Source organism: Salvelinus sp. IW2-2015, linkage group LG13, assembly GCF_002910315.2.
Source record: "Salvelinus sp. IW2-2015 linkage group LG13, ASM291031v2, whole genome shotgun sequence".
NCBI classification, from domain to species: Eukaryota; Metazoa; Chordata; class Actinopteri; order Salmoniformes; family Salmonidae; genus Salvelinus; species Salvelinus sp. IW2-2015.
This window is the reverse complement of record NC_036853.1, coordinates 14,913,377-15,023,496: the sequence shown is the minus strand read 5'-3', so window position 1 is coordinate 15,023,496 and position 110,120 is coordinate 14,913,377. Positions and strand designations below refer to the sequence as shown.

The following is a 110,120-nucleotide window of genomic DNA, read 5'->3' as shown; positions in this document are numbered from 1 at the left end:
GCCCCCTATGGCGATGTTGTTCTGCTCGTAATGTCGAGAGGATACTGATTTCATATGGTCGCCCGCGGAGAATAAAGAACACCAAGTCCTGAGCCTTATCCCGTCTCATGTTAACACGACTTACAATCTCTCCGTGGCTTCTACGACCCCGAGGGGATTCTCCCTGAAGGCGGTTGTCGGTGGTCGAACCTAGCCCTCTGACCGCGTGGGGACCTTTGAGAGCCAAGTAAAGCAAAGCAACTCACTCACACTGCGTCGCGCGCGCTTGCCTAGTAACCTTCTTTTCGTTCCCCTTGTGTCCTACAACCTACCTCCTGGCTTCACACCTAGCTGACCACACACTGCGTACCCTTGTTGGCCTTCCAGTGCAGTGAGGCGCTACCTCACTCTGCCAAGGGTCCACTACTAAACCTCTGGCGCCCACTACCCTGAGCCTCGGGCCACACCTTTCATCCTGGGGCCACGCATTCTTACCTAGCCACACCGTCAGCCGGCCACTTTCTTACCTGGCCACAATCGCCTACTCTGCTTCGCCACACCTTACCTCGGCCTGCCCTTCTAGTACTTCGTGTCTCTATTGCGGATTTGTATGGGGTGAGGATTCATCATGCCTACGGAAACACACGGTCTCTTACCTAGGAGCGTGCACACGCGCCGTTCGACACTGTGATCTCCTCATTGGTGTAGATGCGTTTGACGTGCCACTGCGGCGACGCTAGTTCATTAGTTCAAGACTCGTGAGCGTTCAGTCATCACGACATGCTTAGCTCACTCCACCTCAGGTGCTTGTGGGGTTGAGTTGACTGACTCGCTGTGGTGCACAACTAAGCAAACTCTCCCCAGGTGTGCATGCAGAGCCCACGCTCCTCAGCATCCTGTCATGGCACAAGATGTTTATCCAATTGTGTGGTCAAGTAACTTTCCTAAACAGCGCGGGCCCAGTCCCGAGTTAGAACACTGACTGACTGGCTGCTGGCCTGAATGCAACCCTTGGTCTCCATCTGCGCTGTCTTGGTGTTAGACTCCAAGTTCTGCCTTCAGCTCAGTAAGCCTAGAAGGTAATCGAGTGTCTCCCTTAACTGAATATCTGGCCAGCTCATTGCCACGGTGAGGTCTTATGTAGAAGATGTGCGTTTTGAGTGATGTCACTTCATCCTTGCTTCGAGCAGAATTGCGAATGCAGTGCCAATGTTGATCGATCGACTTGAAGTCGAGCAGGTTAGCGCGTGAGCTTCGCGTTGAAGTGTAGGCGATATATTGGTTGACTTTATGCTTCAATGGCGTTGTACAGCTTTCTTACTGATTGTCATATTGGTGTTTTACTCGAATAGAAAAATAAAAGAGTAGCATGATCCTGAATTGCGTAATCACAATATATCATCTCAGCACTCCGACACACAGAATAGCGTACACTCCTCTCTCACACGACACTGCCACGAGACCCGCATTGCGATGATCTAGTCTCATAAAGAGTTAACAAGAACAATCCCTTCGATACGGGGATCCGTTCTTAATATCATGGAGTCTCATATATAATCTAATGAGAAACGTCTTTTCATTTTGGCCTGCGCTACAGCGTTAAGCCTTTAACCCGTGAGTTTTGGTTGACTATTTACTATGTCGATTTAATAGTGTTCACTGAACTTTATTGTGTGTTTATTAGTTTTGGTCTTGTGTGTTCAACGGATAATCACTCTGCCCAAATATAACGGATCTCTGTCTAATAACAAATCGCTGTGCTGGAAAGATATCCCCAGTCGCACTGCGCACTAGATTAACCCAGCCTACTATCCATACATGATCGTTCATTACTTGCAAATTTTGACAACATCTAATGTGAGAAGCTCATGCTGTTGAAAGAATATTGGTGGCTAAATTTATGATGGCAAAGGGAGGGGTACAAGCTCATCCTTTGTCAATAATGTCAGATTGGTTCTTGTACAGAGAAATCTAGAAACGAGCAGCACAAAGTATCTTGGCAAAAATCAATGCTACTCCCAACTAGTCGCAACAGCGACACCACACTAACCCACAACACACACACATCCATCACAACACACTATCATAGCACACATAACACACACAGTCAGCCAGCAACTCGATGGGACACATCACACAGCATCTACAACAACACACACATCTATATCTTACAGGCACCAACAGAAACAACACAACACCATCTTGCACGAGGCGAACAAATACATCAACTAGTAACACTCTTTTCTTAAGCGATTGAGTATGTGATATATTATCTTTTAAGACTCTCAAAGTCACTCCGTTGACAGCAGAGAGACTTAGAGAAAACTGTGAAAAGTAACAATCACAGCCCGTAAAATATCACCCAACTAGTGCCACAATCAGGTCGCTAGGAACACTCTCACACAGGGTCAAACATGAGCGCGGTGAGGCCATACTGGAGGTAAGAGTGATTGGCTAAGACAGTCGATCAACAGCGCACTCTCCGACCTAAGTGATGAAGGATCACACTCGCTCCAGAGTCAAGACCAGAGCCTCTAGTAGACATCACTTCATGGGTTATCATACTTCAGAGTATGGCTACAAATAGCGATATATAGAATTTGTGTTAGTGACTTTCGCAAATCAGCACCATAGTGACCAGGACGGTTCAGCTCATACCTAACTGAATGGTATACTGTGTATTAGTGATGAAAACAACAAGATACACATTGATGAGATCTTGACAGAAGTGTCAGCGCTCCTTGCCTCTGAAAACATATACACTTGTCTCAGCCTGGTGAGCGACTTCATTAGGCAAGCAGGAACCGACACTACCCAGTAAAATCTCAAACTCACATGAAATGCATAATCCCCGGAAACAGTGTAGTACATTTACCATACGTTCTTTTTCCTGTCTTTAGTCATCCTCATTTGCCTCAGCTCGACCATCTGTTAACCTAAGAGCTGATGATAGAACTGGTGATAGTTAAACACACACAGACCTCCTTGTCGTTGTAGCGAGCAACACACGACACATCCAGACACAGGAGAACGAGACAGCATCAGCTAGCAACAGCACACACCATCTCTCTCTAGCACAGACAACAACCATTCCACCACATCCACCACATCGACCATGCACCACATCCTAAAGCACCAACACACAGACACTCACACATAGCTGGACTTCGTGCAGACATCACACAATCAACGCCTCACCCTAGTCCAATGTGAGCCCTCTCTGGCATACACGGACACACCACGTGCGCGCGCTTAGCAAACGTGACACGCACGCAGCCACCGCACACACCACACACAACGCAGCGCATGCCCGTCACACACACCACACACACAGCACACACACACCACAAACACACACACACACACACACGACACACACACACCACACACACACCACAACACACACACACACACACACACAGCACACACACACAGCACACACACACATACACACACCACCACACATACACATCACATACCAAGTACCCTCAGGCAGTGGAAGGTCTGAGGTGAACGCCTTAATGAGGAACACAGACATTGCATTGACACTGCCCGCTCAGTCAAGTGCTTGAATCTGAACTTTGGATGGTGTCACATTCCTGAGTTTCATCAATCTGATCCTCATTACTTGAATTCTTAACTGGGCTTTACATTCAGTGACCTCTATACATAGAATCCTTAGTTGCCACATTTATTTCTGAACAAATATTGACATATAGCCATTGATTCTTGAAGAAAAAAAAACGTATACGTCCTCATGAGCTCATGAGCTGTTGTATGCCATCAGACCCGAAATATAAGCTTGTTTAACTCCAATATTTGTAAATGTAAATGTAAACAAACACTGTATCAGCTCAAAACATTGGTAAAACTATACGTTTGACATCATGGATGGTCCAGTCCTTGCATCCATAGCTCTGTCTTCAGATTTGGAGAGTGTGGTTAAATCTCTCTCCAGGCCCATCTCGCAGTTTTTTTACCATTCAGAGGTGGGGTGACCCTTTTGTTATTGTTTCAACTAAGGATTCTGGCTTTAAAATACATTTTAACTGCTTTAGGGCAGGAGACAATTCTGCTAGTTAATCACATCCATTTGGGCCGGTCCCAAGTATGTCTGTTCTAATCAAAAGCAGAACATCTGCACTCAACCAACGCAATAGGCCACTTGTTCTTTCTCTCCTGCAGATTATTGAAATAATGAGCAATCTTGTAACATTTTAGAAAATTTAATCAGACAGACAGACAGACAGAGACAGACAGACAGAGACAGCAGACAGACAGACAGACAGACAGACAGACAGACAGACAACAGACAGACAGACAGACAGACAGAGACAGACAGACAGACAGACAGACAGACAGACAGACAGACAGCAGACAGACAGCAGACAGACAACGACAGAGTGTGTGTGTGTGCCAGAGCGTACATTGGCTAGGGGTGGGGTGAGTGTGGTATGTCTGGACGGGCCGGGTGTTTGCTTAGACAGACAGCAGGTGGAGGTGAAGGTGTGTCCAGAGAAATGCCTTCAGCACTCTCTCCGGTGCAGCAGCCTCTCACAAGACAAGGAGGTATGTGTGTGTTTAAACTAGCAGTAATCAGCCTCTTCAGGTTAACCATGTGAGAGGACAGAGGACTAGACAGAAAGAACATGGTATTACTCACTGTTTGGGGGATTTGATCATGTGAGTTTGAGATATTACTGTGTGAGAGTGGCCACTGTGCTAATGACAGTCGCTCCACAGGCTGAGACAGTGATATTTTGTCACACAAAGCCCTACATTCTGTCAAATCAGTTCAGTCATGTCTGTTTCTCATCACTAATACACTAGTATACCATTCAGTTACCAGCCAACCCCTGGCACACAGTTCAATCACTAACACAAATTTAAAGCATTTGGCCTCTCTGAAGTCATTGAAACCTATGTGTTATTTGGTCTTGATCTGAGCCTAGTGATTTATCCATTAGCTGGAATTCACTGTTCACTTTTTGCATTCTTATCAGTGCTCAGGCTCTGTTTACCTGTGATTTCTCACCTGATTGTGCAAAATTGTAGTATTTTCAGTACTTTTAAGCTTTCAGTCTCTCTCTGCCCAGCGACTGAGCTCTAACATTCCATAAACATAGAAAAGTGTTATTTTTTCCATTTTTTTCCCCAAGCTGGGTTTTTCTTTTGCCGAAAATAATTTGTGTGAAATCTGAGTCTCCACAGCTTCCTACTACAAGTTTTAGTGCTAGAGTCAGAGTGTAGTAGACGTGCGACATTGAACATGATTTCCAAGACTTTCCTCTATCCTCTTAAGACTTAATATTTCACACATGAACTTCATAGATGTTGTCACAAATTTGAAATGAACATGTGCTGTAGCCGTGTAATTGTGCAGTACATCATTTCAGAGGTTTGTTTTACAGTCGTTATTATTTGAAGATGATATCCGTTGATAAACCAAACTCTATAAATATAAAGTTAGTGAATCATTAAATGCATGTAAATAGTCCCCCAAAATCCGTTTAAAGTAATCCGAAGCATGCCAAATGAAAAGATTCATTATAAAATGATCAGCTTTAGAACGTTCCAGGATTTTTTACTTTGCGTGTCCATGTGTGGCTGTGCATGCGTGTGAGAGAGAGTGTGTATCTGTTGGAGTGTGTGTTGTTTATGCAAATTCACATGCCATTTCTTTTTTCTTCGGTAAAAATGACATCAGTAAGAAAGCTGTAATCCTGAAGAAAAAGTCAACAGATATTGGCTCCATTAAGGAGTGGACATGTGTTAAGTGTGTTGCACTGCTTGATTTGCTTGAGGAGGGATGAAGTCGATTCAAAGCACTCTTTTAAACTCCCGTGGCAAATGAGCTGGCCAGATAATTCAGTTAAGGGAGACATGATTACTTCTGGCTTGCTGTGAGGCAGAATGGAGTTGACGCAGCGAGATGGAGACCAGGGGTTGCATTTCAGGCCCAGCAGCCAGTCAGTCAGTGTTTACTGGGGACTGGGCCCAGCGCTTGTTTGAGGAAAGATTACCTTGACAAATTGGATAAACATCTTGTGCATGACAGGATGCTGACGGAGCGTGGGCTCTGCATGCACACCTGGGGAGAGTTTGCTTAGTGTGTGACCAGGGTGTGCAGCTCACCCAGCCTGCTGCTGTTTAACCCAGACAGGTAACGACAGGCACAATGGCCCAGGCCTCTCCAAAAACACTCCATGCAGGTTTCAGGTGTCTGTCTGTCTCTCTCTCTCTTTCTCTCTCCCACCCCACCCCCCCACTCTCTGTTTTTACCTGCATCTGAGAGGGACTGCAGACTGCAGCTTAAAGAGACAAAGAGAAGAGAGCAGGCTGCCTGTGCTGTGTTCTGTTGCAGAAAAGGCCAGCCAGGTGAGGCAGAGAGCAGCAGGTAGATGGAGGAGGGTTTGAGCAGAGGGCAGGTTTACACAGTGATTGGCTGGCTGGTCCCGTTCCCCTCTGCCTAGCCATTTTCCATGGCCGTCAGTCAGCAAGCATGTGAAACTTTATCGCAGGATTGAGTTTGTTGAAAGTCAGCCACTCTGTGACAGTGAGTTCCAGAACAGAACACCTTTTCACTGTAACTCCCAGTGCTCTGCCACTGAGAAAATACATGCTGGAAAAACACATTTCAAAGCTCCCACATCCAATATGTTTAAGGAGGTTGTGAGGTTATGTTGTTTAGAATTGTTTGGTGAAGTGTTGTTATAAATTACAGAACATTGGTTTTGACAGCATTCACCATCACTAAAAAACAACAGCATTATTTGTAATTTAAAGTGGAGCAAAACACATTAGTAGTGATAGTAGTGACAGTAGATGTATTTCCATGAGAAAACAGTGGCATTGAAATGTGTGGAAATGAAGATGACTGTCTCTCTCTCTTCACATCCAGGCAGCCTGAAGGTTAGACTGTGTTGAAGAGCGTGGTAATGAGACAGGTGTAATGGCCTTATGATTCTGTCCTGGGGGAACTGTCTGTGTATGATTGATCAGATCCAGGGAAAAGGGGCCTCACACCTGAGATCACCTCTCTCTTTGTAGTCCAGAAACCTTGGAAGGATATTCTATTACCTTCTAACCCAGGAAATCTCTCTCTTTATCTCTCTTTCTCCCTCTCTCTCTCGCTCTCTTTCTCGCTCTCGCTCTCTCTGTCTCAGGCTCTCTCTCTCTCTGTCTCAGGCTCTGTCTCTCTGTGTCTCTCACTCTCTCTCTGTATTTCTCACTCATTCTTTCTCTCTCTTGCTCTCTTTCTCTCAAACGCTCTCTGTACAGTATGTGGAACTGTACAATCTCTCTCTACATGGCTGTCCTTACCACACATCCTCCTCTGGAGTCATGTGGAGGTTAGTTTATCTAATGCCATACTCCCAGGCGCCAGACTCCGTTTTTGACAGGTCCATCTTTTTATAATTTTACACAGGATTTTGTTATTTCCTATCTCCCAATTTTTTTCCACTATCTCTATGGGGGGTAACTTGATCATACTTAGCGGATTCAGAGCCAAGTTTTCTTAATTAACTATGTAACCTACTTTGCCATGTGTACAGCCAGTCTATTGGCTCTCAGATCAGTTCAAGGAACACATTGCTGTTACTCTTTGGCACTACAAGGTCAGCTGCTTCAGTGGCGATGACAACATGAAGACCAGTGGCCTCTTGCTCATCCTGTGTGTCCAACACCCATACCAGCGTAATGTCACTTTTAGCTTTCAACTAACTAACTGTACTATCTAAATATAATTATTGTCATTACTGCGTCCCCCATCAGTGATCCTCTGTTAAGAAAGTGGTAGCACCACTGTCACAGAGCGGCCATGCATGCATTAGACAGTCTGTGTTTTCCAAACTGGAGGACACCGTTCAGATAGGAAGTCAATTCCAATCCCCTAACCATATACCCCTCACACACTACCACCATCACCACTATGACCCCGACCATCACCCAAAACAATGAGGGCAGTCTGTTCTTTACTAAAAATAATCTGCAAGCAAATAGCTCTCTTTCTGCATGTGAGAATGTGTGAAAGGGCCCACTAATCAAGTCACAAAAGAGTTGGAAAACAAGTGCAGAGGAAATAGAAGGCAGGCAGCATAAAAGGCCTTTGTGTGGCGCTCTGTTTCCCTTCTATCCTCTGAGTGTATCATAGCTGACATTTCCACTCTCATTACTGGGATTCCATGAACGGGACCTCAAGGGCGCGGTCTCTCAATGATGGGGAAGGATGGCAGGCTCTTTCTCCTGCATGTTTTATCTCATACCAACCCCCAGCCACATTCCACTCTAATGGACCTGAAAGTTCTGTCCTAGTCTGTCCTTGTCTGCTCTGTTCTGTTCCCAGCCCCAACCAACCAGGCCTCTGGGTTCCGGGTTCCATGTCTCGGTCACATTGTTTCCTTCAAATGGTTAAAAATCCCCAAGAAAAGTGCCTGTTTTTTCCCACTGGCATTCAAGGGCTAATTTCCAGATTAGGAACAGGAAATGTATTTAATCCCTCCCAGCTTCATTAAATTCAAGAGGGTCTTGTTCTTCATGCTTAAACGTTTGCTAGCCAAAGCTTTATTTGAAACAGTCAACAGTAAAGGAGAACCAGTTGAACATTATCACGTCAAACAAAAAACGGATGACCCTTTTTTTTTTTTTTTTTTTTACAATTTACTATAATATTTTATCGTCAGTTGTTTTCAGTAGGTGATAATAAGTAAGAGCATTCCCTGACTAACACAGATGGCTATACAAGTAGTGACCGTCTGTAAGCTTTCTAAAAGATGAGAACTCTAGAAAGAAATACAAAGCAGAATTTCAGCATATTTTTGTATAATTATTTAAATATTATTCCAAGACGTGCTTGAACACAAGTGGTGTGAGAGAAGAAAAACATGTCTCCCTCCATTTCCATTCTAGATTGCTGGGAATGGGATGAGCACATTTACAGCACTCTGTGTCAAATAAAGGCCAAGAAGGCCAAGAAGATCATTAAGGACCTCAGTCACCGAAGCCACTGACCGTTCAAGATGGCGCCGATAGACCTGGCAGCTCTGTTTCTAGCTCCTAAGCAACTTTGCAGTATTTCATTTTTTGGGTGTTATTTCTAACGATGTTAGCCCAGAACATTTTTTGTGTTATTACATACAGCCGGAAATAACTTTTGGGTATCAGAGCAGCAGTAACTCCCCAGCATTACGACCAGAAATACAACTTTCCTGAGTTGGATCCTTTGTTCATACCCCCCGTGCAATTGAACTTATCCCTGAGGCTGCTCCAAGACGCCGCCAGTGGAGAAGAGGTATTTGGAGTGGACTTCTAGTCTGACTCAGTAGGCGTGCACACCATCCACTGTTCCTGAGTATACTACTCGCTAATGTTCAGTCCCTGGACAATAAAGTAGACAAGCTCAGGACAAGGATCTCCTTCCAGAGAGACATCAGGGACTGTAACATACTCTGTTTCACGGAATTATGTCTCTCTCCGGATATACAGTCCCCGTGAATATAGCCAGCTGGGTTCTCAGTACATTGTGCAGATAGGAATATAGAACTCTCCAGGAAGAAGAAAGGCAGAGGTGTATGTTTCGTGATTAACTACTCATGGTGTGATTGTGGTAACATACAGGAACTCAATTCCTTTTTTCCCCCTGACCTAGAATACCTCACAATCAAGTGCAGACCGCATTACCTCCCAAGAGAATTCTCTTCGGTTATCGTCACAGCCGTGTATATTCCCCCTCAAGCCGATACCACGACGGCCATCAAGGAACTACACTGTACTTTGTGCAAACTGGAAACCACATATCCTGAGTCCGCATTTATTGTAGCAGGAGATTTGAACAAAGCAAATCTGAGGAAAATGCTACCGAAGGTCTATCACATTGCCTGTAGTACTCGTGCTTCAAAATCTCTCAACCGTTGTTACTCTCCCTTCCGGGACGGCTACCCCCGCCCTCATATCACGACTCCATTCTTCCCCTCCCTTCCTATAGGCAGAAGCTTAAACAGGAAGTACCTGTGCTAAGGTCTATTCAATGATGGTCTGACCAATCCGAATCCATGCTTCAAGATTGTTTTGGTTCTGGAAGGCGTTCTGCATGCTCATTGGGTCGTCGGCCAGCGTGTCCTCCAGGTTCCACCTTCTGTCCAACGGCCAATCAGAGCGAGCCAATCAAAACCTGGAGCCAGCAACTCATGTGGGTTGAATATGCCCGCAACACCCTCCCTTGCTCTGCCACTGGGCTCTCGCCTTTCGAGTGTTCCCTGGGATATCAGTCCCCCTCTTCCCGGAGCAAGAGGTAGAGGTCGGCATAGCCTTGGCCCAGATGTTTGTCCTCCGCTGTCACCGTACCTGGAAGAGAGCCCGTCTCAAGACCACCTCCAGGAATCGATGACAAGCGGACCGCCACCGGACCCCGGCTCCCCGGTATCGTCTCGGGCAGAGGGTATTGCTGTCCACTCGAGACCTACCCCTCCAGGTGGAGTCATGCTAACTTTCTCCCTGCTTTATCGGCCCTTTCGCAATCTCCAAGATTATTAGCCGCCCTGTGCTGTTCGTCTTCTGTTGCCCCATACCCTCCATATACATCCAACTGTTCATGTGTCTAGGATTAAACCTATGTCTCACAGCCATTTGATCCTTGTTTCTAGGCCCACCCCTCTTCCCCGTCTCATCGACGGCCAACCGGTGTACACGGTGAGGCGACCTCCTGAAGGTTCGACCGCGGGGCAGGGGATTCCAGTACCTGGTTGACTGGGAGGGTTATTGCTCGGAGGAGAGGTGCTGGGTCCCCGCCAGGGATGTCCTTGACCCAGGCCTCATCGCTGAGTTCCAACGCCGGCACCCCGGTCAACCAGGTATGCGCCCAGGTAGGACACCAGGTGGCTCCCCTAGAGGGGGGGGTACTGTCACACCCTGATCTGTATCACCTGTCTTTGTGCTTGTCTCCACCCCCCTCCAGGTGTCGCCCATCTACCCCATTATCCCCAGTGTACTTATACCTGTGTTCTCCGTTTGTCTGTTGCCAGTTCATTTTGTTTCGTCAAGCCTACCAGCGCTGTTTCCCATGCTCCTGTCTGTCTCTAGTTTTCACGGTTTTTGACCATTCTGCCTGCCTTGACCCTGAGCCTGCCTGTCGTTCTGTACCTTTCGGACTCTGCTCTGGACTACTGACCTCTGCCTGCCCTTGACCTGTTGTTTGCCTGCCACCCTGTTTTTGTATTAATCTTTTGTTACTTCGAAACTGGCTGCATCTGGTTCTTCTCCTGAGCCCTGACACCACCACATTTAACCATGGCAAACTGACTGGGAATATGGTTGAATGCAAACAGTCCAGTTATGCCCTCTGTAAGGCAATCAAAAAGGCAAAATGTCAGTACAGAGACAAAGTGGAGTCGCAATGCAGCAGCTCAAACATGAGACGTACACTACTGTTCAAAAGTTTGGGGTCACTTAGAAATGTCCTTGTATTTGAAAGAAAAGCAAATTTTTTGTCCATTAAAATAACATCAAATCTATCAGAAATACAGTGTAGACATTTTTAATGTTGTAAATGACTATTGTACCTGGTAACGGCTGATTTTTTATGGAATATCTACATAGACGTACAGAGGCCCATTATCAGCAACCATCACTCTTGTGTTCCAATGGCACGTTGTGTTAGCTAATGCAAGTTTATAATTTTAAAATGCTAGTTGACTGGCAGCTTCATTAAATAGTACCCACAAAACACCATTCTCAACGTCAACAGTGAAGAGGCGGCCTTCTAGGCAGAGTTCCTCTGTCCAGTGTCTGTGTTCTTTTGCCAATCTTTTATTTTTATTGGCCAGTCTGAGATATGGCTTTTTCTTTGCAACTCTGCCTAGAAGGCCAGCATCCCGGAGTCGCCTCTTCACTGTTGACGTTGAAAATGGTGTTTTGCAGGTACTATTTAATGAAGCTGCCAGTTGAGGAATTGTGTAGGCGTCTGTTTCTCAAACTAGACACTCTAATGTACTTGTCGTCTTGCTCAGTTGTGCACCGGGGCCTCCCACTCCTCTTTCTATTCTGGTTAGAAACAGTTTGCGCTGTTCTGTGAATGGAGTAGAACACAGTGTTGTACAAGATCTTCAGTTTCTTGGCGATTTCTTGCATGGAATAGCCATCCTTTCTCAGAACAAGAATAGAGTGACGAGTTTCGGAAAGAAAGTTCTTTGTTTCTGGCCATTTTGAGCCTGTAATTGAACCCACAAATGCTGTGGCTCCAGATACTCAACTAGTCTGAAAAAGGCCAGTTTTATTGCTTCTTTAATCACCACAACAGTTTTCAGCTGTGCTAACATAATTGCAAAAGGGTTTTCTAATGATAAGCAAGAGCAACAGGAAGGATTCAATACTTATCGACTCAAGACATTATAGCTTTTCATTTTCTATGAATTTGTAAAAAATGTAATGCAAAAATTACATAATTCTACGTTCAGACAGACAGTGAGAACAGGAGAGAGAGAGACAGGAGAGAGAGAGACAGGGAGAGAGAGACAGGCGAGAGAGAACAGGAGAGGGCGAGACAGAGACAGGAGCGAGAGAGACAGGAGCGAGAGAGACAGGAGAGAGAGAGACAGGAGAGAGAGAGACAGGAGAGAGAAAGACAGGAGAGAGAGAGACATGAGAGAGAGACATGAGAGAGAGAGAGGAGAGACAGAGACAGGAGAGAGAGACAGGAGCGAGAGAGACAGGAGAGACAGGAGAGAGAGACAGGAGGAGAGAGAGAGACAGGAGAGACAGAGACAGGAGAGAGAGAAGACAGGAGAGAGAGACAGGAGAGAGAGAGAGGGAGAGACAGAGACAGGAGACAGAGACAGGGAGAGAGGAGAGAGAGAGAGACAGGAGAGAGAGAGAAACAGGAGAGACAGAAACAGGAGAGAGCAAGACAGGAGAGAGAGAGAGACAGGAAAGAGAGAGCATATAGGAGGATAAGGCAGATTAGTCCAGTGAAGACATACTTGTTCTTTGTTAGAACATTGTGTCCTCAGCCATATAGTGACCTGGTAGTAAATACTGTTTCTAGTGAACCCCTCTACTGGTACACGTACCAGTCACTCATATCACTCTGTTAATCACCATGTCCATAACCTCTTGTTAATCGGCACCATTAATTACTATACTCTATTAGTCATTACACATGAACTAATAAGTACATTTGTCAACCCATGTGTCCCAACTTACTCTCAGATACTTCTATTATACACTGTTATGAATCACTCAACTTTTAAAGCAGGAGCATGGGGAATTCAGAAAAAAGTTGGTTGTAATATCATTTTTGTGTGACGTTTACCTGATTGTTATGCACTTTATATGCACTTTACTGCTTTGTTGGGGGTGGCAAAATATGACACTAAAAATATTGCTTGAACATGGCTTATGTTTATTCAGCAATCCTATAGGTGTTAGTAAATGTTTTTGTGATTACTTTATATGTTATCTCAGGCTCTCACGAGATGGATGGCCATCTTTGTTTGATTGACTTTTGTGCATTATGTTCTGTTAAACATTGGGACAAAGATGTATTTGAGAGCTGTGTACAGTGTTACTGCTGGGTTTGTTTCCTGGGCCCAGTTTGGCACAGTTCAGATGACTTTTTGGAGTAAGGGACCAGCCGGTTCCCATTCATTCAGTTTGTATGCAGCACCAGAAGGCAAGTAGCGCTGGGCTCTAAGATATGATCTGTTGACTACAAAGATTCCTGTGACACGCTACACAAGGCCCCTGACTTGCCTATTAAGTCCGAACCGTCAGTTCCATGTTAATGTGAGGACAACTGTGAAGTGAAACGTTCACTTCTTCTCTAGAGAATTCACACATTTTAATGAGACCATTTAAGAATGTAAAGAAATGTTTAATTGGGTAAAACATGTGCTATCCACAATCAGGTTTTCAAATGGGAACCATGATAAATAAAATATTTAATAACTCCGTTTTCTTGTTATGTTGACAGACCATTGTGTATCACAATCCTTACGCAAAACATTTCAACCCCTCTTGACAACTTTACTATGACCAGTACAAACCAGTTAGCCAAAAGATGTTTGTTGTTGCAGCTGAAGAAAAAAAGTGGTTCTAAGTGATTGGCTGATCCCTGTGTCCCATGCAGGACAATCGTCCAGTCAAAAAGAGAACACAGTTGGCTTGTGTGGGCCCTAGTAGTGAAGATCCTACTCTGTTCACCCCTGCCTGACTGCCCGCTGCATGGACCCACCGCACTCAGAAGAATATGTCCAGTCATCTCTGCACTGAAAAGGCCACATGTGCAATAGTGTCTAGATTCCATAAAGCAGCCCGAAGAAATGTCACTATTATGGAAACATATTGCTGTTTTATGGACTACTGACTGAACTGTACAGTACACTGTTTAGCTTATGGTGATGCAATAATGTGTTGATTTCTAAAACCCTTTCTGTACTTTGAATTGTGATTTGAAATGTGTATTAATGATTACAATATTTTGTGTTATTTTGACAAATCGTATCTGTTGTATTGAATGTTACATTTTACATTTTAGTCATTTACAGATGTAGGATTTTAATTTGAGCCAGTTTACTGCAGCAGGAAATCATGCAGCAACAGGAAATGTGAATTATTATATGGATTATAATTCATGTACAATTTTGTTGGAGTTGATAAATGTTTCGTTAGGGCAAATAAAGTCTGAAATTTCAGAATGGAAAAGACAAACTTTAGAAGCCTTTTTAAAACTCAAATACACAATAAGTTTGCTGCTGTGCAGGAAACAAAAAAGTGATCAAATTAAGATCCTACATCTGTAGGAGACGCTTTTATCCAAAGTGACTTACAGTAAGTGCATTCATCTTAAGATAGCTAGGTGAGACAACCACATATCACAGTCGTAATAAGTAAATTTTTCCTCAAGACAGAAGTTATCAGCTTTTTTTCACATTTAAAACAGTTGTAATTTGAAACTGGTCATGTAAAACTATAATTATCCCAGTGACTTTCTAACGTATTCTGAGCTTTTGCTTACCTACCCATCTCCTTTGTTGTCCTCTGTGAAAGTTATACACTGTATATACAAAGGTACGTGGACACTCCTTCAAATTAGTGGATTCGGCTATTTCAGCCACACCTGTTGCTGACAGGTGTATAAAATCGAGCACACAGCCATACAATCTCCATAGACAAACATTGGAACTAGAATGGCCTTACTGAAGAGCTCAGTGACTTATAACGTGGCACAGTCATAGAATTCCACCTTTCCAACATGTCAGTTCATCAAATTTCTGCCCTGCAAGAGCTGCCCCGGTCAGCTGTAAGTGCTGTTATTTGGAAGTGGAAACCTCTAGGAGCAACAACAGCTCAGCCGCGAAGTGGTAGGCTGCACAAGCTCAAAGAACCTGACCGCCGAGTGTTTAGGCGCGTAGCCCGTAAAAATTGTCTATCCTCGGTTGCAACACTTACTACCGAGTTCCATACTGCCCCTGGAAGCAACATCAGAGCAAGAGCTGTTCGTCGGGAGCTTTGTGAAATGGGTTTCCATCGCTGAGCAACCGCACACAAGCCTAAGATCACCATGCTCAATGCCAAGCGTCGGCTGGAGTGGTGTGAAGCTCGCCGCCATTGGACTCTGGAGCAGCAGAAGCGTGTTCTCTGGAGTGATGAATCACACTTCACCATCTGGCAGTCCTATGGACGAATCTGGGGTTGGCAGATGCTAGGAGAATGCTACCTGCCCCAATACATAGTGCCAAGTGTAAAGTTTGGTGGAGGAGGAATAATGGTCTGGGGCTGTTTTGCATGGTTCGGGCTAGGCCTCTTAGTTCCAGTGAAGGGAAATCTTAACACTACAGCATACAATGACATTCTAGACGATTCTGTGGTTCCAAGTTTGTGGCAACCGTTTGGGGAAGGGCCTTTCAGCATGACAATGCCCCCATGCACAAAACGAGGTCCATACAGAAATGGTTTATCGCGATTGCTGTGGAAGAACTTGACTGGCCTGCACAACCCCATCAAACTGACCTCAACCCCATCGAACACCTTTGGGATGAATTGGAACACCGACTGCCAGCCAGGCCTAATCGCCCAACATTAGTGCTTGTAATCGCCCAACATCAGTGCTCGACCTCACTAATGCTCATGGCTGAATGGAAGCAATTCCCTGCAGCAATGTTCCAAAATCTAGTGTAAAGCCTTCCCAGAAGAGTGGAGGCTGTTATAGCAGCAAAGTGGAGACCAACTCCATATTAATGCCCATGATTTTGGAATGAGATGTTCGACGAGCAGGCATTCACATTCTTTTGTTCATGTGGTGTATGTGTACTTAGTACTTACTGGTAGGCTAGTATCTCTACTTGTTTTATAGCATATTCTGGTTACTGTATGTGTGTGGAGGAGGGCCTAAAAATGACAGCCAAAGCTACTGGGCTGATTATGATGTAAGTGTTCACGCTCTTGTTGACTCTTGAAAAGTGCTGTGAATGGATCCCCTAAGAACGAGAGGGAGCAGAGGGCCTGGTTCTGCTGGGAAAGAGAGGGAGAGAGCGGAGCAGTTGTATGCTTCCCCAGGGACCCTACTGGGGAACCATACACCTGTCTGTCGGTTCTCAACTAATTTGTATAATGCTGGGTCATGGATGAAATTGAGTGTTAGGCAGCGGGATTGAAGTTTTAATTCTGGCTCGGTGGTTTGGGGCAGCTGTTCTGCCTTTTCTCTCCCAGTCAATTAGGACGGAGAGGCAGAACAGGGCCATGCTGGAGCGGAGGCTGGCTGTCATCAAGTACTGCTGCCACCACGCTGAATAGAAATCAAATGAAGGAGTTGAGTCATGTTGAGCTAGCTAATGTTTGTCCTTCTCTAAACAATAAATATGTTGTAAATATTCACTCAAGTGGACAGAGGGAGGCGGAATGTCAGTGAGACGAGGCAAAGCAGCCAAGAGTTGCGAAATTATAGGTTGCGATTGCATTGTGCAACAGTAATATTGTAATAGGCTTTCATGACTCGAGAGAGGTCGTTTTTCAATTAGCAGTATCTGTAGCCTGCAGCTAAAAGATCATATGTTTTTACAACATGCCACTGTTCCACCAGGCATCTGTCAGGTGGAAATGTACCGCCTCTAACAGCCGAGCGACTAACTCCACATGCGAGGAAGCTGCAGTCGCCCCAGTCCTCGGGTGACTGACACTAAACGAAGTCAGCAACTTTGAGTCGCTGAGGAGAGAAAACGCAACATGCCGACTGGACCGCACAAAGCAATCCTGATGGGTGATCTGAGGAGTGTGTGCCCGAGCAGGCCCCACAGGAACCAAATCCACTCCTCTGCTCTCTGTACTCTCACTCTCCTTCCAAATCTGCACCTCAAACTGGTGCTGACCTGGATATGGGAAGTGGAGTCATCTCATGCTCACTCTCTCTGCACAGATGAAATAGGACTAGGGGTTAGGTGTATGTCGTCCATGCTTAATGCCTCCAATATGCACCAGACCATCAGATTCAGGCCGAAGGATGAGTCACACAGGCTTAGATGCCGCCACAGTGTCCCAACCACCCCATGGTAATACCCTTTTGTTTTTTAAGTGCTGCCCTAGTCAGAACTGTGTGTTCATGAGCGAGTGTGTTTGTTGGGGGGGTGGGGGGAGGGGCAGAGTTTTGCCTGGTCTGTGACTGTTTGACCTCTCTTTGGGCCATGGCTAATGCAGAGTGTGGGCTCCTGAATGGGACCAGGGTCAGTGCCCAGTGACACATGACCTGCCACGGTTAATTGCAGCAGAACAATAGGCTGAGCCCCAGCCCCGGATCATCCCATTACACCTCCATGCCAAATTAATTGTTTGTTTTTGTGTGCCGCTCTCTCCTGACCTTTCCGCCAACTTGCTTTCATAACGTTTTGTATAAACCTGGAAACACAGGATTCAATCTGCACTTGAACACAGATGGGCCTTTGATTGGTTCTCTTAAGGATGTTGCGGAGTGTCATGATGCTAACCATCTCCTGGGCTTGACTTGACATGATAGAGAACGCTTCCTGCTTGGATCCTCTGAGAGGACAATCAAGTGTGAGTGAGGAGGTATATCCACTTACTGTGTGGTTTCTGTTTGCTGATTTACACAGTAAATACTTGAGATATGGGTAATCAATAAGCCCAAATCGGCACACATACCCACTTTAGTTGGCAGTGATGAATGACTGGGCTGCGTGGTAGGCAGTGGAAAGGCTGTGTGTGTGTTTGTTTTAAATAAAGGGGTGTTGAATAGCCATGGCTGAAAGCCGGCCTGGGAGCTTCGAGAGAAAGGAGAGAGAGCAGCTAATGTGGCAGAGACAGTTTCATCACCTGAGGGCTGCAGTGATACAACATGAACAATATAAGATACCACACACCGTACTGGGGGATAGAGTTACCCGGCCATGTCCTGTATTTAGATAAATTATGACCAGAAATGGTGTTATCATTTACATGGTAGTGACCAGCCATATTCAGGTTTTTATAGAGGCCATAACAGTGTCAACATACCTAACCCTGCAGCTGCAAATGGTGTGTGTGGTAGGGTGTGTGGGGGTATTCTCTGTCACCATGTTCTGGCTTCTGCATCTCCTATAACTTTAATCTAGGGGTGTACAACTCCTGTCATGGAGGGCTTGAACAAAAACCTGCAGTTACCTTCCCCTGGCTTGGATTTGAAAACCCTACCCCAAATGTCCAAATATTGTAATGCACAACATACACTGAGTGTACAAAACATTATGAACACCTGCTCTTTCCATGACATAGACTTACCAGGTGAATCCAGGTGAAAGCTATGATCCCTTATTGATGTCACTTGTTAAATCCCCTTCAATCTCTGTAGATGAAGGGGAGGAGACAGGCTAAAGAAGGATTTCCCTCTCTTTCCCAGACAACTGAGACATGGATTAGGTATGTGTGCCATTCAGAGGGTGAATGGGCAAGACAAAACATTGGAGTGCCTTAGAACAGGGTATGGTAGTAGGTGCCAGGCACACCGGTTTGTGTCAAGAACTGCAACGCTGCTGGGCTTTTCACACTCAACAGTTTCCTGTGTGTATCAAGAATGGTCCACCACCCAAAGGACATACAGCCAACATGACAGAACTGTGGGAAGCATTGTAGTCAACATTGGCCATGCTTGTGAATGCTTTCGACACCTTGTAGAGTCCAATGCCCCAATGAACTAAGGGTGTTCTCAGTGCAAAAGGGTGCAGCTCAATATTATTAATGTTTTGAAAACTCAGTGTGTTTCTACCGAAGACACAGCACACCATGATTTCATTGATTTAATTTGATCACAGATTGAAGATATGTAACATCATGAAATCCAATATATCAGTGGACGATACAGTTCATATCATAAGCAGCGTAACCTCTATTGGTAAAAAGTTCTGTTGTTTCAGTTGTAACAGTTTCAAAATGAACCATGTTCTGAGAATTTCACAAGGTGCATATTGTATTGTCTTCACAGAGACAGATCATGCCCTCACATTTGCAGCAGAAGCAGTGGTGTGTAGATGTGTTTTGCGTGACTGATCTCTCCTTAGGTCCTGTCTTTGAAGCTGTTCTTGGAGGCCAGGGTTATAGCAGAAGGAACCTCATCTCCATCACCCATCAACGGACGAGTACCCTTGGATGTGCATCAAGAACATCAGAAGGACACCTGGAAAAAAATACAAAATACAGGTATACAACACCATTTCCTGGTTGAGGTCTTGCTGCCTTCCAAGTAATAGCAATATACAATACTCATTTAGCTGGATAAAAGGGATTAATTGCCTGTCCTTGTATTTTACCCTGTGTAACTTCATGTTATTTTATGGTTACCATAACGCCTTTCAGATGTACTTTTAATGATATGTGTAAAGCCCTCGCTTTGTATGAAATGTGTTACATCAAAAATATTGATTGGTTGACAGGGAGAGCAAGCAGTGGGTTTGGCCCACCAGCAGACGGCGTATCGTCACACACCACACCACGCTACATGCTGCCTCACCCACAGATCATGCGTGGCACGGGGCAGGGCGGGGTGAGGTGGGGGGAACCCGGGGGGGCAGAAAGAGGCCGGGGCTCCTAGGTGTGTGAGTAATCACTCGTCTCCCAAGGCAAACACTGATTGGGAATCTGAGAGCCTCTTTCGCAGCGAATGTGGATTTCATGTTGGTCTGCCTATCGCTCAGTGTGCTGTTGACTTATGATTGCCAACATTTTTTAGTGATTCTACATGTAAAATCGGTTTGCACTCGGTTCGCAAGTACTCCTGGCAGGCAAACGTTATTGGTGTTATCTCTTTGCCTGACCGGTCGACCTGGGACCACAAACACCAACCAGCCAAATCCTTCCTGCAAAGACGAGGAAATTACTGATTTACAGACTCTGGTTGTGTCTACAATCCAGGCCCGTCTGCAAAGGCTGACTTTAACACACATATTCTACTGCATGGTTTATTCTCCCAGTCAATATATGAGTTGGCCTAAATAAAATGTATATAAAAGCTTGCCAAGCAGACAATTGGATGAATAATATTTTATGAAGTGGCACTACAGTTTGTAGTACTATATGTTACTGTACAACACACCAAACAGTTCAACTGTAATTCACAGCACTTCAGCGGTCCTCACTGAGGGGAATACTGCTCAACATATAGTCAAATCTGGCTGGCTTAAAGACACTCTCTAGAGTGTGTTTAGAAAATTAAGGGCCTTGATTTTTCCTAATTGTCCATTTTATCATTTTATTACAGCTAGCTTACTGTGATGGGCTTCTATTTTAATTGATGCAATACAATTAAAGCGTGACTTATTTCATTCCCCACTACAGTGAACTGCATATGTCGGCTCTGCTATATTTAAATAGCATCAAGTAATTGGAAAAACACAAGAAGGGAAGGCAGAACATGTAACCAAAGGGCAAAATTGTCTTTGTGGATTTATTTTTCCCCCCATAAATATTCCAGGGGTTCTTCTATCATGCCCAAGTTTAGGGCAGAGAGGAAATAGTCTTTAACTGATACAGAAACTAATTTAGGATAGCTTTTCCAAAGAGATATGCTTTCCTCCCTAGAACGAACATTTGGCCCAAGCCGGTACCTTCAGTACAAAAAATGCTAATGAAGTTGATCTCGTAGCCATTCTAAACTAATTGCATAGTCAAGATTACAAAGTATTCAGTCAGTGAAAAAGGGGTTGTTAATTTAAATGGTACCATATAATGCTCATAGTCTCCATAAATATGTAGATGGTAATCGGTGGCTGTAGGCTGCCTTTAAATGACATTGTGACTAGCTGCCAGAGCAACCCTCATTCACTATTCCTCTGTAAGGGGAGGTAGGTAGGTCTCACTGCACACAGCAGGCCGATGTAGGCAAATAGCTAGGCTATAATTACAAGAGGAAATCACTAATAGTGCAAATACGTTTTTACCATTTGAAGAACGCTATAAAAATATGATAGATATCATGACATTAGATGCAGTTGAAGTGCTTCAACACTAAACCCAAAGCCTCAGCATTATCCCCAACCTATTTAACATAAACCAATGGCATGTGCTGCCTATGCACATAAATGGCCACATGGATGCCAAAGTATTGACAATAGTAACAATAAGTATACAAACAAAGTATTGCTTCTTTCCCTCTAAACAAATAGAACAAAGCATTACAAAACTACAGTCTTGTTCACTTTTCTCCCCTCCATTCTCCTCTTTCTCTGGCTCTCGTTTTCTCCCCCCTCTAAAAATACAGAGACAATGCCTTGAGGCTCTCTAGTCACTATTGTGTGCCTGCGAGTTCATTGTTCTCAGCTGATCAGCCGTGGTAAATGTGGAGCCCTGCAACTCATTACGTATTCTCAGTCCCTCGGAGCAGAGTGAAGGTGGCCATGGGAAGTTCCTGCTGGCTGGGCCTGGCCGGCCGGGTAGCCTACCCTGAAGAGAAAGCAAGGCCTTATAAATTACCTGGCCCGGCCCTTCTGTACATCTTGTGAGTCCATCCGTCCCTGTCCTGCTCCCCTCCCATGGTTAAAGAGCTCCAGCTCTCCCTTTGACTGTCTGTGGACAAGTCCTGTCTGTTCATCCCTCATCCCCACTCAGTCTCAGTCACAGCTCCCTCCTCGGGTTTAACTGTGGGACCGCGAGCAGAGTACACCCCACCACTCCCATTCTCCTCTCCTGTCCCCACATCCCCCCTCACTATCTACTCCTGCTTTGGCCCAGCACAGAGTGGGCGGAAGTAGGACACAGTATGTTCTCTACTTATTTCCCAGAATAGTTTTTTCTTATCTATGTTTAGAGTTGTTCGTTAGGAGACTAGAGTGAGTTTATGTTTATGGTTTGTATAGCGTAGAAACAACTTCTTTTTTTTTTTTTATCTCGACTCTTTCTGAGGAAACAGTGGCAACTTCAGCTCGTGTGAAACAGAGAGAAACTCCACCCTTGAAGGCCTCCTCTAGCCTACCTTTCCTTAGCTTGGGTGTTCTGAGACAGTAAACCAGTTCTGTTGATATGAGGTGGATGTGAGGGACAGCAGTAACTAGGCTACCATGCTAGAGAGAAGGGGTTGGGGGGATGGCTGGCCATTTGTATTGCTTGACATGACAATAATTAGAGTTGACTCACCCTCTCCCTGGTTATAATCCGCTGGATATACTGCACTCATACAGGTGTCCAGAAAATCCAATTATCACAACCATGGCAGGTAAAACTAAGGGGGAAAAAACAGGAGAAAATCAGAACTAGAGATGTCATTGCCATTTAAAAAAAAAAACATTTCAGACTTTAGATGAAACTCATTGGCTGCACATTATAAAGCTTAAGAAAATTATAATGCTTAACAAAAAATCTTGGATATGTGGGTTAGTGCTGAGCGATTACTGCTTTTTGAGGTCGGTCCGTTTTTGGTTCAATTATTTAAAATAATCACAGTTTTCGATTTTGGGTTCAATAATTTTTTCAATTGATTTTAGAGCTTTTTAATGGAAATTTCAAAGTCCAAAATAGTGAACATTCAATTGCCAAAACATTTAAAATATTACATTGTCTCTGTCAGGTAGGGTAGACATCAATAGAAAATAGGAAATTACTATGAAATAATAAAATATTTAAGTTGTGTAAATAACTTAGTTTTTATTGTATGACTTTGTTATGTTGTATTCCTTAAAGTCATCATCTCATCTCTGCTCAGGCAGTAGCAGCCAGCCAGCCAGGCCATCTAATGTTATCTCTGTGCTCCCCATCCTGTACTGTCTTTTGTCATTCTATTAAGCTAGGCTAGCCTGCCTAAGTACTGTATGCTACAGAGCTGTCTGACAAAATAATTTGACTAGTTCTTCAAAGTATATCAGGCATACTGTCAATCTCTATCTTTCTCGTCGTTGTGTTGTGTACATTCTTCTCTCATGCGGTCTGTGTGTATCTAACCCGTAGCAGGCGTAAAAGTGTATCCGTCCGGCTCAATGGATTATGGTCATTGTAGTTAATTACCACGCTGAACTAGGTTGAATATTTGCTTAATGAAAACTACAACTCCCTTCAGCCCAGCGTCCCACATAGTTATTGACTTTAATTCTAAAATGAATGATATTATTTAAAAGGCGAGTTGGGCTCACAAAAAAACCTAACCAAATGGAATTCAAGTAATTGAACAGACGTCGGTCGATTAGTTATTTAATAACCACAACAACAACAAAAATTGCTCAGCACTAATGTAGGTGTTTTGTGTTAAATGTTAAAGTAAGAGAGGAGGAACCAGTCTCACTGCAAGATTAAGTACATCATATAACAGCAGAGGATAGACTTTCCACCCTGCTGTTGTTAGAAGAGGAGGCGGAGGAGTATTAGTGCTTCCTTCCCTGCAGGTTCCCAGTATTCCCCCACTCCTCCATCCTCTCATCAACAAAGGCCTGGAGCCCGGGCCACTCCTCCAGCCAGCTGCCTCCAGTAGCACCATGCTGGGGGCTGTGGGAGGAAGCCAGAGTGCCCCTCTACCCCCTCTGCTCTGTCCCCACAACCCCAACCCCAAACATGTGGGCTCAAATCCCGTCAGTTCGGCCAGGCGCACGGCTGGAACAAACTCTCGACAGATGGAGTTGGCCTCTCCTACACCACGCTCCCCCCTTAGAAGTCCTGCTTCTCCTCTCTGACCTGAGTGATGGCTGCCCTGGGACAGGCAGATGTGGTCCCATACTAAGTATCAAGGTACACAGAACAACTTTGTTTTGATGTCAACAAAGATCCCAGATCATTGCATTCCTGCACAACAACATTGACAATTCCTACACATCACAGTTTTCATCTCTATGATTTGTCCTTATACATTTTAGTAATTTAGCAGAAACTCTTATCCAGGGCAACTTACAGGAGCAATTAGGGTTAAGTGCCTTGTTCAAGGGCACATCGACATAATTTCCACCTAGTCGGCTCTGGGATTCGAACCAGCAACCAGTTTACCCGCCGCCCTACAAGGACTGCAGGTTACAGTATTAGAAATGAGTTGAAGGGTCAGTCCTTTTTCAATACTATAGTACAATCCAAAGTACATGTATTATTGAATTAATAATTGAAAGACAATGGGATGTGTGAGCAGAGACAAATGTATCTTTAAACATGACAAGTGGACAAAGCGCCATGTGTGTGAGCGTAATGAGTCTAGACTAACCCCTCCTGAGTTTGGCCAATAAAACCAAGCATCCCAGTGGGGCTTCACTCTTTTTGGATTTCAACAACCGTTAAGCAAAGCAAATATGAAACTCAAATACTCAATTGTATTACCTACATATTTAACAATGGAAATTAGCAAAAGTAACAAATCCTGCTCTGGAAACCGCCTTCCTAAAGCCATCTTCATACCCTCATAACAATCTAATAGGCTGTCGTGACAATGTCAAGACCTGAAGGTTCCCAAGAGTTACACGTCTCCAGCTAGTGTCCTTAACTAACATAAATAGACAAGATTTTGCCAATGAAAGTACAGTATAACCATGAGTATCTCCAGTACCCTCCCAATTCCACTCTGTCCCTGAAGATGCTTTCATTCATTTTACATTGGGTCTAAATGGGGTCTTACTCTTTGTGACCAAGGTTTTGAAATTAGAATCATGTATATTAAAATTGTGACTTGTTCTGAAATAACCATCCTAATAAGATATTCATTATTTCCATTTCAGATAGGGTGAAATTCCACTGTGCTTTATTGTAAATCACCTAGTATTGGAAGCACTCTGCCCCTGCTGCCCCATCATACTGAATGACTGGAGAAGGCAAGTGCTTCACAGTTAACGTGCTTGGTGACACACAGCAACATTGGGTTGCTGACTTGAAATAGGCATCTTTTAAGGGCCTTAAACTCAAAGAATGTCATTGTTCCTGAGCAGAGGCTAGCTGCAGCAGAGAACCAACACTGCGCCACAGAGGAGCTGTGAAAAAAGGAAACTGTGTTTCCACCGCACATTACTCTTACGACAAAGCAGGAAATAGTTCACAGGGACATGCCACATTGCACATTCCACAAGGGCCAATGCGGCTTTCTTTCGGCACGTCAGACTGGCGTGTGACAGTAGTAGGGGTTAGGGAATGCTTGCACAATACCTGGTGACATTAAGGAACTGAGAACTGGGAAGGGTACCTCTATGAAACCTCACCAGCAGAATAGGGTTCAGGAATGTACACTATGTTTTTCTTTATATTCGCAAAGAGAGCAGGGTGGGTGTAGGAACTCAGAGGTTCCATGATGCGTTGTACTGGTTTATTCTTGAGGGAAATCCAAGGCCGGTGCACAAGAAAAGAATGGACACCAGGGTTGAAGACACTAAAAAGTGAAATCATGTAGAGTAATCTTAAAATGATGGAATGGATGTGGATTGGGGTCAGATGTGTGAGTTGATCAGTAGTCTTTCTCCAGTCTCTGAGTAATTTCCACTCAGCTGTTCTAAAGACCATCCGATGGCAGTCTTCCAATGACTGAGTTCATATTCTTTGTGCCACACACAATTTGGAATAGTGATTGTTGGGCCTGCCACCCTCTCAGGGTATTGGAGAAAGCAACCAACCAGGAAAAACAAGCATGGCAAGGCTTCTCAGAGGTAATGGGAATATTTTTGGGAGGATGTTTTGTTGTCACAAACACTGGAAGGTGCAGTGAAATGTGTTGTTTACAGGGTCAGCCAGAGTTGTACGGCGACGCTCCAGCAAATTAGGGTTAATTCCCTTGCTTAGGCTCGCACAGCGGTTAAAGGCACAGTGCAAGAGGTGTCACTACAGTCCCTGGTTCAATTCCAGGCTGTATCACATCCGGCCGTGATTGGGAGTCCGGTGCACAATTGGCCCAGCATCGCCCGGGTTTGGCAAGGGTAGGCCGTCATTGTAAATAAGAATTTGTTCTTAACTGACTTGCTTAGTTAAATTAAGGTTAAATAAAATAAAAATATATATATAAGGGCACATCGACAGGTTTTTCCCCTTGTCGGCTTGGGTATTCGAACAAGCAAACTTTCGGTTACTGGCCCAAGAACACTTTGTTTTTCAGAGGGGAAGAGTAATGGTAATAGTAGCTGTGAGCAATAAGGTGTACCAATGTGTAGCAATGGACGACATTCAAGAGCTGTCTATTCTCTTCAGTCCCAAACTTACCATATCTGGTGTGGTCTCTGTCTCCTGGACAGACAGGTCTCGTCTTGGTCATACGGTCATATGGATGTCAGCAGGGTCCTCTCACCTTTTCTCTAGCAAAATAAAACACAAAGTCTGGCTTACTATGTGTACCCACATGTATTTAGAACACCATGCTTTGTGTATCTGGGAGCATCTAGATTGAGTAATTATATTTTTCAGGCAGTGGTGCTATACACAAACTAATCACTTTAGGGTTGCCATTTGAACATGAAGTCCCTCTTTATCTAGTCCAAAGGAAACTATTGTTGCCCCCCCTCAAACCTCGAAAACAAATCTCTGTAGAAAGTTTTTTGGGGCGAGCTTGTATAATCACACAGAGGGTACCAGAGACAGACAGGCCTGTACCAAGACAGACAGTAGGGAGCAGAAAAGAAAGAGTGGCCTTGTGTTGGACTACATTCTGCAGCTGCCTCACGTTCTTCCAGTATTTTAATACACATGGGCATGTAATGAATGGGGTCTGCTGTGTGATGGTATGTTACTGTAGGCATCTTGCTCCTATAACCCCACTACAGACTGATCTGAAGGCTCCACTGCGAGGCATCGCCATCATAATTCTTCCCCATCATAAAGAGGACTTGTTGGGGATCCGTGTGGTCTGTCTGTCCTCTACAATATCCTGCCTTCAGGGCCTGCCCATGGCCCATGGCCCATGCCAGCCAGACCCAGTTGTGTTCTTCGGCTTGGCAGTGTCTCTGAAGCCCAGACTGTTCACTCAACTTGGAGTCGCTCAGAGGAACTTTATCAAAAATTAAAATAAACAAGTTCAAGTAGGGTTAAACTTTGTAATAGTGATACTGCCAGGGATGAAGAAGAAGATCCTCATTGCAATGTCGACTATTCCTTTCCATTGCAAACATGTTTAGAGATATACCGAATTGTTTAAAGTACTATTAGCTCGAGACCAACAAGGATTGAAATTATATGCTGAATTATGATAGCCTTTGTTAAACGTAGATTTCCCAGAATGCATAGCGATTGTATTTTTTTGAGTGCCTCTGGTTCAGACAGCATGCTAGTTGTTTTTGTGCCAACATGTAATTCTAATTTTCAAGGAGAACTGCAGGTGGCTTTACAGTGTCCTAACCAAAGCATTAAATAAACAGAGGTGTGTGTCTACTTTGATTATACATTTATTCTGTTACAGTTGGAACACAGGAGGGGGCGAATCAAAAGGCTTATTTTCAGGATGTCACAGCTCTGAACATGAACAATGAACATTTGTATTGTATTTTCAAAGTTTGAGCCATGTGATCACTGTTTGTATATCATTTACCCACACAATATCCCATTTTTCATACATACGCATAGGCTTTACTGATATTGTGTGTTGCTTTGGATGCTATGGAAGTGTCAGCTAATTGACCATAACTTTATCCAAAAACAAATTCTTTATCATTAACATTCCTCCCAGATATTCTCCTTAGATAGATAAAGCCTAAGTAAATGAGTGTGGAGGATATGATGAATAAACATGGTTGAAAAGCAGAAATCCTGTTGTGTGTGTGCACTGCACTCTGTGACAGCGCTCTAGATAGCTGTACGCTAGAATGTTTGTCCCAGTGAAAAGAGTGGCTATGTTCAGCCCAGACTGGGCCCCCATAATGCTGCAAACGCCACGTATTTGGAGCTCTCTTTTGTTGTCTCGGCAATGCTGACCTCACACACTGCTGATGGGCCGAAATCCCTCTTTTTCCAGCACCAGCACTTTTGAAACAAAACTTCCATGACACTGGTGAGTAACGCCAACTTGCCCAAAAAATCCCTCATTAAATCACACACAAGCACGTGTGCGCATACTCACACAGGCACACAACTGTGTGTTACCAATATATCCAAAAGGTAATCAGAAATATATTACTGCTGCTGCCACAAACACTTTTCATGAAGCCTCTACAAGTGGACCTGGCACTTACACTGTTAGTCTCTGACGCAGACTCGCATGTCCTTCCCCAACCACACATCAACAAGGAGGTGTAAAATCCATTTTTCACATTTTAACAAACAAATACTGAAACATTACGACAAACAGCATCTAAATGTGGCTGAGATTATGATAGGCATTACATATCTTAATGACAAACCATTGTGTAATTGCAGAAGACATGAATGATGTGGCCATGTTGGTATTGGTATCTGAATGTGAGAGGAGAGAGGGAATGACAGGTTTTCCATCAGGATGGAGTTATAAGACACAGAGAATGTAAGGTTAGCTTACCCTTCGGTGTTTACAGAAACATTTGCATAGGAACACATGACTCAGGCCTCTTTTCTGGGTGATTGATTAGACAAGAGGCTAAAGTAAGAGAGGCTCTCCCTCTGGACTGAGTTCAAATGTAGGATACTGTTGCTGAATCCATTCAGTTTGAAAATAATAGTGAAACACTCCATGAGTGTCATCTCTTCCAAATAACCGAGCGAGTGTTTTTCCAGTTATAGGGATACACTCTCTTCCCTACTGGAAGAGGAAAACTGTTGGGATGATACCAGCTCTCAGAAGCATCATGAAGGTCCCACTCAAACAATCAAATACAATCAATCACAATAGCATCCTCAGGCACTTAGACTAGTGTCCTCCCTCAGAGCCTATCTCTCTATCACCCCCCCCACACACACACACACACCACCCTAGAGTCTAGGGAGTATCAATCTGTTAAACATGTGACAAATGGCATCATTTGGGATGCCATGGGGCATATCCAGGACCAATGAGACAGCAGAAATAGGCTGTGAAGAGCTGTCCTTTATTCACACATGCTCCTGTGGGACTCGTCATGACAATTTCAAAATCACTGAACAAGTTGACACTTATTTGCAGGGCAATGAGCACCAGTACCCTCTGAGGGAGGAAACCATATCCCCAATCCACATGGGAAGACGTGTAACCAAACAAAACTATGTCATGGAAAATCAATGGTTTCAAAGTCGGAAGCATACATGACCATTCTAAAAACATTAGTATTTCGAAGGTTAGATATTGGTATTTTACTAACTTATGTACACTCAATCAGTTAAGTTCATCACCAAATATAGACATATTTATTAATGTCATTGATTTAATACACAACTCAATATGACAACAATATACAGTACCTGTCAAAGTTTGGACACACCTACTCATTCAAGGGTTTTTCTTTATTTTTTCTATTTTCTATTTTGTAGAATAATAGTGAAGACATCAAAACTATGAAATAACACATGGAATCATGTAGTAAGCAAAAAAGTGTTAAACAAATCAAAATATATTTTATATTTGAGATTCTTTAAAGTAGCCACCCTTTGCCTTGATGACAGCTTTGCTCTGGACCCTGATCTCTCTTTTGACGAACATATCAAGACTGTTTCAAGGACAGCTTTTTTCCATTAACGGAACATTGCAAAAATCAGACATTTTCTATCCAAAAATGATGCAGAAAAATGTATCCATGCTTTTGTCACTTCTTGGTTAGACTACTGCAATTCTCTACTTTCCGGCTACCCGGATAAAGCACTAAATAAACTTCAGTTAGTGCTAAATACGGCTGCTAGAATCCTGACTAGAAACAAAAAATTTGATCATATTACTCCAGTGCAAGCCTCCCTACACTGGCTTCCTGTTAAGGCAAGGGCTGATTTCAAGATTTTACTGCTAACCTACAAAGCATTACATGGGCTTGCTCCTATCTTTCCGATTTGGTCCTGCCGTACATACCTACACGTACGCTACGGTCACAAGACGCAGGCCTCCTAATTGTCCCTAGAATTTCTAAGCAAACAGCTGGAGGCAGGGCTTTCTCCTATAGAGCTCCATTTTTATGGAATGGTCTGCCTACCCATGTGAGAGACGCAGACTCGGTCTCAACCTTTAAGTCTTTATTGAAGACTCATCTCTTCAGTGGGTCATATGATTGAGTGTAGTCTGGCCCAGGAGTGTGAAGGTGAACGGAAAGGCTCTGGAGCAACGAACTGCCCTTGGTGTCTCTGCCTGGCCGGTTCCCCTCTCTCCCCTGGGATTCTCTGCCTCTAACCCTATTACAGGGGCTGAGTCACTGGCTTACTGGTGCTCTTCCATGCCGTCCCTAGGAGGGGTGCGTCACTGACGTGGTATTCCTGTCTGGGTTGGCGCCCCCCCCCTGGATTGTGCCTTGGCGGAGATCTTTGTGGGCTATACTCGGCCTTGTCTCAGGATGGTAAGTTGGTGGTTGAAGATATCCCTCTAGTGGTGTGGGGGCTGTGCTTTGGCAAAGTGGGTGGGGTTAAATCCTGCCTGTTTGGCCCTGTCTGGGGGTATCATCGGATGGGGCCACAGTGTCTCCTGACCCCTCCTGTCTCAGCCTCCAGTATTTATGCTGCAGTAGTTTATGTGTCAGGGGCTAGGGTCAGTCTGTTATATCTGGAGTATTTATTCTGTCTTATCCGGTGTCCTGTGTGAATTTAAGTATGCCCTCTCTAATTCTCTCTTTCTCTCTCTCGGAGGACCTGAGCCCTCGGACCATGCCTCAGGACTACCTGGCATGATGACTCCTTGTTGTCCCCAGTCCACCTGGCCGTGCTGCTGTTCTAGTTTCAACTGTTCTTCCTGCGACTATGGAACCCTGACCTGTTCACTGTGATTACTATTATTTGACCATGCTGGTCATTTATAAACATTTGAACATCTTGGCCATGTTCTGTTATAATCTCCACCCGGCACAGCGAGAAGAGGACTGGCCACCCCTCATAGCCTGGTTCCTCTCTARGTTTCTTCCTAGGTTTTGGCCTTTCTAKGGAGTTTTTCCTAGCCACCGGGCTTCTACACCTGCATTGCTTGCTGTTTGGGGTTTTAGGCTGGGTTTCTGTACAGCACTTTGATATATCAGCTGATGTAAGAAGGGCTATATAAATACATTTGATTTGATTTTGCACACTCTTGGCATTCTCTCAACCAGCTTCATGAGGTAGTCACCTGGAATGCCTTTCAATTAACAGGTGTGCCTTCTTAAAAGTTAATTTGTGGAATTTCTTTACTTCTTAATGCGTTTGAGCCAATCAGTTGTGTTGTGACAAGGTAGGGGGTATACAGAATTGTTGTGTTATTGTGTTATTGTGCTATTGTGTTATTAAATGTATGTTTATTTATGTGTAACTCTGTGTTGCTGTTTTTGTCGCACTGCTTTGCTTTATCTTGGCCAGGTCGCAGTTGTAAATGAGAACTTGTTCTCAATTGGCCTACCTGGTTAAATAAAGGTGAAATTAAAACAAATTAAAAGGGGGATACCTAGTCAAGGGACTAGTCAGTTGTACAACTGAATGCCTTCAACTGAAATGTGTCTACTGCATTTAACCCAACCCCTATTTGGTAAAAGACCAAGTCCATATTATGGCAAGAACAGCTCAAATAAGCAAAGAGAAAAGACAGTCCATCATTTCTTTAAGACATAAGTCAGTCGATGCGGAAAATTTCAAGAACTTTGAAAGTTTCTTTAAGTGCTATCGCAAAAACCATCAAGCGATATGATGAAACTGGCTCTCTTGAGGACCGCCACAGGAAAGAAAGACCCAGAGTTACCTCTGCTGCAGAGGATAAGTTCATTAGACTTACCAGCCTCAGAAATTGCAGCCCAAACAAATGCTTCACAGAGTTCAAGTAACAGACATCTCAACATTAACTGTTCAGATGAAACTGCGTGAATCAGGCCTTCATGGTTGAATTGCAGCAAAGAAACCACTACTAAAGGACACCAATAAGAAGAAGAGACTTGCTCGTGCCAAGAAACACGAGCCATGGACATTAGACCGGTAGAAATCGGTCCTTTGGTCTGATGAGTCCAAATTTGAGATTTTTGGTTTCAACCGCCGTGTCTTTGTGAAACGCAGAGTAGGTGAACAGATTATCTCTGCATGTGTGGTTCCCACTGTGAAGCATAGAAGAGGAGGTGTGATGGTGTGGGGGTGCTTTGCTGGTGACACTGTCTGGGATTTATTTAGAATTCAAGGCACACTTAACCAGCATGGCTACCACAGCATTCTGCAGTGATACGCCATCCCGTCTGGTTTGTGCTTAGTGGGACTATCATTTGTTTTTCAACAGGACAATGACCCAACACACCTCCAGGTTGTGTAAGGGCTATTTGACCAAGAAGGAGAGGGATGGAATGCTGCATCAGATGACCTGGCCTCCACAATCACCCGACATCAACCTAATTGAGATGGTTTGGGATGAGTTGGACCACAGAGTGAAGGAAAAGCAGCCAATAAGTGCTCATCATATGTGGGAACTCCTACAAGACTGTTAAAAATAATTCCAGTTGAAGCTGGCTGAGAGAATGCCAAGAGTGTCCAAAGCTGTCATCAAGGAAAAGGGTGGCTACTTTGAAGAATCTCAAATATAAAATATATTTTGATTTGTTTTACTTTTTTGGTTACTACATGATTCCATTTGTGCTATTTCATAGTTTTAATTTCTTCACTATTATTCTACAAGGTAGAAAATAGTAAAAATAAAGAAAAACCCTTGAATGAGTAGGTGTGTCCAAACTTTTGACTGGTACTGTACACATATATGTATATATATATATATATAATTTATTTGTGGGGTATATTTATTTTTTCTTGTTCAAGTGAAGAGGGCAAATGGGGACTTTCAGAACTGCATGAACACCCTGATAACTTTACAACAATCTATTGGCAAATGGCTCTCAATCAAACATCTCAAAAAAACTGTCAATCTTCTGTATAGATCAGTGAACTCCAGTGACATGTAACGCAACAAACTGGCACAACCCTAAGCTGATTAAATAGAACAGCAGCTCTGTGCTACACACACACACACACCAACTCTCTCCTAACTGCTGAAAACTTTTAATGAGCACTTCTAGCACACCCATAACCTCCCCTGCCATGCCCCTCCCCTCCCACCCCTTACTGAAATCTGTGGAGATCTGTCAGTGCCAACTAAATTCTTACTCAGGTTGTCAACCATGTCTCTGCTAGACAGGGTCACAGGGTTAAAATCGATTTTACAGGCCACCTGGAGAGCCTAGGCTGCGAACTGACTCAAAAATGTTATATCAGACTTAGAATTGCTTACCACCCAGGGCTAGGCCCAGGCTAACACGCCCACTAAAAAGTCCCCAGCCCAACAGAAGTTTGCACAGGCAGGCTGGAGCTGATGACCCTGCAAGCTGACCTCCTCAAACTTCAACTGAATTGTTCTGGCAGTTTCCACGGTGACGAGGCACTCCAAGCTTTATCCTACTTAGGCTACTGAAACAAGTGGGACCAAATCTTCTCTCCATAATCTACTGGGCAAAAAAGTTGCATTTCCTTATTTTCTCTGAATGTCCTTTTTACAGGGTACCTATTGTGATTTATTTAGCATTTAGGTTGGATTTCTTCAACTGTGTAATGTAATCGATAATTATATTGATATAATGCTAGTTTATTATTTACAAAATTAGCATTTGTTTATGTAACTATGGCTGTGGTTGGTTTTGTTGTTGTTGTTGTTGTTTTGGAGGAGTAGGCTATGTTTTTGTGCTATTTCTTGTGGTGTTAATGTGGTCAAATCCCACTCTGCCCTCCTCCCCATATACGCATGACTGTTATTGAATTTCATTGCTATCTTTCCATTTGTATTGTCTATAAATGTGAATAAAATTAGTCTGAATAAAACAATATCCGAGTCCCCCTAATCTTTGTGTTTAGTGATCGTTCCTGTCCAATATTCCGAGCAAACTTTCGCTCATACTGCTTCAAAAACTGGACTATCAAAAGGGGAATTTACAAATACTGATTTGTATAATCACACTCATCTGAAAGAACATCGACATCATTCTCTTATTAAACCACAATTTCACAACAGTTACTTATGTTGACTTTATACACTTATGTGATACTTATGGACAAAGAGGGTTGGGATCAATTCGGTTTTCAACTTTTCAATTTATTCATTCAATTTATCCCATGGAAGGCTACATAATCGCCTAAGGGTCATCCTTTGAGCTGCTTCTTACACTGGCCTAGAGTTCAAGACAATCAGAAGTCCTGACAACTAGAGCATTGAGTAAAATGAGTCTCCTATCTGTGTCAGTGAAAGCTGACACAGATAGTCCTAATCAAAAAGACGATTAATCAATAACTGCAATTTTCAAATGTTTTCTTTTCCATTCCCTGTCAGTAATGATTTGATCAATTGATCCTTTTCTTATTAATTTTCCCTTTCTCAGAATGTCCTTGTGGACAGGAATGTTTTGCGTTTTACATGAATGGTCACTTGGCGAGCGCTAACGCATTTTTCAGCGCAATTCACGACCAAATAAAGCTAAGTAGACTGCGAAAACGTCGTTCCAGCTAGATACTTTAATGTACACTTCATTACCTCAAGGATCGATTATATTAACATCTGAGCTACAAGCCTTGAGTGCACTCACCCGGGGCGACTGTGTGATGGAGTGATGTTCTGATTGTGATTGGATGCACGCGCAGTAGAAGGTGCTCATGGGTTAATGTCCCGCTTAYCATCGGGCAAAACGTTAAATGACACAAGCTGTCACAAAATCAATAAGAGTGGTCCAGCTGTCCCGGATCTTCATCTCCTCTTGAAGTCATAACTTGGTCTGACACCATGCCATCTTTGTGGCCTTGCTTCATATGGCCATTACGTTTCATGAGTTGAGCAATGAGCCATGGAAATAGAGGGCATTACTGTTTACTTCTAGGCCTACAACTATGGACATTGACAACCTTGACCCAGGAGTCAACTTAACATACTAAAGGTAAATGTGTCTCCCTCCAATTAATATGAAATGTTATGTTTCGTCTGGTACGTATTAATTTATGGCTGTCCATCATCCATTTCATATGATATGTTACATAATTTGTATGATATCTTACAATTTTAAATACGTGTGGCCTACATTTGGGGTTAGGGCAGGGTTTCTCAAACTCGGTCCTCGGGACCCCAAGGGGTGCACGTTTTGTTTTTTGCCCTCTCACTACACAACTGATTAAGATAATCAACTAATCATCAAGCTTTCAATCAGCTGTGTAGTGTTAGGGCAAAACAACTAAACGTGCGCCCCTTGGGGTCCCGAAGACGAGTTTGGGAGACACTGGGTTGCGGGTTAAGGTTAAGCAGTGCTTGATTTGAGCTGGATCCTGCAGAACAGAATCCGGCTCCTCTACATGTTTTCTGTTTCTTTCCGGAACCCATTTGTCAGGATCCAGTACCTCTCTTGGCATGAAAAACTATTTTCACTGTTTGCAATGTAAAAATTATAATAAAATCAGAGTTAAGTTCAATCAACAAGTTGCCTCTTCTGTAATTATCCGGCCCCCTAAACACGTAATGTGAAAACGTGCCTGATATTCTAAGAATTGGTCGTGTTCGGCCGGCCCGGTTTTATGGTTTGGCAACATTGTAGTCTGTTAAGACCAACGCGTGGCCATTCCTGTTTCTCTCGCGGAACAAGAATGAGATTCGCTTTCTATGATGTCTCTCTGCTCCGATAGACAACTTCCAGACTTTAATCTTTGCAGTGTTGCACTTCATCATGTATTTCCTTATAGCGGTAGGAAGGGTACTGGAAGTTCCGCAGCACACTTGATACATTTAAATACATTTCTCAAAGTTATAGAATTACTGCTGTCTGTTCAGAAATAAATGAAATAATAAAAAATACTACAACAGGAGTAGGCCTATAATTTAGCCACAGTGGATCAATAGCTTGTTAAACATTGTATAAATGCCTAGCTGTGGACTGTGTGCATACTGTTGGAAACGTGCGGCAAGTCGTCAGTGAACAGCATGCAGGCAAAACAGGCCTTTCACAATATTTCCAATACAATTGTGGAAAACACATGTTGGAAAGCAAATGGATTTAGCTGAAAATAGAATAGTAATTTCTCTGTAGGCTACCAAATATGCTATCAACTTCAAAATAGTCCTACTGATGGAACAGCATTGTTTTACAAAGTTTAACTGACTTGCCTAGTTAAATAAATGTTAAAGAAAATACATTTTAAAAACAAGAGAGCGCATTGGCAGGAGCGCATCTGCCATCGCTGGTGAGTGAGCTGAGCATCATTGGGTGAGTCAGTGAAGCTGGAAAGGTTTATTATGAGTATAATTTCCTCCTCATATTGTACACTGTCTCCAGACACCTAGGTCTACGACAAATGTGTTTTTTTATTGATCTCAGATTCTCAGTTTGTCAGTGTCAAAGTAGCCTGTCATTTCAATAATTTGTGCGGTATTGAAAACGATTGTAATGTCTCCAGACATCTAAAATGATGTGGAATTGCATGAAATGCGTTTATAAAAGGCCCGTTTTTTTCCTTGACCCTAGGCTTAAAAAAAAAAATCTTCATGTGTACAACTTCTGTAAGCGCCTCTACTCTACTGCTCTTTGCAAGCACAAAAGCGATTATATGCATGCAATGCTTTATTATAAAGCACCACCCAAATTACAAATTAAGCACTTGGTTGGGGGTTAAATGTAGAGTTAAGGGAAGGGTTAGCTAACATGCTAAGTAGTTGCAAAGTAGCTAAAAAGTAGAAGTAGTTGCAAAGTTCCTAATAAGCTAAAATTATGTGATTCGAGCTAGATGTTTGCATTATACCTATCTCCTTTAATTTTTGGCTTAAGTAAGCGTTTGTATTATGTAACTATACCAAGCAGAACATATCATACGTTTGCTGGAGGGATACAACTTTACATATACTAAGTTATGTCTGCTCTTTGAGGCCAGCCTGCTATGGAAGTTTATTTTTTTTATTTTATTTAACTAGGCAAGTCAGTTAAGAACAAATTCTTATTTACAATAACGGCCTACACCGGCCAAACCCGGACGACGCTGGGACAATTGTGTGCCGCCCTATGGGACTCCCAATCACGGCAGGTTGTGATACAGCCTGGATTCGACCCAGGCTGTGGCCCAATTAACAAGGCAGGGTCTCCCCCCCTCCCCCCCTCTCTCTCACTCTGTGATAGCCTAATGAAAAATGTATCTTGTAGCAAACAGTTGGTTTTTACTTGTGGTAGGTAGGCTACAGAACTCGTTTCATTGCGTTATGCTAATAGATGGGCTTATAACGCACAGACACTGAAATCTCATCCAGCTACTATTCGCTTTTCTGAGGGAGATGTCATTTCGCAGCGGGGGACACAATGACGAGCTCGTGAGTGACAGAGCTCCGATCTCAGCGATAGCAAGATAGCCACCTGATTAAAATGGTTCGCTTGTTCCCCTTAGTCACTCGATCAGCGTGTGAACTCTTCTTATTTATAATCAAATGCAGTGACCGAGTAGCGCCCAGAACAGCATACTTCCAAGTTCCAACCCCATGTAATTCATTGCCCCATATTTATTAAACGCTGCCACAGGTGCAGCTCTCATAATCCAATATAGATAGTGTAAACTTTTATAACAAAATAATTCATAGATTATTATCATTATTCACCGTCTTATGAGTTAAAAAAAAACATGTGTGGTCGCAACAGTACACGTTTTAGAAACGAAAAAATACATTTTGACCAATATATGAATAATATTTCCCAAAAGTGAGTCAGCCCCAGCCAGGGCATTGTTTACCCCGTGCAGACAGATCCCTGTCGCATCTGAGTCATGCGTTATTATCAGTCACAGAAAAACGCATTGGATGGTCTCTAGAGACTTCTTTTTTTTCAAGGACCCACTTTTCCATTCGAGAACTGTTTCTGTCAGAGCGACAGGAGAGGGACCATTCAAAAACTGTGAGCCACGGACCACTCTCGAGTATTAATTAGGGTGACGCAATCCATAGAAACGTATGGATTCAACATAATCGACTTTCCAGTTCTGGCGGGAGAGATAGAATAGACAAGTAGTTGGAGGATATAATTTACTGTTTGAGGGAAGTCATGCGTGTAATTTAGTATATTTAACACCACCATTTTTAATGATCAATGATTAAGAGTGAACTCATTACATGTTTCAGTCTCTCTGCTTTTATCATTATTTGACTTTGTAGAGGATGTTGGTTCGTTTGTGTCATACACTCAGCATTTCACACATTTGGGAGAAACATTTTGGAGGAATAATTCTGCRTGTTTATTATTAAGCCCAAAAATCTTTATTTTTCATGTCAGAGCAGGCCTATTTGATGTCTCTCACATTCCTGAATAGGCTTCTTAAAGATTTATTCGGCTATTCATATATATTCTCATTTTGATTGTCCTACAGGCAAAATATGTGAGCTTTTTCATCTGTATTTTAGATATGTGATCATTTTACGTTCTTCTGTCAACAAACCCAGGCGCTCAAGCCGAGTAGTTCTTCCATTCAAATGACTCGGGCATCATGTCGCATGTCTATAAAGGGCCTTTGTAGTGCCCTTTCAGTACTCAGACAAACTTTTGTAAACACTTTGTTCTAAAGCATACAGAAAGTCAGCCGCTTGCGAACGAGCTGCTGTCCWAGATTTATTTCCACGCACACTCTCGATCAGCCACAGGGATAAACATATTGATAAAGTTGGATAAGGTTACACTTTTCATTGGGGCTACCGTTTCAAAGTTCAAACTGGTATTCCCTATAGATACAGGTCTATGCTCACATTGAATGACTGAACTATCTAAAGATAATACATATTTTATTTTTATATTCTAATGCATTTATTTTTTCTTAAATCTCGAAATGTGTTACCCAGATGCTTATAATGTGCATAATGTGGTCCTTGATCAATATGGGGTGCATGAAGACTGAAATTGTGAAGGAATGAAGTGAACAATGAGTTCTGCTGTTGGGGAAGTCAGTGCATTGCTGTCAACAGAGGGTTGGATAGTGACAGTCATCATGGCCATTGCCACTACTGGGAAATGACAGAGAAGCTCCAGTTTCGTCTGCTGACGATTTACCCCAAAACAACGTAGAACGTGAAAGATATAGTACTACAATGTCACATGTATGATTTTAGAACGACTTGGAATAAAAATCACACTTTTACGGAAACACACCAATCTAGAACGTACGTTTTTTAATTGGATGATTTGTAAGACATTAATTTATTTATATTCATATTGCATTAGTTGGTAGGCCCATCATATTACGTTTTTAGCCTAGAAAGCCTAGTGAACGCTGTGAGTCAGATGCAGCATTCAGACCCTCAGGGTCTCTGACGTTCCATGGTGCCAAGATGTAGGTCTATAGACATTAACAGGTTACATATATATACTGTAATATTTGTCACCAACTGATGCTTGCTATAGGCTAAACCTGTGCATAAATCTGTGCGTAAAAGGGGCTAAATGGAAGTGATACTTTTAAATGAGTATGCTTATAATGAAACTACGCTATTATTATTATTATTAAACCTTTATTTAACTAGGCAAGTCAGTGAAGAACATTCTTATTTACAATAACGGCCTACCTGGGAACAGTGGGTTAACTGCCTTGTTCAGGGGCAGAACAAAAATGTTTTACCTTGTCAGCTCGGGGATTCGATCCAGCTACCACAACACTACAACCAACTTTTAAAAAAGCATCTAGTATATAATGAAACATGAACAAATAACTTTTTACAACTTGTTCTAGGCCTAAGTTTTATTCATGCATGGTCTTTCGCAATGTTATTTATCAGGTTTGAAAAGCATGTCACAGTGGATGTGTTTTTGGTTAGCATCAACACAGCAGCACAACTATTAAAAGCTGCCTGAAACACGCATCCTGCTCCCCACCCCACGCTGAGCTTCTCGCCTCATTTGTTTCCCAGGCTATGCCAGTGTTCCATAAAGCTCGAGCTTGATCTGCATCGTACTGCACACCCCTGCTGGCTGCACCGCTGCATCAAAGCATATATTGTTCTAGGCATGGGTGGACTGACCAATAGATGTGGAAAAGCAGAAACACTTGCCCCGCCGCTATTGTTGCGCATGGGTGAACTTTGTTTCCGCACAATAATAGCCTAACCAATAACGTGCGCCGTTATTCAGATTAGAATGTACTCAGCCTATCATGTAGCAGTCCGTTATCACCTGTTGCCTGACAGACTGCGGTAGGCCTACTATACATGCGGTAGTAAAGACCAGAAGCCTGACAGACAGAATGTCCCTGAAGCTTTCCAAGTCTGCTCAGCCTTATTTCCCATCACACAATGACAATGTTGCCCATCAAGATTAAAACATATTTTACTTTACTAGTAGGCAACCGGTCAAAGTTTTTGTTTAGTCTCTTTGAAGGGGTAGGGGCAGAGGGCAGTAAAGCGCAAATAGTGTTAATGGTATATTTAATGGTATTAATAGTGTATACATTCCCCTTCTTAGAATAGATGAATTTGAGTCACCAATGGTGTAGTCTATATGGACAGTGGTCGTGTCTTCTGCTCTAAATGATATATTCGCTGTTCAATTGCAGTGGCCATGCACCTTCTGAAATTTCCACAATTAGATGTGCATTGTTCCCAACCCAATCTAGCGAAGCGTTTGACGTTATTAGCCTAAATAATAAAGAGATGGTGATTTATATTGTTTTTCGTGAAAAAAAGGCAAATTATACGCTGTTATCCTGTCATTAAGTGTATTAACTCGAATTAGTTATACAACAATATGTATATTTAAATTTGAGCTAGGCCTGCCACTTTCAGCAGTTTTGTTCCTTTCTAAAATAGGCCCAATCTGTGTTTGTATTAGCTATGATACATAGTGACATGCTTCATCATAAAAAGTATAATCTTCCAATATGATTCAGATAACAGCAGTTTGTGTTTAGCCTACTGCGTCCCATCATTGGTAGAGCATGCGCTGTGCGGTGAATAACCTGATATATGCAGAGCTATGTTAAGTTCAACCAGCAACAAATACTCTCAATGTCTACCTCAAAAGTGTTAGTTTGATTTAAAAATAAATAAAACGCAACAACTTGAGTCACTGAAATCATGAAACGTGAGAGACCAACTGTTGTATCTTATCAGAGCTAAGTCCCGCGGTTTGATTAGAATTATAGTCAAGTGCCAATAGGCCTCCATAGCAACTTCAGTACAGTGGTATCCCACTGGGCAAACAGATGTCAATTCAACCTCTATTCCATGGTGGTTCAACGTAATTTCATTGAAACAACGTTGATTCAATCCGTGTGTGATTCAACCAGTGTGTGGCCAGTGGGCATATTGTATTTACTAGGACATTGTTAGTGTCTACTTATCCATTGAACAGTGGTTACCGTCCTAATCCCCTAGACGCCAGAATATGCAATGAGTTTAGGGTTGCCGTTTTAGAATTTAAAACCCACCATCCATTAAATTAGGGTGTGTCCACAATCGAAAACAACTAAGTGGCCATGGTGATGGTTGAGAAAAGAAGGGTTAAACATTTGATTGTTATTAATAACAGACGGGCGGCAGGTAGCCTAGTGGTTAAAGCGTTGGACTAGTAACCGAAAGGTTGTAAAATCGAATCCCCGAGCTGACAAGGTAAAAATCTGTCGTTCTGCCCCTGAACAAGGCAGTTAGCCCACTGTTCCTAGGCCGTCATTGTAAATAAGAATTTATTCTTAACTGACTTGCCTAGTTAAATAAAATCACAGTATATCAAAATGTCCACAGAAAATAACTTGAATAATGTTTTAAATAATGTAGGATATGATCTGTTCTCAAAGCATACATTTTGATATTGCTATAAACCTTTTATTAGCAATTATAAGTGATTAAAAACACAGGAAAATACAATACAAATCCTGAGTCATTCAGCCCATGCTTGTGTATATCTTCTGGTGAGCTGTAAAGTGTGTGAGCTCCGCTCGGTAAGGACTGCACTGCACTGAGAATGTGTGAGAGGCGCAGAGATGATGGCATGCTGGCGGACAGTGTGTGGTCTATTGAACGGAATGCGCATTTTGGCTGCGCAGAGACCGCGAGACCCCCATCCCCCTGCTTCCCTGCACCTGCACTGGATCAGGGAGCGACTGCCATTCACCCCTGAAACCACTGTTAAAATAGACGATATCTCTGACAGTTTTCAATTCAACGAGTCTCACAATGCTACACCCCCTACAGATACCCGTCCACTAAAACCCCCAAGTCCTCAAACTACAGCAGATAAAGCGACAAAAATCGTTACTTTAGGGAAAAGTCGTTTTCTTTACACTGTTGTGTATGCTATCACTGACTAGTGGCCCAATAACGAGACATAGGCCTAATATTTTCCAGACGAAATAATAAGTGCATAAAAACACCAACAACAATAAAACAACATCAACAATAATAATAATGAATTAAATATAATCTCCTCAAATTCCATTATGCCACCAAAGGAAATAAAAGAGTAGGCTAATAGTGCATATAGGCCTATGCCTATTGTGTAGCTTACCATGACTTTCATCCAGATTTCCTTATGTTTTAGTTTCTGAATAATAAGTTATACGAAGATATAGGCTACTCTCTCACATGGTGTGTCCAACAAAATATTAGACAATGAGGAACATGGCGCATAGGAAATGCTCTATTTACCAATCTAGTACATGTGACGTCATTGCTCCATACGATCAGTAAATCTGGTAACTGATTAGGGGTTTGATTAGAAGCCTATTGGGGACTATTATGTGTGCGCATATTCCACTACCTCAGAGAACACTTAGTTAGTGCTATCGGGGATCCATACACTAAACCCTAAGACTAACCTTAACCCTTACCTTAACCCTTACCTTAACCATTTTACATTTCAACGTCGATCGGGTAAGGTCAGAGTTGGGACGTCCCAAGGATCCCGAATTAGCAAACACCGATAACACTATGGGACACATCTCTGACGTTTGTATATAATTTATCAAACGTTAAACATTTTAACTACAAAAACTAATATAGAAATATGACAACCTATATGTCTATCTGATTGAATATTGAGGTCTCTTGACGCATATCTTACTTTGAATGAGATCTGGACACTAGATATGAAGATGTGTTTATACACGTTGGGCCCTCATATGTTGTGATTATTACTTTCCAGGAAGAGCGTGTCATTTCACAAAGATATCAGAAGATATTATCTGAGGTGTTTTACTATGAGCAAAACAGAGTGCTTACCACCTGTTGCTGTCCACAGCTGCGGCAGCCTCCGCGCGGACGGCGGGGGAGCAAAATCAAGGCCTTTTGGAACAATTGGGTCCTCTTCTTATACGGCGCTAAATCACACAAAACGATATTTAGTTGTCAATGTTTTACGTGTGCACTCGTTAGTTCCATTTATAACAAAAGGGACAATATCCAAGCATTCAAAACATTAGAGGGTTGAACACAACCCAGCGGCGTTTGAATCTGGCGCTCTATTGAGCCCTTTGAGATTAAATCACGCAATTGAAAATACATTTAAACACTCATCTTTTATCCTTCTCTTCTATGTGGTGGCCCAACAAGGGGATTCCTTGACTGATCACTGCTCCTCCAGGGAATAGTCCAAGCCTGATATCCCTTATTCAATGTGTAGAAAACGGGAGTCTCTCAATGAAAGTCCAACACAAAAGTCTTAAATTCAAGAGGTTCAGGAGCCTAATATTAGGTTAATAGTAAATTCCCTTTCCCTTATCACAACTATTGCGAATATAGCCTAGTCGCCCGCTCCATTTATATTTTCATGAATGTTTTCCACTTACGTATTTGCAATATACTTTAAAGATAAAATGCATATCTGTCGTTTCTCCTAATCTCAAAAAACATGAATGTAACTAAAGCTAAATGCTCATACTCAAAATATATATAGGCTAGCATATGATCACATAGGCCTTTCGTGCTGCCATTACATAAAAATTAAAAGCCTAACACTCTCGACCTTTAAACATCCTAGTTTATCAAACATGTTCAGCTATTTCAACCAATTATAGGTACTGCTTGTATAAATAATTAATTTAACCACTGCTGCCTGACCTCTTGAAAGTCCGGTATAGGGACACGATTTTCGGGAATAATACTTTGGAATGAGCCCTCGTCAAATATTAATTTAGCGGTTAATGTGAGCTCCTCTCCCCCGAGACCTAGTCTCATAGAAGCTTCCCAGCCTTGGCAAGCAACAGTTCTAATCTACCTCTGTAGTTTAAAAAAAATGTTTTTAACATCCACAGATTTAAAACGTTATATTCAATGGATAGACCATAATCTCATCCAGGCTTAATTTTGAGAAATGACAGACGACCGTTTGAACACTTCAGGCAAGATGTTTTAAAGTTATGCCCATCGACATGAACTGTGTGAACCATGGTTAAGAGAAATCATAATTTGAATAAACAGTGAATTCAATGCCCACTCAAATATGGAGATATTTAGGCTATAGGCCTCCGAGTGAAAATTATTTGCGCTGTTTGGGTCTTTTGATTCTTTGCAGAAATACTTTCCATTTGATTTAATCATTAAACAGGCTACATTAAGTGTTAGCCAGTAGAACAATTGATATTAAAGAAATAATACAATTAGGCCTAATATGGAGCGACATTAAACAGAACAATGAAAAATGATGTGGTGCATGCATGCTTTCAAGACAAGTAGGCTTATAACAGGGATATTTATTAAATCATTTTTTTTTCGTTGTTGCTCAGTAGGGTCTATCTTTATTCATATATCAAGAGCCTCAATGTTATTAATATTTTATTATCCATACCACAAACATGCCTACATATTATCCAAACTAGAAACATGCCTTCATAATCCAGCTCACATGAACTGTCTCTGCGTCTGTCACACTTTTTTTCTGATACATCAGAGCTAAACTTAATTCATTCAAATCAGTAGGCCTATGAAAGGATACGCACCAACCCGGTTCTCAATTAGAATGATCAAATAAATCAAATGATGTGTGTATTGATTAATGAAAAATATAAAAAGAACGACTACCTGGAGAGAATCTTCAACATTTTGGGCGAATAATCTTACACTCAAAGCATAGGGTTAGAGGCAACAAACTTTCGCACGCGGTTGTCCTTCTTAATCCTTAGGGGCATAGCTCATTTCACAAAAAATGAAAAACGTCAAACTCTAAATGATCTGAAGACTTAACATGACAAAGAAACAGGCATGCACGCGTGTGCTTAGACACAGATGCACAGAAGCATACACACACGCACGCACAGAATGATGTGGTTTGATTTTGTTTTTGTTGATAGCTCTGATGAGATATCATTTAAGACTTAGCATGTCATAATAACTTAATTAGGCTATATTCCTGTGTGTCCTTGGATTGTAAAAAAAAATATATGACAGAATATTAAGGTCTATCAAGTTCTGAAATATGATGTGATGAATAAATACTGATGCAACATGAATAACATAAATGCAATATATAACATGGACAATCCACAACAAATTGAGCGTGGATGACAATCTTATCTAATTAATCAAATGATAAATAAAATCAAAACTCATACAATTAAGTATCCAAATTTCAAAAATTTATTCATTTCAAACTGCATATTGAAAAAACTTCGCTGAAATTGTAACTGTTATAATGATGAAATTAGTTCGAATATATATACATGGAGTGTTGGCTGCTGCGTACAGACCACATTTTAAAATACAACTACGGGAATGAAATGTGAAATAAAAACTTAAAATATCACAGTAAATATACATCAATTGTACAAATCATTAGAAAATAAGGAACACAAACTTCATACCTCTAACAGATGAAAAGTGGGAGACAAAATATAAATTAACAATTATGCTTAACCTGTAAGGAAAGGTTTCTGCTTATTCTTATTTTTATAAAGAAATTAAAATAGTTTAGTACTAATGAACCTTGAGGAGAAACATTTACCTGCTTTGCTTATAGGCCTACTTCCGCTATTCCAATGTTTGCGGTTTTAGGAGTATCTTGAACTCAATTTCAATTCTGCCATTTTCTTTTCTGCAGAATTTCGGTTTATAAAAATGTAACCTCTTGTAGTTTACAAAAATTACATCTGATTGTTATGTTTTTTATATATAAATACTGTACAAAAGGTGATTGCAATAATAAAATAACTGATTGAGACTCCCACTTTCTACTTTCCAAACGCAAACACCATTGTAAAACTTTCTAGAAAAAAAGTTGTTCTTTCCTTGAGTTCTGTACAACTTTTACCACCCAAAAATCTCTGTACAAAAATAGTCCATAGTAGTCCAGTTACTCTTATTAAAGTGTATTTACATATGTGATAATGGGAGTGTGCCATTAATCGTCGTGCCTGGTACAGGTGCGCTCTGGTAATGTTGGGACATATGGAGTCTGCTTTGGGCAGTTTGCTCCGGCACCTCAGCACCCGGTAAGTACATACTGATCATGTCCCGTAGGTCTCCAGTCTGACACGGAGCACCCCTTGAGTGAGACGACGACGTGACTATGGGGGGACTGCAACTGGACTCTGACTTGACCACCGAACCCATGGAGCCCAGAGTCATTCCAGGAGTGCTCTGCTGTGAGTAGGACATGCTATACGTGGGTGATCCGTTCATGTAGGTCTGGGAGTTAGTCATGGAGTTGTACTGAAGTGCACTCATGTCATAGCGGTGCATTTGCTGCATCTGCGCGGTGTTGTGAGCGTTTAAACCGGGGTGCTGCCCGTAGCCAAGCTGCTCCTGCATCATGCCATAACCTCCATTGGTCCAGCCGTTCATATGTGCGTAACTGTCCATCCTTTGATTAACCCCACCGCCCAAGCCTCCCCCGACACCCACTCCAGCGCCCATGCCATTGCCGCCTGGCGCAAGCAGCCCACCTGGCAGAGTATACTTGTCCTTCTTCATCAGCGTCTTGGTTTTCCTCCGGGGTCTGTATTTGTAATCCGGATGTTCCTTCATGTGGAGAGCCCGGAGACGCTTCGCTTCGTCAATGAAAGGTCGCTTTTCGCTTTCGGATAGAAGCTTCCACTCGGCCCCAAGTCTTTTGCTTATTTCCGAATTGTGCATTTTGGGGTTTTCCTGTGCCATCTTTCTTCGTTGTCCCCTCGACCAAACCATGAAGGCATTCATGGGTCTCTTGACTCGGTCCGGACTGTTTTTCTGGTTGTTTCCAGATGAATTTGAATTCCCCGTAACCCCAGAATTTGTCTGGGGTGCGGTTGGTTTCAGTTCAGTTTCCATCATGCTATACATTATAAACAGATGTTTAATAAACTTGCACGACCAATGAAAAAAGTCCAACACAAAGGTAGCTGGAGTTACCTTGTCGTTTTCAGTAACTTTGCAGAAATAGTAAACGTATTTTTGCCTTCAGCCAGTAGGTCCTGTTGTGTCCAAAAACTTCTCTCTTGGTCTCAAAGAAACAACAAACTACTTTTCCCTCTTCGCCAGAGCCTTGACAACTCCGGATACTTTTTGAACAAGTTAATAGACAACCATTCATGGGATGAGGGCTGTCAGGGAATAAATGTCTTTTTACCTGACCAATCACAGAGCGACTGTTCCCTCGGCTAGGATTGTGTCTTTTATTTATCATAAAGGGGCGGGGTTACTCGCGGTCAGTGGTGGAGCACTGAGGCAGAAGCTGTGGTTATCAACCAATAGAAGCTATATATGTATTATTCCAAGTGCTTAAAGTGGGAACATTACACTAGGATGGCAAACTTTAAGTGCTTCCTACTGAAAATCGAAGGAACACAAGCTCCAGAATTTATACAGTAGGATACATTTATGTTAACTAAACAGCATATCGGACAAATTCAGCTTTTTAAACTTTTATAGGCTACCATTTTAAACCAGTTCAAACGTTATTTGGAAGCATAATGCATAACATTTCAAACTTCATTCGATATTTTATCTTCACTGAATCAAATGTTCAATGTGTCTTTAGATCAAGTTTGCTATTTCGGCTATATCGTGATTTTTTTTAATGTTCAACGACAAAGCAAATGGAGCATAAATCAAAACTTACACATACAAATATCCTACTTCACCTTCTAATAATCACTTCATTATCATTAGGCCTATAGTGACAGTTGAAGAAATAGTTGTGAAAGTGGTAGTCTAGTTGTAGTAAGCTATTAGCAATACGGGTGACGTTATTAGTAATTAGGCGATGTGTAGCAATCCATTAAATTAATATAAGTGTTTTGAGTTAAGGAATCGATCAGCAAGTTCAGCTCGGTTTTTGCACTGAAAAGTGGATAGGTAATCTTAGCTGTTTCCCCATTGTTTAAATGGATGAGCTTCAATTCAACTGAAGTTGAATGCCAACAGAAAACGGAGACATGCCCATCACAAATAATTAGTTTTGTTTCGGGTGTTGTCAGTACATCAGCCCGAACAAAAGCATCACTACATTCCCTTAAAATCTTTTTTTGTTGAAATTCACTTCGTCACAAGATAAAAAATTATATAGTAAAAAAAGTTTACTCACAAACCATATGACCAAGAGTGGTCACCACTTCAACGATAGGCCAATATGACAGGCAACTTTGTCCATAGATTTTCCATTTATAACATCAACAATTGGCATTGGAAAATAGGCTTGGACAATGTTTTGTAGGCATATCTGATGGATAATTTACATTACTGTGAGCTACAAAAGCTGATGGCGCATGAACAGCGAAAATACACTAACACGCCTAATATGTGTTTATGCATATATGAATTCACATATAGAATAGTTCCAACTGACTTGCCTAGTTAAATAAAGGTAAAAAAATAAATGTGTTCCAAAAGGTTGTATCAGCCACACAGACAGATGAAGCCCGTTGTTACATGCCATCAGCGCCGTCTGCTGGCGAAAGGGACAATAGCAAATAACCTTCACACGTATGAACCTAAAAGGTGTCATGGAACACTATTATAGCTTATGTTAGTTTGTTCTGTTGTGCGCTGTAGCCTAATTATATAACTTGTATACCAACTACACGTTTAGAAGGCAAATTTATTTTCAAACATTCACGCTTATGGTTAAACAGTTGGCAATGATGCTGGAAATGCTGGAAAAGCATCAAATAGGCCTATAGCCTACATACATCTATTGAGAAACTTGACACTGAATATATTGTATTTTTTGGACACACTGTTTTGATCGAGTGCTTATAAAGTTTTAAATCTACAACGTCTAGCCTATACTATTAATATAATAATTATAGCCTATGCCTATTTTGTACATGTTATTAAACAAAACATCACTACATATTTGAATGATATACAAACTGGTCAATAGTTTACCACCATATTCAAAAGGTTTCACTTTTGAGTAATTGGGTGAGATGTGGAGATACAACAGTCAGAAATAGCCGCTTCTCTGTCTGCGTTTGAGTGTTTTCCCCCGCTATTTGTAATCTGTTTACGATAATGGGAAAAGCAACAGCGGGGAGTCTGCAACATCTTTCAGAATCCTTAACAGGAATTTCCCTGCATTTGCAATTAGAAAACTATTTGACAACTAACCGATTTGCGGGAAACACCGTTTGACCACTCGAGAGACCAAATCAACTAGTACTATTTGCACCATAAAACAAACATATTTTTAAAGAAGGCTCGACTGAGCAAAAGCAATAATGACACATTTATAGGCTATTTTATTCATGTACAAACTAGAAAGAAAAACACTGTAATTCATAGCAAATTAACTTTTTAATAAAAACAAATGGTTTCTCATTAAATGCAGGCCCATTCCTATCAACTCTTGAACATAATGAGTGTGAAAATATCTTAGAGGGATTTGTTAAATATTGTTTTTTAAAAGCCTATAGCCCACCCTTCTGGAAAATGTAATCACTTTTTGCTCCCTTTCAAAATGTACATCTGACCCGATATAAAACCATGCCTACCATAATAACCCTTAGGCCTATAGCCTAACTCAATATACCTCCCATAATAACCCTTAGGCCTGCCTCATTATATATCCCATAATAACCCTATTGCCTATAGCCTAACTCATTATATCTTTAATCACACTAAAGTCCTAAAATATCCATATTTACTGAATATAATCCAACATAACCAGCACTGATATTACTCATTGGATGTAATATGTTTATTTAATCAATGGGTTTACTTTTTAAACAGATCCTTTTCACCGAGAGAGAGATAAACAGAGAGAGACTTCATGGTAAGAAAAATGATAGAATATAACCATGATGAATCTCTAAACTTTATATTATTGTCCACTAGGTGACGTGCTAGTGATTGGAGAGCAGTAGGCCTGCACCAAAGAAAATATTAATTTATGAGCACTCAATACATGTAGCCTATGAAATACCCAAGGAAAAGGGACAGTGGATGGTTAAAGAGTGCAATTTTAAACCTAATATAGTCAGACTAACTTAACTCTACCCACAAACATTTATGTTCTCTAATTTGGTATATTGCTCTTTAACTTCAAACTATAAATCAGTATAAACTCAGAAATTGATGAATACATATTAACCATTTACTTTGGAACAATCATTTGACAAGTGTGATGTTTCAATATTTATGGCTGACAGCCTACTCTCAAGTAGCCCAGATCAAGGCCAAATCAACACATATTTAAAAAATATTAAGAACAGTGTTTAAAGGTCAAACATTAGGCTACTTCTGCTGAAGATTGAGGAGAATTGTGTAACAAATGTTTAAAAAAAATACATAATGGGACAAATCTAAAAAAGTAGTCAACAAAAACAAAGCCATTACAAAAACAAACCAAACCACTAAACACTTACATGATGTATATTTATAATATAACATCTACTTGAAATCTAATGTTTGCGAGTGTTGCGCAAGCTTTAAATTATGTCCGAGAACCCAATGGGAAAATAACCCACGAACCACTGAAGCTCATAATGCGATACTCTATCACACTGCAGTGCACTGCATATAGGCGCAGCCTGCTTTTCACTGTCCCCGGACCACTCTCGACTGCAATGCTACTTACGTGCCAGTTTGGGTGTTGTCCTCATCTTTGGGTGATTGGCAGAAAAGAGGATGGAACATCATCTGTCCGATTCAAGAACCACTCTTCAGCCGCCGGAGAACTCTCTCTCGCTCGACCGAAACAGCTGTATGCTCTCTGGGCACCTCTCCCTCTTTACTAGCCCCCTAGTCCGCAGATTTTTTACAAGAGCCAGTGCTCCTACTTCAGCGTACTGCCGCTCATGCTCCTCGCTGAACGCTGGTCCTTTGCTCGCTACCCCTGTAAGAAGAAAAGCCGTTTATGGCTACACACAATCTGAAAAGGGGCCGATTTAAAAAGAGAAGAATGCATCAAGAACAACAAAAGTCAGTTATACCAAGTCTGCTTCACCCCCCCCCCACCCCCCACCCCCACCACCACCACTACAACCACCCCACATAATGAGAAGGGAAAGCTTTATATTTTTTTCAGTGGGTATTCAGAGATAATTTGAAGCCATTGTTTCTGATACAGATGGTTCTTTTTAATACAATAACACTGCTCTTTGTGAATTCTACCCACAATACAAATCTAAAGCGTTCTCCTGAATAACAATTTTGTTCTCTCTTGTATAGGGCAAACAAAAGCTGCCGTGAGGTAATGGGCTTGGTTTATTATTGAAAGGCATAGAATGGGGATTTGATAAAGATTTCTTTCGTTTGCAGTGAAGCCTACTTTCTGCAATGTCAAGAGAAGCTGGCATTGGTTGAACAAAATGTTCGCTATAGGTTGGTGATGAACATTATTATTAATAATATTATTATAATAATACATATTTTTATTATTATTATCAACAATTCTCCAAAACGATCGTTCATAAACTGAATCCTTAAACTGGAGAGAAAGCGGACGAGAGAGAGACTTTTTGGAGAGATAGACTATGATAATACGAACTGTGGTTACGGATTTTGAATCAAGCTTAAAAGTTTCATATAACATGGGTTTAAAATCTCTAGTATTGTTACCATGGATTTCAAGTAGCATTATTCTTTTTTTTAGTTAAGTGAGAAGATTGAATATAGCATTCAGGGAGCATAAGGTTTCTCAATAGCCATTTAAAATAACGTATTCAATCTGCAGCTGATGCCATTTGTAATTAAGCTATGGGTAATCAATTAAGTGCTTTAGGAGTTACAAAACACAGAAGTTTAGCCAAAGAAAACATATTGCATATCACCAATCATTAGGGCTGAATTTACTCTCCATGTCACCTAAGCTTTGGCTTTGGCCTTACTCAAGGTCTTTATCAGTCCTGTCAGGGAGCTGGAAGAGAAAATGGGAATCTGAAGACAAAAGGTCTCAGCAGGGAAAGTTGTTAGTCAGTGGCTCTACGTTTGTCTACTTTTCTATAGGAATTACTGGCTTCCTCTACCTTCCTATAGGTCTATACAGACAGTAATCCACTCCAGTGGCAGCAAGGGCTTTGTCTTCTTATAGAACACGGTTCACTGTTAATCTCTGAGGTGCTGCTGCTGCAAAGGTGTGAGCAGTAATGACTTAAATCAAAATTCTATCCGTTAATTAGCTTGCAAGGTGCACCCAAAAAAATGGAGGGAGTTGAACAGATTATGAAGGGGATGTCTAATAACAACAACATAAACAGTTATCGGGTAATAGGAATATTATGGAGGAGTTGAGTGACAAAATGTTTGGCTGCCTCCACCTCGTTTTAAATCAGTGCAGCCAACAGTAATCTGAAAATGTTTCATGTTTTTCTCTAAACTCACTATCAATCCATTTTCCTTCCTCTCAATTGAGAGTCAAGGAAAATTCTTGGCTTTGAGTATTATTGTCAAGAGGATTAACAGATTTACTGTTAGTAATATGTTTTGCCACAGATCACATTATTAACTTTTATCTCCAAGTTAGATTTTTTTAAATATTTTTTTTGTTCCTTTTCACCCCAATATCTCTACTTGCACATTCATCTTCTGCACATCTATCACTCTAGTGTTTAATTGCTACATTTTTATTATTTCGCCACTATGGCCTATTTATTGCCTTACCTCCCTAATCTTACTTCATTTGCACACACTATAGACTTTTCTATTGTGTTATTGACTGTATGTTTGTTTATCCCATGTGTAACTCTGTGTTGTTGTTTGTGTTGCACTGCTTTGCTTTATCTTGGCCAGGTCGCAGTTGTAAATGAGAACTTGTTCTCCACTGGCCTACCTGGTTAAATAAAGGTGAAATAAAATAATTAAACAATACAAATAAAAGTCAAATGAGTCGTACAATGGACGTCTTTGGATGATTTTAATTAAAACTACATTGAGAGAGAAATGATTCAATGCAACAGCTCATTGTTTTCCAGGCAGAGTCTAATAGCAGTAGGTCTGAGAGAGTTCACTTAGAAGTGTTTTGAGCATCACAGAATGCTAACACATTTCAGATGAAAAACTGGGCATTCAAATATAACTGGGCATCCACCCACCCACACACAAAGTAAACCCACCTAACACACCCCTCTGCCATAAACCACTGACATACACTATATGCCTATATAACTCACACTCAGCCTGGTAAGTATTCACTGGGAGTGCTCTAATGCATAGCACAGTAATGACTGAGTGACAAAACACTTGTCATAATATGCTGTGACAGACTGTAATAATAGTCATAAGCATTATGAAGGCTGACATAATCCTATTAACTCAGCCAAGATGTGTGATACTTATGTGAATTGTCCTGACTTGCACTGTCCAGTCATATTATCTGATCATCTGTATTTTCCCAGGTATGGAAGCCAACGCGATACCTATGCAATTTCAAACAATCTCAACAGAATTATGCATGCTACTAGCATTTTCATATCCCATCTTACAGCTACGTGACACAGAGTACATAGACAGTGTAAATCAATAGACAATAGAGTTGAACTGGCTTGAACCTGCCTACCAGTAAAAATAGTTAGAGATGCCCCACGTGGCAAACAGCCACGTAGCAACAATGGCAAATAGGTGGCGGGTCCCATCAGATAACAGAAGACCTGCACTGTAAAACACACATAATAGATCCAGCTAAGTGGCGATACTCTACCACAGCGCTTACTAGACAGTTACTCTAACCATCAGACATACCAATGGGTTTGTTTACTGGCCAATTTGAATTAAAATAAAGCTTTGCTTCTGCTGACCACACATCATTATCCATGAGACTATAATCCCAGCAGCAAATCCTATAGTTTCCAGAGCCAGGGCCCTTTTGTTTGAGATTGCTGACTGCTTAGCATATAACAAAGAGAAATGAGGCGTTCACCTCATCCTCTGTAATTAAGTGTGGCGAGTAATTTAGTGACAAACCAAGACACCCAAGGCAGCATAGAATGATACCTTTTAGATGCTGGCCACATCGTCACACAGAAAGAGATACCAAGCAAAGTACAGTAGAAGAGAGTAGACACTGGACTGGTGGAAGCTACTGTACAATCCCACAATCCCTTTAAACAAGCTATCAATTTTTTCCCCAGATATCACATACATATTTTCAGCAGCAAAAAAACAAACACATTATGGGACAGGCGGAAGAAAATCAAGATGTGTAGAAAATGTAATATTTTAATTGAATCAAACACATTTTTATCTCACTATAGAAGTGAATGGGGAGGTACTTCAGATGAACCAATACAAGGCAGAATTAATGGGCTTATTTTGAATGATTAGTTTGTTCATTATGACATAAGCATTGACCCTCCTGGATTTCTTCACATTTTGTTGTGTTACAAAGTGGGATTAAAATGGATTTAATTAGAATTTTTTGTCAACGATCAACACAAAACACTGTAATGTCAGCGGAAAACAAATTCCAATAATACTCTTTAAAAAAATTGCAACATTAAACAGTAATATACCTGGATTACATAAGTATTCATGCCCCTGAGTGAGTACATGTTGTTAGAAACACCTTTGGCTGTGAATACAGCTGTGAGGCTTCTCGGGTTAGTCGCTAAGAACAATGCACACCTGGATGGTGCAATATTTGCCCATTATGCTTTTCAAACTTCAAGTTCTGTCAAGGTGTTGGGGGTCATGGCTAGACAGCAATTTTCAAGTCTTGCCACAGAATTTTAGCTCATGGTGACATCCCTGAGCAGTTTCCTTCCTGTCCGGCAGCTCACTTCAGAAGAACGACTATATCGTTGTTGTGTCTGGGTAGTTTAATGACATTTTATTTGTCAAATGCTTCGTAAACAACAGGGGTAAACTAACAGTGAAATGCTTCCCAACAATGCATAAAGAAAAAAATTATAGAAAAATAATAAGTAAAAAGGAATAAATACACAATGAGTAATGTTAACTTGGCTATATACATGGGTTTCCTGTAGTCAGAGATCAGCTCCTTTGTCTTGCTGACATTGAGGGAGAGGTTGTTGTCCTGGTACCACACTGCCAGGTCACTGACCTCCTCCCTATAGGCTGTCTCATTGTCGCCGGGGATCAGGCCAAACACCATAGTGTGGTGGTTAGCTGAAAAGCACAGTCTTGATATACAGTAGATTTTAGATTCTTCAAAGTAGCCACCCTTTGCCTTGATGACAGCGTTGAACACTCTTGGTATTCTCTCAACCAGTTCCACCTGGAATGCTTTTCCAACAGTTTTGAAGGCGTTCCCACATATGCAGAGCACTTGTTGGCTGCTTTTTTTTCACTCTGCGGTCCAACTCATCCCAAACCATCTCAATTGGGTTGAGGTCAGGTGATTGTGGAGGCCAGGTAATCTGATGCAGCATTCCATCACTCTCCTTCTTGGTCAAATAACCCTTATACAGCCTGGAGGTGTGTTGGGTCATTGTCCTGTTGAAAAAAAAATGATAGCCCCATTTAAGCGCAAACCAGATGGGATTTTGTGTTGTTGCAGAATGATGTGTTAGCCATGCTGGTTAAGTGTGCCTTGAATTCTAAATAAATCACAGTTAGTGTCACCAGCAAAGAACCCCCACACCATCACACTTCCTCCATGCTTCACGGTGGGAACCACACATGCGCAGATCATCTGCTCATCTACTTTGCGTCTCACAGCGTTTGGAACGAAATATCTCAAATTTGGACTCATCAGACCAAAGGACAGATTTCCCCCGATCTAATGTCCATCGCTCGTGTTCCTTGGCCCAAACAAGTCTTCTTCTTCTTATTGGTGTCCGTTAGTAGTGGTTTCTTTGCAGCAATTCAACCATGAAGGCCTGATTCACACAGTCTCCTCTGAACAGTTGATGTTGAGATGTGTCTGTTACTTGAACTCTTTGAAGCATTTATTTGGACTGAAATTTCTGAGCTTGGTAACTCTGATTAACTTATCCTCTGCAGCAGATTTAACTCTGGGTCTTCCTTTCCTGTGGCGGTCCTCATGGGAGCCAGTTTCATCATAGCGCTTGATGGTTTTTCTGACTGCACTTGAAGAAACGTTCAAAGTTCTTAATGTTCCGCATTGACTGACCTTCATGTCTTAAAGTATTGATGGACTGTCATTTCTCTTTGTTTATTTGAGCTGTTCTTGCCATAACATGGACTTGGTCTTTTACCAAATAGGGCTATCTTCTGTATACCACCCCTACCTTGTTACAACAACTGATTGGCTCAAATGCATTAAGAAGAAAGCTGGTTAAGAGAATTCCAAGAGTATGCAAAGCTGTCATCAAGACAAATGGTGGCTTCTTTGAAGAATCTAAAATATATTTAGATTTGTTTAACACTTTTTTTGGTTACTACATGCAATCTGCACAAAGGCATAATGGCCATTTTTAAACAAGGGATGAGCTTTTCTTAGGAATCTACTTGAGAACCCTTTTGGATTCAAGTAAAACTTTTGAGAGAGGTTTAGTGCTTTTATATTTAGTAATCTCAGCCCACCCAGTTCATATTCATTATATAGATAGGCACACTTTATCTTGTATGGTTTAGCATCCCAGATAAAGCGTAATATTTTTTGCTCATATGATTTGAAAAACAAATCATCAGTAGGCAGCACAATAAGTAAGTGAGATGTAAGGTCTACACCTGTTGTATTCGGCGCATTTGACAAATACAATTTGATTTGAAGTGAGTAAACTGAGATATGACTAAGGAGTTAATCGGTGTCATTTTTCCATAAATAGACTGGTATTTACCTCTCCATGTTTGCAGGATCTTGTCTGTTTTTACGCGTTTTCTATTGAAATTCATTGTGGAGAGCTGATTTATATATTTTGTGATATGAATACCATGTATGTCTACTTCACCATCAGCCCATGTTATAGGTAAACTGCAGGGTTATGTAAAAGTTTCAAGATCCAATACGTAATATGGGATGCCTATCATAGTTAGGTTTTAGTCCAGAGAGGCTAGAAAAATTATCTAGATCTTCAATGTAGGGATCCAGCTTGCGGACTTATTATAAAACATGAGTCATCAGCATACATGGACACCTCTGTTTTTAAGCCTTGGATTTTCAATCCTCTAATGTTATTTGATCTGATTTTTAACAGCTAGCATTTCGATGGCCATAACGAATAGAAATGGTGACAGCGGACACTCTTGTTTAACTCCTCTTGACAGTTCAAAACTTTTGGAGAAGTAGCCACTTTTACTATTTTACACCTGGGGTTGCTGTACATTAATTTTAACCATTGAATAAGAGACTCACCGAAATTGAAAAAAAAACTAGGCATTTATATTTAAAATCCAGTCTTACTTTATCGAAAGCCTTTTCCAAATCCGCTATGAATACCAGGCCTGGCTTCTTAGATGTTTCATGTTGTTCTATTATTTCTAGTAGTTGTGTATTAGCTCCAACGTATCGTCCATGTAGAAAAACTGTCTGATCTGAATGAACAATACCTGGTAAAACATTTTTTATTCTTTGTGCTCTGCATTTCACTAGTATTTTTGCATCAGAACATTGAAGTGTAAGATGCCTCCAGTTTTTAAAATGGACTGGACCTTTATATTTGCCATCTGGGTATTGTTTTAATAATAGTGAAATCAGACCTTCCTGCTGAGTCCCTGACAGACTACCATTTCTATAGGAGTAGTTAAAAAAGCTAATAATGGAGCTTTGAGTATATATTTAAAAAAAAAGGCTTGATATACCTCTACCGATGCACTTATTAAGGAAGCTGGTGACTGATGTGTTATCGGATGAATCCTTGGAACACTTTCCAGTCTGTGCTAGCAAACCAGTCCTGTAGCTTAGCATCCACTTCATTGGACCACATCCGTATTGTCACTAGTACTTCCTGTTTGAGTTTTTGATTGTAAGCAGGAATCAGGACGATAGCGTTATTGTCACATTTGCCAAATGGAGTGTGAGGGAGAGCTTTGTTTGCATTTCTGTGTGTGGAGTGAAGGTGATTGAGAGGTTTGTTGCACAGGTGACATGCTGGTAAAAAGTTCTGTTTTTCTGCAATAAAATCAACGGCCACTAGGAGGGCCGCTTCTGGATTTGCATTTTCTTGTTTGCTTATGGCCCTATAAAGCTTGTTGAATGCAGTCTTAGTGCCAGAATCCATTTGTGGTGGTAAACGGACAGCTACACATTTTTTGAATAAACTATTTTGCTAAATAGTATGGTCTACAGCTTATCATGAGGTATTCTAACTCAGGTGAGCAAAACCTTGAGACTTCCTAAACATTAGCGATCTCGCACCAGGTGTTGTTAACAAAGAGACACACACCTCATAGAAAAACCAGCTAGATGTAAATTATATTATCATTGTCCTTTACTCGCCGACGTAATCGCGTCAAGGAGCCCGTTCGTTTGCCTCTCTTGTGCCGTCTCTTCCTCTTGAGTCCAGGAGATTAGGGCCTGGTCAGGAACGAGTAGTATGTCCACAGCTACCGACTCGTTGAGTGAGAAATCTTCATCCAAACCGAGGTTAGGGATCGCTGTTCTGATGTCCATAAGCTGTTTTTGGTCATAGGAAATGATTGCGGAAATATTATGTAGAACAAAATCACAGAAAATAACAGAATTGGTCAGTAGCCCGTAAAACGGCAGCTATCTATTGCAGCGCCATCTTCATCCACAGCATAATTATAACACACAATCCAAAGCATAATTATTAACCTGATCATGCTTAAAGAGATATTCAATGTCTGATTTGTTATTGTTACTCATCTACCAATCACAGGCTTTCGAAAAGCTCCCAGGTCTTTGTAGTTGACTGAGGGATCTTACAGAAGTTTTATGTGTGGGGGGCAGAAGAAGAGGTAGTCATTCAAATATAATGTCACCTAAACAAAGGGGGTGAATACTTATACAATGACTGACTATATTTTAGTTATTTAGTCAGTATTAATTTGTTAACATTTGTAGAATTGGCTTTGTACTTTGAAAATATGGAGTATTTTTTGTAGATCATTGACAATTTCTTTTTACAAATAAATCTATTTCAATCCCATTTTGTAATGCAACAAAATGTGAAAAAATCCAAGGGGGGTGAATACTTTGGATGCCCACTGTATAAACCATGTAACAAAACATCCGTAGCACATCCATGAAAACACAGCACAGTTTTCCAGTAGGATTTCCACAGGCCAGCGGGACCTAAAGTGGCATCCATCTAAGCTGTTGGGAAGAGCTCCAGACAGCCTGGGAGTGGGGCTGGCGCCCGGCTGCAAGGGAGGATGCCGGGGCGTGGGGAAGGCACTAGGCAGCCATAGGTGGGACAGACATGGCTCCCTTCACCCTGGTCGGCAGGCCTAGCTGGCGCCAGGCATAGAGCATTAAGCGCGGGCCGGGATAGGATTGGCCTCTCTGCTGCTTTTAGGCCAGGAGCATGCAGATACAAGTATGCTCCAGACACACAAGGCTGGACCACCATCTGACAGGGCTGAGCTGCCTTTGATAGAGCTTTGTTTTGATCGCCGTCCAGGGCTTCAGTCTAAATGGCTATCTTGAGGTGGAGTTTGTGAAAGCTGGGAGAATCTGGTAAAAATGAAGACCATTCCCTTGCTACTGCACACACACAAACAAAATCATGTTTTTGGGTAAGTGGCTGGACAAAGAGAAGCTTGAGTGGCATTGTGTATCCATCTGTGGAAAAATACCAATGCTCACTATTATTTATCTACTGCAAATTCTATATTTCAATTATGAAATACAAATGTTCAGAGAAATAAAACGCTAATTTTGACAGCCCCTCAAATGTCCTTTCAAGTGTCATTTTTTTAAATGTCCACTTGTGCCAAATATATTTACTGACATGAACAATGTTACTTCTAAGGGCACACACTTTTATTTCAGGTTATAAGTAATGAAAGATATACAGTTGAAGTCGGAAGTTTACATACACTTAGGTTGGAGTTATTAAAACTCGTTTTTCAACCACTCCACAAATTTCTTTTTAACAAACTATAGTTTTGGCAAGTCGGTTAGGACATTACTTTGTGCATAACACAAGTCATTTTTCCAACAATTGTTCACAGAATATTTCACTTAAAATTCCCTGTATCACAATTCCAGTGGGTCAGAAGTTTACATACACTAAGTTGACTGTGCCTTTTAAACAGCTTGGGCAATTCCAGAAAATGATGTCATGGCTTTAGAAGCTTCTGATAGGCTAATTGACATCATTTGAGTCAATTGGAGGTGTACCTGTGGATGTATTTCAAGGCCTACCTTCAAACTCAGTGCCTCTTTGCTTGACATCATGGGAAAATCAAAAGAAATCAGCCAAGAGCTCAGAAAAATGTTTGTAGACCTCCACAAGTCTCGTTCATCCTTGGGAGCAATTTCCAAATGCCTGAAGGTACCACGTTCATCTGTACAAACAATAGTACACAAGTATAAACACCATGGGACCTCACAGCCGTCATACCGCTCAGGAAGGAGACGCGCTCTGTCTCCTAGAGATGAACGTACGTACGGTTTGCAACTGCACATGTGGACAAAGTTCTTACTTATTGCAGTAATGTCCTCTGGTCTGATGAAACAAAAATATAACTGTTTGGCCATAATGACAATTATGTTTGGAGGAAAAAAGGGGAGGCTTGCAAGCCGAAGAACACCATCCCAACCGTGAAGCACGGGGGTGGCGGCATGTTGTGGGGATGCCTTGCTGCAGGAGGGACTGGTGCACTTCACAAAATAGATGGGATCATGAGGAAGGAAAATTATGAGGATATATTGAAGCAACATCTCAAGACATCAGTCAGGAAGTTAAAGCTTGGTCGCAAATGGGTCTTCCAAATGGACAATGACCCCAAGCATACTTCCAAAGTTGTGGCAAAATGGCTTAAGGACAACAAAGTCAAGGTATTGGAGTGGCCATCACAAAGCCCTGACCTCAATCCTATAGAAAATGTGTGGGCAGAACTGAAAAAGCATGTGCGAGCAAGGAGGCCTACAAACCTGACTCAGTTACACAAGCTCTGTCAGGAGGAATGGGCCAAAATACACCCAACTTATTCTTGGAAGCTTGTGGAAGGCTACCCAACATTTTTGACCCAAGTTAAACAATTTTAAAGGTAATGCTACCAAATACTAATTGAGTGTATGTAAACTTTTGACCCACTGGGAATGTGAAATAAAAACTGAAATAAATAATTCTCTGCTCTTATTCTGACATTTCACATTCTTAAAATAGTGGTGATCCTAACTGACCTAAGACAGGTAATATTTACTAGGATTAAATGTCAGGAATTGTGAAACCTTAGCCAAACACATTTAAACACAGTTTATGTAAACTTCAGACTTCAACTGTACAGTTTTCACTTTTTCTTAGTTATAGGATATTATAGACACCTCAATAAAGAAGCATAACAAAAGCATCCAGTTGATACTGACTGAATTGGGTGACACACCTGACTTTCTAAAAAGAACACAGTCAAGCACCAACACACACACACCACATGTACTTTCACATTTCCAGGAGAAATACAAAATCTTACTGTAGGTTTGAAATCATATTCAAAGAAAATGGAGACAAACATATGTGAAGTGAGTTGAATGAGGGCCACCCTGCCTTTCCAGTCCTGTATGAGTCCAGTAGTAGCCTACAGCCAGAGCCAGAGAGAGAGAAAGCGAGAGAGACATCACACCATGGAGCTAATGTGAGAACACCAGAAAGACCTGAGACACAGTAGCCTCTACCATCAGACGAGCCGTGACTTGACACACATTTCTCAGTTCCTTAGCTTTCTTACCCCTTCTTTAAACACTAGTTGTAGAATTTCACAACTAGCTCATAAAGGCCTGTGACCAACGGGAAGATAAATCTTTGGCGTTTGCCTGTCTGTGAAAAGCAAAGAGAGCCCTTGACTTATGGAGGCCTACGACATTCATTCTCACCATTTGGAATGGCAGGAACTCCATGGGAAAGATCCCAATGTGCTGTACTGATACTTTAAATGCCATAAAGAAAGGAATGGGGGAAACTTGTGGCAAGTGCATGCAACATCTGCCTTCCTGTGCGCGTGTGTGTGTGTGTGTGTGTGTGTACGTGCTACTGCCAGAGAACACTTATAGCTGTCAGCACTTTACCTCCCACTGTTAACATCTGCTATGCTTAACGTTGCCATGTAACTCGGTGGTACATCAGATGCAGGCTAATAGAATCAAATGATCCCACGCTGCCAACCCTTATCACGTTACACGCACACATTTCATTATGACGCAACAAGCAGATTTGTTAGATGAATATCAATCAAGAGTAAGCTTGAGGCTGGCGGAAAACATAAACATACTGCTCCTGTATAGCTTGGATCTGTTCTTGTAAGTAATCTACTTAAATCCTTGTTTTTATTACATCACATTAATAATCAATTAGTAACTAATAGCATGTAACAAGAGTTAGCTACACTTTATGGTCAATTCCTGTGTATATCATTTCGGACATTCAATTCTTATTGCTGAAATTGTTCACTATTGAAAATGTTTTCTGAGTCTTTTTGATAACTTTTCACTTCAATATGTGCACATTGCAGATTATAGCTACCACTTCAGATTTTCAGGTGCTGATTTTGAACAATGTCAAAGTATCTGTCATACTTTTAGCAGTAATGAACTGACTAGTAGACCAAGACACAAGATCCTCTGTTATAATGTAAATGAAAAAAGAGGTCTGTTTCTAAGTGAGTGTGTCTGGGAGTGTGAATGGCCCGGACAGAGGAACAATGACAGCTGTCTGTCTCTGTCAGGACCTGACATACATCCAACATGCAGGGTCGCTGGACTACCCACAATTACCCCCATTGACGTATGTGCAAAATCAATAAAAATGATCTTGGAGTCCATACGCCATTTGGCAGCTCCATCTTGTGGCGTCTTCTTTAGACTATAGAGGCCATACTGTACAATGGAGTAGCCAGGCGCATGTAATTTGTCAGGCTAATCTCCAGCACTCTTACATTGATTTTTCCCCCTCTTCTGACTCCTTAGCCTCTAGTCATTATGAACACAAAAACTAACTTAATCATAGTGTGTTAATGCACGGGTCACAATAGCCTCCATTTTTTTTGCCCTCTGGTAATTTCAGGATTTCTTTTGGATTTTCTTCTGAAATCTTTTTTCAGGTCGTTGTCCTTTTCCTTTGGAAAATGGAAAATGTAGAGTTGGGCAAATGTTTGATATGATCATACTCAAGTATTCTCTTCAAATTTATTTTGTATATGCCATTAGAGAAAATATTGTTATTCTGTTACTTTAATTACTTCATTTGTATAATAATCATAGTTGTCGAACCCTATGGAATTCTACTAAAATGATTTATATGGTCTTAGTATAGACAACCTGAGAACGCCTGACATCAAAACACTGTTTCAGCGCTAATACACAAAGCGAATTTCTCCATCTAACAAAGGTAGTGTACCCAGTCCTGAATAAGGTATGCCATTCTAAGAAGCTTGCTGGCTACCTCATACCTCATAGATGATTAACTATAATATCCGTGATGGATTAACCCTTCTCCTACCATTAATCCGATTAAGAGACTACTCTAGATGGTGGTGATGATAATGTTGTTGGTTTGTCTTTGGATTACAATCCACTCCAGATCAGAGTCACATGTTAAGTAGGTTCTCTCTATACAGTAGCCGGTATGACACATAACATACTGTTATACGTATGCCATTCATAACAATGGTTCTCACAGAGCATGACAACATGCCACAGCACTAAGCTTATTACTTTATGCACCTTCCCAGTTGTCTGCTCAAAATGCCACATACCCATAGGGGTTGCTGTCACTATCAGGAACCTTATAAATAATCCAAGCATATCCTGCGCTATCACAAGCAGCACACTTTGAATCTGTATTTTTGTGTTGTTTGCCAAAAGTATCGTTTACACCAAAGCTCTTGGAAAAAGAAAAAAAAACTCTTGTGGCATGTGTGTAACCCACTCTCTTAAAGGCTTTAATCCTCATGTGCTTATCTGCTCCAGTCAAATGTATTTCTTATCGAAGAGAGTGAGCGGAGCCTTCTGACAATACTGCTGTTATCAAATTTCTTCAGCCGAGTCCCTGTGTCATTCAGCAGTCAGATGGTCTTCAGTTTGATTGATGGATGGGCTTCCCAACAAATAAAATCGGGATCAACAGCTTTGCGCCTCTCTCCCCATCGGAGACCCGAGTGAAACATTCCTCCGTAACAAAGGCGGGATTACGGATGCATTAGCTCTCCATCGACCACGGCCTCCTGCTCCTGTCAATACTTTGCACATAATAACCTGAAGCAACGATAAGGAAACAAAAGGCAGGCGAGATAGGAGCCGGATGGGAAAATAAATCAATGAGAGTGAGGGAAAGTTTTTTCAAAGACACACTGTCAGGCCTGGGGAATAATTTTTCGGACGTTACGGTGGGATAATGCCCCCTGACATGAGGACAATGAGCCCTCCAGGCCCATCAGGGGACTGCCGGTTTGTCGTCGGCTGGCCTCGATAGCACCAAGAAGATAAGAGGGACAGGGAACGGTCAGGGAGATTCCTCTCAGCCCCACTCACAGGGACACAACACACAGGACTGTGCTGGACCATCAGCCCTGTGCCATCCTCAATGCTCCTTCTGTTAGTCTCTATCATTATGCAACATGTCTTTTAATTCATCACTGGTGCACTAAGTGCAGAGTCCACATAGCTCTGCAGAGGCTCCTCCTGATTGTCTATCTGAACATATCAAGGTTACATTCACATTTCCTATAGCCACTCCTGATCAGGTCTTCTCTGACATTAATATGTCATTAATATGGTCATTAATATGATCTACGACTCTGTGGCACATTTCTGGAATGGTATAAAGCTTTTCTATTTACCAACCCTGAGCAGCTACTGGAAGTGTATAAGGATCAACTCCATAAAACTGCATTCAGTGACAAAGAAACATTATGGAGGATTTATTTGTTCACATATTTGGGTTATAGTACTAATGACTGGACGAGAAGAAGTCAGGGTAATTGTTTCCCCCTTACTAATTAATTTCCTTCCTGTTTCACTAACCCATCATATGTCTGGGGTCTGGAGGTGTGTAATAAAGAAAGAACGCAGGCTGTGGAAAATTGATGAGGAAAGATGGCTATGCATGTTCTGTCTGCAGAGGGCTGTCACACAAAGACACAATAAACCCTCGGAACAAACAGGCACTTAAAAACATAGCCCAGAAACAGTGAGCAAATTCAATTATAGAAGTAATTAGAAGATATAGGGCAAGGCTGCCTTTTGGGACTGTGCCAGAAAACATGAATTAATAGGAGTGAATAGGAGGAGGCTGTGCTAGTAATTAAGAGGCAATCACCTATGTCAATGAATACCTTAAAGAAAACACAGGATGGAAACTATGAATTCAGTGATCAAAAATATTTTAAAGATGACTGATTACAGCAAATTCATTTTAAAAGACTCATTTCTGGAAAGATAGCAAGACAATTGCACATAATGTGCTCCTTCTGGCATTTATATTGCTAATTAAATTTTGATAATTTGCAGAGGAATTTTTGAATTATCTGTTAAACAGCAAAGGCAGCATTTGGCAAATGTTGTCTGTACTGTTTAGCAGTGCTTACAATACCAGCGCTGGCAGAGATCATATACAAGCCAGTCTTCAAACTGAAACCATTCAAAGCAAACTGAGAAAAAATGTTCACTTCAACTTCTCTTATCATTCATGGGTGCCTCCTCCTAATGAGACAATAGCAGCAATTAAATGACCAGATAAGAATAAAACAAAACAAAAATTACTTTGCTGAATTACCTCGCATGGGGGAAGCTATAATTTCTGCCTGATACATTTTGTATAAGCACACACTGCGTTTGTAAACTAATGGATTCATTGACAAAATCCCCAAGATTAAAAAACTTGAGCTCATTAGAGGTAACAAAGGAAATGAAATAGAGTTGCAGATTAAAAGAGTGTTGGAGTAGCTAAACAACAAGCCACATTACACTGTGTACCCTATGCAGAGTATATTGTCAACATAATGGTATTCCTCTCGTCCAATGGTTCTCAATTATTGATCATCCAGTTCTAAATAATGATATGTGAGACTGTGTACACTGCTGGAACACCACTGTTAAGACTTGGTTCACACAGAGCGTTGGAGAATTGCTATAGACTGAGAAGCTCAACTTTGAGCTCTATTCATTCGTAAGCACCTGATACTGGAGCACATAAACAGAGCGAAAACACCTAGCAATGAAGCCTCGAAGTGATCCTCATACCCTGAGTAGAAATCATTTAAGATCAAGCTGTAGTCTTATAATTTTCATCATATCTATATTTTGAAGGAGGTTAAATGGGGACCAAGCAAGAGGCTCCAATGAGATGAATTTTAAGTTCAAGATCTTTAAAGAGGATTAGCCTTTCTTTTGTAAAATAGGACATTTCCATACACAAAATGTACATATTCATACGCGTTAGCATTTAGAGCCACTTTATGACTGATGAGAGAAAAATTCCACTTAATATTACCAACAGTGACGATCTTGGGTTATAAAAGCCCAATAGCCTGAAGGGGATGGATAACACCAACATGCTTTCAAATTTAAATGGGGAACTAGTCCTTTATTTACAGCAAAAGTTATATAATTTACTGCCGAGTGTGAAAAGTGGATGGACATAGACTGGCCCTCAGAGTTCATCATCATCGCCTAGAGCTGTCTGCTGAAAGACCAATTATCACTTAAATAGAGTTTAAGCCAAAGATGGACTATGATGATCATCATTCTATATTCCTATCGCTCTGAACCAAAGACCCAAAACAAACTTAACTGGAAATGTGATTAGTGTCCAAATCATTAATGATCAAACAAGGCACTTCGTTTCAGCACGGTCATGTGAGGCAGAGATTATACATGTGATCTGGGGGCTTAAACAATTTAGTCAATTATGAACGTTATCTAAAATGCTTTAATTTCCTATTCAGCCCTTCCATAGGAGTGTCATTTTGTCAATGATGCGTGATTAAACCCAGATTGCAACAACGTGCAATCGGTCACATCTGGTGGCAGGGGGACCTGAGATCTTAACGAAGGAACAAGGGAGAATTCAAACTTTCCCTCTTCAGCCTTGGCATCCGATTAACACCAGGCTTTGGTGGGATGCCAGCGATGGAGCCATCTGTGTCCCTTAACCCTCAAGATGGCAGATGTAGAAGCAGATTGATTTTTGATTCAGCTGTATACACAATGAACATCAAGTGCGAGCTGTGACTTGCTACCGTTTCCTGTCATTTTCTGCCAACTTAAATGAAGCTATCGATGCGCAATAAATCACATCTGTACCCAAATTAAATCACTTTCACTCTATACAGGAGGGAGAATTTACCTACAATAGAGACTAGGGTAATTACTTATCCGGATAGCTAATTTTAGAAAAATGTTTTCTGTATAATTTTATCCAAACTAGCCATCAAGCGATATTACTTTGTATTGATCTCATGCTATGGTTTTACGTGATATCAGGTGGAACCACATCAGAGGTAAGGGTGTCTGGATGGAGTTCCTCTCCAGTTCCTCTAGCTTGGCCTGCAGGTCCCTGGCCTGTCCTGCAAGATGACATCATAGCTAAAGGACTGTTTAAGCGGAGATGCGTGCTGTTGGGCCTCCGTGATGCACCACAGATCTCCACCAGGGCACTCCCCATCCCAATCCTTTCTACTGATTACTGGTCTTCTCCACGGTCAGGTGGCCAGTCTCAGAGTAAATTGCAGTCTCCCCTTTGCCTTTTCTTTTGTAATACCGAGCTCCATATCTTAGCCCCTGCCTGCGCCTCACCGACTTCCATTCTATATCCAAATGACCGTGTTTTTGTGGTGGTAATGGCTCTCATTTTCTCAGCGCCCTGCGGTGGCTTCACTTTTCATCAGTCTGTGAGTGGTGGAGATTCCTCTGGCCCCAGAGAGAGGGCTGGTGGTGGGCTAGTGTGTTCTGTGGGCTAATAAGGCTCTTCTCAGCTCTGTAACCCATCTTCTCCACCACACATATCAGCATACAGCCAATGACACCTAACACCCCTGAGGTTTCTATCAGAGATAGTGACAGACACAGCAGAGGTCTTTGTCACCTTTCCAATCCAAAACAGACCCAGCTGCAGTTCCACTAACATGGTTCAGTGACTGGCTTAATATCATCCAAATTAGCAGTTATGACGTGGTATAACATAATGACATAATAACATATTTCATTGTATGGGATGAACTGCAAAAATGCTGAATATCTTATTCACTAATGTCTCTCCCACCATGGGAAAGATCTGACCCATCTGAAATGTACCCAAATTCCATCAGAAGTTGAACATTAAAAACCCATACATCTTTATTTTGAGACAGTCCAGCCCTTTGTGGTGTGAGCAGCACAGTCACCCTTTTCCCATGTGGGAGAGGAGAAGTGTCCTGCCTGCTGTTGACCTCCAGTCTCTGGGAACACCCTGCAAGCCGGGTCTGCCCGCCTGTCATCCATCCCCTGGGGACAAGCCAGCACTTCCAGGCTGCCTCTGGACACTCCAGGAATCTCTGTCATCCAACATACAGCCTAGCACACCCACAGACAGACACACACAAAGACAGACATAGACTCTCTCTCTCTCACACACAAACACACACATTCATGTGTGCGGGCAAAGCACACAAACACACACCTCACTGTGTGTTTGACATTCTGCATATCGAAAGAGATTTGCCCTGACAGTAAATTCCCACATTTCAATCATCAGTGTTATCTCAGTAGAGTTAGCGGCAGACGAAATCTGCTATTCAAAAAGTATTATTGTTCATCTAACTGGCCATTTGATTTCCCTCTAATCCTATTTCCCTTATATCCCTTCTTTGAACAGGGAACATTTTCAAGTACTGACCAACATGCAAGCAGAATTCCTATGACACCCACTGAGCTGCTGGGCCTGGCTGGCTGGGCCTGCAGGTCTGCCACATACAGATCATGCCTAAACACTCTATTCTCCTCTACTGGGAAAAACAATCCCCTCTCATTTCAGCACTGACATCCCCAGCATGAACTGGAAACTGGAAAGCAGTCCAAACTGAGGAAAAGTTAGATAGGGCTTATCTGATTTGAAAGAACTCTGACTAGATTTACTACAGTCACCTGTATTTGTTTTCAAACTAAACATTGAAAAAAACTAAATTGCACACATTTTCAATTCCACAAATTATTTTGACTGTTCACGCAGCTAGCTACTTTCCATCCTGAAAGTCCTGAAAGCGATTCGCTGTTCTGAAACAGGCGTAGATCAGACAACACACGAGCACGGCGCTTCATGTGGAGAGGCTACTGTGGTTCTCTTTGTGGACTGAGGCAGGAAAGAGGCTTAGTTCCTCCTATGCTAATGTAGAGTAAATTCCTTGTTGGGATGTGGCGCCTGCGGAAGCTGCCGATGGCCGGTGTGAGCCAGGGTCAGGGCCGCTGCAGGAGATTAGGTTCTCTCTCCGCCTGTCCAGAGAGGGAGAGGAGCGCGGCGCAATGAGGGGGATTTGCGCTCTCAACCCTGAGGATAGATGTTCACATCACAAAAAGCCCCACCGCAAATTGCACATATTGAATAGCTAATTTGGCAGTCTCAGTTCAGAGGGGCTTGAGAGGAGAGAAGAGTGTGAGGAGGATGAACACAAAGCTGCAGAAAACAAAAGGAAGCAGCTCCTGCGAGGTTAGGCCTGGATGAGGAGAGCTGCGCCCGGCAAGAGGAGGGGAAGGAGAGGAGAGGGTGGGCTGGGGGGCTTCCTGGATGAGGGGCATGCCGGCAGCACACAGAGCATTAGTGAGCCTGCTCAGCCTGCACTCATTGTTTTCTGACTGGCTGCTACCTTCATTAGCACTGGAGTAACTAGTCAGCTGTAGAGCAGAGCACAACTAACGAGGACAAACAGTCAGTCATTAGTGTGTCACTCTCACTACATCATCATCAAGTTACTCACACCACTCAACTTTTTGGTTTGATATTAGAGTTTGCATGCAACCCAGTTAAACAAATACCTGAGAATATTTTCAGATTTTTATAGTAATTTATTTTTATAGTAATTTATTTGAATTTGGCGCTCTGCATTTTCATTGGCTTTTGGCCAGGTGGGACGGTAGCATCCCACCTATCCCAGAGAGGTTAACAAAACCCAATGGTGATTAAAACAATAAATTGTCTAATTTCTATACCAGCTGGGGAAGAGTTGCTTGCTACTTCGGCATAAATGACTACAAATAATGCCCCAAATTAAGTATTTTTCATTTCACAAGACCTTAGAAGGCTAGGCATGTACACAAGTTGTTTTGAAGTCTCATTGCAAATAAACTCAATTCTGTGATCAAAGTGAATTTGTAACATGTTAAAACTGATCAAAAGCACTACTGAGATTTTGAATCAGAGAACAGCAGAATAGAAAGAGTCCTAAGCTCCAAAACCGAAGAAAAGAATACTCTTAAATTACCACAACAAGCTTCCTGAGTGGCGCAGTGGTCTATGGCACTGACCGGACGGCCCACAATTGGCCCAGCATCGTCCGGGTTAGTGGAGGGTTTGGCTGGCAGGGATGTCCTTGTCCCATTGCACACTAGCGTCTCCTGTGGCGGGCCAGGTGCTGTGCACACTGACACGGTCACCAGGTGTATTGTGTTTCCTCTGACACTTTGGTGCGGCTGGCTTCCAGGTTAAGTGGGCATTGTGTCAAGAAGCAGTGCGGCTTGGTTGGGTTATGTTTCGGAGGATGCAGCGATGAGACAAGACTGTAACTACCAATTGGATACCACGAAAAAGGGGTATAAAAATCTTTAATAAAGTTTTTACAAAAAAATTACTGCAACAAAAGCAAAATAGTAAATACAGAATACATAATAATATTATTTGAAGCCAAGTATATTTGTATAATATGCCACAGAGTTCATCTACAGTGTATTATGTTGATAAACGACTGGTTTATCAATTCAGTGAATTTTTTTTTTAATGTTATATTGTGTTTCTTCTTTGATTGGAAATCCTTTAAAGGATGGTTCGGGATTTTGGCAACAAACAAAAAAACATCTGTGTCATCTATGAAGGAAGTTAGAGGTAGTTTCGCGAGCCATTGCTGACTAGCGTTAACATAATGACAAAGTCTAAAGGAAAAGCTAGCATTCTAGCTGTTCCCATAGACTTCCAGTCATTATGCTAACACTAGTTAGCATTTGCGCTAGTGCCAGTTAGCAACTTCCTTCCAACTGCACACAGAGACTTAAAAATGGTAGATGCTTTTTAGAGTTGAAAAGTTTGAGTGAATGGAGCTGTTGCCAGCAGCTATATCTTCTCATAACTACTCATCTCCCTCCACTACACTCACTACACCCACCAGCCCCCAACACCAACTTAATGTCCATGCTAAAACACCAGGCATGGAAACAGATGTGCTTTTTGGACCAAAACATACGTGGAACATAAAGGAGAGCGCATCCACTGTCCGCCAGGCTTTCCATCACTGGACCACATTAACATCTATTTCTTTTTAACAATGTCACTTTCTTGCACTGCTGACAACTTGGCCTTTTGTTAGGGCGTACTCTTACTGAGTGCACGTAATGGCTGAAATGGATGATGAAGAGACCGAGGGAGGAAAAAAATACACACATACACAAAGGAGTCCTAAGAAAGGAGCCCTGTAATGTGGTACTCTGCTGCTCAGACCTGTAGGGGTCGGAGGCAGCATCTTTACGGTGTATCCAAGCAGCACTAAAATCCACTGTCCGTGCCCAATCAGGACCATTTTTTATAGCCGCAAGGGCTCCTGCATCCCTGCCTTTACACTACACTGAAAACCCTTTGTACTAATTGATGGATTGTACCAGATTTTCTAGTTCAGTTCCACCCTATAATTGTCTGACAATGATGGGCAAGGATGGGGAAAACTTCAGGCCCCAGTGCTGTGCGGGGCCGTGGATAGAACATGACTCAAGGTAGTGTGTGTCGGTGTGTGCGTGTGGTATGTGTTTGTGTTGAGAGGGGGGTGGGGGTTAAGCCAACCAAAACGGTCTCAGTCCCCCCTTCAACTCCTTGTTTCCGTGGAAGCCAACCTCAAGCAGCCCGAAGCCACTGAAGCGCACTCTCCAGCGAGCACGGCCGAGAGGAGAGCCAAGCCTCCCTTCTATCCTTCTATCCCACCACCCTACATCAAACACACATCCTCCTTGCATCTCTCCTCCACCCACCCACACACCACCATTTAGAAAGACCTGCTTACAAAGTAATACTCCCAATCCTCTCACAGAATTAACTTTGCTGGGATTAGAAAAACACTAATAACTGACTTAATATGTACATCAGTTACACAAAAACAATACACAAAACCAGTAATAACGGCATAATATAATAAAAAAATATACTAATATTAATTAGAGAAATAATACTACAGGCATTCCGAGGTACTGCAATTCTAAGTCTCTATTTTCCTTCAACAAATGATTTTAAGCTGCTCGTTAAATTAGACATTCCCTCATGTCATCTAAGTGAGAAGTGGCCCACCCCCATTCAGACAGGCTGGCTATGGTCTGTCACTCTGCACACTAGCGGCTGAAGAAAAGAGAAATAAATAAACGTTTGACTGAAATGAATGTGCACATTTCAGCGAGAGACATAACTCTTTTAAATTTGGGCTGATGCAGGTGCCAAATGTAAAAAGGTACCATCATAGACCAGCCCTGTCGCCCTCACCCCCTCCAGGTGCTATTCTAGTCTACAAACAGCAGTGAAGTAAGAGAGAGATCACATAACAAAGACACGTTGCCTGCCACGAGCTGCTCTTGCCCCACTCTGCCCAGACCTGCACCACCTCAGGAGGTATGGTTATTGTTAGTCTGCATTCCAAATCAAAACAGCCAGCATGCTCGTCTTTAGTCGTTCCACACACTCAATGCCTACATTTGCATCTGAGAACAAATTTCCTCACAAGGCCAAAGAACCAGAAAGAAAGAGGGAGGGAAAGGCAGAGACAGGGGGAAGGAGAGAAGGAAACACCAGCATACTGTAGCTTGACAAGAGGAGAAACAGCCGTGTAGTAGCAGTCAGCGGACAGCTTACCTTTCCCCCTCACTGCTCTAAAGGCCTAGACCTGCACATCCATGGTTCTCTCCCCCTGAGCCCATATCGAGTGAAGCAGGGCCGCCTCATGACTCCCACAGCCCGGCAGCCCAGCGCTTTAGCAACTAGAAGAGCAAGAGACTAAAATGTCTTCCTCTCTGCCTCAGCCTGCCTTAGTGCAAGGGGAGCTAGGAATGCACTGGCTATAGACTTTTGTCCAAGCTGTAGGTCTTTTTTAGTGAGGCAAGATTAGTTCATACAAAACTCAACAATACAGCACTGAAACTCATTGTTGATATTCAACATTTTTCACATAGCGGAACAGAATAGACAATACGGTAGCTAGGAAACCATGGGCTGGATTACAAGCTGATGATATCTCATCCTTTCGCAGGCCTGTAATCCTTTTCATTGAGCGGCGGACAGAGCAGACGTAAACCAAAATCAATATTGGTGGAACTGGCCTGAGGGTGAGGGGGGTGTCAGGATGTTTTCACATTGCCGCACACTTCACAATAATTTTGTAGGGGGGGGGTTTCAGACCAGACAGGCTTTACATTACAGATATGCTCCACTTGGAGATAACCCTGAAGAGACACTTCCACATAAGCCAGTCTCAGCTCTCTTTCAAAATGATAACTATCATTAAATACTGTACTGCTATAAAAATGTGTGCTTGTTACAGTTCAGCATAACAAATCAGTGTGTAAAATTGTGCCCTTCACTAAAACAATTTTACAACAAAAACAATGTGTTTTTATGTGAATTATATTTCAGAAAAATACAGGAACACTGCCATGCACATGCATTTTAATTGTAATATAATTTGAGCAAATATAATAAACTAAATGTGCATATGCATTTAAGTAATAAACCAAATGAGCCCTTAAATGTTTGCAAATTTAACATCAACATTACAATTGTAAAACAGGTATGAATTATTCCAAGTTAAAACCACTGCAGCAGTTGAAGAGTAAAAGGCTGATGAGAGATCTTACCATGGCTGCTGTACCTGTGTGACGGATCCACTCCGTGCTCTGCTCCAGCTGCCACGTTTTTCCAAGGCTCCTGAATACTCTAGGTAGCCAGAGAGAGGGGATTGTTCAACCCCTTCCTTTTCATCACCTCTGCAATTGACCAATTGACAACTGATTGATGGTTATCTTTTCACACCGACAAAGGGAGAAATTACCATCTCTAAAGCTACGTACAGTAAAAAGGCCCAAGAGTAAATTACATGTTGCTAAAATTCCTCCTTGACTCAGTCCGCACGATGGCAGGCAAACAAAAAAGTTTCCTTTTTGTCACTTCTGGGGCACTCTAGATTTGGCCTTCCCTGCCAACTGCACAGAGAACATGACAGCTTCTTTAAATGGGGCAGCACAAAGGGCCTTGAATGAGGGATGGTACTAGGCCGGACGGCCATTCTCCAGAAAGGCCCATTCTTTGCATTGAAAACAGAGGGCTTGTGAAAAAATAGATAAGCCATATCTGAATAAGAGCTGGGACACTGCAAGTGACCTTGGGGAGGGGGAGATTCTATGTAGCTAAGCTTTTCAGACAAGCACAATGCATTCTCTGCATTCAAATAAACAGGCCAAATAGAAGCAGCACAGTTGCTTATCAAACCTTTGCTTGCTTGAGTCACTTTTTCATGCATGCAGTGCTCACTGTGTTACATCAAGATCAGTCAGTGAAATACATCGTTAGCCCTCCTGAAAGCATTACATCTACAGAACATACTCACACAGAACTACTACAACTAACTATGACTACCTAATGCAATGACAGTGACATTTGAAACATGATGCTTAAGCAAATATTTTTCCCCCCCACAAAAATAATTTAGCTCAGTCTACATAGAACATACCCCCCCATCTCTGCACATCCTGCATGGACTTCGACTAAGAAAGGAGGGATGGAGGAGGAGGAGTAGGAGGATGTCTGGGGGCCAGTGATGGAGGCATCCCCAGCCCAGAACACTCAGCTGCCAACAGGGGCCAGGGCTGGCCTCTCCTCTTTGTATGGAAGTACAATCCTCAAACCCCCCGTTTCCTTTTCACAGCCTCTCAATCAGAGCAGATGGGACCCAACCAAGAAGGCATCAACTTTGAAGGAGGAGAGTCCTCTATTCAAGGACCCCAGTTAGAGAGAGAAGCTTCTCTGTCAAATAGCCCAGTGTTTAAGCACGTTGCTGAGACACCAAACTCAACGTTATCTCTGAAAATGTACCTACAAAACAGAAAGGAGCAAACTTCGTCCTAATTCTTTTAATTTGTTTGATTTTAATTCCTAGATACATGATGTGTCGGCCATGTTTTATTAATGAACCGCTGTAGGGAACTCTTCAAATTTATATAAACAAATTGATAACAGGAGAAGGGATGCAAATGGCGTAGATATTGGCTCCATGCTGTTTCCCTCCACTTGGGTAGCAATCTGTTGGGTTTAATTGTTCATTCATGGTATGAATACTTAAATACGTGGCTCAGCATCAGGTCAGGATAATAACTACATCCTTAGCAACTGAACCCAAATTGCTACTCATTTCATGTTACCATGGAAATATTCCACAATGTCTATGATTACACTTCTGTCTTACATATTGAGGCATACTGTAGTCCGCAATGAACACATCTCCAAACACACTACCATTCTCTCTCCTTTCTCCTTCCCTCTCCCCCTCTCATACATACAGTCTTGTTTCCTTTAGTAATGTCTTGATATAATTGGTGACATTTTATCCTAATAAAATCACTTTAAAAATATTTAAAAAATCTGGGATGTGTGCCAAAAACAAAGAAAGCTAGTGGAATCAACCCAAATCGAATGAAACAATTTTCAATTCTAACAGTCTCAATTCCATTTTGGCCGTCTTTTCCAGCGTGTTGTGATCCTCAGGTCAGAACAACTGATTGGGAAGAGGACTGAACAAATCAGTGATGGACAGTTGGGACACAAGGAATATCTCAGCCTTTACACTCTATCTATCACACATCAGGCCTGGCGTAAACACAACCTGTGCTCTCACCACGTCTCTCAGCATCGATTGCCTCCTGCCACAACATCCACAGTAACACAGAGCACATGGAAAGCCCATGATGGCAGGCATTCACTTGTAAAAAGGAGAGCAGACTGGTTTGTCGAGTACAACCAAACAGCATTATCATTTTATTTTCTCTCTACACTGTTTTTAATCAAATTAGCTTTTGCAGAGAAAGTAAAAACAAAACAATAAATAAGATATACATTTTATTAAAGAGGGCATTGCCATAAATATATTTGTGTATATGTATGTGCTTTACCATTGTGGCGTGATTTGTGTGTGTGAAACATCCATGATGGAGCCTATAGGAAATGCTGGATGAAGAGCCTGCCTGCACCAGTGCCAGCCCCTGAGGCCTCTGTCCCCTTGCCTCTCTGGCTCTCCCTCCATGGGGAAATGTGATTACATGTGTGTGAGGGGTAGGTGCTGAGCAGAGAGCTGCTTGCACCCAGGAGGCACACTTTGCAAAGCCTCTTGTCCAAACAAGTCAGATCTGGGGGTAAGGCAAGACACCCCTAATTGTCTCTCTCAGTGTGATCCTGTCAATCAATGAGGATGACGGTTACCTCCGGAGTAACAGCCCTGAAATAGCCATCATTACCTGCTCCCAGACCATTATCCATGAAGCGTGATCATCTGCTGAGTGTATCCACGCTTGCTAAATCCAGACACCTTTTAAGAATATAACTCTCATAATATTTCTAGACAAGAAACTGAATGCAAATTACAAAGAGGAAAAAAAGACTATGATATGATTTGGGTAGAACAGAACAGCAAATTCCTCAGTGGGCTATAGAGCAGTAGAGGCTCATCAGAGGAGGAAGGGGAGTACCATCCTACTGAGTGAATTTCATATATTTTTTTACATACACATTTTTTTGCCTTTAAAAAAAAAACTATACTAAATACATTCACGTCACCAACTAACCGATTAAAACACACTGTTTTGCAATGAAGGTCTACAGTAGCCTCAACAGCACCTCCTAGGGTAGCACCATGGTCTAGCCACAGGACAGCTATTTTCCATCCTCCTCTGGGTACATTGACTTCAATACAAAACCTAGGAGGCTTGTGGGTCTCACCCCCTTCCATAGACTTACACAATAATTATGATGACATCCAGAGGACATCCTCCAACCTATCAGAGGTCTTGCAGCATGAACTGACATGCTACCCATCCAATCAAAGGATCAGAGAATGAATCTAGTGCTGAAAGCATAAGCTACAGGTAGCTAGCACTACATAAAGTATGGTGAGTAGTTGACTCAAAGAGAGAGAAAGACAATAGTTGAACAGTTTTGAACACATTAATTTCTTAAAAATATAAATAGAAGCAGCAAAGAGAGAGAAAGATAGAGAAAGAGAGATAGCTATATTTCGTGTTTTTCTTCTTCTTAGTTTACCTTTCACTTCCTTAGCTAGCTAATGCAGCCACATTAACCTACTCAACAACCTGACTCAAACAGAAAGGAATAATATTTATGTTAGCTAGCTGGCTAACGCTATCCAACATTGCAACTCTTCCAAGGTAAGCTTTCAGTTTTATTTATTTATTGCTAAACTGCTTGCTATACACTGTGCTGCGTGATTGTACACATGGATTGGATTGTGGGTTTACTAACATGTTAGTTGCTATGTTGTAGCTATGTTGACTACAACATTAACTACTATGATGACAACAACGTAAGCTGTGTAGCAGGGGTTGGAACTGTTTCAAGGAAAAGAATCAGACCCGGAACATAAGTTATCTATAATGTTCCGGAACAGAACAGAACATGTTAAAAGCATGGGAACCGGTTAAAATCAAATCAAATCAAACTTTATTTGTCACATGCGCCGAATACAACAAGTGTAGACTTTACTATGAAATGCTTACTTACAAGCCCTTAACCAAAAGTGCAGTTCAAGAAGAAGAAAATATTTACCAAGTAGACTTGTCACACCCTGATCTGTTTACCCTGGTCTTGTTATTGTGTGGGGGAGGGTCAATGTAAATTGTCCGGTGTTGAATTTATGAATTGTTCAGCAGTCTTATGGCTTGGGGGTAGAAGCTGTTGAGGAGCCTTTTGGTCCTAGACATGGCGCTCCGGTACTGATTGCCGTGCGGTAGTAGAGAAAACAGTCTATAGCTTGGGTGACTGGAGTCTCTGACAATTTTATGGGCTTTCCTCTGACACCGCCTATTAGGTCCTGGATGGCAGGAAGCTTGGCCCCAGTGATGTACTGGGCCATTCGCACTACCCTCTGTAGCGCCTTATGGTCAGATGCTGAGCAGTTGCCATACCAGGCGGTGATGCAACCGGTCAGGATGTCTCGATGGTGTAGCTGTAGAACCTTTTGAGGATCTGGGGACCCATGCCAAATCTTTTCAGTCTCCTGAGGGGAAAAGGTTTTGTCATGCCCTCTTCACGACTGTCTTGGTATGTTTGGACCATGATAGTTTGTTGGTGATGTGGACACCAAGGAACTTGAAACTCTTGACCCACTCCACTACAGCCCCGTCAATGTTAATAGGGGCCTGTTCGGCCAGCCTTTTCCTGTAGTCCACGATCAGCTCCTTAGTCTCGCTCACATTGAGGGAGAGGTTGTTGTCCTGGCACCACACTGCCAGTTCTCTGACCTCCTCCCTATAGGCCGTCTCATCGTTGTCGGTGATCAGGCCTACCACTGTTGTGTCATCAGCAAACTTAATGATGGTGTTGGAGTCGTGTTTGACCACGCAGTCGTGGGTGAACAGGGAATACATGAGCGGAATAAGTACACACCCCTGAGGGGCCCCAGGGTTAAAGATCAGCGTGGCAGATGTGTTGTTGCCTACTCTTACCACCTGGGGGCAGCCCATCAGGAAGTCCAGGATCCAGTTGCAGAGGGAAGTGTTTAGTCCCAGAGTCCTTAGGTTACTGATGACCTTTGTGGGCACTATGGTGTTGAATGCTGAGCTGTAGTCAATGAACAGCATTCTCACATAGCTGTTCCTTTTGTCCAGGTGATAAAGGGCAGTGTGGAGTGTGATTGAGATTGCATCATCTGTGGATCTGTTGGGGTGGTATGCAAATTGGAGTGGGTCTACGGTGTCCGGGAGGATGCTCTGTATGTGAGCCATGACCAGCCTTTCAAAGCACCTCATGGCTACCAACGTGAGTGCCATGGGCGGTGATCATTTAGGCAGGTTACCTTCACTTCCTTGGGCACAGGGACTATGGTGGTCTGCTTGAAACATGTAGGTATTACAGACTCTGTCAGGGAGAGTTGGGAAATGTCAGTGAAGACACTTGACAGTTGGTCCACGCATGCTTTGAGCACACGGGCCCAGCGGCTTTGTGAATGTTGACCTGTTTATAGGTTTAGTTCACATCGGATACTGAGAGCGTTATCACACAGTCATCCAGAACAGCCGGTGCTCTCATGCATGCTTCAGTGTTGCTTGCCTCGAAGCGAGCATAAAAGGCATTCAGCTCATCTGGTAGGCTCGCGTCACTGGGCAGCTCACGTCTGGGTTTCCCTTTGTAGTCTGTAATAGTTTTCAAGCCCTGCCACATCCGACGAGCATCAGAGCCGGTGTAATATGATTCAATCTTAATCCTGTATTGACGCTTTGCTTGTTTGATGGTTTGTCTGAGGGCATAGTGGGATTTCTTATAAGCGTCCGGATTAGTCTCCTGCCCCTTGAAAGCGGCAGCTCTGGCCTTTAGCTCAATGAGGATGTTGCCTGTAATCCATGGCTTCTGGTTGGGATATGTACGTACCATCACTGTGGGGACGACGTCATCGATGCACTTATTGATGAAGTCGATGACTGAGGTGGTGTATTCCTCAATGCCGTTGGATGAATCCCGATTAATAATGTTCTGTTACGATCCGGGCTTGCTTTTCCAGTCCCACAAAAACGCAACAAAGTGCCTATGCAAAGCGCTACCTCTGTCAATCAGAAACTTCTTCTAGCCTCTGCCTGCCAGCTGAAAATATTTGACAGTGTGTGTGCATGTAGGCTACCTTCCCCTCCCCCTAATGGTGCTGTTCAGAGCTAAACAATTGGAAAATAATTTAGGTTCCAACCACTGCTGTGTAGCGGTTAGAGGTTATGGTATGGAGGTTTGGCTTGGAGAGATTTTTGCGCCTGGTCACAGAGAGCTGTTTTGTTGCGCCTGGTCACAGAGAGTTGCACTGAAGTCCACAAACAAAGGAAAATGGTGAGAGGAGGAGAGCACGTAGATGCGAGAATGAATTATGCAACAAGTAAGGTGATGATGCTGTTTGTGGCTGTTATGAAAGTGAACTGTGTGTGCGGGTGATCAGGAGTGTATTCATTCTGCCAATTCTGTTGTAAAACATTTCTTAAATGGAAGAAAATGGGACAAAACGGGGATGGACCTACCCTAATTTGTCCAATAGAAACTTTCGTTTAAGTTACAAAACGGAACATTTTGCAACTGTTTGGACTAATGATTACACCCGGGATCAGCTATATACATGCAAGAGTAGGCAAGGCTGTATTGAATGTGTCACTGTCTGTCACCTTGATTACTCCAATTTGTCTCTCGACCTGTGCACCTACTTTATAAACTTTAATTTGTAGGCTAGGTTGTAGCAACCTCATGATGGGAATAGGGCAAATTCGAGTATCATGTAGTAGCCTAAACCTATTGATGTTACATTGAGCTGGGTGAATGGAATATGAATGACAGTCATCCAATATGCTGTAATAGAAATAAGGCCATGCTCATAATTTAAATAATCGTCCTCCCTAATTTTAACAGCACCAACCGCCACTGCTATAGAGGCATTCACTTTGGCATTAATATTGTTTCTGACAGACAGAAAGTCTCAGTAGCAGCAGGCTGTTAGGTTTGATAACACTGCATTCGGGAGGTGATCTTTGTCAACACTGCCTGGCTGATGTTATTTCTCAGAAGACACTTTACACGTCACTACACTCAATTGGGAATATGACAATGGGAGCGTAGGGGTGCAGTGTAACAACATGGACTGTTCCACTGCAGCATGAGAGACTGTAAGGGAACCTGATCTCTGGGCTTCTTGCACTGCCAAGCAGACATTACTGCAGTCAACAGCCTGCCTATCCCAACCTGACTGAACCTACACTACTCTTTATAGTTAGGCTTTATAGTTAGGCCTACATCTAGACACCAGCATAAAACATACATTTCTAGTAATTCTTAGGTCAAAGATTTGCATCATAAAATCATAACATTGTTTAATTGCAAAGTCCTTTCCATGCCCCCTGAGATCTGGGCTTAAGTCCTATCACTGTCACACAATAATATATATATATTACAAACTGTTTTAGAATGTTTGAAAGGGCCATTGGTAAATAGGCCTAGGTACACCCCAAATGGGTTGTGAGTGAGTGAGTGAGTGAGTATGTGGTGTGTGTGGCGGGGGGGGGCCCCCACACCACATACTCACTCACTCACTCACAACCCATTTAGGGTGTACCTAGGCCTATTTGCTGCAGGATAAACACAGAGTACAACAGCGAGGCTACATTTATTGTAGCTGGGGACGTGTTCTACAACCACATGCAATAATCCTGGGTGGGTGTTGCATGTGTTGTAGAACACGTCCCCAGCTACAACACTAGAAACACAAGCATTTCGCTGCACCTGCCATACCATCGACAAATCTGTGTACGCGACCAATACACATTGATTTGATAAACAAAAGCTCCAGTGTGGACTTGAGGTAAGCCTTTTCTCACCCTGAGTGAACAGCAACACTAAACCCTGAGGGAAAGGTGTGAGGTGTGAGCTAGGCCAGGGACTCCCTTCTCTCAGCAGGGGAGTCTTAGCCCCCTGGCATGAGGGGGGTGAGAGCATTTCCCAACAGTGTCTGTGCTCACACCTGGAAGACAGCTTGGTGATAATGAGCCACTAATGTCCTGGGGCCTGTAGCAGCATCATCTGCGGTTATTAACACATTCATGTGTTATTAAACATGGTGGTAGAGTGGTTTCAATGTGGAGTCACGTGTGGTAAAGTGGATACAATGTAACCTTCAGTGAAGATTTTATGGAGTGAAAAGTCTTACACATAGAGGTGACAAATAATATACAATGTGATCAATGACAATTCTGTATTGAAGGTCCAATGCAGACATTTTTATCTCAAAATCAAATATTTTCTGGGTAGCAACTAAGTACCTTACTGTGATTATTTTTTACAATTTTATTTGAAAACAAACAAAAATTGTTTATTAGCAAAGAGCAATATATCAAGCAAGAGTTTTGCTAGGACTGTCTGGGAGTGTGGATGGGAAAATTGAAACATGGCTGCTATTGGCAGAGAGTTTTGGAACTTTTTCTTATTGTTCTATTAACTAATTTACCACCTGGTGATGTCACCAGAAAGGCCAAAATTCCATCCCACAAAAACAGGCTGAAATTTCTGTCGGTTTAAAAAAAAAGTTCTTACAGTAGCATTATTATAACTTTCACAATTTTACAGTATTATTCCAACCTCATAGTGTGGAAAATATATATAAAACAGGAAAAATCACATGTCTGACTGCACTGGGCCTTTAAACCATGATGCAATCTAGATTTAGATATTAATCCAAATTAATTAACATTCAACTGATAAGTGACCAATCCAACACAACCATACAGTAGTAAGCATTGAGTTGGGAATTTGTATCCGACAAATGAGTACAAATTGTGGGCCGGCTTAGTCACTGCTTAACCTGCCTAATACTTCCTAATCTCTTTCAGTGAGAACCCGTCAAGCAATTAGCAGATCCCCCCCCCCATGTTTAAAACAAAGAGCCGGTGTTTAGGGGAGGAGACAGTCATTTCCACAGATCTGCATGACAGTTTGGCCCTGCATACACACAGCCAGAACCCCCTGGAACAGCCATTGTTGGCCGCTGGGGAGAAGGGCCATTGTGCAAGGGTATCTGAAAGGCATTGTCGAGTAGTTGGCACCTTTTGAATATATTGTTGCTGTCGCCTCTGTAATTCCGCATCACAATAAGAGGTGTGTACGCTACCTTTTATGGGCTGAAGAATCTAGCACATTTAAAAGGAATTGTTGTCTAACAAAGCTCAGCTTAACACCCACTAAAACATTATCATCAACACTCATTAAAAGTCAAACAGGTGGGGAGCAGAGCAGGGCTACCTTTCACACTGGGCTTAGAATAACTAACATGGTATCACACCTCTTGAATTTTTCTAAATGTTGTTGTTACAGCCTGAATTTGAAATGGAATTAAATTGAGATTTTGTGTCACTGACCTACACACAATACCCCATAACGTCAAAGTGGAATTATGGTTCTAGAAATGTTTACAAATGAATTACAAATAAAAAGCTGAAATGCCTTGCATCAATAAGTATTCAACCCCTTTGTTATGGCAAGCCTAAATCAATTCAGGAGTAAAATTTGCTCAGCAAGTCACAGAATAAGTTGGATGGACTCAATCTGTGTGCAGTAATGGCGTTTAACATGATTTTTTAATGAATATCTCATCTCTGTACCACACACATCAGTTGCCGGAGAGGAAGGAAACCGCTCAGGGATTTCACTATGTGGCCAATGGTTACTTTAAAACAGTTACAGAGTTTAATGGATGTGATATGAGAAAATTGAAGATGGATCAACAACATTGTAGTTACTCCACAATACTAACCTAAATGACAGAGTGAAAAGAAGGAACCCTGTACAAAATAAAAATATTCCCAAAACATGCATCCTGTTTGCAATAAGGAACTAAAGTATTACTGCAAAAAATAAATGTGGCAAAGAAATTAAATTCATGTCCTGATTACAAAGTGTTATGTTTGGGGCATATGCAACACAACACATAACTCAGTAAATCATTACTTCTCTTCTTATATTCAAGCATGGTGGAGGCTGCATCATGTCAGTGGCAAGGACTACAGAGTTTTTTAGGATAAAAATAAACGTAATAGAGCTAAGCACAGGCAAAATCCTAGAAAACCTGCTTCAGTCTGCTTTCCAACAGACACTGGGAGACAAATTCAACTTTCAGCTGGACAATAACCTGAAACACAAGGCCAAATATCCTGGAGTTGCTTACCAAGACAACACTGAATGTTCCTGAGTGGTATAGGTACAGCTTTGAATGAAATCAGGTTTAAAATATATGGCAAGACTTGAAAATAGCAATGATCAACAAGCAACTTGACAGAGCTTGAAGAATCTTTAAAAGAATAATGTGCAAATATTGTCCAATCCAGGTGTGTAAAGCTCTTGGACTTACCTAAAATGATCCACAGCTGTAATTGCTGCCAAAGGTGATTCTAACATGTATTGACTTAGGGGTGTGAATACTTATGTAAATTAGATATTTCTGTATTTCATTCTCAATAAATGTATAAACATTTCTAAAAACATTTTTTCACTTTGTCATTATGGGGTATTGTGTGTAGATGGTTGAGAAAATAAATATTTAATCAATTTTGCATTCAGGCTGTAACGCAACAGACTGTGGAATAAGTCAATGGGTATGAATACTTTCTGAGGGCACTGTATACAGTAATAACAAGATCACCCATTTCAACAAAAATATTTGTATTTCGACTCAAAATACTAGTTCCAGTCTGACTAATTCTGCGCTCAGCAGTTAGCATGACAAATATAGTTGATGAAAGTTCAATCAGGAAAACTGTTCTGAATCCTCGTTTAACTTCATCCAGTAAACATAACACAATCACTTTGTTTCCTATTTGATGGACATAGTGGGAATGAATACAAACGTATCATCATCAGCATAGCGTTTTTGTTTCTTCACCTCTATGCTATTAGCCATATGCGGAATGTCATTTACCTATTTACCTTATAGGCTATAAGCGCAGCACAATAGTGCACATTCCTCACACTTGCTGTTTAACCCTGGGGTCACTCTTGCAATTATCACCTTCCTTTCTCTCAACCAATGGGCGTAAATCTTTGGATGGATTTATGGGTCAACTTACTCTCGTTCTCTCACGGGGGGTTCGATGCCAGGCTATCTGCCATCACATCATCTGGCTCCGAGGATCTTCCCTCGGAGACGAGGCAATTCCCCAAACTATTTAATAAAATGTCATATTGCATTCTCTCTTTATTGTTCATTCAGTTAAGCTTGTAGTTGATTAAACTGAACATCATCATCCGGCTTTTATTTAAAAAATGGACTCAAATAACAGATGCCACGGGAGCTGTACAGTAGCTGTACTGTAGTACCTGTATGTGGTGAACTAGCCTATAGGCCTATTGCCTAAAGCCCTGAGGACAGCAACCAGCCCCCAGTGTACCTGCCCAGATCTCAGTCCACAGACTCATTCAGTCTATCAATTAGTGATGTGTAAAACAAGGGACCATCATAGTTAGGAGGAATCCAAAGGTGTTCTGTAATTTCACACCCGAATCAGACAGTAGTAGGTTCACTTCAAAGCCCCTCTCTCATGTCATCATTTCACAGAGGCATGATATTGTGACTATGAGCTGACCAAGCTCCACGGATCGCGGCTCCCGGATTCCACCGTCTGACAGATTACACCAGGGTTACACATGTACAAATACGGCTGATTGTAGCAAACACACACACAGACACCTGATCAAAGCCCAGCTCTCATCACAGAGGCAATCAAGTGAAAACAAGCCAGTGGTCTGTGGCTCTGCTACTGCAGTACTGCAGCCCGCTCTGAAAGGAGCTGTCTGCAAGGCCCACATGGAACAACATCATTACTCCCACTGCAAAATGAAGTGGAATCCCCAATATTACCAAGGATGTTAAATGACTTGAACAAATAACCAGCAGTTACAATACAGGATTTCAAAGGGAGGTGAAGTGAATTCTATTCCAGAGGAAATCTATACCTGTCAGCATATTCCCAAAATACAAGAACAGGGTGCAGATATTCACTGTGTATGCACTGCTATATTTGACTGGGTTTACAGACAACCCTATGAGGTTAATCTGTCTGAAATTAACAAAAAATTATTCATGAAGTAAGATCACTACACTTTAACCAAAGCAAAACCACATTACTGTGATCAAAACCAAACAGATACCAACTGTAGAGAGAGGAGAGAAAAGGCGTTCTTGACCAGGTCAGAGTGACTGAGGAATACAGATGGTCAAGAGAACATGGGATCCTCTTATAGTGCTCTTCAATAATCAATCTGATTATTGATCATCCTAATGAGGATCAATCACGTGCATCACAGCTCTGACCGGTGCGAGTGGGGGACACACCGCTAAAACCACTCCACCAAAACACTATCTTTGTTTTTCCTGTCACACTGAAGGTTATCTCAGCAGGCAGCGGGGACGTCAGCTGACAGCCATTTCCCATGATGCCCCAGCAGAAGCCGTCAAGCTGTCCATCCAACTGTCAGGTGACCAGTGGTTCCCATGGTTCCCCACTCTGCCACTCCATTGAACTGAAAGGCTCTATTATCTGTGCCTGTTGGAGAGGTACTGCTCAGGCTTTGATAAGCTATCACTGGTCCCAGGTGAGCGGTGGCTAACAGCACATCACATCAGGACAAAACGACCCAGCGACGCCTGGCAACCAAACACACCCAGCTTCATCACATGTCCACAACACTCAGCAGCACACAGGCTTGTGGTTATAAAAGTGTCCTTGCAAGTGCTTTATAAACATCTATCTGCAAAGTAAACAAACACTAAATGTATTTATATCTACTTGATATAAACTCAGCAAGAAAAGAAACGTCCTCTCACTGTCAACTGCGTTTATTTTCAGCAAACTTAACATGTCTAAATATTTGTATGACCATAACAAGATTCAACAACTGAGACATAAACTGAACAAGTTCCACAGACATGTGACTAACAGAAATTGAATAATGTGTTCCTGAACAAAGGGTGGGTCAAAATCAAAAGTAACAGTCAGTATCTGGTGTGGCCACCAGCTGCAATAAGTACTGCAGTGCATCTCCTCCCCATGGACTGCACCAGATTTGCCAGTTCTTGCTGTGATACGTTAACCCACTCTTCCACCAAGGTACCTGCAAGTTCCCGGACATTTCTGGGAGGAATGGCCCTAGCCCTCACCCTCCGATCCAACAGGTCCCCCAGACGTGCTCAATGGGATTGACATCCGGGCTCTTTGCTGGCCATGGAAGAACACTGACATTCCTGTCATGCAGGAAATCACACACAGAATGAACAGTATGGCTGGTGGCATTGTCATGCTGGAAGGTCATGTCAGGATGAGCCTGCAGGAAGGGTACCACATGAGGGAGGAGGATGTCTTCCCTGTAACGCACAGCGTTGAGATTGCCTGCAATGACAACAAGCTCAGTCCGATGATGCTGTGACACACCGCCCCAGACCATGTCGGACCCTCCACCTCCAAATCGATCCCGCTCCAGAGTACAGGCCTCGGTGTAACGCTCATTCCTTCAACAATAAACACGAATCCGACCATCCCCCCCTGCTGAGACAAAACCGTGACTCGTCAGTGAAGAGCACTTTTTGCCAGTCCTGTCTGGTCCAGTGACGGTGGGTTTGTGTCCATAGGCAACTTAGTTGCCGGTGATGTCTAGTGAGGACCTGCCTTACAACAGGCCTAAAAGCCCTCAGTCCAGCCTCTCTCAGCCTATTGCGGACAGTCTGAGCACTGATGGAGGGATTGTGCATTCCTGGTGTATCTCGGGCAGTTGTTGTTGCCATCCTGTACCTGCCCCACAGGTGTGATGTTCGGATGTACCGATCCTGTGCAGGTGTTGTTCTGCCACCGCGAGGATGATCAGCTGTCTGTCCTGTCTCCCTGTAGCGCTGTCTTAGGCATCTCACTGTACGGACTTTGCAATTTATTGCCCTGGCCACATCTGCAGTCCTCATGCCTCCTTGCAGCATGCCTAAGGCACGTTCACGCAGATGAGCAGGGACCCTGGGCATCTTTCTTCTGGTGTTTTTCAGAGTCAGTAGAAAGGCCTCTTTAGTGTCCTAAGTTTTCATAACTGTGAACTTAATTGCCTACCATCTGTAAGCTCTTAGTGTCTTAACGACCGTTCCACAGGTGCATGTTCATTAATTGTTTGTGGTTCATTGAACAAGCATGGGAAATAGTGTTTAAACCCTTTACAATGAAGATCTGTGAAGTTATTTGGATTTTTACGAATTTTCTTTGAAAGACAGGGTCCTGAAAAAGGGACGTTTGAGTTTATCTAGTTTATTCAAAATCTGTGGTTACAAAATATATATATTCATCCACATAAATGTCACAACTTTCACAAAGGAGTATTAGAAACACCAAGTGTCAATATAATTGTATTCCATAGTTCTCTTTATACATTTCCAATACAATTTGAACTACCCTAAGTTACAATTGCAAACATTTTGCAAGTAATAAAACACATAATATCATGCAAAGCAACTCAACTGATCCTAATTTGCTTTAGTATTCATAGTTTCCAATCAGAGAAGAAGAATAGCGTAGCTACCACCACCTTGTGTACAAACACATCACATTCTGGATTATTATAGTATCTGGGAAATTAAACATGGCACTAAAACCATGCTGCTGTGGAGGTGTGCTGTGTTTACTTCACTCACCCAGAGAGAAACACATACCATATCAGGTTGAGATATCCTGCGGTGCATAGCCCTCAGACACAGCTCCCTGTTCAATGCTTGTTCGGTACATAGTTTCATTACTTGAGCTGCTACAGGGCATCACCATATCACCACAAAGCCAAATGTCAGATTGTTTCAGTATCTCCCTCTGCATTTCAGGCTAAAATAATTCACATTACTGTGTAATGTGGCTTCGTGATTGCTTTTGTATTACAACATCGCTATTTTTTTATCATTACAGAAGTGATGGAAGTCAAATTGCTTTTGACAAATTTGTGGATGAAGCCAACCAAAACCATGAGAGATAGCTACCACCATCAGCAACAACGGCTGTGCTGCTCTTGAGGAACGACACAAAATAAATGAGCTTCGAAATGAGCAGAAAAGATAGCAGAGGGGAGGGGTGGAAAGACGCATTTCCCATTCAATTGAAAATAATGTTTTTTTCCTCCTATACAGGATACCGTGGAGAGAAAGAAAATTTAATAATACATTTTTTTCTGTTTTCCTCCAGTGTAAAATGGCCCTTTCCTATCGTGAAATCTAGTCATATCTTTCCATAGCCTGAATGACACTTTCCCAGTCTCGGTAAAGGCAGTGAAAGGTTGTTTGTTCTGCTAATTAACTTTATTACCCTGATAGCTCCCCACAGCCTTTGACGAAAACAATTACCATCCTTTTTTTCACTGGCAAAAATACTATTAATTAGAAATGGGGCCTGGTCCCTGCCATGTTAGCCTGCCATGTCCCCAAGCCCTCGAGCAGGATAGCATTACATTGTCAGTAGTAATTTAGCTCTCATCTGTCTCTGCTAATTATTGTCACATTCATCAAATTCATCAAGGAAAGTGCTCTCAGAAGGATTGCATATTTGCAGTTAATATAGCATAAACTGGTATTACCCATCACCACATTTGTGATGATGAGAGGGACACAACTTATTCATCCCTAATTAGAGCAAGCTGGGTAATTAATTATACATTCCGCCTTATTACTTCAGAGTCCCAGATATTGTTTGTAGAAAAACTGGAGAGGGAGAGAGGGAGAGAGGGGAAAGAGCAGGCGAAGCCACGAACCAGAGGGGAAAAGGGGGTGATGTATTTTGTCATATGAGCTTTGCTGTAATTCCCACCTGACAAAAGACTCAGAATCACTGGGGAAATTGCAACTTGTCAGCCGTCAAAAAAACTGTAGTAATAACTGATTAATGATCAACACCTGTGACAGATGCAATGCAAGGCGAGAGACATGCTTCACATAAATAGAGAAAGCTCATAACAAATTCACTAACAAATTAAATTTTTAAGACCGCACATAAGAAAGTATAAAACGCTGGTAAGAAAGATGTTAGAATTTCGACAAAAATACTTAACGTAAGGGCCTCCCGACTGGTGCAGCGGTCTAAGGCACTGCATCACAGTGCTTGAGGTGTCACTACAGACCCGGGTTCGATCCCGGGCTGTATCACATCCGGCCATGATCGGGAATCCCATGGGGCGGCGCACAATTGGCCCAGCGTCGTTTGGGTTAGGGGAGGGTTTGGCTGGGGGGGGCTATACTTGGCTCATCGCGCTCTAGCGACTTGTGGCGGTTGAACGGTGTTTCCTCCGACATGTTGGTGTGGCTGGCTTCTGGGTTAAGCAGGCAGGTGTTAAGAAGCGCGGTTTGGCGAATCATGTCTCTGAGCCCGTTGGGGAGTTGCAGCGATGAGACAAGATTGAAATTTGGGAGAACAAAGGGTAAAATACAACAAATAAATCAAAATTAACATAGTGTGACCATTTATGTGACATGATGTTGAGACCCATTTTTTCCACTGTAAATAGCCCCCTTGTCAAGCAAGCCCAATGTCCTATGTGCACTGCATCTACGGTGCCTAGTCAAAGTCTACACACCTCTACTTCCATTTAAAGATGGAATCCGCAGTAGGGAAAACAGTGCCACTGTCCGCCCCACTGCCATCGTTATTGTTGTTATATTGGAGGATATGACAGGAATTCTGGTATTTATATAACATCTTCAGTACAATTTAAAATGTTTGGATAATACACCATTACAGCACTTTGTGTACATTCAGAGGGTAGCTGGTTTCTGTATTACAGTTTTACCAAGATTTCATACCACTGACAGTCTTTTATGAGCTGTTTTGACTACAACTAAGCATATAACTAAGGTCATTTATATTTTGTAAATGGTCGTACCTAGTTATAACCAGTTATAACCATAGGAATATACATAAGGCGCTCCATCTCTGCAAGTGATCTGTCTATCTGGTCAAAGTCACTGATGCATGTCCCCCTCCCCCCTCTGATGACACGTATACATTTGGATTATCCGTCCAGAGAAATCTGGAGAAAAAAATTAAATGTCTAAAGATGTATTAAATTACTTCACGGTGAATATACACCAATACAGCGGTCTATGTACAGTAACAGTCAAAAGTTTGGACACTACTCATCAATGGTTTATCTTAATTTGTACTATTTTCTACATTGTAGAATAATAGTGAAGACATCAAAACTATGAAATAACACATATGGAATCATGTAGTAAGCAAAAAAGTGTTAAACAAATCAAAATATATTTTATATTTGAGATTCTTCAAAGTAGCCACCCTTTGCCTTGACGACAGCTTTGAACACTCTGGCATTCTCTCAACCAGCTTCACCTAGAATGTTTTTCCAACAGTCTTGAAGGATTTCCCACATATGCTGAGCACTTGTTGGCTGCTTTTCCTTCATTCTGCGGTCCAACTCATCCCAAACCATCTCAATTCGATTGAGGTCGGGTGATTGTGGAAGCCAGGTCATCTGATACAGCACTCCATCACTCTCCTTTGCGGTCAAATAGCACTTACACAGCCTGGAGGTGTGTTGGGTCATTGTCCTGTTGAAAAACAAATGATAGCCCCACTAAGCACAAACCAGATCGGATGGCATATCGCTGCAGAATGCTGTGGTGTGCCTAGAATGCTAAATAAATCACTGACAGTGTCACCAGCAAAGCACCCCCACACCATCACACCTCTTCCTCCATGCTTCACGGTGGGAACCACACATGCGAAGATCATCCGTTCACCTACTCAGCATCTCACAAAGACACAGCGGTTGGAACCAAAAATAGCACATTTGGACTCATCAGACCAAAGGAAAGATTTCCACCGGTCTAATGTCCATTGCTCGTGTTCCTTGGCCCTAGCAAGACTCTTCTTCTTATTGGTGTCCTTTAGTAGTGGTTTCTTTGGAGCAATTCGACCATGAAGGCCTGATTCACGCAGTCTGATGTTGAGATGTGTCTGTTACTTATTTATTTGGGCTGCAATTTCTGAGGCTGGTAACTCTCAAGAACTTATCCTCTACAGCCGAGTTAACTCTGGGTCTTCCTTTCCTGAGAGTCATCAAAGCGCTTGATGGTTTTTGCGACTGCACAAAGTTCTTGACATTTTCAGATTGACTGACCTTCAAGTCTTAAAGTATTGATGGACTGACGTTTCTCTTTGCATATTTAAGCTGTTCTTGCCATAAAATGGACTTGGTCTTTTACCAAATAGGGCTATCTTCTGTATACCAACCCTACCTTGTCACAATACAACTGATTGGCTGAAACGCATTAAGAAGGAAAGAAATTCCACAAATTAACTTTTAACAAGGCACACCTGTTAATTGAAATGCATTCCAGGTGACTACCTCATGAAGCTGGTTGAGAGAATTCCAAGAGTGTGCAAACCTGTCATCAAGGCTACTTTGAACAATCTCAAATATAAAATATATTTTGATTTGTTAAACACTTTTTTGCTTACTACATGATTCCATTTGTGTTATTTCATAGTTTTGATGTCTTCACTAATATTCTACAATGTAGAAAATGGTAAAAATAAAGAACAACCCTGGAATGAGTAGGTGTGTCCAAACTTTTGACTGGTACTGTAGATTCAAATTGTATCTGAGCTTTGTATTGCAGTTCTATGAAATATTTATACAATTGGCAGACTGGAGATTCACAAAAATAAGGTAATTTTGGTTTTGCACACAGTCATACGATACGTGGTATAGAAAAGTACAATATTAGGCGAGTACATGGGAAGCTACAGTATATTGTTATGCTCGTTGGTGGAATGAGTGGACCAAGGTGCAGCGTGGTAGGCGTACATTTTAATTTATTAAATGAACACCGAAAAAACAACAAATACAAAACGAAACGTCTAGTAGGGCTAAACAGCACAGTACCAAAAACAAGAACTCATAAACTACAGGTGGGAAAAAACTGCCTAAATATGATCCCCAATCAGAGACAACGATAGACAGCTGCCTCTGATTGGGAACCCTACCCGGCCAACAAAGAAATAGAAAACATAGATTGCCCACCCTAGTCACACCCTGACCTAACCAAATAGAGAATTAAAAGGATCTCTAAAGTCAGGGCATGACATGTATCTCTGCAGATGATCTGTCTATCTATCTGGTCAAAATCACTTATACAGGTCCCCCTCCACCCTCTAGTGGTATGGATACTTGTAATTATGTGTCCTTAGAAAAATTCATGAAAAATTTGAAGAATTTACTAAACCACCTTTGGGCTATGATAAAAAAATATGCCTCTTGAACCAAATGATGGTAGCTTGAGGGTTAAAATGACATCTTAAAAGTGTTTCAATTAGCTTTCTTTACCAACAGATCTACAAAACCTACTCCACATTTTCAAAGTAAATAAATAATAATAATAAAAATGTCTTCACACACCAGAGTTAATACTTGGTGGAAGCACCTTTGGCAGCCATTACAGCTGTGACTCATTTTGAATAAGATTTTACCAACTTTGCACAACTCTTGGGGCAAGCCAAGTTAACAAACAGATCACCGACCATTTCGAATCCCACCGTACCTTCTCCACTATGCAATCTGGTTTCCGAGCGGGTCATGGGTGCACCTCAGCCACGCTCAAGGCCCTAAACGATATCATAACCGCCATCGGTAAAAGACAATACCTTGCAGACGTTTTCATCGACCTGACCAAGCCACTGTCAATCACCGCATTCTTATCGGCAGACTCAACAGCCTTGGTTTCTCAAATGACTGCCTCGTCTGGTTCACCAACAACTTCTCAGATAGAGTTCAGTGTGCCAAATCGGAGGGCCTGTTGTCCGGACCTCTGGCAGTCTCTATGGGGGTGCCACAGGGTTCAATTCTCGGGCCGACTCTTTTCTCTGTATAAATCAATGATGCCGCTCTTGTTGCTGGTGATTCTCTGATCCACCTCTACGCAGACGACACCATTCTGTATACTTCTGGCCCTTCTTTGGACACTGTGTTAACAAACCTCCAGATGAGCTTCAATGCCATAGAACACTCCTTCCGTGGCATCCAACTGCTCTTAAATGCAAGTAAAACTAAATGCATGCTCTTCACCCGGTTGCTGCACGCACCCGCCCACCCGTCTAGCATCACTACTCTGGACGGTTCTGACTTAGAATATGTGAACAACTACAAATACCTAGGTGTCTGGTTGGACTGTAAACTCTCCTTTCAGACTCACATTAAGCATCTCCAATCCAAAATTAAATCGAGAATCGGCTTCCTATTTCGCAACAAAGCATCCTTCACTCATGCTGCCAAACATACCCTCGTAAAACTGACTATCCTACCAATCCTTGACTTCGGCAATGTCATTTACAAAATAGCCTCCAACACTCTACTCAGCAAATTGGATGTAGTCTATCACAGTGCCATCCGTTTTGTCACCAAAGCCCCATATACCGTACTACCCACCAATGCGACCTGTGTGCTCTCGTTGGCTAGCCCTCGCTTCATATTTGTCGTCAAACCCACTGGCTCCAGGTCATCTATAAGTCTTTGCTAGGTAAAGCCCCTCCTTATCTCAGCTCACTGGTCACCATAGCAGCACCCGCCTGTAGCACGCGCTCCAGCAGGTATATTTCACTGGTCATCCCCAAAGCCAACTCCTCGTTTGGCCGCCTTTCCTTCCAGTTCTCTGCTGCCTATGACTGGAACGAATTGCAAAAATCAATGAAGCTGGAGTCTTATATCTCCCTCCCTAACTTTAAGCATCAACTGTCAGAGCAGCTTACCGATCATTGCACCTGTACATAGCCCATCTGTAAATAGCCGACCCAACTACCTCATCCTCATATTGTTATTTATTTTTGCTCCTTTGCACCCCAGTATCTCTACTTGCACATTCATCTTCTGCACATCTATCACTCCAGTGTTTAATTGTTAAATTGTAATTATTTCGCCACTATGGCCTATTTATTGCCTTACCTCCCTAATCTTACTACATTTGCAAACACTGTATATAGATTTTCCAATTGTGTTATTGACTGTATGTTTGTTTGTTCCATGTGTAACTCTGTGTTGTTTGTGTCGCACTGCTTTGCATTATCTTGGCCAGGTCGCAGTTGTAAATGAGAATTGTTCCTGGTTAAATAAAGGTGAAAAATAAATAAACATACAGTGCATTCAGAAAGTTTTCAGACCCCTTGACTTTCCACATTTTGTTACATTACAGCCTTAATATAACATTTATTAAATGTTTTTTCCCCTCATCAATCTCCACACAATACACCATAATGATGAAGCAAAAACAGATTTTTAGAAATGTTTGCACATTTATAAAATAAAAAAACTGAAATAGAACATTTACATAATTATTCAGACCCTGTCCTCTGTTCTTTGTTGAAGCACCTTTGGCACCGATTACAGCCTCAATTCTTCCTGGGTGTGACGCTAAAAGCTTGGCACACCTATTTGGGGAGTTTCTCCCATTTGTCTCTGCAGATCCTCTCAAGCTCTGTCAGGTTGGTTGGGGAGTGTCGCTAAACAGCTAATTTCAGGTCTCTCCAGAGATGTTCGATCGGGCTCTGGCTGGGCAACTCAAGGACATTCAGAGACTTGTTCCGAAGCCTCTCCTGCGTTCTCTTGGCTGTGTGCTTTGGGTCGTTGTCCTGTTGGAAGGTGAACCATCACCCCAGTCTGAGGTCCTGAGCACTCTGGAGCAGGTTTTCATCATGGATCTATCTGTAGTTTGCTCCGTTCATCTTTCCTTTGATCCTGACTATTTTCAGTCCCTGCCACTGAAAACCATCCCCACAGCATGATGCTGCCACCACCATGTTTCACCGTAGGGATGGTGCCAGGTTTCCTCCAGGCGTGATGCTTGACATTGAGGCCAAAGAGTTCAATGTTGGTTTCATCTTACCGGACAATCTTGTTTCTCATGGTCTGAGAGTCCTGTAGGTGTCTTTTCGCAAACTCCAAGCAGGCTGTCATGTGCCTTTTACTGAGGAGTGGCTTCTGTCTGGCCACTCTTCCATAATGGTCTGATTGGTGGAGTGCTGCTAAGATGGTTGTCCTTCTGGAAGGTTCTCCCATCTCCACAGAGGAACTGGAGCTCTGTCAGAGTGACCATTGGGTTCTTGGTCACCTCCCTGACCAAGTTTCTTCTCCCCGATTGCTCAGTTTGGCCGGGCAGCCATCTCTAGGAAGAGTCTTGGTGGTTCCAAACTTCTTCCATTTAAGAATGATGGAGGCCACTGTGTTCTTGGGGACCTTAAATGATGCAGACATTTTTGGTACCCTTCCCCAGATCTGTGCCTCGACACAATCCTCTCGGAGCTCTACAGACAATTCCTTCAACCTCATGGCTTTTGCTCTGACATGCACTGTCAACTGTGAGACCTTATATAGACAGCTTTGTGCCTTTCCATGTCTAATCAATTGAATTTACCACAGGTGGACTCCAATCAAGTTGTAGAAACATCTCAAGGATGATCAATGGAAACAGGATGCACCTGAGCTCAATTTCGAGTCTCATAGCAAAAGGTTTGAATACTTACTTTAATGTAAATAAAGTATTTATGTTTTTTTATATATACATTTGCAAAAAAATCTTAAAACCTGGTTTTGCTTTGTCATTATGTGGTATTGTGTGTAGATTGATCAGGGAAAAATGTATTGAGATTCGAACACGGAACCTTTGGGTTTCTAGACGTTCGAGGTATGCGTCCCCCACCTGACCAACCTCCCTCCTTTTTTTGCCTCAAGTAAACTGTGTTATGTAACCATGCCAAACATTTAAAAAACTCTGTCTGTGCCCTTGAGCAAGGCACTTAACCGTAATTGCTCCTGTAAGTCGCTCTGGATAAGAGTGTCTGCTAAGTGACTAAAATGTCAATGTAAAACATGATGCTGCCACCACAATGCTTGAAAATACAGAGGGTTTCAATCAGTGTTGTGTTTTATTGAATTTGACCCAAACCTGTAGATTTGAATTTGCTGTGTTGTCTTGCAGTTTTACTTAATGACCTTGTTGCAAACAGAATTGATGATTTGAAATGGATTGTTATACACAGGCTTGCTTCTTTTTACTTTGTCATACAGGCCAGTAATGTAGAGTGAAATGTAGTTGATTCTCTGTATTTTCAAGTATTGTGGTTCAACCCACCATCACAAATGATCATGAAATTCACCAGACACACAAAAAGTCACAATTTTGTATACAGTACATCTCAATCACATAAAGGTGGTTGATTATTTAAAACAGAAACGATAGGAGGTTGGTTGGTCGGGGAGAATGAGTGGGTGTATAACACGAAGGTCTAACAACCCAAACGTTGCTTGTTTGATTCACATGATAAACAACTTTAGCTTTTTTTGGTGTGGAAAAACTTGACTGGCCTGCACAGAGCCCTGACCTCAACCCCATCGAACACCTTTGGGATGAATTGGAATGCTGACTGCGAGCCAGGCCTAATCATCCAGCATCAGTGCCCGATCTCACTAACGCTGAATGGAAGCAAGTCCCCGCAGCAATGTTCCATCATGTAGTGGAAAGCCTTCCCTGAAGAGTGGAGGCTGTTATAGCAGCAAAGGGGGGACCAACTCCATATTAATGCCAATGATTTTCGAATGAGATGTTTGACTAGCAGGTGTCCACATACTTTTGGCCATGTATGTGTAAGTGAGAAAGTTGCAGAGGCACAAAGATCATTCCCCCAAGACATGCTAACCTCTCACCATTACCTATAACAGGGGAGGATAGCATTTTTGCGGGGTTATGATATTTATGCCTCTGTAATTTTTGACTACTTTAATACACATATAAGTGAATTTGTCCCTATACCTTTGGTCCCCTAAAATGGGAGGACTATGTACAAAAAATGCTGTAATTTCTAAACTGTTCACCCGGCGTGGAAGAAAATACACTCAAATTAAAGATAACAGTCTGCACTTTAACCATAAATAAATAATTTCAAATCCGAAGTGCTGGAGTACAGAGCCAAAACAACAACAGAAATTAACTGTCCAAATACTGTTGGACCTCACTGTATGTTCCCCTAAGAGTTATGCAAGGTTGGTAGAATCTTATAAAAGGTTGGTAGAATCTTATCCCCCCCAAAATATATATTAATTTGGAAAATGTTGTATAATTTTTCTTTCACTTACAAAAATGCGGAGTAGGTTGTGTAGATCGGTAGAGAAGATAACAAATGTAATCCTTTTTAGATGTAATATTAAGGTAGCAAAATGTGAAGACTGTGCAAGGGGTGGGTTGACTTTCACTAGTGACTGTATGTATGATCAAAAGTACTTCATATGTAAATGTGTGAGGACTGCATAACTTTGAATAACGTTGAGCCTTCTTGCCTCCCCAGCTGTGTTGCACCCCCAGCCCCCCCCCCCCCCCCACACACACACTTTACTCATCATGACATATTTAATCAAAGCATTCAATAAAGCCATGGAGAATCAACTCCCGTCACTGTATCACTTAGCTGACTGGGACGGTGCTAATAATAAGCCTGGTCTATCTCAGGCCAACGCTCATGTAATACTCAGACCAGGCGACATCCAGAACAACTCACTCCTAGGGATCCCTCTGTTCTAGTAGTAGTACTGCCATATGGGTTACATGTAATACTTTTGAGGTAGACTCCAGAAATTCAATCTTCCCAAAAATATTTTTCTGATTATTCCCATTGTTGAGGTAACAGAAAAAAATGCATTTACATGTGTGAAACAGCAGTTTCATGTTTATTTTAATTTTTTTATCCATTCCAGAACTAATGGCCAAAGATACAAAAATGTTTCTTCCCCAACGGACTGTGGTTAACATGGGCGTAAAAAGATATATAGCCCTTCCCAATACCTTTACAAACAGGGCCTTAGCCAGGGTCCAAGATTGTTTAAGAAAGTTGAAGCTCATTTACTGACTGAATTTCTATACAATTAAAAAACTTGAAGATGCTATTTGAGAAGAGCAAAAGCAAGCAAAAATGACCCCAGCCGCTATCACTTTGGTTGCTGTAGCGGAGAGTAGGCTAATTGTTACCATTTTATAACAAATTTCACGGGAAATCTACTAATTTTGCCATGGGTCGAAGAGAACATGTTCCAGTTTATCAACAAATTTCATGCAATTCTACACATTTTGTCATGACTTATGCCATGTTAATATGATAGCTGAGTGAAAGTGACTAACTAAATCAATTGGGGCCCCCTGGAGGTCAGGGCCCCTGGACATGTGCCCTGTATGCCCGGGCGGTAATTCCGCCATGATTTCTACAAGTTTAAATAATCGTGTTAGTCTAGCCAGCTAATTTACCAATCTAAAACATGTTAGCTGACATGGGCTAATTGAGTGACAGTCAGTGACTACCATAACAAGAGGAAAACTGCTGATGCACAACCAATTTTCGAAATTGCACCTTGTGTATTCCACCACTCTTACTCTCAACAGTAAATTGAGACTCTGACTGAGTCCCCCACACCCACCCCCCTCAGCATTTGAAAAAATTACTGACATCCGGACCTCAGTGTTCTCATTTGTAGCTAAGGCCCTGGCTACAACACATTGCTGCAAAAATAGTGTAATTACGATTGATGGACTTTTCAATCTAGTGTGGAGATTACATCCTCCCAAAGCCTGTAATGAAGCAAGAGCCGCTCCAGAACTCTGGGAAGGAAGAGCGGCCTGTCAGAGTCCTGGAGAATGTCAGATTAAACTAACATGTGCCAGTCAATATTGGTACATACTGACCCTAGGTACCTTTGAAGCAAAACCATTAAGTCCAACATTTCCCCCTGAAAGTGTTTATCTGTAAGGATGGCTTACATGTCCTCTGAAGCAGATATTGAAACTGATTGGACAAATGGTAAAATACCAGACAGGGGACCACAAGACCGACCTCAGAAAATGGGGAGAAAAAATCTTAATCTGCAACACAATGGTGCTCTCTTGAAACCCTATCATTTCCACTTCCAGTGGGTCCGCTGTCTGACTGTGAATGAAGTGAAAAGAACGGATAGTGTCGAAAATTGGATCAGAGCTAACATTCACTCATTTTTATCAGCAGCTACCAAAGGTCATCTGACATAATAGCTGATGAATTTAAACTCAGCGGATTTCATTTGCAATTTTCAATTTAGCAAGGCCTCCGAACCCCACTGCGATAAGAGCCTTCTCCTATCGTGGCCTGTCACAAACATCAAGGATCCGTGCAAGCCCACAGGAAGGGAAGAGGAGAAAGCGGCATATCAAAAGAATTAAAGATAAGGTTGGTAGGGAGAAGAGGGTGTTACCATGTTTAAAAGTTGAGAAGTAAGTTAAGTAAATTGCATTTATAAGAAGCCACGATGAGCAGACCATATTTGACTATTTTCAGGTAGAGCTAAAAGGTTGTCATCTATTGAAATAACACACACAGTATAACTGGCTAATTAGTCTGCAGGTAAAACTACTCTTCCTTATCACAATGAACAATGTACAGTATGACATGGTAGAATCTGTATCTATTTAGTTGATGATGGTGACTGTATGTATCCGTTATATAAGTAATCGTAGTGTAAGGATGAGAATTGGATGATCATCATTGATTACTAATGCCTGACCTGTGCCTATAAATAAATCTGTGTCACGTGAACTAATTGAGAAGGTGGTTGCATGTGTTGGAATAAAGTCACGTCCTGATGAGCTCCCTTTGCTGTCTCGTGTCCAAGTCGTATCTTTCTTATAGCCAAGGGTCCACTCTCCGAACCCTCCAAACGGCGCGTTACAGTAGCAATAGCCGTCAGTTACAACATAGCTTTACTTTTTAGTATTACAGTATTACATCAGTATTAAATGGCTATGATTTTTTTTTTTAAATGGATGCATATCAAAGAGTAAATCAAATATAACTAATATGGTTATTGTGGCTGGAAGTTACTTTGAGGTGATTTAGGCATGTTATTTGGAGTATGTTAGCACTTTCATTGTTTTGAACTCAACTATGTTTAATACTAAGCTGTAGCCAAGTAAACAAAGCCAAATCTTGAGCTTATGACTCGCTATGTCCATTGACTCCAAGGATGTCCTATGTTATCCATAAGAAAGGGTAAACTTGTATTGCGGGTGAATAGTCATAGTATAGCCTCATAATATTACATGATATTCTCATCCTTCACTAAAACTTAATGCAGCGCAACATGGAGCCATATATTATCCAGACATATTATCCTGAACGAGGATCTCTGCCAAGGAATCCAAAAAAAAGACTCCCATCAAATTCTATTCAAAGCTGGTAAGGGACACCTGACTGTCCTAGAGACGAGGAAGCAATCCGGCAGGAGGCTGAGTGAATAGGAGAGAGCCACTCATAGGCACTTAGCAGAGATGCCGGGCCTAGGAAGGGATGGAAATCGCAGAGAACAGCTGTGACTAATACCGTCTTGTAAGTGCTAGACCCAAAGAAAATGTAGAGTGCTTCAGAACAATCCTGAACATAAAAAATAGAGAGAAAAATATATTTCTCTAACAGGAAAAATATGTACAATTATGGCCCTGATTGAACTCTACTTTGGATTTAATGGCTGCCAAATTGTACCAGAGTGGCTTAGGATGTTGAAGTCGATGTTAAAACAAAGGGATTCACTCAACAACTATTCAATGTAATATGATGTGCAGGGTAGATCATAGAATTGGAGCGTTGGACATCTATGATGACAACACTAATGCATTATAGTCCAGTATAAGAGAAGTGACTGAGCAGTAATATGTCTTCATTAAGCCGATACAATGCTGAAATACATTCAATCATGTATCATACAGTACGAATGCTCTATCTCCAATGTAATCCACTACTTAAATGGAAAAATTAAATGGGAAAATACGTAATGACCTTGAAAGAAATAGCTCTTCAGTTGGGTTATTCTTCCCCGTGTTTGTCAAATTATCACATTATTATCATGTGTGCACATGTGCAAAATAAAAAGATGCCTCATCTACACGAGCCAGGGACAATGTGGTTGGATGCAGCAAAAACTGGGACGTGTGACAAGTGTCTTCATCTTGCATTAATTGCTCAAATTGAAGCGTTGCCACATCTCTCCAAGCTAGATGGTGCTGCGGGGTCCCTTTGATATGATAATGGTATGGTTCTTAGCAGAGGAAAAAGCAAATTGCAGGCGGTAATTTGGTGGCATGCACCTGCCGACACGAGACTCTTCTCTGCCTTGCCATGGCCGAAGTTCCAGCCACACACAAAAGCAGCCCACTGGTGAAATTACACTCATTCACTTAGGCCCGTGTCTCCAACAGATGCTCCGTCTCCCTGTATTGAACACCAGCTCTGGTCTACTTTTAGATTTTTCATGTTCAGTCAACAATATCAAACCAGCACACACGGTCAAAAATTGCTAAAAATGTGTCATGACATATAATTATATATTTGTAATACTGTGTGTAGTCTTCATTTCAACTTGCAGTGAGATGTTGTGCACCTCAGAGCTGAGTTTGCACCATGCTCTTCTCCAGACAGGAAACCCACATGGTTCACTGAATAATGGATCCTCTCCAACTTCTCTAACAAACCTTTTTGCTGCAAAATCTAAATGTGAACACATTGTTCAAGTAGCATATTGCCAAACGGTGCCAAGCTCATCTTTGAACCGTTGTTCCAGGCCAAAGTGCTGTGGTTCATGTTCCGGATACTAGCCAAATGTTTGATGAAAAATGAAAATACATAATTAAGCAAATACTCATAGTCCTCAGCATGTGCTTCCCTTACTCCAAACACATCACAGTCATATGATGTCAATGGCTGCTCTGACTCATGCTCATGTGCATTAGAAACAATAGTGTTGGTTCATCTCTGACACCACTGAGTTCATCTTTGCCACACAACAACTTGGCTCTAAACGTAACTAATTTAAGCAGGAATACTAGTCTTTCCATTAAAATGCATCTACAATGAAACTGTAAATTACACATTTAATCAAACATCACTGGTCATCCAAGCCATTTCAGGCCAGTTTTATGATGTAATTATTTGGGCGCTGACACCCAAAAGTTACAAGTGGCCATTTCCATGTAAAAGGACCCATGAGCACCAACATGTGAAGTTTATAGGAGCATGTCAAATATGGTGTTAAATGAAAGCTAATAGTCTATATATTTGGGAAATGAAGGCATATACATTGCATTCGGAAAGTATTCAGTCCCCTTCACTTTTTCCACATTTTGTTATGTTACAGCCTTATTCTAAAATTGATCAAATAGTTTCCCCCCCCATATTAATCTACAAACAATACCCAATAATGACAAAGCAAAAATGTGACTCGTTTCAGGAAACTAGGCGCATGTCGCGCGTCACTACTTCACAGGAGAGCCATTTGAACATGAACTTTATATTTTTTTAATCAAAATGTGTTTTTGGGCAGAAATGCCTTCTGGAACATGTGAACTTTCATGCGCCTTATTAACAAACTTGTATGACATCTGTAAATACAAATAAAATTGTTAAATTACGATCCTAGTTGGTTTAGCCACAGAAATACATAAACCTTCCCGCTATCCATGATAGGCTGAGATAATGAGTGGGCTGGACATGCCGAGAGATCGAGTTTTGAAATCAGTGGAATTAGAGTATGATAGTGTCGTGTCTTTGGTAGGTTGGATTAAGTGTTATGACATGCTATTCTATAAAATACTTTCTCCGTAATTAATATTACCTGATTGAACTAATCATGTAAATATAATTAACTAGAGAGGAGGGGCACCACGAAATAATATTTATAGAGCTGTTATCTTCCGAATAAACTCTTAAAGACCTAATAATATTTTACATCAATAGCAGTCAATATTAATCGTCATCTTATTCAGTCTCATCTGAAAGTTGTAAATCCTTGGTTATCTTCACGAACCCTGGCTAACAAGTTGAATCAGCAATACAAAATTGGGTTTAATTATTTATTTACTAAATACCTAACTAATCACACAGAATCACACATACACAATTAAATCATAACTTGATTACAAATTGCCGTCATAAAGGAAAACGTCCCTAGCGGGCGGAACAGATATGACAGCTTGTTACACAAAGGAAAGGGGGCTGGGTTTTAGTGAAAGAGCGGGAGACTGGAACAGAGGCGAAGCTGTGCTATCGTAAATACAGTATCTTATGCATTCTAAATTACCGCCCATTTGGAAAAGGAAAATGCAATAAATATTTACTCTGAGCTGCGCTTCAGTAGGTTGGTTGTAGATGGAAGACCGTGTTGCCAAATCGAGTCCTCTGTCCTTTGAAGAATGTCTCTGGTGGTCACTGGATACGTTGTAGTAACGTCGTTGTGTAGTAGACGGGATACTCTGACTGTCCTTCCTAACCTGTGTTTGTAGCAGCTGTTGCTAACTCAACGGCTAGGAGGTATCACTTCTGTAGTGAATACAAGTTCAAAGTTCATACCATTCACAACCAAAGTTCATGCTGATGTTGGCTTAGTTCTGTAGTTATTATCTGAACCATTCTGACATGGGATCGTCACCCTCATATCCTCGGAACAGGAAGTTATATTTTTGTCAATGGCATTATATAGTGGAGGGAAAGGGGTGTGTCTGAAAAGTTTGTAACCCATGTCTCTTCACAGGGGCGGGCCACTGGTTGAGCAGAGGCCCAAACTTATGAAAACCCAAATCTCTCATTTGGAAGCTAAAATTACATTTCTTCACAAATAATTTCATATTCAAACATTTGAATTAAACAACAATTCCATGTGAATCCGATACCTCTGATGTTTAGACTTTCCACAGTAGAGTTTATGTCATTCTATCATTGATGAGAGGGCAACCGAACTGACATAATATACCTTAAGTACCACCGCATATGTTCAGTTGGTCGGATTACCAGAATATAGTTCATTTCCCCCCAACTTCTGATGTTCCCAGAATCTCTATGTTAACCAAAGGTGCTTTCTAATGTCACATCAGTAGAGTAGGGAAGAGGAACGGGGGAGGGGGAAAGAGGTATTTATGACTGTCATAAACCTACCCCCAGGCCAACGTCATGACAATAGCTAAGGAGATGGAGAAAACACCTGTATCTGGATTACATCTTCAAACTAAGGGCAAGCATTGCATCCGGGGAGAAGCGTCCATCCATGTAAATGGGTAATATAGTGTAGCTAGCTACATTTTCAAATATTACACGTTTCTAATTTTGTCAGAAAGTTATTTTCATTTCAAGTTAAAGTGTGCTGTTAGCTAGCTAGGTAACGTTAGCTGGATGGCTTGCTAATTAACGTTATGTGCATGATCTGTGTCATAATATTTTTTGTATCTCAGAGCCATTTGCTTGACTAGTTATAGCCTAATATTAGCTAGCTAACATTGAACCTGGTTGGTTAGCTACCTGCAGATTCATGCAGGATAGTAACGTCATGAGTTGGGATTATGGTTCATTGTTTAGCTAGCTAGCTACATGTCTTAACAAAAGACTCCACTATGCAAGTAACCACTTCAATAAAATGTTAATGATATCTCTGCAACAACTGTTGATAGACGTAGCTGGTAAATTCGCTCTGGCTATCTAATCCGATTTCAGAGCACTCTCATCTGAGTGTGCCAAAAAGCAGAATAACTGACGAATTTACGAATGCTCAACACCTGTTGAATATGGCCGGTGTCAGTAAACGTTGACAAAAAAAGCATTAAAAATGTTGCCAGCAGCACAGTTGCAGTCACCAATGCTCTGGATAAAATAAAAACAGCCCAACCAGCTCTGTTAGGGTGAATAAAATGGTCAGAGTGATCTGTTCTTTCATTTCTGTTTGGAAGTAGCTAGCAAGCTAACCAGCTTGACTGCTGTTGTCAGGACAGAGCGCTCAGATCAACACTACTCCTCGACCAGAGCATCTAGCATGCACTGTGAATGATCCGAGAGTGAAACGCTCTGAATTTACAAACGAACAATCTGACAACGCTCTGAGTTTACAGGCGGGGCTATAGCTTAAGAGGGTGTGAACGATGCTGAATGGGTGAAGACAAAGAAGAGTTCTCCAGTGGGTGTACCAAAACATTCAAAGGCCATTTTCTCAAAAGTGAGGTATCAAGTTCATCAACTTTCAAAGCAGAATAACTTTCCCATGGTTCCTCAACTATAGTGTATGATATACCATTTTCTAGCTCTTTCTCTACCTTTATCCAATGTAAAAAACACAATTTAAAATGTTGCTACAAAAGACAGAATCGAGCCAGTCGGTCACAAATATGTTTAAAAAAAATACATATACATTTTTTATCCCCTTTTCGCCCCAATTTCGTGGTATCCAATTGCTACTAGTTACTGTCTAGTCTCATCGCTACAACTCCCATAAGGGCTCGGGAGAGACGAAAGTCGAGAGCCATGCGTCCTCCGAAACACAACCCAACCAAGCTGCACTGCTTCTTTACACAGCGCGCATCCAACCCGGAAGCCAGCCGCACCAATGTGTCGGAGGAAACACCGTACACCTAGCGACCTGGTCAGCGCCCACTGCGCCCGGCCCGCCACAGGAGTCGCTAGTGCGCGATGAGACAAGGATATCCCTACTGGCCAAACCCTCCCTAACCCGGACGACGCTAGGCCAATTGTGCGTCGCCCCATGGACCTCCCGGTCGCGTCCGGCTGCGACAGAGCCTGGGCTCGAACCCAGAGTCTCTGGTGTGATGAAACCAAGATTGAACTATTTGGCCTGACTGCCTTAGACCACTGAGCCACCCGGGAGGCCCACAAATGATTTTAGACATTTTTTTTAATATAAAATAAAATAAAAAATAAGTATTCAGACCCTTTACTCAGTACTTTGTTGAAGAACCTTTGGCAGCGATTACAGCCTCGAGTCTTCTTGGGTATGACGCTAAAAGCTTGGCACACCTATTTGGGGAGTTTCCCCTATTATTCTCTGCAGATCCTCTCAAGCTCTGTCAGGTTGGATGGGGAGCGTCACTAAGCAGCTATTTTCTGGTATTTTAAAGAGATGTTCGATTGGGTTCAAGTCCGGGCTCTGGCTGGGCCACTCAAGGACATCCAGAGAGTTGTTCCCAAGCCACTCCTGTGTTGTCTTGGCTTTGTGCTTAGGGTCGTTGTTCTGTTGACAGGTGAACCGTCATCCCAGTCTGAGGTCCTGAGCACTCTGGAGCAGGTTTTCATCAAGGATCTCTCTGTACTTTGCTCCGTTCATCTTTCCATCGATCCGGACTAGTCTCCCAGTCCCTGCCGCTGAAAACCATCCTCACAGCACGATGCTACCACCACCATGTTTCACCGTAGGGATGGTGCCAGGTTTCCTCCAGACATGAAAACTGGCATTCAGGCCAAATAGTTCAATCTTGGTTTCATCAGACCAGAGAATCTTGTTTCTCATGATCTGAGTGTCTTTTAGGTACCTTTTGGCAAATTCCAAACGGACTGTCATGTGCCTTTTACTGAGGAGTGGCTTCCGTCTGGCCACTCTACCATAATGGCCTGATTGGTGGAGTGCTGCTTAGATGGTTGTCCTTCTGGAAGGTTCTCCCATCTCCACAGAGGAACTCTGGAGCTCTATCAGAGTGACCGTCGGGTTCTTGGTCACCTCCCTGACCAAGTTCCTTCTCCCCCGATTGCTCAGTTTGGCCCGGCGTTTAGCTCTAGGAAGAGTCTTGGTGGTTCCAAAATTCTTCCATTTAAGAATGATGGAGGCCACTGTGTTCTTGGGAACCTTCAATGCTGCAGACATTTTTTGGTGCCCTTCCCCAGATCTGTTCCTCGACACAATCCTGTCTGAGCTTTACTGATAATTCCTTCGACATCATGGCTTGGTTTTTGCTCTGACATGCACTGGGACCTTATAAAGATAGGTGTGTGTCTTTCCAAATCATGTCTAAATTGAAGTTACCACAAGTGGACTCAAATCAAGTTATAGAAACATTTCAAGGATGATCAATGGAAACAGGATGCACCTGAGCTCAATTTCGAGTCTCATAGCAAAGGGTCAGAATACTTAATAAATTTGATCATTTAAAAACCTGTTTTCACTTTGTCCATACGTGGTATTGTGTATAGATTGATGAGGAAAAACATTTATTTAATCAATTTTAGAATAAGGCTGTAATGTAACAAAATGTGGAAAATTGAAGAGGTCTGAATCCTTTCCGAATGCACTGTATATGTTTTTCATTTTTCATCCTAAAAATTAGGAATAAGCAAAGGCTTTGATTTCTGGTCACACAGATAGAAAAAGTCTTAGAAGGTATTAGAAATACGTCAAAACACAATCATGTTGAAGTAAAGGGTGAAGAACACCAGTCGTGTGATCTGGTGGCCCAGACGCATACAGTATACACACCAGTGTGTTACTGGCTTTACTTGTTTTGGTGATTCCGGCCACTTACTTGTACTCCAACCAAGTTGTAGAAACATCTCAAGGATGATCAATGGAAACAGGGTGCACCTGAGCTCAATTTCATAGCAAAGGGTCTGAATACTTATGTAAATAATGTATTTGTTTTTATTTTTATACATTTGCTGATTTAAAAACCTGTTTCGCTTTGTCCTTACAGGGTATTGTGTTTAGATTGATGAGGAAAAACATTTCTTTAATCCATTTTAGAATAAGGCTGCAATGTAACAAAATGTGGAAAAAGTGAAGGGGTCTGAATCCTTTCCGAAAGCACTGTATAATCAAAGAAATAAGCAAAGGCTTTGATTTCTGGTCACAGAGGTGGACAAAGTCTTAGAAGGTATTAGAAATACAGTACCAGTCAAAAGTTTGAACACCCCTGCTCATTCAAGGGTCTTTCTTTATTTTTACTATTTTCTATATTGTAGAATATTAGTAAAGACATCAAAACTATGAAATAACAACTATGGAATCATGTAGTAATCAAAAAAGTGTTAAATCAAAATATATATATTTTTCAGATTCTTCAAAGTTGTCACCCTTTGCCTTGATGACAGCTTTGCACACTCTTGGCATTCTCTCAACCAGCTTCATGAGGTAGTCACCTGGAATGCATTTCAATTAACGGCTCTACATTGTTAAAAGTTAATTTGTGGATTTTTTTTATTTCTTAATGCGTTTGAGCCAATCAGTTGTGTTGTGACAAGGTATATTTTTTAATATAACCTTCATTTAACTAGGCAAGTCAGTTAAGAACAAATTCTTATTTACAATGACAGCCCCTAAGGTAGGGGTGGCATACAGAAGATAGCAGATTCCATATTATGGAAAGAAGAGCTCAAAAAACAAAGAGAAACAACAGTCCATCATTACTTAAAGACATGAATGTGAGTAAATGCGGAATATTTCAAGAACTTCGAAAG

At 41.9% G+C, this 110,120-nt stretch overlaps 1 protein-coding gene and 1 long non-coding RNA gene across 3 annotated transcripts; both read right to left on the bottom strand.

Moving 5' to 3' along the window:
- Positions 1 to 13,825: 13,825 nt before the first annotated feature.
- Positions 13,826 to 74,082, bottom strand: LOC111972187 (uncharacterized). Of its 2 annotated transcripts, XR_011480767.1 has the most exons (5): positions 73,891 to 74,082; positions 51,417 to 51,674; positions 26,593 to 26,684; positions 22,585 to 22,669; positions 13,826 to 19,633 (listed from the first exon to the last, which is right to left on the bottom strand). It is a non-coding gene; the product is annotated as an uncharacterized lncRNA (long non-coding RNA). The 2 variants fall into 2 exon arrangements; XR_002878392.2 differs by lacking the exon at positions 73,891 to 74,082 and having other exon boundaries at positions 51,417 to 51,758.
- On the bottom strand, positions 45,983 to 47,997 carry LOC111972186 (transcription factor Sox-2-like). The gene has a single exon (XM_023999080.2). It carries the CDS (start codon positions 47,678 to 47,680, stop codon positions 46,733 to 46,735), a length of 948 nt encoding a protein of 315 aa, XP_023854848.1. The 5' UTR covers positions 47,681 to 47,997; the 3' UTR covers positions 45,983 to 46,732.
- Positions 74,083 to 110,120: the final 36,038 nt, after the last annotated feature.

Excerpts from the sequence above, each read along its gene's own strand:
- LOC111972186 (XM_023999080.2), bottom strand. The coding sequence starts at position 47,680 with ATGTATAGCATGATGGAAACTGAACTGAAACCAACCGCACCCCAGACA.